General features: G+C 40.5%; 3 protein-coding genes and 2 pseudogenes across 13 annotated transcripts; 3 read left to right on the top strand and 2 right to left on the bottom strand.

Moving 5' to 3' along the window:
• Positions 1-11,891: 11,891 nt before the first annotated feature.
• Coch (cochlin) lies at positions 11,892-21,590 on the top strand. The gene is made up of 11 exons (XM_035445790.1): positions 11,892-11,925; positions 11,998-12,051; positions 13,827-13,983; positions 14,900-15,033; positions 15,438-15,500; positions 16,466-16,510; positions 16,590-16,737; positions 18,564-18,667; positions 19,371-19,597; positions 19,953-20,469; positions 21,396-21,590. Exons 1-11 carry the CDS (start codon positions 11,892-11,894, stop codon positions 21,569-21,571), a joined length of 1,659 nt encoding a protein of 552 aa, XP_035301681.1. The 3' UTR covers positions 21,572-21,590.
• A 3,876-nt stretch (positions 21,591-25,466) lies between these two features.
• Positions 25,467-106,551, bottom strand: Strn3 (striatin 3). Of its 6 annotated transcripts, XM_027416297.2 has the most exons (18): positions 106,031-106,551; positions 76,899-77,002; positions 76,469-76,542; positions 69,587-69,668; positions 65,572-65,745; positions 63,904-64,030; positions 61,791-61,932; positions 57,044-57,154; positions 50,676-50,816; positions 46,653-46,786; positions 44,938-45,113; positions 44,729-44,776; positions 44,327-44,448; positions 40,431-40,598; positions 35,898-36,038; positions 35,551-35,658; positions 27,202-27,288; positions 25,467-27,121 (listed from the first exon to the last, which is right to left on the bottom strand). In XM_027416297.2, exons 1-18 carry the CDS (start codon positions 106,313-106,315, stop codon positions 26,952-26,954), a joined length of 2,394 nt encoding a protein of 797 aa, XP_027272098.1. In that variant the 5' UTR covers positions 106,316-106,551; the 3' UTR covers positions 25,467-26,951. The 6 variants fall into 6 exon arrangements, with proteins under 6 accessions (XP_027272098.1, XP_027272100.1, XP_027272099.1 ...); XM_027416299.2 differs by lacking the exon at positions 50,676-50,816 and having other exon boundaries at positions 106,031-106,549; XM_027416298.2 differs by lacking the exon at positions 57,044-57,154 and having other exon boundaries at positions 106,031-106,549.
• On the top strand, positions 62,586-62,857 carry LOC118238924 (annotated as a pseudogene).
• LOC100764934 lies at positions 86,696-88,190 on the bottom strand (annotated as a pseudogene).
• Positions 105,575-143,800, top strand: Ap4s1 (adaptor related protein complex 4 subunit sigma 1). Of its 6 annotated transcripts, none has more exons than XR_004770347.1 (7): positions 105,575-105,895; positions 123,407-123,617; positions 126,870-126,956; positions 129,021-129,089; positions 133,999-134,071; positions 141,396-141,566; positions 143,428-143,563. XR_004770347.1 is itself a non-coding variant. In XM_027416305.2 (6 exons), the coding sequence occupies exons 2-5, from the start codon at positions 123,480-123,482 to the stop codon at positions 134,059-134,061; spliced, it is 357 nt and encodes a 118-aa protein (XP_027272106.1). In that variant the 5' UTR covers positions 105,575-105,895; positions 123,407-123,479; the 3' UTR covers positions 134,062-134,071; positions 142,608-143,093. The 6 variants fall into 6 exon arrangements, 4 of the variants coding, with proteins under 4 accessions (XP_027272106.1, XP_027272105.1, XP_027272104.1 ...); XR_004770348.1 differs by lacking the exon at positions 143,428-143,563 and adding an exon at positions 142,608-143,098; XM_027416305.2 differs by lacking the exons at positions 141,396-141,566; positions 143,428-143,563 and adding an exon at positions 142,608-143,093.
• The last annotated feature ends 379 nt before the right edge of the window (positions 143,801-144,179 follow it).

Genomic DNA, 144,179 nt, shown 5'->3' with positions numbered 1-144,179 from the left:
TCCCTTGTCATTAGACATCCCGGGAGGTCCTTTTTCCTTACACACTCCCTTGTCAGTAGACATCCCGGGAGGTCCTTTTTCCTTATATTTTATTGTTGGGCGCGCCCCATCTCTCACTACATTCGGTTTTTGATATGTAATTCTGGACTTCTTTAAGATTGCTATAACAGTGAGAAAGGTCAAAATAGCTCCTAGTAAAAGCACAGAAGCCTCTACATTAACCTCCCAAAATAGCAACATTCCCAAGCCAAAGTCCAGAAAAGACATACCTCTCCGAATTTACCACCCTGCAGTTCTGAATCCGCCCCGTTAGAGGGGTCTCCGCAGTGCCGGAGATGTTAACAAGTTTCCCGGGTTTCAGCACCAGATGTCCCGCGCGCGCTATATGTTCTCGCCGGCAAGAAATACACGCAGGACACTCGGATCCTTCTGCAGAAAAGCTTTAATGCATCTTGAGAGGGGAGAACATAAGCTTACCAGAGCGGAGACCCTGAACCAAGAAACCCATCCCTTAATAAAGGCTGGCAAGCAGCCGCCTGGGATGTGTTACCCTATGAATGGCTTCAGCTCCTCAGGCCAAATGAGCCAAGGGATAGGCAGAGATCAAAGGAATGGAAATTACCCAGCGCCTGTGAAGTAATTTACATTTTGATGTCTGCAGGCACCATCATTGTAATGGAGAATGCAGGAACGGCTCCCTACACTCCACCTGTCCTTTAACCCTTCAGAAAAACTGTCCTTCGACAATCTTTTCTTCTGCTTTGTCTAGTCTATTGGTAACACATTCCAGAGTGTTTTCCCCCTGAATTTATTGAGTTTCATTACATTTACAGTATTCCCATCGAAAATGTATTCTTTCCCTAAATTTTGATTTCTTTGCTGAATTTTTCATCGATGTTACTTTCTTACCCATGTTGCTGACTTTTTCATCTCTAGTCTTGAACTCTTCTCTACATCTGAACTGATCTCCTTATTCCATTATCACTCTTACAGCTAAACGTTTGATTACTTCATCCAGCATTTAATGAATGTCAGAATCTTTGCATGTGGCGGCTGAGGCATCCTGATACTTTGGAGGAGTCATGTTGGTTTCCATTTTTCTGTTTCTTATGTTTCTGTGTTATGGTTTCTGCACTGATTGGGAATGACATCTCTTCGGGCTTTATTTGGAACTCTTCTTAGAAAGCAGCCTTCCCTTGAAGTTCAATGCCAAAACCACTCAGAAGGAGAAAGTAAGTCCTCAAACTGTAAACCAAACTGTATAAATATACTTTAAGTTGTGCTGTGGTTTGAATAAGAATGTCACAAACCTAGCTGTGTGGTGGTGATACACGCCTTTAATCCCAGAACTTGGGAGACAGAGGCAGGAGGATCTCTGTAAGATGGAGGGCAGCCTGAACTTCAGTCTTCATAGTAAGTTACACAGAGAAATACTGTCTCAAAAAAATGCCACAAATCAAACTATATAAATACACTTTAAGTTGTATGGTGGTTTGAATAAGAATGGCTCCCAAGCAGGGCATTGGTGGCGCACGCCTTTAATCCCAGCACTCGGGAGGCAGAGGCAGGAGGATCTCTGTGAGTTCGAGGCCAGCCTGGTCTACAAAAAACTAGTTCCAGGTCAACCTCCAAAGCCACAGAGAAATCCTGTCTCAAAAAACCAAAAAAAAAAAAAAAAATGACTCCCATATGCAGCACCCTCCCATAGCATTGAATCTTAGACATCAAGGAGTGGCACTACTTGAAAAGGATTAGGAGGTGTGGCCTTATGGGAGGAAATACGTTACTGAAGTGGGCTTTAAGGTTTTAAAAGCCAATACCATCCTCCCCCCTCTCTTCCCTGTCTATTCAGCAGGCTGTTCCTCTAAGCTACTTTTTCAGCACCACTCCTGTCTGCTGCCATACACACCCCCATCATGATGAAAATGGACCGAGCCTCTGAAACTATAAGCAAGCCCACAACTAAATGCTTTCTTTTATAAAAGTTGCCTTGGTCATGGTGTCTCTTCACAGTAATAGAACACTGACTAAAACGAGTTGGTTAATACCAATTGTTTTATTATCACAAATTATCACAAAAATGAAAATGGCAAAAATAATGTAGAGTAATCTATGAAATTAAAATCACTGAAGTTAATCCAAGTACAATGGAGGCCACAGTAATCCCAGCACTTGGGAGACAGGAGGATCTGAAGTCCAAGGTCATTTTTAACTTAATTGAGTTTGAAGTAGGCCTGGGCTAATGAGTCCATGTCTCAAAAAATATGCTGAGAAGCTAAGAAAGAATCAATCATGTCCAACACAGAAACCCAGCTATCCCCCCAAAATTAACAAGGAAGGAAGAAATATGAATAATATAGGCAACCAAAACATCACCTAACAAAATCTCAGGAAATAGCAAATCCCTTTCTACCATTGCCTTAAATGTAAATGAATTTACCTCACCATAAAAAGAGACAGACTGGTGGTACTAACCAACTATCTGCTGTCCCCAAGATAGCAAAGATGTCCCAAAACAGAGTATCAAAGAGTGAAAATCAACCTCCCAAACATAAATAAATAAGCCATAAATAAGTGGGTGTGGCTATTCCTATAGCACACAAACCAAACTAATCAGAAGAGATAAGCAAGGCAGATACACAAGTGTAAATATCTGCAAATAGTCATATTAAGCAGATATGACTATTATAAGTATTACTACATCAAATCTTGAGGCTTTCAATTTTATAAAAACAAACACTAAAAGGCATAGAACACCATGCAAGTCCAGACACAACTATAATAAGAGACTTCAATACCCACTGTCATGCACAGGTAAATCTGGATATTAAAATTTGGCAAAGAATTCCCAGAGTTAAATTACACTGAAGACTAACTAATTGGACTTAACAAATACCTTCAGAGCATTCCACCCCACAGATGGAGAGGGAATAACATTCTTCTCAGCATTGCATGGGACCATCTCTAAATTGTTCCCATTATAGGTCATGAAACAAATAACCAAAGAATTTTTTGAGAAAATCCCTGGTACCTGCCAAATTAGTAGTAGATAAGAAATAGGAATTAAGAGAAATATTAGAAACTACAAATATTTGCAACTAAACAATATACTTTAAGCTTTTATTTTATATGATATCTGTGTGTCCATGATGTACACGATGCATGCATACATGCCGCAGCATACATGGGAAGCTCAGAGAACAATTTTGTGGAGTTGACTCTCTCTTTCCAATTTACATGGGTTCCAAGGAACAAACTCAGGTCATCAGGCTTTTTTAGCAAGAGCTTTTGTCCGTTGAGCTATCTCACCAACTCTGAACAGTACATTTTTTAATAAATCAGAATATTGAGGAAATCAAGGAGAAAAATTTGGTTTCTAGAAACTAATAAAAATAATAGCACAACCAACCAGACCCTCTAGAATCCAGTTAAGGTGGTCCTAAGAGAAAATAGTTATAAGCGATCACATCCCCCCCCCAAAAATTCAGAGTAATAGCAAAAAATACAAACAACATGATTTTATACCTAAAAATCCCTGACTTTGCCAGAAAACTCTTAGACATAATAAGTACTTTCGATTAAGCTGTAGGACATAATAATCAATACACAAAAATAAGTAGCTTTCATATATACTGATATGTATCAGCAATGAATTTGCTTAGAGATACTTAGAAAAATATTCTATTCACAATAGCTTTTTAAAAAATATCTCAGAATAAAACTAATGAAATAAGTGAAACACTTCACAGAAAAAAATTAAGGCCATTTTAGCTGGGCGTTGGTGGCACAAGCTTTTATTCCCAGCACTCAGGAGGCAGAGGCAGGCGGATCTTTGTGCGTTCGAGGCCAGCCTGGTCTCCAGAGCGAGTGCCAGGATAGGCTCCAAAGCTACACAGAGAAACCCTGTCTCGCGAAAAAAAAAAAAAAAAAAAAAAAAAAAAAAACTTAAGACCATTTTCTTAAAAAGAAATTAAAGAAAATACTAGACTATGGAAAGAGCTATGTTCCTAGATTGGCAGAATTCATACAGCAAAAAATATACTACCTAAAGTAATCCACAGATTCAGTGCAAGCTCTGTAAAAATTCCAATGACACCTTTCATAGAACCAAAAAAATAAAAAATCCAAAAACCCATAAAGAAACAAGAGATTGTAAATAGCAAATGTATCAACCCTAAGCAGAACAAACAATGCTAGAAGTACCACAGTATCCAACCTCAAGTTCAACTGTAATACTTGTATATAAATGTAAGTGCAAGCTTAACTATAGTGACAAAGTGTGACTGTCAACTTAAAAGGATCTGAAATCACCTAGCAGAGACACTTTCCAGGGGCATCTGTGAAGGAGCATCTTGATTAGGTAAACTGAAATGGGAAAACACACTCTCAGAGTAGATGGCATCATTCCTTTTCCTTGGATCCTAGGCTGTATAAAAAGTGGGAGCTAGGAGCTGGACAGACGTTCAGAGCACTTGCTGCTGTTCCAGAAGACTGGAGTTCAGTTTTTACAACGGCCTGTAACTTCCGTTCCAAAAGAGCCAAACCTCCTCCTCTACCTCCCCCTCCTCCTCTTCCTCCTCCTATTCCTTATTCATCTCCTTCTTCTTCCTCTTCTTCTTTATCTTCTTCTTTCTTCTTCCTTCTTCCTCCTCTTATTTATTTTGATTTTACATGCATTGGTGTTTTACCTGCAAGTATGTATGTGCAGCCTCAAACAAAATTAAAAATGGAACTACCACATGAGCCAGCTCCACCTCTCCTAAGCCCGTGGTCAAAGGACTGCAAACCCTACCACAGAGGTCCCCACATCCACGTCTCCTGCTACATTATTCCCAGCGTAGAGCCGGCTCAGCTGCCCAGCCACAGAGGAACAGATTATGGAAATGCTAGACACCGTGGAATGTTATTCGGCTGTAAAGAAAAGTAAAATTACAAAATTTGTGGGAGAAATGGGTGAACCTAGAAAGTATTTTAAGCAAGGTGACCCAGACCAAAAAAAAAAAAAAAACCCCAAAAAACATGTTCTCTATCATTTGCAGATCTGGCTTTCAATGCTTATATGTATATATGTAGGTGGTGTGAGTGTAGCTATAGGCTATGAAACTACAAAGACCAGATGAGAGAGGGAAAAACAAGGCGACACATGTGACGTGGAAGTGGAAGGAGGCTACTGGGCGGAAGAGGAATCAAAGAGAACAACTTTCATTTGAAAATACTGTGATGGAAAAAAATTTAAAAAGAAAGATAGGAAGGAAAGGAGGGAGGGAGGGAGGGAAAGAAGGAAGGAAGGAAGGAAGGAAGGAAGGAAGGAAGGAAGGAAACACTGTGATGAGACTGGAGAGGTGGCTCTGCAGTTAAGAGCATTAGTTCCACAACCATAAAGTCCAGAGTTCAGATCCCAGCACCCACATAACAACCCGGTATTCTCAAAAACACTTGTAACCACAGGTCTGAGATACAAGTCCCAGCTTCAAGAAGAGATCCTGCCATCCTCGAAGGAGCCAGCAGAGACTGATGGAGGACATCCAACAACTCTCTTCCTGGCGCGCACACACGCGCACACACACACAAATAAATATTTTAAGAGTGAAAATGCCATAGTGAAACGTGAACATTGTATGCTAATACCTAAAAAAAAAAAAAAGTACACAAACCATGTATTGGCACAGTTTCCTTCTGATCTCTCTAATATTGGAGCCTGCCAGGTGGAAGAGTGGTCAGTTGAAGTTAGAGACCCCCTTCTATTTCATCCTGTTCAAAGCAGTGATGAGCCTGGTGTGTTCAAAGTCAGGACTGCAATCTCTTCAGGGGGTTCCCTTATTCCTACAGCAGAAGCCACTTCACCCTGTGGGCTAGGCAGGCTCTCATTCACTCTGTCCATCTTGGGCAGTGAAGACTAAGCCAAGAGGTGGCACCCAAGTATATTGTTGTGGGGAAATTAGGCCAAACACTTTGCTCTATTTGTAGAGGACCTGTATCAGTCTTCTGATCTAAATGCTCAGAAGGGAGGAGGCTGTAGAGAATGGCCACTGGCCCCAAGATTCCCAGTTCTGAGTCCCGAATGTAGGAAAGTGTGTAGCAAAAAAAAAAAAAAAAGAAAAGAAAAGAAAGAAAAAGAAAAAAAAGAATCCACAGTGTGAGCTGCCTGCTGATCTTTGGGTTAAGGCTTTCAGTCTGAGGTTAATCCATTCCTTGCCAAAGAGGACAGGGCCACTATTGCCAGCCCCTCACCAGCCACTCTTACCTGAGCACCTCAGCTTGTCTGTCGAGCCCACCCCAATCTATGACTATCTATGCAGCTGTCTCCCATTCAGGAGCTACAAGCAGTCGAGAAACAAAAATGTAACCCACAAAAAATGATGACAATGATGGATCATATGTTATAGCTCGTTAAATTTGACAGAACACAAAAATGTCTTCAACAATTATTCTGGAATAGTGTCAGTGCAGAATAACAAAATAAAACTGGATTAAATTTTAAAAATTAAAACTAAAATGAAATCAATCCCTTTGTTAAACCCTTAAAATTTTTTATACTCTGCCAGGCATGGTGTCACAATGCCTGTAATCCCAGCACTAGGGAGACAGAGGCAGCAGATCTCTGTGAGTTTGAGGCCAGCCTGGCCTACAGAGAGAGTTCCAGTGGAGCCAAGGCTATGTAGAAAGCCCCTATCTCAAAACTAACTAACTAAATAATATAATTTTCCATATTACAGGCATAGTTTCTGGACACGTCTGCCAGGGCAAGGATGAGCCATCCCAAGTAAGAACCATAAGGTCATTTCTAGAATGGAGCATTAAAGGGTCTGAGGTCAGCACTAACCCTCACCTATCTTACAGGCCAACTGTCTTAACTTCATTTCTGTTGCAATAAAAACACCCTGACCAAAAGCATCTTGGGCTTGCCGTTCCAGGCTGCAGTCCATCGTGATGGAGAAGTCAAGCAGGAACTTGAGACCTCTAGTCACATGGAATCCAAACGCAGAGAGAGAGGACTGAAATGCTGCTCAATGGTTAGGAGTGTGTAGTGCTCTTGCCCAGGACCCCACTTCAGTTCCCAGCTCTCACATCAGATGGCTCACAACTGTCTGTAGCTCGGGCCCCAAGAGATCAAATGTGTCTATGGGCATGTGACCTCACATGAACATACACCCCCAGACCCATGATTAAAAATAAAATAAAACCTTCAAGTGTGTTTTTAAAAAGAGCAAAGGGATAATAAATACATGCATATGTATAACGAGATATCTTTATTCAAGCAATACCGGCCAAGCACAAGCCAGAGCTGCCCAGAGGCAGCAAGCTAGGGAGGCCAGAGAGAAGGGGTCTCCACGTGTCTGCAGCCCCTTAAGAATTGCTCCCACGTCATCCTCCACCGCCCCTCACCACGCCCTTATGGGCATGGCCAGGCACAGCAGTAGGGGCTCCTAGGAGGCTGGGCTACAGTGTCTCCCTACACATATGTGTGTTCACCTGCTTCCTCTACTCTCTCAAAGTCCAAACTCTGGAAATTAAGGCAACCAAGATGGTCGACCACAGCCATGCTCACAGGCCAACCTGAGCTAGATTATCTCTAATTGAGGTTCTTTCCTGGGGTGTTTTAAGTAGGATCAGGATGACTGTTGAAATAGCCAACACTGGAATGTAAAAAATAAATTATAAAAAAGCAAAAAAAAAAAAAAAAGTAGCCAATACATCACGTGAGGCTTTTGTTTTTTTTTTATAAACCCGCTTAGAAACTATTGTTTGGCCTGGCTGTTTAGAACATGAAGGTGGGTCTCGTGGCACAGCTAGTGTGTCTTAACTGGTCATTTTCCAACTCCTAGGAAACAGCATAGCCCCTGATACCCACATTTGGGAGGGCAGCCATGTATGCACAGTCACGAAGCATGACTAGTGGGAAGAAGCTGTCTTCAATAGCTGATCTTTATAAAGCCTTTCCCTTTATAAGAGAGGAAACTGAGGCTTGGTGGATACAGGACCATCTCTGGTTCAATTTTCTATTTTTAGTGTTGTAGTGCTGGGGTTGAACATGGGGCTTCTTGTGTGTACCAGGCACGGACTCTACCCTAGACCATGAATCACCTTCTAAGTTTTACTCCTAAGAGGCTCTGGACATTTATTTGCTGCTAGTCATCATTAGTGCCCAAAGTGTGCTGTGTGCACTTGCTTAGTAGAAGATATTAACAAAAGAAAATAATAAGAAAGGCCAGACACAGAAAATTGATACACCACTGTTGATTCCAAAATGGGTGGGAGCCCCAGGTTATTTCCGTCTATCTAATCAGCCATAGTGATGGATGGGACCCTTTAGGACAGCCTGATACCACCTAAAAGAGAGCATATTCACTTCTGGATCATCAAAATAGAAGTCAGGATAAAGTAGGCTTTGTACTTAGTAACCATTTACAGAGTTCCGGTGGCATACAAGTTGGTACAGGACTGATATAGTCCTGGGAAATTAAAAAAAAAAAAAAAAAAAAAGCAAGACCTTGGGGTCCATCTTCACACCCTCAATAAATAACAATCAAATAATAAATAAATATAAAAACTAAATACCAACAGCCAAAATGTCAACAATCCAGGAAACATTGCTTTCAAAGGGTGAGAAAGCAGCAGTAGGGAAACTCAAGGCTGAGCTGAAGCAAATACAACCAGGCAACTACACTGTTCTGAAATGCAGTCATGACCAACAGCAGCAGCATCTAAAAGTTTGAAACCACACAATCGGTGTCAAGAGGCAGCTTATCCCCTCAGCAACATGGCCCCCTCTACACAAAGTCAGAAATGGAACCAGACACAGAGGGCCCACCCTCAGCAAAAGCTGTTTTGGGGGAGGCTGGTGTGGCGTCCAGAGCCTCATTCCTGCACACATGTGCTCTAACAACACACTGCACCTTCAAAACTGACAAGTACTTTTTAAAGTCCAGTTTCCAACCTTTCTTCTGGACATTGTTTTCATAAGGACTTTATTCATTTTATTTATTATCGTGTGTGGGTATGAGAGCGTGCACAAGTTAAGGCGCCCATCTTTGGAGGTCAGAGGTCTATGCAGTCAGTTCTCTCCTTCCACCTTTTTATGGGTCACCTAGGATCAAACGCTGGTAGCCAGGCTTGCATAGCCATCACCCTTCCATTCGGAGCCACCTCACCAGCCCTGGGCAGTGTTTCTAAACAACTACCCATATTTCATCAGGGAAATAGAGCTGGCACATAGAAATAGAATCTCAATGGAAAACTGGAAAGTCAATGTAGAATTAGAATTACTAATTTCTTTGCTAACTTTGAACTAAGTGTTTTGTGCCTTAGGCCTTGCGTTAGAATCATCTGGAGAGGTTTTGAAATGCCTAAGGCTCTGGCCCCATCCCAGACCAACAGGATCGGAACCTCTACGGGGAAAGAGAGACCCAGGCTCCCAGCACAGATGAGTGTTCCCCAGGTGGCCCCAACTGCAACCCAGTTAGGAACCAGCTGCTCTCTGGTTTTTTAATATTAAATGTTCTTCATTAGAGCAAGATAAACTAACAATCCTGGGAGTACAATGCTCTGAAATGTCACCCGACTGAATACAAAAATGTAATTATAACAATTTGTCTTGTTCAGTCAAATGCATCAGATCTGGCTCACCCTGGTCTTGGCTATTTCTGAAGGCAGGCCTCTTAAATTCACATATTTTCCCTCCACGCACTTATGGCAAACATGAAAAACAAACTAACCGAGGAAAAGAAATATCACCCTGACTCCTCCACCCTCCTTGGTTGCTCTTTCCAAAATAATAAAAATAAATAAAGACTAACTTCTAACTTCTCTTAAATGTTTCAAAACAAAATAATTAAAATGCCTGGGTAAACAACCATGAAACTTAATGAGCTATTTCCTCTATTTTTTTTAAGTCACAGACTCAGGGTCTATCATGGAAATAGCTGCACAATTTTGATTCTGCCAAATCACTGTGGAATGGCACCAGGGACTGTGCCCTGTGAGGTTCTGCCCACACCCCTTTGGCCACGTGAGTCGCAGCCGCCTGAGTTTCTGCCTGGCAACTAATTATACAAGACCATGACAGTTTCCCAGCCTGACTGGAGGAGGCTATCCCACCCTGGCGAAGGACACACAAAGAACAATCGCCCAAAAGACAGTTTTAATTGCCTGCATCTTTCTCCCAAGGAAAATATCAAGGGTAGTTAAGTAGACTTCTAAGAAAAGCACATCTCTCACAGAAGGGATCGAATCCTTCAAGAAGCCTAGCAAAAGAAATAGTCAGAACTTCCCAACCTACCAATCAAGCAATTTTGTCTCTTTCTTTTCAGAAGACACACGTGTAGTGAGAGTAATTAAACCATTAGTCCCTGGCTGCCTGATGAAAATGCTAAGGCATTCTGCCCAGGCAAGGGCTGTCCCACTGATGGGAGAGTGCTCAGCACACTCCAGCAAAGGTAAGCTCAACACCATGCCCTTGGTGTAGGACTCCACCTATGTAAATATCCATAAAAGAGAAGATTATTAGTGATAGCTGAGGGTGGCCGTGAAGAAAGGACCTGCCTACCAATCACCAGGAAGCATCATTTTGGAGGTGATGTAACTACCTAAAATTGGACTACGATGAAGATCATACACTTACTAGAAGTCACCAAATCCTGTTCTTTAAATGGATGGATTCTATGACGAAAATTACAACTAAATAAAACTAGTTTTAAAACAGGTATTTTAGCTAGGTGCATCTGAGGCAGGAGAATTGTGAATTCAAGATCATCGTGACTGCAATAAAACCATGTCTCAAAAAAAAAAAAAAAAAGTGCTAGAGTAAGAGCTGTCCATATAGATCTGGAGTTCCTCAGCTACCTTGCAGGTCATGGTCTGTCACTAACACTCTCCATGAGTTCCGTTCTTTCTCCATGTCCACCAGGAAAAGTTGAAAAGTGAGAGAGAGAGAGAGAGAGAGAGAGAGAGAGAGAGAGAGAGAGAACGAAACAAATGTAAAGTTCTGTGTAATCACCAGGTCAAAGAATGGAAATCTTTCCTGATCTAGAAAAAAGAGGAAGAAAATAGAAACTGTAAACTGTAAATATTGTCTGTAGGTTAGGGGTTCTCTAACAACAAACGAAAACAGTTTTATAGTTTTAGGGCTGAGCCCTTAAAGAATAACGGGTCGTGGGACAAGTTTCCCATCACAACATTCATCAGATGCCGGTTGGTTTTACTTCAAAAGTAGGCACTGTTCCCACGGGGAGCGAAGTTGGGAAGTTTTGTTCTCAGGACCGGGTGTTGGGCTGAGTGCGGAGGGACTCCCTCTGGACAGTCACCCACCACCAACCTCGTCCAGTACTCTGCTCGACCTGCGTGTCCCTAGGAGCGTCCCCAGGCATGCTCCGATGCCCCCACCCCCCAAGATCCCGGGACACCACCAGCGACCTTCACACTTCCCCGGGGGACCCCCACACCGCAGGGAGAGGCGCCAGCGCACCAGCCTCCCCACGGGGGGCCGTCGGGGACGAGGGCGGAGCTGGCGGGCCACCGCCCTACGGGGGTGGGGGAGACCCGGACCGCTCCCAGCCCCCGCCCGTGCCCCCCACCCCCCGCGCAGTGCTCATGCGCGCCGCGGGCCTTTATAGCGGCCGCGGAGCCGCGCTTACCGCACTCGGGTGCAGCCGGGCGGATCCCACGCAGGTGCGGGACTCGGGGTGGTGCGCGGAGTCTGTCCCTGTCTATCTGTGTGTCCTGGCGTCCCCCACGCAGATACGAGGTGGCCCAGCGTGCCCGGAACTGCTCGATCTGCAGCGGCCAGGACTCTCCCGCCTTCGCCTGCTCCCGAGGAGCCCGGGGGCATCCTGGGGTCTCCGGCGAGCCTCGCTAACGCCTCGCTCTCCCGCAGGTCCGCGCAGACCGCCGCCATGCCCGCGTCCTGGATCCCCGCTCTCTGCCTCGGTGGGTACGCGCCCTCGCCGCCGCGCCAGCGCGGGCGGAGGCTGCAGCCACCTAGCTGTCCTTTCTCCGCAGGTGCGTGCCTGCTGCTGCTACTGCTGCCCCGGCTCGCGCGCGCCGAAGGAGCCGGTGAGTTGGGTGCGGGCGGAGGGGGCGGGGGGAGGGAGGACAGGGTCGGTCCGCAGGTCCGGATGCCGGGCAGGAGAGGCGGAGAGGTGCCCGCAGCCGTCTCCAGGGTAACCTCCTGCTTACCTGTTTCCCCATGCCAGAGTCCGCCCCGGTCTCCTTCCCGGGGGCACGCCACCTAGCTCCAGAGTCCCCGGGGTCTGACCTGGTCTCCTTCCCGGGGGCACGCCACCTAGCTCCGGGACCACTAGGGTTACTGGGCTGGGGAAAACCCTTTGGTCCCAGCCCACAGATGGGGCGGCTCTCGTCCCTCTCCCATCTAGTCCGATCACCTTGCTGTGCGTTTGCACCGTCGGCGGTTCTTATCGCGCACTGGAACCCTCAAAAGAGTTTGCACCACGTGTAGAAGTCCGAGAACCGGTGTGTGGTTCGGTGTCTTTTCTGCGATGTAAGGGATAGTTTCCTTTAAAAAAAAAAAAAAAAATCTGTCGTTGCTTGAAAGTAGAAATGGTAAGTACCGCACCTGGCTGCTGTGTTCACCTTTTACCCAAAGAAGTCAGTGTCAGCATCTCCAGACAGAGTAGGTCCAAGATTCCAGTGTTGCCACTGACCCCCTCCCTCAGGTCGCTGGAATTCTATTTGGAGTTAGGATTTTAACTAAGCTGAGGAATTGGTATTACACCTGGCGTCTTCCCCTTTCTTCCGTGGTCCAGGTAGCAGCACTCAAGGCAAGTGACTCAACTTGCAAAACTATCGCATCTTGTCCTGTGAGGGAGATGTTGCCTCCCCCGCCCCCCCGCCCTCCTCCCCCTTTGGGAAATCGTACTTAATAACCTTAATCTCGATTTAATCAACAGTAAATTGACATGTTAACATTTCGGGGGTTGTTGTTATTTGACAAATTAACACCTTTCATAGTAAATTTGCTTGAGGCAGTGTCATTGTAACTCAGGCTGGGCTGGAACTCACTCTAGCCTCAAAGTCAAGGCAATCTTCCTGCCTCCGCTTTCCGAGTGCTGGAATGACTGGGAGAGCCACTCAGGGACCAAAGCTCCTTTCTGGGGGTAATGGGGAGCAGACTGATTTTAAAACGTGCATGTTAGCAGCACTTTCTGAAGTATTTGCTGCCTCCTGTATCCCTTTGGACAGATCTGGAGGAGATACAATCAGATTCAAGTACTGGCCTAACATGTCTATCCTTTGGGAGCTGTGGAGTCCTCCTTAGGCTAATTAACTCTATAGCTTTCATTTCCTCATTTGTAACATGTGCTACTAAATAACATTCTGTGGATCCAGGCACCAGTTAACTGGTTTGCTTTCTATCAGGTAACGAGGCTAAACAGTCCCCTGGAAAGGGTAGCTAGCTTCAAGACTTTTGCTCTGTCTATGAAGACATCCCACCAAGGCTCAATCCAGATTTACTGTCATCATAAACAACTGTCAACAGTCTCATCACAATTGAGGATTTTGTACTTCTAGAATAAGGACTAGGTCAAAGATTAACATTGTATTCTCATTCTGATGTACTTTTTACATTTTCCAAATTGACTAAGAACTGGGAATATTGTCACATTAGACTTCTATAGTAACCTGGCCCTAGATTAATTTGAAAATCCCCTTTGATCTGCTAACATCTAAAACAGAGTCAACATTTAAGTCAGTATTTTGGCAGAAATATAGGAATTAGGGAAGTAAAAATAATCCCACATCCCACTTTTCTTGCAACACCCCTCAAAAGAGCCTTTGGAGCCCTTACTTAGCAATGCATTTCTCTTCAGTTCCCATCGCCATCACCTGCTTTACCAGGGGCCTGGATATCCGAAAAGAGAAAGCAGATGTTCTCTGCCCAGGAGGCTGCTCTCTTGAGGATTTCTCTGTGTTTGGGAACATAGTGTATGCTTCAGTATCCAGCATATGTGGGGCTGCTGTCCACAGGTAAGGTGGAACATGTGGGGAGGGCCGTGCCGGTGGGCAGGGCATGAGCATAGTTAGGTCCTTCCCCATCTAGCTTTTTGGACCCCTTTCCTATCTGCTTGCTTCTTTGCAGTGCCAATTTTGGCCATAGAATGTGGGTATATTTTTAAGCTTGTATCGTCAAGTGTACAAGGGAAGCTTTCTGACAATGAGCAGATTGCATTAATATTTTTAAAAATATTATGAGTGTGTGTGTGTGTGTGTGTGTGTGTGTGTGTGTGTGTGTGTGTGTGTTATAACTGTTTGGGTGCCCATGGAGAACAGGTGAGGGTGTTGGATCCCTTGGAGCTGGAGTTACACATGGTTGTGAGCCACCTTATGGTGCTAGGAACTGCACTTGGGGCTTCTGAAGAGCAGCAAGTGCTCTTAAACACTGAGCTATTTCTCCAGTCCTGCGTAAGTGCCTGGTGGCTACATCCCTATGACTCTAAACATCCTCAGTGTGTTGTACACAGCTTTGGTCTTTTTCACATGAGACTGAACTCAGGCTGTCAAATATCTTGCTGATTTGTCACTATAGTAAGTCAATGCCACTCATCCTACAGTAAAAGAGCAAGTGTGATTTTTTTTTTAAATACAATTCAAGGGTACATGCAGTTAATTCCTTTAAGAAAACTGGAACCTTTTTTTTTTATATTAATTCTGAATGCCTGAAATTAAGAAACAGGGCATTGGTGTGTCCTTAGCATCACTTTAGAAAGTGTGACAGCACAAAGTCATTTGTCCAGATATCTTTGTTACTGTGTGAGTGAGTCTTAAAAGGCCAGCAGAAGCACCCTTAGGCATCTTTTCCACTCACTATCGTCTTGGACCAGTCAGAGCAAAAGATAGCACAAGACAGTTGGATAGTGTCTCAGCTGTAAGTCTTGCATTGCAGGGGAGTGATTGACCCCTCAGGGGGACCTGTGCGTGTCTATAGCCTTCCTGGTCGAGAGAACTATTCCTCAATAGATGCCAATGGCATCCAGTCTCAGACACTCTCCAGATGGCCTGCTTCCTTCGCGGTGACCAGTAGGTACAATTCCATTACTCTCAGCTGTGTACAAACACTTCCACATGCCCCTCAAAACCGTTTCCGGCTTTCTTTAGCCCAGCCTTTTTGACCCTGATGGGAAACCTTGTAGTTAAGAAGTCAACAATGGGACAGAGTCACCCAAATTGGGGGGTGGGGGAGTGGGAGTAAAAATCTCACTTCGCTGAGTTGGAAACTGTGCCTAGATACTTAGCAAGTAACAAACTGTCAAACCAGTGAATTCAGTTTTGGGTGGTGTTTGCAGTTCTCTGAACCTAATGGTCAGTGTGATATTTATACCTGAGTCACCATTCCCCCCTTAGTCATCATGTAGAACGTAAGATTCATAATGCTCTGATGGCAGAGAAGGAAGAGGAAAACAATAAACTTCTCCTTTCAACAGAAGGCAAAAGCAGTGCCCAGGAAGCCACCGGACGGGCAGTGTCCACAGCCCACCCACCTGCAGGTATGGAACACGGGCTGATCCTTTGTTGCCTGGCACATAATTTGGAGTTAGGAAGTTGCTGGTAGAATCTTTCCTTCAGAACACTAATATTAAAGAGGACCAGGGCAGCTACCTCCTGTTTACTGGTGTGTTTTGGATTTCCATTTCATTTCATGTTCTTCTGGACTGGGAAAGCAATGTTCCAACAAAGAAACACAACAGAACTTTGCGGTTCACATTTCTTTCTTATTATAAACCTGGCTCATCTAATCTCAGGAAGCCCTTTCTATCCTCCATGACTTGGTGGACCCTGTGTAGAAACTGGTTAAGGAATTCTTTTCAGCTCTTTGCTTCAATAGTCCACTTAGTTTCTGTACTGTCATGTGACTAAAAGAAATCAGCACACACACACACACACACACACACACACACACACACATATCCAGGATCTCTTTTTTTCCAAATGGTGGCCGTTTTATTTTATTAGAGATTTATTTTACATGTATGTGTGTATTCTTGAATGTATTTATGTGTATGGTGTGTGTGCAGGCAAAAGCAGAACCAGAAGAGAGGGTGGTGGGCTATTCTGGAACCCACAGGCATTGTGACTTGAGCTGCCTGATGTGGGCATTGGGAAGCAAAACTGGCTCTTCTGCAAGAGCAGTTAGCACCATCACCCGCTGCTCCACGCCTCTGGCCCCTACCATTTTAAAGTCAAAGAAATTAAGAACATGTGGCTCTGTATTCCCACTATTGCTTCAGCTGTGGGTTTTAGATATCAAAGCCTTGGATATATACATACCAAATACATAGGCCTGCCACAGTTCTGTTGTGTTTCTTTGTTGGAGCATTGCTTTCCCAGTCCAGAAGAACATGAAATGAATTTCAAAGGTCTTTCTAAGAATGGCACTCCTTGCCACAGGCTCACTCTGGTGGAAGTTCCTGCTGTGTAAACGTCTTGTTGTCAAGAGCTTCCTTTGTTTCAGGTAAACGACTAAAGAAAACACCAGAGAAGAAGACTGGCAATAAAGGTAAACTAAGTGCTGGGGTAAATGCCATTTCCTCCAGCTGCTCTTGAGACTAACGAAGCCCTCCTTCGGCTCTCTGCAGACTGTAAGGCAGACATTGCCTTTCTGATCGATGGAAGCTTTAATATAGGGCAGCGACGATTTAATTTACAGAAGAATTTTGTTGGGAAAGTGGCACTAATGCTGGGAATTGGAACAGAAGGACCACACGTAGGCCTCGTGCAAGCCAGGTACCAACTTCAATAAAGTGGGAGATTATGGGTGTCTTGAATGGTGACGTCTTACCAGTTAAACATAACTGAAGTTTGGAAAAACTGGAATCCCAAACTATAAATTCAGGATTTAAGAAAGTCTATGAAAGACCAGGCATGGTGGTGCATGCCATTAATCACAGTACTCAGGAAACCAAGGCAAGCAATAACCTTACATCAGCTTTGTACCCATCACTGTGAATTCAATACTAGCCTGGTCTACATAGCAAATAGGCCAGCTAGGGCTGCATAGAATGAGACCTCGTCTCTGGGGGGGGGGGGGAATCTCTTGAAGCACTTGTATGTACATGCAATGGTCACAAATCTCCACACTGCAAATAACCAAAGACTGTCTGTGTAAGTCTGAGTGCTCCACTGGCATGAAAGGACTTATTAGGGAAGAGTGTACTATCAGAAAAGGGGTTTAATGGCCTGGAAGCCTTACACAAACTGCTGCTCTCAGCTCTTGAGTTTTCTTTTCTGGAGGAAACAGCAGTGAACTCTCTGTTCCCTTTTTTGTTTGTTTGTTTTTGTTTTTTGAGACAGGGTTTCTCTGTGTAGCTTTGGAGTGTACCCTGGCACTCGATCTGTAGACTAGGCTGGCCTCGAACTCACAGAGATCTACCTGCCTCTGCCTTCCAAGTGCTGGAATCAAAGGCATGCGCCGCCACCACCCAGCTCTGGTCCCATTCTTTACTCTGCCAATATACCTTTTTCTTTTTTTTTTAAAGCCCTTTCCAAGTTCCTTCATTGGAGATCCAAATCATGACTGTCACCACTCTAGTTGGTGGCATGAGCCTAGGAGAATGAAGCCTAAAAGTGAGGCGGACTAAAGCCTCATGCAATAGCCAACTTTATTCAGGGCATCAAACAATTTATATTCTGAGGGCACTGAGTAAGGTTAAGTAAGGTCATATGAGCAAGCCGTATACAGTCATAATGGCTAAGGTCACATGAGTTTAGGCTGTATACAGTCACAGGACAACTCCTGCTTGCAAACATCATTCCAAATAACAAGGGGTAAGATGATGGGTGGTCTAAAGTAAACCCACTCCTATTCCTACAGTTGGGAGGGCACAGGAACACATTCTAAGAACAACCCGTGTTGTGGAGGAACAGAGGTTACAAGACTCTTAAGGTCTTGTTTCTTTGGAGTTTTCTCATGAGCTCTCAGAAGTCTCCTCACACAGCATCATTCATGGACTGTGTTCTGACACATGCCAGATTCTACTTCATCCCTGTAAGAATGACATTGGGTTTTGGCACTGCAATAATGTTCAGAGATCCACCTGCCTCTGCTTCCTGAGTGCTGGGATTAAAGATATGCACCACCTTGTCTGTCTTAGGTCCTGATACATTTTCTAAGTGTTTTGATTATTATAGCTTTACTGTATATTTCATCATTCCCTGAGGCAGTTCTCCTATATGACTTTTTCTTCTTACATTAGTTTGTTTTGACTAATTTATCCCTATGCTTTTTTCAAAATGATAGCTGCACTAACATATATACTCAGTTTTTCTGCTTTAGGAAGCACTAAAATAAAGGGCTCATATTTAAATAGAACAGAATGACCTTTGCATCGTTAACAATGTAAAAATAAGATGGCTCAAGTAAGTCAGAATCTGGAGAGGTGAAAGTGGCTACAAACTGAAAAAATAACCAAACCATGAAATCGGATTGTGTGATTCAGAATGCCACCAGGAATGCTGACATGAACCCGCAGGTGTACGGGGATAAAGTCTGCTCTTTTTATCACACTGCTTATTTTGTTTTTCCTAAAACTGTTCTTTTATTATTTTTATAGTGAACATCCTAAAATAGAATTTTACTTGAAAAACTTTACTTCAGCCAAAGATGTCTTGTTTGCCATAAAAGAAGTAGGTTTCCGAGGGGGGAACTCCAACACAGGTAAGCAAGCACACTGACTCTGAGATCAGAACCAAAAGCAGTATTGTGCCATTTAGGAGCCCCACTTCCTGCTAGCACTTCTGTGTTGGTTAGATTTGCATCTCATCACCTAACAAGTGTCTACAGTAGAAAACATACCAGTAATTATTGTTTTTTCAAGACATGGTTTCTCTGCATAGCCTTGGCTGTCCTGGAACTCACTCTTAAACTCTGAGATCCACCTGCATCTGCCTCCAGGGTGCTGGGATTAAAGGTGTGCACCACAACTGCCAGTGCTGATAATTCTTAAAACAGAAAACAAAACAAAAAAAACCCTACAACATTCTGAACTTTAGGAAAGTACCTGTTTATAAGCAGAGATGAATAGATGTAACTATGAAGGAAGATGGGGCAGACTTTGGATGGCTCCTTGTTCCTTAGCTGACCTCACAGGCCAGTAGAGGAAAGGGCACAACAGGAGGGGGTATGTTTGTGTTTTAACATTAAATGAGGGGACTTCTGGGAGCTGGGAGTCGGGGAGAAGCAGTGTAGGCTGTAAGGACCAAAATTAGGCCAGGGGAATAATTAAACTTTCCCATTTCATAGATTTTTTTACGGAATTCCTTAAGTTATATTATTAAATTTAATGGCATTAAGTTGTTACCCAGAAATAGAAATGTCATTTGAGCCATAACAAATGCTGCTCATTTGCTCCTGTTTTTAGGAAAAGCCTTGAAGCACACTGCTCAGAAATTTTTTACAGCAGACACAGGTGTGAGAAAAGGAATACCAAAAGTGGTGGTGGTGTTTATTGATGGCTGGCCTTCTGATGACATTGAGGAGGCAGGCATTGTGGCCAGAGAGTTTGGTGTCAATGTATTTATAGTTTCTGTGGCCAAGCCCATCCCTGAAGAACTGGGGATGGTTCAGGATGTTGCATTTGTTGACAAGGTAAGGTATGAGGGCTAGTTCCTGTTAATGGGTGGGAGTGACTCAGTTTGGTACATCTTAGTACTGATAAAGTACTGATAAGCCCAAAGCTAGATTAACAAACATCTATTTGGTTGTTTGAGGTGGGCCTGAATGAGCAGACCTGTAATCCCAGCTATTCAATGAGGCTCAGGTAACAGGATTATAAGTCCAGGGCCAGCCTGTGCAATTAAGTAAGACCCCTATCTCAAAAGAAAAGCAACAATTGTGCTGAGGGTACATGCGTAAGGTTCTAGGTTCAATCTTCAGTGCCAGTTTGCAAAATATTAAACTTTGATTTTTTTTTGGGGGGGTATCTTTTGTCTTCCCCCATTAGGCTGTGTGTCGAAATAATGGCTTCTTCTCCTATCACATGCCCAACTGGTTTGGCACCACAAAATATGTAAAGCCTCTGGTACAGAAGCTCTGCACTCATGAGCAGATGATGTGCAGCAAGACCTGTTACAACTCAGTGAATATCGCCTTCCTAATTGATGGCTCCAGCAGTGTTGGAGATAGCAATTTCCGTCTCATGCTGGAATTTGTTTCTAACATAGCCAAGACATTTGAAATCTCAGACATTGGCGCCAAGATAGCTGCCGTTCAGTTCACCTACGATCAGCGCACAGAATTCAGTTTCACTGACTATAACACCAAAGAGAATGTCCTAGCTGTCCTAGGGAACATACGCTACATGAGTGGTGGGACAGCTACTGGTGATGCCATTTCCTTTACTGTTAGAAATGTATTTGGTCCCATAAGGGACAGCCCCAACAAAAACTTCCTGGTAATTGTCACAGATGGGCAGTCCTATGATGATGTCCGAGGCCCTGCTGCAGCTGCCCATGATGCGGGTAAGACGGCTGTCCTTTGTGTTAGGGATAAGGAAGGGGTCCTACGAATTTTTAGTCAATATAGGTGCAGGCATTTTTGTGGAGAGGATTTTTAGAGTCTCAGTGATTGAACTGAAATTCTTCCAAATATCATTGAAATCCGTTTTGAAGTTTTTTTTAACCACCAGATTTTTTGCTTTAGTGTTAAAGACTAGAAATTTAAGATTTATGAGTGTTTATCCTGTGTTATGTGCACCACAAGTATACCTGGTACCCATGAAGATCAGAAGAGGGTATCAGATACCCTGAAACTGGGAGATAGATGGTTGTGAACTATGTGGGTGCTAGAAACTGAGCACAAGTTCTATGCAAGAGTAACAAATGTTCTTAAGTGCTGAGACATCTCTCTAGCTCGCAGACTTAGAATTTTTGGTTACTGGATTTGTCAATATAACTCCAAAGACTGAAGTAGAGGCAACGGAATTATCACTAGCTCCATTCCTCAGACAATGCAAACTTCCCCATTTATGTATCTTTTTGCACCAGTCTCAATTTAACCTGCTTATTGGGACCCCAAAATGTCTGAATGTGACAGTAGCAGGAAATCTTTACTCAACTGCCAATCACATATGCTGGCTGTAGGATCTTCACAGATATATCAGCTGGAGGGTGTTGTTCTGTTCCTACTTGCTCAATGCATTTTTAATGAATTGACCCTTTTGGTATTTTCAAGTTATTAATATATATTAAGTGTAAAGTTTTGGTTCTGACCAATTATTTTTGCCATAGGTGCAAAATCGAAGACTAGTCTACCTAGAAAATTTGGCATAGATTCCACTTAAATTGTTAAAAGTTTTGTCTGCAGCTATGTATTAATGTGTGGAATATATAACTTTATATGTAAACTAGACCTATTCTTATCTCACTTAAAAATATTTCCATTGTAGGTATCACCATCTTCTCCGTTGGTGTGGCCTGGGCACCTCTGGACGACCTGAAAGACATGGCCTCTAAACCCAAGGAGTCACACGCTTTCTTTACCAGAGAGTTCACAGGATTAGAGCCAATTGTCTCTGATATCATTAGAGGCATTTGTAGAGATTTCTTAGAATCCCAGCAATAACTGTGATATTCTGATAACTGAGGGAACAAGTACAAGTACAAGAACAAGTACAATAATATGCAAATTTATTCTCAATACCTAAGTAACTTTATAGCTTACCAGGATCAGCTGAGCAATCATATGAAGCCCCTAAATTAGATTGGCTGAGACTTGATAACCAGGGTCCTTAGAAACTCAGGAAAGAGAAATGTCATGGATTAAAATCACAGAGTTCAAACATGCAAACTCAGAGTGGCTATGTAAGTTCCACAGCTCAATAAAGAACCTGACACCTAGACACAAGCACTGCCCTTCTTTAACCACTCTGGATGACTGTGCAAGGAAAGCATAGCAGCTTTGAAATATAGATCATATTGACCCATGGGGATGTTTTCTTAAAACCAGCCAACAACAGACAGCTGTTATTTCATGTACTAGATGGAACTACAAGTTATATGGAACCATGTATCAAGCTTCTTTTGTAGTATGTTGTCATAACTAATTGCTGAAAATACCATATTGAGTAAAGATAGGATTGCCTGGTATTTTTCTATTTATATCCTTAATTTTATGTGTAGAGACAGGCATGTACTTCAAGGACTGAGAAAACGTTTAAGCGGGTAAAGTTTTTAAATAAAGATGTTTCAAGTTATTGTAACAGGAAAAATACATGGCATAATAGCTTGGATATGTCAACAATAAAACTGGTAGTGACTTACTAAGTGCCTATTTATTAGCACCATTTTTCTTCTTACTATGACACAAATTCTAGTCTTGCTAATTTACATGGAATGAATAATCTGAATTAAGTCATTCAATATTTCATTCAATTATATGCTAAAGGCCTATTGCAGACAGCACCATTCACTACCAGGTTAGCCACTAGGGCATGTTTTTGAGTACCTGCTTCAAGAGAAATGTAACTAGTATCATTTTAAAAACTCAAACACATTTGTGAAGTTGCTATCAAGGAGAGTATCAAAACCCCTGGTGTGGACTAGAACCCACAGAGACTCTCCTCACAGGAATCTACCATCCCATCTTACTTTCTCTAACCAGGTTCTGTCCTCTCCTTTACCCACCTGTGGACCTGTTTACTACTAAATGACTTGGGAAAAGCACTGGTTGTAGGCTCATGACTTACTGGAGTATACCCAACTTCCCTAGATCATGCAGAGAAAATGGATTATATACGAGAAGAAACAAAATTTGAATAACCTCAACAACTACATCAAGACTTGGTAAAAAGAACATTCCTCCTCCCCTTCCTTTTTATAAAAGGTTGCAAATGATTTATTGTGAACAAGGAGAATCTTTTTTTAAAAATTTTTTCCCTTTTTAATTTTTTACATTCCAATCCTAGTTCCCTCTCCCTCCTTCCCTCCCACTCCCTCCACCTCAAGGAGAGGGTAAGGCCTCCCATAGGAAGTCTACTAAGTCTGTACCATCATCTAGTTGAGGCAGGACCAAGGTACCTCTCTACCCCCACACCCCTGTGTCTAGGCTGGGCATGGTATCTCTTCATACAGAATGGGCTCCACTAAGTCAATTTGTACATTAGAGTTAGGTCTTGGACCAACTGTCAGTGGGCTCATATATTATTGTCCCAGTCACACCACTGTTACCTATATTAAGAGAGTCTTGTTTGGTCTAATGCAGATTCCCCGTTTGTCAGACCTGGGTCAGTGATCTCTCACTAGCTCGGGTCAGCTGATTCTGTGGGTTTCCCCATCATGGTCTCGACTCCTTACTTTCAAAGAGAGGACAGAACCTGGTCAGAGAAAGTAAGGTAAGAAGAATCTTACCAAAAAAAAAAAAAAAAAAAAAAGGCTCAATTTAACCTGACTTCATAAGTTCTCTCCTGAGTAAAGGAAACCCCAGCTTCCATTCATTATCGAATTTACAAAAGTCTTTCAATTCTACAAAGGACAAAACTTTGAAGCAGCTGAGATAACCAGAGATGCTAATACTAAGACTGTCAAAAGAACAAAAGAAATTACAATCAAAGAAAGGATTAATAACTAAGGATACACAATAATGAATTGCTTCCGAGACAAGCTGGCCTTGTAAAACATCCTTCTACTTCCTCCTCTTCAATGCTGGCCTTATACACAGCTCTAAAAAATGAAGTTTTAAAAAGACCTATTATAATCCAGTTTCACAGGCACATCTGAATTCCAAACATGCTAGCTCACTTTGTAATATTTTGCCACACTTTTTTGAGACACAGCCTCACATATCCCAGGCCAACCTTGAACTGAGGATCTTCCTGGAATTAAATCATTGGAGCCACCACACCTATGCATGGCTCATCAGTTTATAACTTTTTTTTTGTTTTTGTTTTTCGAGACAGGGTTTCTCTGTGGCTTTGGAGGCTGTCCTGGAACTAGCTCTTGTAGACCAGGCTTGTCTCCACCTGCCTCTGCCTCCCGAGTGCTGGGATTAAAGGCGTGCACTACCAACGCCCGGCCAGTTTTAATGTGTTGAGATGTTGGTTTTCAGTTGGTAAAAGCTTGCAATGGGGAAAGTAATGAGTTGAGATGTTGGTTTTCAGTTGGTAAAACTTGCAATGGGGAAAGTAAATACAATCATGAAAGACGCAATGATTAAACATCAAGAGGGGGAAAAATACTAAAATTAAAATTTACATGTAATATCAAATTACTTTCCGCAAGTCACAAATGGAAACACACATAAAACAAAATAAGACATTCTTTTTTCAACCTTTTAGTCTCTTTTATGTTTACTATCATTAAGAAATATGAAAAATAAACATCTTATTTTAAAACGCCATCATAGTTTTAGCATACTGTAGGACACAAAAGTTTGTGCCCTGCAATAACAAACACATCACAACTAAATAGCTGTGCAGTGAACTTCAAAAGGCTACCATAAATAAAATTAGCTTTGGGGAAATTTGGAGGACGAATATCCCATTGTTCTGTTCATTTTCCAGCTCAGGAAAGAGAAACCACATGGTGTCCTTGGGTATATGTAGTACATGCATTGAGAGTGCACGCATGTGCTCATGCATGCAAGCATAGGCCAGAGCAGGCTTCTTTCTCCAGGCTCTCCATCTTAAAGACTTGAGCTGGGGTGTGTGAGTCCTCGCACTGTAACAGCTCCTCCACAGAGCTAGGCTGGCTTGCCAGGGAACTCTCAGGACCCTCTCTCTGTCTCTGCCCCCTCAACATTGGGGTTATTTGCATGCACAGTCTACATGGGTGCCAGAGATTCAAACTCAAGTCCTTACACATGCATGGCAACCACTCACTCACTGAACCATCACTCCAGACCCTAAAGGCAACAATTACTTTTTTAAATTCTGAAGTCTTAGTGTTTTATCAGTAGCAACTGAGTTACTTGAAATTTCCCAATATATAACTTAATTTTTAAAACCAGGAATCCAAGTAGAATTTTGCATAAATGTTCTATAGTGCCTAATTCAATTCCATTTGCAAATTCTTTTAAGAAAGGAAGTATTAATGTCTTGAAACTGTCTTGAATAGGTAACTTTTAACTTTATAAGGACAACTTTCTAATGAGCAAATAATGCAGTTTATTATTTGCTAACATTTTTGTGGAAACAGGTATAGCTAAACAAGACAACGAGTAAAACTCGTATTTTTAAGATAATAGGATGCCTAAGCGGATTATTTAAATTACATATCTGAAACTCAGGGGATGAGGATGACACTGTATGCTTTAACTTATTTTAATAGGATAAAAGCTACCCCAGGTGGTACAAACTACTTTGAAAAGTATTGTAGCCTTACTAGAATATCAGTAACTACTAGGAATATAAAAAGAAAAGCATAAAAATGAAGGACTAAGAAACCACCTCCATCTCCTACTTTAATTGGAGAGAGTATTGCACTTTATTATTCAACACGAAATGATGTGGGCAACAGCAACATACAGGTACACAATTTAATATTTATTATATGCATTTTATATACATTATTTTTCAACAGCTGTATGTTTGCTTTGTGGTACAATCTTAAAAATTTGCTGATTCATAGTCTGTAAAACAAAAACCTTACAAAACTCATCAAAACTCGCAAACTGATCAGAAAAGGTTTTTGGAAGACTAGAAAAAAAATACTTTATTGTCTTAATCATGCATTACACAAAGAAAATCTTTAGATACACAATAAAATTAAGCACATCTAAAGAAATAAAACAGGGGAAACTAGTCCAATCCCAGCAGACTTCTGTATCCTGATTCAACTTTTTAAAATATCTTATATGTAATGGCAATATTCAATTTTTTTAAAAACTAGATCATTTTGTTTTGGAATCATGGTAAATCAAGATAGTATCTTGGGGAAAAACACCTTGGTTTGTAACTTAACTATAAAATATTCCATTTTTAGTCTATTTTAGACTGTTCAAAGAATTCCAAAATAGATACACAGGTTCCCTTAGCACATTAATAAAAGGATATAAAGACCAACAAAAAGTGAAATAAATAATAGGCTATTAGCAAGATGGATAATCCTTGATAAATAAACTTGTAAATACAGTAAGATGTACAAAATATCACATAGTGATAGGATGTCAAGATTAGTTTTTAAAGAGTTCATTTGGAGTACTAAACTCCACAGCTTTAATATACTTAATAGTCCTTGATTCATGAAGAAATGTAGACGAAGGTGATTTATCATCTTTATGAAGGACTTAGCTGAGCTGTATTAGGCAAAAGGAGGAAAGAAAGTGGTTATAGGTGGCAGGTTAGTGAGATCTCTGTGTTTTAGGGCTGTATAATGCAGAAAAACATCAATATGATCTTGAGCACTGTTGTGACAGGCTAAATATATAAAAAGACTTATAAAAACTAGAATTTTATCCAAACATTTTGTGCAACTAATGCTAAAATATTTTAAGTTAAATTTTCTTTTCTTTCTTTTTTCTTTTTTTTAAAGCAAAATAAGTTTAAAAGGGAATCTGTGGCATTCAAACGATAAACGTGAGATCACTAAGAGATGAAAAAGCTACTCTTGGAGCTTGCTTCCCCACAAGAGCACCACATTCCTAACCCTAAGGCAGCACACAGAGTCCAACAATAAGTCCTCTTTTTTTTTTTTTTTTTTTTTTTGTAAGATCAGACTCCACATTGGCTTGAACACCTTAAAAAAAGAAATTACGCTCAGTTCATATCCAGTATACAGCATATATACTGGAGTCCTTTTACTGTCCCACAAAATACAGTTAATTACAGTTATACTAATAAGCCTGACATAAAGATGTGATCCCCAACAACTTACGACTGCCCCCAATAGCTTTACCCAGGCAGATCACATGTAGTGTCATATCAGTAACCTTCTTGATGGCAGTGATGCAGACAGACCCCCTTTCTGACCAAGAAAATCTTTTTTTCATGATGTGAGTCTCTGTTGGTTCACACAAATACTTTGGCAAGGGCATCAGCTCCTGCACTGGCGATATATGCCTTTGATGGATGGAAAGCAACATCATAAATTGACTCATCCAATTTCTTCCTATGAGCTGTTATTTCTTGTACACATGTCTTACTGTCCAAATTCCATAATCTAATGGAGCAGTCATGGCCTGTAAAAGACAAGTTAAGCTTGTTACTGAGCAACAATTATTTTATAAAGTTTGTAGGTTGTATAGAAGTTCAAACTTACTTCCAGACATCAAATAGATTCCATTGGGATCTACTGCTAAACTTGTAACAGCATCCAAATGAGCTACCATAGAATGGATCATTTTACCTATAAAACAAAACAGAAGATTAATGTTGAGAGGCAGAAACTAAAATACACCATCTGAAGGGACCAGCTCCCCATTTCGGCAGCCATGACAGTGACACGTGCTCGCTATGACCTTGTCCTAGTCACTAGAAGTAAGATGCCTGCCTCGTGGCAAGGAACCAATCAGAAGTTAGCTGGTGGCGCTATGCTTTCCGGCTCTGGGTGTGCTTTACAGACAAGTGCACAGAGCATAGCAACCACCCTGGGAGGGCCTATGGGCCATAACAACCAGTTGGCCAATCAACACAGGGCAAGCCCTCCAAGCCTGGAGGCACACCAATCGTGAGCCTGTGTGTACCCCTAGACACTCTCCTTACGCTGTCCTACAAGATCTCTCTGCAGCCCCTTCGAGCTGTCTTTGCTAGCCATCCGCCATGGCGGGTGGGTGAAAGACCCGAGCTAACATGGGGTTAGCTCATTAAACAACAATAAACTCTCATGCAGTTTGCAGCAAGTTTTCGAATCCGCCTGATGATTGGGGTAATTGAGGTCCTGGGCTGGGAACCCAGAGGCCTGAGTTTTCCAGGGGTCTAACACATCAATATAAAACAATCGCCATAACATTATTTTCAGTTTTGGAAAAAATATTAACAAAATAAGTTAGTATTTTAACCATTTGGGAGCACACAATTCACAGTGGGCAACTACCACCAATACCTAGATCACACTTTCATAACTATAAAAAGACAGTCTTGCTCCCAGTATGCAACCCTTGCCCAATCTCTAGCAACAATGGTCTATTCTTTCCAGAGACTAGCCTACTCTAGATGCATTATATTAAACGGATTCTTAATATGTGGCTTTCGTGTCTAGCTTCTTTCAGTTAACATATTATTATTTGAGATGCATCTACTATACTAATAGTATAAAGAAAAAATTTAGTATTGTTATTTTTAAGACTTTGCTCCTAAGTAAAACATTCCCATATAGGTTGGAGAAAACTGCTCAATGGACTCAGTTGTGGTAATAATATCATTTATTAAAGTTTGCCTGAGGATACAGAAAGCAATGTCAGCTATAAGCCACAGAAGCCAGGCACACACTTTTAATCCTAGGACTCAGGATCAAGAGATAGATGGATATCTGGGACTATCTTTGGGAGTCCAAGGCCACCGAGACCTACACAAGATTGAGCCAATCCTAAAGAGAAACAGCTCGCAAAAAGATGATCTCAGCACCTGGAATCATACACCTTTAATCCCAGCATTGAGGAAGTATAAGACAGGAGCAAGGTGTCAGTATCGGGCATTCATTCTTCAGTCACACTGAGAACAGAACACCCTATTCCTACTAGAGGTGAAGTGCTCTCTGATAGCTTGGCTGCTTTGCTTCCCTGATCTTGAACCCCAGTATCTCTCTGGGTCTTTTTTTTTTTTTTTTTCCTTTTCCCCGTGCACAACACTCAGTAGAAAAACAGGCCACAAATGCCAGGAAAGCTGAATCTTGGAAGATTCTGGAAGTCCTGTCCCTTCTACCAATTTTTTTTTTAAATTTTAATTTATGTGAATGACTGTGTGTCTGTGTGCATACTCAATGAAGCCAGAGAGATATCAGCTCCTAAAGCTAGTTTCAGGCAGTTAAAGCTGCCTGATATGAGTACTGAGACTTGAACTCAGGTCCTCTGCAAGAACAATATGTGTTCTTGGCAACTGAGCCATTTCTCCAACCCTTAAATTTTCTAGAAATAGTAAACAACTGCTGGGGAAGGAGCCTCATTTCAGAAATTTCCTCCATCTGTGGACCTGCCTAAAAGATGTAGGGCTTTTCCCTATTGTAGCTGATATTATTTATTTATTTATTTATTTATTTATTTATTTATTTATTTATTTGCTTTGAATCCATTGCTGGTTTCTGTAAGTAACCCTCACCCATCCTCCTGTTAGTAATCTCAAAAAGACCTTTTTGGTTCATCAAGTCAGACTTAGGTACAGTGAGAGACAAAATAATGACTTCTGTCCTGGTTCCTTTTCTGGGGTGAATGTTGACTTCCCAAAAAAGTCCAACATGCAATAAAGATTCACTTATTTTTATTTGTGTTTGTCTGCAAGTTTAATTTTTTAAAAGATCAATGTGTACGAATGTTTGACTGTACCAAGTAGGTACCCGATGCTTGCAAATGTCAGAAGAGGGCACTGGAAACCCTGGACTAGAGTCATGGATGTTTGTAAGTCACGTGCTTCTTGGAGTCAAACTCCGGTCCTTTGTAAGAGCAAGTGCTCTAAACCTCTGTGCCAATTTACCAAGTTGTAATTTAAAACAAGCTACAAATACAAAGTTGTGCGAGTATCCTGTCCTGGCAACATGGTTTGATGGAGGAAAAGCAACATTGTAACTTGATTCAATCTGGGTCATCTAGATGGCTCCCAAGGTAGGCACTTGCCACCAAGTGTAACCACCTGAGTTTGAGTCCAGGCAGAAAACCAACTTTTACAAGTTGTCCTCTGACCTCTACATGCATGTGCCCATATACACAAATATATGTTTAAAGAAAAAAAAAAAAATAGGCCGAGCATAATAATGCACGCCTTTAATCCCAGAACTCGGGAGGCAGAAGCAAGTAGATTTCTGTGAGTTTGAGAGTGGCCTGGTCTACATAGTGAGGTCCAGCCTGGGTTATGTAGAGAAACACAGTCTTTAGGGAGGGAAAAAAAAACAAAACAAAACAAAAACAAAAACAAGAAAGGAATAACAAATACTGATACTTTATAAAAATCAATTCCCATTTAACCGGCACCACTAGGATGCTGATTTACAGGAAGTCCTGTAAATTTATCATTATCATCATTTGCTGGCCCTGTATGACGTTTTTATACTAGGATATAAAAGAGACCTACTCTCCTTACTTACTCCTGGGCCACAAATGTTGACCAGAACACAAAACTAGAATATAATCAAATATGCAAACCATAAAAAGTTGAACCATTTTTCTGGCAATACTAAACAGTTACCACTTAAGGACAAAGGGAGATGCTTGTTGATTTCAAGCCACAGCTATTTATTTCTCATTATCACTAAAGTTTATTAACAGATTAATTTTAGGAGTTGCTGATACCTCAGTAATATAAAATTCATTTAGCACAGTACAGTACTTTTAATATAAAATTTTTACTAATTCTTCTAAAACAAATGCATTTCCCACTCCATTCAACTTCCCCCAATTTCATATCTCTTTTCTCTTATTTTTAAGACTATAATATAATTACATCATTTTCAACCCTTACCTCCAAAAACCTTCTGTGGTGATTTGAATGAGAATGGCCTCCATAAGCTCATATATTTGAAAGCTTGGTCATTAGGGAGTGGCACTACTTTAAAGGAATTAGGAGGGGGACCTTATTGGAGCAAGTGTGCCCCTCTTGGAGGAAGTGAGTCACTGGGTATGGGCTTTGAGATTTCAAATGTCCAAGCCAGTCCCAGGGTCTCTCTCCTCCTTCTTGCTGCCTACAGATTCATATGTAGAACTCTCAATTATTTCTTCAGCACCACATCTCTGTGTACTCCCATGCTCCAGACCATGATGAAAATGGACTAAACCTCTGAAACTCTAAGCAAGCCAATTAAATGCTTCCTTTTATAAAAGTTGCTGTGCCAAATTGAGAGCACGGGAAGAGGGGAGAAGGAGCTACGAGAATGAGAAGGGAAGAAGAGGAAGGATGCAGAGGTCATGAGGGAGCAGAAAGGTTGAGTCAGGGGAAGAATAAAAGAAAGGGTATGTGATAGGTAGGGATTTAGTTGGGGGGTGGTAGGGGAGGGAGAAGGGAACTGAGATTGTCATGTAAATCGATCTTGTTTCTAATTCAAATAAAAAATGGTTAAAATTAAAAAAAGTTGCTGTGGTCACGGTGTCTATTCACAGCTCCTAATATGTCCACCCTTGTTTTCTCTCAAAGTCACAGTCTCTTTTTTCATTAGCGTTTACATGCATATATGTACATGTATGCACATACATATTCCCAGAGATACCTACTCCGTGTGTACTGTTACTTTTACGTATGTTTTCATTGCTGACCATTTGGTATTGGATAGCCACTTGGTGTGCTCTTCCTTGGGGAGCATTTCTTAGTTACTCTTACAGTTCTTTGTGTGGGGTTGAGGCTTTGTGGTCTACCTCTCATCCATTCTGGCCTGTCTATTGCCATTGCCCTTGCTCAGCTCATGTTTTAGGCAGCCATGTTGGTGGGACTTTATGGATATAGTTTCTGATGTTACTAGGAGACACAGTAAACAGGAGACTCCCTGGTCCTCTAGCTTTTACAAGCTTTCTGTCCCTCTTCTACAATAATCCTTAATTCTTAGGTTCAGGAGAATAAAATGTGTAGTCTAGGCTGACATGGAACTAGTAATCCTCCCTGACTCTACAGCATAACCAACCAGAGTGAGTTATCATAACTCTGGCCCTTAAAATTTTTTTTTTTATTTTCATCCTATGTGTACATGTGTTTTACCTGCATGTATGAAAGTGCTCTGCATGTGAACCTGGTGCCAACTTAGGCAAGCAAGAAGTGATGGATCCCCCAGAACTGGAGTTAGAGACCACTATGTGGGTGCTGGGAACTGAACCTGTGGTCCTCTGCAACAGCAGTAAATTCTCTTAACCATTGAGAATTTACTCTAGCACAGACATCATCATCATCATCATCATCATCCCCACTAAGTCCAATCTGTGTTGCCCATATACTCCTGGGTACAGGGTCACCCACTGGAAGATGATCAACCTACATCCTTAAGAAGCCACATCTGTTGAGGAATATTTGTTTACACTGCAAAGATATATCTCTGCCTAAGATGCCTTTTGATTGGTTTAATAAAGAGTTAATTGGCCCAACAGCTAAGTAAGAGAGATAGACAGGACTTCTGGGAAGAGAGAAGAAACTTGGTCTAGCAAAGGACACCAGCCAGATATGAAAGAAGTTGGATACAAAGAATGAGAAGCAAAAGCCACGTGGCAGAATGTGGATTAATAAAAATATGAGTTACTTTAAGTTATAAAAGCTAGTTGAGACAAGGCTCAAGCTACAGGCCAACCATTCATAATTACTAGTTTCTGGGTCATTTTTTGGGAGCTAGCTGGCAGGACAGAGAAGGATTTGATATATACACATCCTTAAAGAAAAAGGGGGCCTAGAGTGGTGCTCAGTGGTGAAGAGCACTGACTGCTCTTCCAAAGGACCCAGGTTCAATTCCCAGCACCCACATGGCAGCTTACAACTATCTATAATTCGAGGATCCACTGCCTTCACACAGACTTACATGCAGGCAAAACACCAATGCATATAAAATAAATAATTTAAAGAAAATGGGACACTCTCTCTTCCAGAAGCCATGACCTGTCAATAGCTCTTCAATTAGGGGGGTGATAATTCTTGAGCCCCCTCCCTCTCCTGGACACACCCTGTAATGCTGACTTGATTTTGTGCAGGTTATTAACCACACCTGCTGATAACATATTATCTTTATTAGTCCAACAAGATTAATTTATGAGTTCTAGAATCTATTATTGCAAATAGAATCATAAAAGAACCCAGAGTATAAATAGTTACCTTCCAAGTAGCTATCATCAAGCTTCATTTAAAATGTCACTTTTATAGCTGAGTATGGTAACATGTGGCTTTAATCCCAGGACTCTGGAGGCAGAGGTAGGCAGATCTCTGAGTTCAAGGTCAGCCTGGTCTACAAAGTGGGTTCCATAACAGCCAGGGCTACACTACCTTCTAAAAAAAAAAAAAAAAAAAAAAAAAAAGAATGATTTCAACCCCCCCCCCCATCCCAATTTAACCAAATCTTTTTTTGGTTCCATCCTTCTAGTAACACCTTCTTCCGCTAAAGTAGGTGGACTCCTAGCTAAGGATGTAGTTCAGTTGTGTAACATTTGCCCTACAATGTGAAAAGCCCTGAATTCATTTTTCAGTATCTGCTCCTTCCCCAATAACAAAAATAAAAGATGACAAATTGCATCTTCTATATAACTAAGAAAATGTAACACTGTACACCTAGAGTTAGTAAAAATACAAATGACCTTGAGTGCTGGCCCAAGGACAAGAGCACCTTTGAACCCATTCATAGAATCAATTGTATTATATCATAGTATTGAATCCATTCATAGTATCAATTTTTATCATGTCTCAGATTCTTTTTTTTGAAATTCCACAAATTATAGTTTTATATATTCTAGCTAACCAGAAACACCAGTTATGGGAATAGACTAGCTGGCAATATTTAAATAAATAAATATTTAAATAAATAATTATTTTTTAAAACAGTATGTGAAAATAATTTAACAGTTTAATGTAGCAATGTAACTAGATGTGTATCTGCATGTGGTCCTGGCAGATCAAATTTTTAAGAATTTTTTTTTTTTTATTGTGTGGCGCCTACTATATAAACAAGGCTTTAGACTTGTTAACAGAAAGAATAAGATGGTACAATTTGTAAACTTCTTCTGGTTTATTTGATTATGAGGCTGGGGTCTCATGTATCTCAGACTAGCCTTGAATTGGCTGTGTACTCAAAAATGATTATAAACTAATAAAAATGTATTTATTTAGCTAATTGTGTGTCTATGTCTAATGTTTGTGCACCACGTGCATACAGAAGAACACAGCAGTCAAAAGAGGACAGCAGACTCCCTGGAACTGGAGTTACAGCTATGAGACTCGTGCAGATGGTGGAATCAAACTTTGGTTATCTGCAAGAACATCAGTACACCCAACCACTAAGCCAACTCTCCAGTCTTTGACCCTCCTACATCTACCTCCTGAGTGCTGGGATGTCAGGGGTGAACCCAGGACTTTGTCCTCAAAGTTGTCAGACATTTCCTCAAAGACAGTAGTTTTTGTTTGTTTGTTTATCTATGTGCATTTTGTGGTTTTTTAAAAATTTTTTTGAAGATTTTTTTTATTTGAATTAGAAACAAGATTGTTTTACATGTCAATCCCAGTTCCCTCTCCCTCCCCTCCTCTCCTCTCCTACCACCCCCTCCAACTAAAACCCTACCTATCACATATCCTTTCTGCTCCCCCTGGTTGGTGAGGCCTTCCATAGGGGGTCATCAGAATCTAACACATACTTTGGGATAGAGCCTAGGTCCACCCCTGTGTGTCTTGGCTCAGGGAGTATCCCCCTATGTGGAATGGGCTCCCAAAGTCCACACCTATGCTAGGGATAAGTACTGAACTACTATAGGAGGTCCCGTAGATTTCCGAGGTTTCCTCACTGAAACCCATGTTCCCAGGGTCTGGATCCGTCGCATGCTGGTATCCCAGCTATCAGTCTGGGGACAAAGAGCTCCCCGATATTCAGGTCAGCTGGGCTTCACAGACAGTATTTTTAAAAGACTTTTTTCAGAGAGAGAGAGATGTGTACACTTGAGTGTGAATGGCTGAAGAGGCCAGAGGTATTGGATTCTCTATGGCTGGAGTTACATGAGCAGACCTATATAGGTGCTGGGAAATGGACTTGGATTCTCTATAAGAGTAGTACCAGCTTTAGCCACTGAGCCATCTCTTTAGAGCCCTGAAAGACAGTATTTTATGTAATATTCTAGGCTGAAGAAAAAAAAAAAAAAAAAAAAAGGTCCTTAAAAATGAATATACTGAGTCATTGCAGTGGTTTAGCAGGTAACACATTTGCCACACAAACCTGATGGCCTGAATCTGGTCCATACAACCTATATAAATGAAGGCAAGCACCCACTCCACAGGTCCTATGACCTCCACATGTCTGCTGTGACGTCCATGCTTCCAATTACATACATCATATACACACAGTAAATTGTTGGAATATGCATCTATGCATCTATGATTCAACTACAATACATATGACAGCAAAAAGTATCTACCACACCATCATTTGAGTCACTGACAGTTTTAAGAACATACTTGAAATACCAAATAAGTGATATATCTTCCTATATTAAAACAACATGAAAAATATTCAAATGAAAGTTTTACATAATGAAACTGGAAGAAATGGAATTAGTTAGACAAAATAATATGTATAATCAAAAATAAAACTTGTATATTTAAGAATGCCATACTATGCATAGCAAAATGAGTTATAGTAACTTAGCAGCAGGAATACGGATCTGTAGGGAGGTGATTAAGTACCTGTGTGAGTTCCCAACACCTCAAAAAAAAAAAAAAAAAAAAGTTTAACATGATGATAAAGCGAAAGACAACATGCATTATATAACAGAGCAGTACTTCCAATCACCTGAAGCCTTACCTGTTTTATTGTCAAAAAACTTGATGTGTCTATCTTCATGAGCAGTTATTGTAACAGGAAGTGTGGGATGACTTACTACTTTGTTAATGTGATTGCTAGATTGTAAACCTGCAAAATAAAGGAACAGAGTACTTAAAATACAAACTACCTGGGTTGAGCCTATATTAACAACTCAGTGTTCTACACTATGTCAGGACCTGGGGTGGACCACAAAGAAATGATGTATAGCACTATGACATAAATTATTTTCTATTTTACCCTCAGCCAGTATGAAAATTAGCTAAATACCACTTCATTCATGTAATAATCTTTTAAAGGAAATTTCAAAGAAATCCACGAAAACTTACCAGAATCTACCTGTGAGGAAAGCATCACCAATGACTGTGATGTTTCTAAATCATAAATTACCGCACTACCAGTGTTAAAAGAGGTCACCATATGAGCTGGATCACAGCCTATAAAGTCAACTGATGTAGGTATTCCATGTTCTGTAAGGATATCAAAATAAATTCATATGGATTTATCTGTACACAGATGCAGACAAAATTTTGAAACTAAATCAATAATGAAAAAGAAAGCAATGTGTTAGGGTGGTAAAAAACACTTCTCAGTTATTTAAAAGTTTTTATTCAGAATATTCTATTTTACATTACAAAAAATATAACCAAAGAGGAGACACATAAAAATAATTAGTCTAACATGGCAAAATCCATATTTTGTTAAGCATTTTAAGATAGAGAAAAACACCTGGTTATTTAAATTATCTCTCAATTTTCTTAGGGAAAATAAAACAAAGCAAAAACAAAAACCAACGAAATAAAAAAACCAAACTCGGGCTGGAGAGATGGCTCAGTAGTTAAGAGCACTAACTCTTCTTCCAGAGGTTCTGAGTTCAATTCCTGGCAACCACATGGTGGATCACAACCACCTTGAATGAGATCTTGTGCCCTCTGCTGGCATGCAGGCAGACGACTGTATACGTGATAAATAAATAAAATCTTAAAAAAAAAAAAAAAAAGCCTGTAATCCTCCTATATTATTCTCTTGGAAGACTCTTTCCAAATAGTTCATACAAGTTCATACAAGTCAAAATCAGAATCTATAAAAATGAAGCATGCCTTTAATCCCAGCAGTATGGAGGCAGAGACAGGAGGATATCTGTGCATTTCAGGCCAACCAGGGCCATACAGTGAGACCTTCTCTCTCAAAAACAAAACAAAACAAAATACCTTGGACTGTGAAATGTACTGGTATAATAGTATCCCAAAGTGGAACATGCATCAATTCTCTTCCTTAACCACGTTAAATTCAAATACAACTAGGTAAAATCTGGAGTCTAGTAATTAAAAATCTGGATGAAGTAAGAAAAAAAGTATCTAGCCAAGTGGTGCTTGCGCACGCCTTTAATACCAGCACTAGTGAGGCAGAGACAGGTGAGTTCGAAGCCAGCCTACCAAAAGAGTTCAAGGACAGGCTACAAAGCTACAAAGAGAAACCCTGTCTCAGGAGAAAAAATAAAATAAAAAAGAGGGGGGCCCCACAAGTATCTAATTTCCACTTACTAAAGTCTGGGTATCTGAAATATCAGAGAATCCCAAAATACAAAAAAAGAAAAAGAAAAACAATATTAAACATATACTACTCATTTAAGATGTCTTAAAAATATATTTAAGTCCAAATCAAAGGTCTGATAAAAAAATCATAATTTGAAAAACTCAGACTATAAGACCAACAATATTATAAAGACATGCACAAACATCTTAAAACAGTAAAGCTGGCTAAATCCTTCTATAATAAAAAATTTGCAGGCTAACAAAATGGCTCAGCAGGTAAGGTGCTTGCAGTCAAACCTGACTGACGAGCTTGTTCCTCAAGACCCACACATACGACACAGCAGATTATCTCTGCTCTCCACATAAAACAAATGAAAGCAATCTCACTTGTGCTTCTCACGAAGAGCATTGTAATGACTGTGGCTACCCTATCCTACCCTGAACACACACCCACTATGTCTTCATGGCACACATGGATTTTAGGTAGGTATATTTAAGATTATCATCCCATCAGTCCTTAAGGGTAGCTTAGCTGTTCTTGTCTTCTATAGCTCCTGAAAGTAGTACCATTTGACTACATTACTGTTAGATGCAAAAATGTTTATTTTTAAAATAGAACACGATCTGAAAAAAGTCAAAAAGTACTGAGCTTTTCTGACGTCTGCAAAGTACTTCCAGTAAAACAGGATAAAGTAAAAAGACCATGAAAAGATTTATAAAATTCTTTAAACAATTCTCTTGGAAACAAGAAATAATTGCTTTATCCTTTGAAACAAATGTTCTTGGGAAAGCAAGATGCTCAGCAGGTAGAGGTCCCTTGTCACTAGGCCTAATAATCTGAGTTCCAATCCTTACGACACACATGGTGGAGAGAACAGATTCCTACCAGTAGTAGGAATTCCTACCAGTAGTAGTGTTTGCTACTCAGATTTCTGTTCCCAGAACCTGTCAAGTAGCTCACAACTGCCTGTATGTAACTCCAAGGGATCCTAAAATCCTGTCTAGCCTCTATGATCACCTGCAATCACTTGCACATACACAAGACACATAAGCTTAACAAAACAAATACCATACAGATGATAAACAGGCTGAGGAAGAAATCAGAGAAACATCACCATTTACAATAGCCACAAATAATACAAAATATCTTGGAGTAACTCTAACCAAACAAGGCCTGTATTACAAGAACTTTGAGTCTTTGAAGAAAGAAATTAAAGACATCAGAAAATGGAAAGATATCCTATGCTCTTGGATAGGTAGGATCAACATAGTAAAAATTGCAATCCTACCAAAGTAATCTACAGATTCAATGCAATCCCCATCAAAATCCCAGCACAATTCTTCACAGACCTGGAAAGAACAATACTCAACTTCATATGCAAAAACAAAAAACCCAGGATGGCAAAAATAATCCTGTACAATAAAGGATCATCTGGGGGCATCACCATCTCTGACTTCAACTTCTACTATAGAGCTATAGTAATGAAAACAGCTTGGTATTGGCATAAAATCTGACAGGTGAACCAATGGAATCCAATGGAAAAACCTGATATCAACCCACACACTTACGAACACATGATTTTTGACAAAGAAGCTAAAAATAGAAAAAAAAGAAAGCATATTCAACAAATGGTGCTGGTATAACTGACTGCTGACATGTAGAAGAATGCAAATACATCCATATCTATCGCCATGCACAAAACTCAAATCAAAATGAATCAAAGACCTCAATATAAATCCATCCACACTGAACCTCATAGAAGAGAAAGTGGGAAGTACATTTGAACACCCAGGAGACCCCTTCCTAATAGAACACCAGTAGCACAGACACTGGGAGCAACAATTAATAAATGGAACCTCCTGATACTGAGAAGCTTCTGTAAAGCAGAGAACAGTCAACAAGACAGAAAGACTCCTACAGAATTGGAAAAGATCTTCACCAAGACCACATCTGACAGAGGGCTGATCTCCAAAATATATAAAGAACTCAAGAAACTAGACATCAAACTACCAAATAATCCAATTTTAAAAAGTGGGGTACAGATCTAAACAGAGAATTCTCAATGGAACTATCTCAAGTGGCGGAAAGGCACTTAAGGAAATGCTCAACATCCTTAGTCTTCAGGGAAATGCAAATCAAAATGACTCCGAAATACCATCTTACACTGATCAAAATGGCTAAGATCAAAAACACTGATGACAGTTCATGCTGGAGAGGATGTGGAGAAAGGGGAACACTCTCCATTACTGGTTGGAGTGCAAATTTGTACAGCCACTTTGGACATCAGTATGGTGGTTTCTCTGGAAAATTAGGGATCAACCTACTTTCAAGACCCTACAGTACCACTTTTGGACATATACCAAAGGAGGCACATTCACACCACAGGGACATTTGCTCAACTATGTTCATAGCAACATTACTTGTAATCGCTAGAATTTGAAAACAGCCTAGATGCCCCTCAACCAAAAAATGGATAAAGAAAATGTGGTACATTTACACAGTGGAGTACTACTCAGGGGTAAGAAACAATGACATCCTAAAATTTGCAGGCAAATGGACAGAACTAGAAAAAAACATCCTGAATGAGGTAGCCCAGACCCAGACAAACATAGTATGTACTCACTCATAAGTGGATAGCAGACATAAAGCAAAAGATACCCAGCCTACAACCCACAACCCCAGAGAAGCTAGAAACAGATGGAAACAGATGCAGAAATCTACAACTAACCATTGGGCCAAGCTCCTGGAGTACAATCAAAGTGAGGGAGGAGCTATAATATGAACAAAGGAGTCAACACCATGATGGGTAAACCCACAGAATCAGCTGGCCAGAGCTAGAGATCACTGACTCTGGTCTGACAAATGGGGAACCTATGTAAGACCTAATCAGACTGGCTTAATATAGGTGACAATGGTGTGGCTGGGACAATATATGAGGCCACTGACAGTGGGTCCAAGATGTAACTCTAATGCACAAATTGGCTTAGTGAGGTTCATCAGAGATACCTTGCTCAGCCTAGACACAGGGGTGTGGGGTGCCTTGGCCCTGCCTCAAGCAGATGAAGGGACAGACTTAGCAGACTTCCTAGGGGAGGCCTTATCCACTCCGATGAGCAGATGGGAGGTGGGGGAAATGGGAGGGGGGAGGGAGGGGGAACTGGGATTAGAATGCAAATAGATAGATAGATAGATAGATAGATAGATAGATAGATAGATAGATAGATAGATAGACAGACAGACAGACAGACAGACAGACAGACAGACAGACAGACAGACAGAAGATTAAAAAAGCAACTGCTGCACTCGAGGAAGCAAATTTGACTTACCCTTATCTCCATTGTAAGTGCAAATACATGGCAATTTTTCTTGTGGATTCCATAACCTAATAGTGCCATCTGCTGAACAAGACAGTAACTGATTTTTTATGCCACTATAGGCAAGACCCCAGACTGCATCTGTATGAGCAACTAAAGTGCCAGCTAAAACATTTGACTCTGTGAAGAAACAAACAAAACATTAGTTGGAAGAAGTTTGGCAAATGATATATAATTTACAATACAACTAAATAAAAAATGCATGTAAAGACAGGCATGATAGTGCATGCCTTTTATCCCCAGCACCTGGGAAGCAAGTCTCTATGTGCTGTAAGCCAGTCTGGTCTACATAGAGTCCAAGGCCAATCAGGGCTATATAATAGGACCCTGTCTCAAAAACAGAAGCAAAACAAAACACAAAAACCACAAAACAAATCAATCACTGACAGTGAATATTTCTAAGTACTGAATCATGGGTGATTGTTTTAATTTTTATTACAATGTTTATACTATCCATACATTCACAATTTATATAAATTATGTACAAAACCCCCAGCCATATTGAGATATAATTTACATAATTATACTACTCACTTAAATGGCATGGCAATGGTATGGTCATCTAACCACAACTCCCACTGTGCTTTCAGGATACTTTGATTTTTAATTAATTAATTAGTTAATTATAATTAATTAATTTATATGCTTTGGTTTTTGAAAGGGGGTTTCTCTGTGTAGCCCTGGCTGGCCTTGAACTCAGGGATCCACTTGCCTCTGCCTCCCAAGTGCTGGGATGAAGAATATGCACCACCCAACAACTTCCAGGATACTTTAATTACTTATTTTCCTTCCAACTTTACTTTTCTAAAGTTCTAGGTGACCACAAACCCAGTAGGCTTGTGTAAATAAGCCCATTTTCTGAATATGTTGTATGGACAGAATCCTACAGATTGGAGTCTTTTGTGTCCAGTTTCTTATTTTTAAGGGCATCCACTCTGTAGCACCTATCAGTACTTCATTTCTTTTTACTGACAAATAACATTCCACGATTTGGTGTTATTACATCTTATATGATCATTTATCAACTAATGGGAGATCAGAAGGCTAAATAAGTATCATATTAGGTCATCTTCTATTTCCAGTAACTCTTCCTATTTATAACCATCTCCTTTCATCCTCATAGTTTCCAACTTTCCTTTATTGTGAATGAGTTACAATATACCAATTAAAATATACCAAGAAAACACAGCATTCAAGAGGAACCCCTCTTGCATCCTGTACCCAATTTCAAACAATGTCAAAACCCATCTTCTTGCTTCCAGAGCACTTGCCACAAGAAACCCAGTAACAGGGACTCCTAGAAACTTTCTCTAACCTCCATATGCATATGGATCATATACACATATGCATACATACAGATATGCATACATACATACATATAAATAAATTTAAGCCTGTTTGTTTCCAGATATTACTAAAAACTTGTCCTTCCTATTAAGGGTGAAATCTACCAGATGCATTCTAAAACTCAACCAAACTCACTTTCTTGTTTTCACACTTTCTACTAGGCAAATTCTTTGTCTTGGAATCATTAGCACAACAAATTAAAATTCAACTTTAAAAAAGAAGCATGTGCCATACAGACTCTTTCATTCTAAACCATAGAAATATTACCCTTATGACCACCTTTTGTAAAACTGCTGAAAAGTAAATTACCTTTCATCTCTTATGCACTTTTTAAATCACTCTGTTACCACACTAAAACAACTCATGCTAAAATCAGTAGTGCTCTTCTTTGGTAATACAAAACATTTATTCTTTCTGATTTCAATATGGCCTTTCATTCATAAAATCTGTCTTGAAATGTTAAATACCAAATCCTTCAGGGGTCAATACTCCAGCATCTAACCTCCAGCTCTCTAAGATCCCTGTGACCGACACGTAGCACTTGCAGTCTGCTTCCTTCTCAGAATGACTTTTTTCTTTGGGTACCCATCCATGAATCCATTGTCCTCACATCCTCCTTCATCTAGCCAATGTCAGGTCTAGTGAAGACTTAAGTCTCAGGGTATAATCTCTTGATCATATTCATTCCTTCATATGTCTCCAGATCTTAATATTCTTATTCATATTCATTCTCTCTCTCATACTCTATCCATATTCCAGTGAGTGCTACTGTTTATACAGTAGCAATGTCAAAACTCTCGATTGGTAATGAAATCACAAAGTGGTGATGTCTAAACACAGTAAAAACTACCAAATCAATACCTTAAAACAACCAATTTAGCTGAATGGTGGTAGCACACACTTTTATTCCCAGAAGTCTTGGGTGGCAGAAGCAGGCGGGTGTCTGTGAGTTCAAGGCCAGCCTGGTCTATAAAGCTAGTTCCAGGACAGCCAGGAAAGTTACAGAGAAACCTTGTCTTGAAAAAAACAAAAAAAATTTATCTGTATGAGTGTGTATTTCGTGTGGCTGGAAGCCAGGGCGGTTCTAAAAGGCTATTGGGTCCCCTAGAACATATGTTATCGATGCCTGTGATTCATTAAGAGGGTGCTGGACATTGAGCAAGAAAAGCAAGTATGTTTAACTCCTGAGCAAGCCACCTCTGAAACACTAAGCCTACTTACTACTTAACCATTCTGTCTTCATAATTCTAATCTCAGCAATGTCAACTCTCTTTCTTAGATAACTCCTGAATTTTACCTGTCACTGCAGCTGCCATCAATTCCTTTCAACCCTCTTTGGTCTTAACACTTTTTCTATTTTATCCTTTAGCTTTTTTAGCTTCAACATCATTATTAAAGACAGACAGACCATTCCTGATTCTCATCTAAGAGGTTCCACCGATTACTCTTATACAGAGTACTACATTTTATTGTCATTTAGCCCCTTGCTTTTTTCACATTCACCTTATTTCTTTGAACACAGTACTCACTATTATGCCTTACATTATGGAATGTGAACACCAAGTATATGTTAGCCAAAAACAACGAAGCGCTCAAACATTTGGTTTCTTTTCTTGTTTTTAAATAATCATTAACAATGCTCACTTAATGTATTTGAACATGTTAACTCAAATTTTTAATCAAGAATAAGTTTCTCAAAGTGCCATTTGTAAAAATCAAACTTTTGTTTTACTTTTCATTTTGAATTAAGGAATTTTTGGCCCTGCATGAAATTGTAATGAATTATACACTGACCATCCTATCTATATTGTTTGATATCTTTCACTTAACATAAGAATTATAATACTGTCTCTTGAGTTTAAAAATGTGTTACTTCAATAATTTTCCCCTCTTCCTTCTGTTAACTGAAATTAGCATTTAAGAAATATGCTTTAAACATAATAAAGTACTAATTCAAGCACTAAAATACTCGTGGCATATTTCTCTCTTTTAAAAAACTATTTATTTAGCCAGGCATTGGTGGCGCACACCTTTAATTCCAGCACTTGAGAGGCAGAGGCAGGCGGATCTCTGTGAGTTCGAGGCCAACCTGGTCTACAGAGTGAGTACTAGGACAGGCTCCAAAGCTACACAGAGAAACCCTGTCTTCCCCCCCCCCCAAAAAAACCCTATTTATTTATTTATTTATTTATTTGCATTGGTGCTTTGTCTGCATGTATGTCTGTGTGAAGGTGTTAGATACCCTGGGAACTGGAGTTACAGACAGTTGTGCCATTGTGGATACTGGGAACTGAACTGGGTCTTCTGGAAGAGCAGCCAATGCTCTTGACCCCTGAGCCATCTCTCAAGCCATAATATTTGTCTTTTTAAATAAAGAAACTTTCTAGCAAGTAGAATTAAATGAACAAATTATATGTTTGAACAACTTTGTAATAACATCTGAACTACAGAATTCTGTCAGGTCTATTCACTGAAAAGATCCATTGTGCCCCTTTACTTACCATATGTATCATAGGGATCCACGTTAGGACTAGGCATATTCCACCACTGAATGGTTGCATCAATACCACCACTAAAACACTGTTCTCCATTAGAACTAATAGCTAATGAAAGAACAGGGCCACTATTATAGAAAGAGAGGAAAAATTACTTATAAATTCTAAGAAGAAACTCAAACCCCACATCCCTCAATCTAATCATTTATGAGGTTTTAGGTAAAAATGTACAACTGAAAAGTACTATTTGATCATATTCAAATATAATTAATCAAACAAGGCATTATTAAACTAATATATCTCCTTTAACACCAAATATTGGGGAAATTAGGTTTGGAGATTATAGTTGCTCATTAAGTACTATTTCAAAAAATAAACCAAAAAAAAAAAAAAAAAAAACCAACTTACATGTGGGCCCTAAATGTATAGATAGGTTCTACATCTAAAGAGGCACTCCTAAAAGGGAAAAAAGGGATGGGGGAAGAGAACACAGTAAATCATTGTGAATCACTGGCTGACAATACAGACATACTAAAACACAGGAATAGTAAAGAATAATAATTATCCATATGAACAAAATTAAAAGAAGAAAAAACAATCAATATTGAAATACTTGCTTTTTGGCAGGAACTGTCTTTTGCAAATTCCAAAGTTTCAGGGTGTGGTCCTCAGAGGCAGTAACCAGCACAGGTTCTACAGGATGAAAAGCTAATGCTCTCACTCCATCAAAATGACTACGTAGTGTATACTTGGGGTTCCAAGTCTTTCGAAAGGCATCTTTATTGGCCGGCAACTAAAATGAAAAAGTGCACTATTTACAGGTAAAAGTAACGAACTGGCAGGCATGTGGACTTTCTGTTTTCTTTTTGGTGTGTTTAAAACATATAAAACTGTTCCACTAAAATATCCAGAAGCTGTTTTAATGACCTTAAAAACTCCATAGCAAGTCTATCTTTATGTAAGAATTCAGAATATAAGAATTCAGAAAAATAATTTTGTAAGACTTTCAAATATCCAGGTAGAAGAGTTCCTTTATCATCTGTTTTCACCTAATCATCAAAATAAATAAATAAATAAATAAAATAAAAAATAAATCCAAAACTCCTATCAAATGTCAGATGAGATAGATGAGAACAGAAAACTGTCACTGCTGTAATAGTTTACACAAAACCAAAACAGAATATAAACATTACCAAATACTCAAGGTTACAGTAAACACAATAGTTTCCATTTAGGAAACTGACCAGTATATGAACAATTCCAAGGCAGACAGTTAAGGGACTTTTAAAACAATGAACTAAAAACTCCTTAAGAATATTTTCCTACATCTTTCTTTTTTTTTTTTTTTAATTTCCTTGAAAGACAGAGTTTCATGTTGCCCTTGAGCTCATATGTAATTAACCTTAACTTCCAATCCTTCTGGCCCTGTCTCCCAGATACTAGGACTACAGGAATGAGCTACGCTGCCCAAGATTATGTGGTGCTAGGGATCAAGCCCAGGGCTTTGAGCAAGCACTTTTTCCTAATCCTTCATAATAATAAAGCTCAATCTTTTCACCTTTACTTCTGTATCAGTAAAGACAAGCTGTTAATCCAATTCTAAAGCAGTTAAAAGTTTACTCAATTTAGTTGTAAATATGCTTTAAAAATTATTAGTAACAATAGCCCAGCCCACCAAGGCAAATATCGTTACAAAAAACATCCTAAATTAAGTCTAAATTTCTTTTAATGTTAAAAAAGAAATTTTTTAAAAAAAGGAAGAAATTTGCTGAAAAACTAAAGTGAATGCAAAAAAATCTAAAATATAGTTAACTCTAATCGAGTGTTTATGCTTGGAAAATATCAACACCTGTCTAATACTAACACAGTTCTTCCTATCTCCTTCTTCTAGCCCTCAAGTGAAGCTAAACATTTAGGAAATGATACAAGCTAACTTTGTTGTGATTGACAAAATAAGAGCTCAAAAACAAAACATGGCTTTTAAGACTTTTCATGATGGCAAAAACCTGATTTCGATAGTATTTATTTTGTTAACACTAAAATATGGCTTTAACTTAGTAAGAGTTAATTACTCAAGATGTAGTTAACAACCAATATTTTAAGGTAATAACCCCAAACTCTTACCTAATCCACCAAAATTCCTAAGAAAGATTTATACACCACAAAGGAAAAAAACTTAAAGCAAAATTACATGTTATTTCAAATCAACACATCAACACACTTAAACATGTTTTCCATGCACCTTGACATTAATTCACTGTTATAAATGATTCCAAAGAATAAGGAGCCTTCTATTAAATCATTAAAAAATTAAAAATAAAACTGCACTTACATCATAACTATAGTCTGCATCATTTGTTACCGTCAAGTCTGCAAGGTCTCCAAGGCCCAGTACACTTAACAAAACATCATCAGAACCCATAATAAATGACTTGCCTCCTCCAGATGGAAACGTTATTGGTTCAGCTATAAAGAACAAAACCGCTTCTTAAATGCTGAAAAATCATACAGTACAATACAATATTGTGGGGAATTTAAGCACGAAACAGTTACAAAATTCAGCAATATTATGAATTCTACTTCCCACTTCCACACACAAAAAAAGTCCTACTACTGAATAGAAATAAACCAATGTCCTGAAACTACAACGTAGAAATCTTCCACAGACTGAATAAACACCATATAATTATCCCAGGATGGAAGCAGAACACAAAGATCTTGTCTATTTAGATCCCTTACCATCTCGGTCAATTTTAACAGGACAGTTTTTGATTAAATAATCAGGTTATCAGCCACTTATGGGAAACAGATGTCTATCAACCTCAGAATAGCTCATACAGCAGTTTTGTTTTGTTTTGTTTTTTTAAGTCAGTAAGTTACTACAAACACTCTGATATACAAGCCTATCAGTTAGTGCCAGAGATGGTCCAGGAAAAGATGGCTCTCCTAATAATGTCAGTGTCCTAAAGGGATTGCCTTCCAACCTTAAAACATTCCCTATGGCTTCATTTTAATGCCCTCTTTTTGTATATTATAATGTTGCTAAAGTAAGAAACAAGTAATATACATTAACGGCAGAACTTTAGATTTCAGATCAGAATGGGTACTTCAATATCAATAAAAACTGAAAGGGAAGTTTCACTTTCCTTAGTCGTCTCATCTGTGCCTTGTGTATTATTACAACTTTCTACAGTGATACTGCAATGCAAATTAAAGTGCAATCATTTGAATGACTATAACAAGAGAGTTAAAAGTGTAAGCAGCAATTCAATATAATTTTAAGCATGTGCTTTGCAATCAAAATAGTAACATTAAGATGGCAAGAAGGAAACACTACTTACAAAATAACTAAATATTTAAAATCATGAACCAATTAATAAAAATTATTAAAAAAACTCAAGACTATTATAAAAACACTTACAAAATGGTATATATTTAATACACTACAGGAAACAGGTATAATGAAATATACTAATACTAATTTACTAATACTAAAATTAATTCATACAATTCATATATACTATTACCAAAGTAAATTCATTTTTAATTTAGAATTTTTCTTCATTTTATTGTGTAATTTGACTCAAGTGGTCCCTTAAATAAGGTGTAATTCAGCAACCAATCTAATTTGAAAACACTTCATAAAATATATATACAATATGTGTGAGATGCTAAGTGTCTCACACATCAAACCATTATTATTGACTATGATTATTAAGCCATCATTCAATGGTTAGACTTGAATCTGAACAGTACTGATCTCTCCTATCAATCCAGTACATAAGTAATGATAATACAAGAAGCAGCTAAGAACTATAAGAATTACATGGAAGTAAGTAAATTTTACTTTATAATTTTCTACCATTCTAAAAAATTTAAGTTTATAATTTGTTTCTAAGACAATTTAAGACAAAATGCTACAGTTCCTTTTACTAGCAACTATACAAACTTAAAAGTTCAAAAAAATAGCTTTATTATCACCAACCAACTCACTTCTTTACAAATACTTTTTGTGGGATTATTTCTGATCAACCATTGACCAACTTCCAGGCATAAAAAGAGAAGTGGATCGACAACTTTTGCTAGCTTATCAAAAAAAAAAAAAAAAAAACACAAAAACAAAAAAAAACCTTACTTATAAAATTTATCACATAAGCTACATTCCTGTGCATTTTCGCTATAGATATATCTAGCAAGTTACACTGCTCTTTCCATGCTTATTTACATATGTATATATGCACAAAATCTTTTAAGCTATTATTTCTGCTTTCCCTATCTCCTGTAATTGCAGCATACAGTAATCACAGTAAATCTTTAATTTTTTTGCTCTCATCTCTGCTTAAAGAATTAATGCCTATTTTACAGATCATTTTAAGTTAATATGTATTATCTATAGCAGTACACAGCATAAAATATAATCAACAATTTTAAATAAAATTATTAAATGACTTAAAAAATTTTTTTAGACAGGGTCTTTTTAGTCCTGGCCATCCTGGAACCTGTTATGTAGATTAGGTTGGCCTCTAGCTCACCAAGATCCTCCTGCCTCCACCTCCCAAGTGCCAGAACCAAAGGCATGAATTTTATTTTAATGAGAGAAATTTTTATTAAGCATTATTGTCTTTTTTGAGAATCCTAGGGGCTATGAAAGTCCAGAAGGTCCTTTTTCAAAGTTCTATAATAAATTCTCCTTTTGATAGACGGCGTGACCAAGGAAACCTGTAATTCATATATCAAACTCTTCCTTTTTCTTGCAGAGTGTGTGCATGTGTGTATGTGTGTTCTGCACTGTTGTACCAAGGACGTGGCACATGATTAGACAAGTTCTCTGATGCTGAGATACATGTCAGCCCCTTTCCTCCAATTTTATCAAACCTCAAGAACATACAGACCAATGGTTGATTCCAATCATGCCAGTGGAAATATGAAATATAACCTTGTCTTTTGTAACAATAGTTTTTAAAAGTTGTTGGTACTAGAAAAAGGTATGTTTTTTATAAATTGAAATGTAACATGAAGATTTTCCAAAAGCACCAAAATGTCAAGTTGTCACTAAAATAGACTATAAACTAGATTATAGTTCTCCAATCTCTGAATGACAAATTTTAGTAAAAGCCACTATTTTAGAATGTAATGAAGTTCAATGTGCCCATTCACCCTCCCACACCACTATGAAAGAGATTAGCAACTTACTTTCTCTTAAAAAAAACACAGTCACACACTTGACAAACACACAGAGAGTTCTAAATCCCTTTTATGTAGAGTCAACCTATTGGCTTTTCCCTTAAGTTAGTTTGAAACATTTAAAAGGATTCATATCACTAATTTGACTTTACCTTAACCTGAAAAACCTACAGTCTAAAATGTAAGTAACAAAAATATTAGTAAACTGTACTACATTACTCAGAAAAATAAAAATAGCAGAGCTGATATCTATATTTTAGAAAAGAGTACAAGAAAATAGCTCAGTGGAAATGAGTACAGAAAGAAAAAAGTATCAAGATTATTTTAATTCCCATTCTTTATTAGTTTTACTAAGTGATTTCTTTAAGTATGTCCTTAAAATTTTCTATGAAGAAGACATAAATTGAGGAGAAATGATAAATAGTTCAACTTTGCTGTAGGAAAATATGTCTAGAAAAAATTAGAACAAAATGTATACAAGAATTTAAGGTGAGCAAACAAATCCCCTTACAGAGCAAGAAGTGTAAGCATAAACAAAAATAAATGCATATAAAATTATTAAAAGTTGAGATTATTAAGAAGTATATTTTCACCTAGGATTATAAATTAATCAACTATATCCATGTATCTTTAGACAAATTTCAAAATGCTTAAGTAGTATTTTCACTTCCTATATAGCTCTGGTTTAGATAGATTTTAGAAAATTCATTCTAGGCCATGAATTTTTGAATCAAAGTTAAAGAATGGTGTTCCTTATCCTAAAATGATTAAGTTACTCCTAGCACTCCTATTAAATGGTAGTTATTAACAGTTGCTCCATTTAAACCACACTAAGAATTTGTTTCCCCTCACTTGTATTATTTAAAGTTTATTTTTAGAACTGTTCTTTTCCTAATACTAGATTTGTAAGCTATAGTTAGACTTACGGAAGGCACTCTGAACTGACCTATGATGGAAACAGCTACATCTAACATGAAAACAAAAACAAAATAAAGAACTAGAAGACATGTTTCACCCCTGATCAATTATACCAAGAGCTTGCCCAACAGCTCTAATGATCATATGGGATGATCTTTAGCATTTTATACAATGGCATATTTGCAGTATTAAGAGGTGATCTGGAGTTAAGGAACTCAGCAATACAAACAAACACGATAGCTAAATGCTGTACCTTCCTCTGCTCTTGCACCTTCATGATCAGTCATTCTAGGAGAGGCTGACCTAGACTGATTAATGATTCCTGAAGGGATGTGAGGCAGCTCATCATCTCCCAGATCAGTTATCATGTCGCAGAGTTTTGTCCTGTTGACCCCTGTAAATTAACGTCAGCAGTAGAGGTTCATTTAATAGCTACCGCTTGACTTGCTGGCAGCCTTAGTAAACCAATTTACTAACAAGACAGGCTAATAAAAAGTATCATTTTATATACCATTTTCCAAAATACACTAAAAACTTTTAAATATGTTGAATAGTAACTATTTTGTGGCTCTTTCTGGACACTGGATAGAACATAAACAATGTATTTGGAACATGTATTGTGAAGGGGGCAGAGAAAAGGGAAACTTCTACTATTCAATTTGGAGTCTATAAACTCAGCCACAGAAAATGCTATTATAACAATCGAAATTATTGGTATTTAAAACTAATATTTACTAGTACATAAAACAAAACATGGGCCTTTCAACTTAATTCATTATCTTAAAAAGTCAAAGAAATACATATGAAATGACTTTTATGAGGGTGCAACAAACAATTAACTTTCCCTGCTGTTTTTAATGGGTATCTTCCCAGCATATCTGTACAAATTTGTCACTCACAATTTATCCCAGTTCCAAGTTCTGAAGTGTAGTGGTTATCATGCTCACCTCACACAATTTATCCCAATTTGTTAAATTTGTTTCTTACAATTGTTTGCATCAAATTTTCACTTTTCCAAATTTATCCACAAGTTGTTTGAATTTCTTGCAATGACAGAAAAAGTCAACACTATCATAGACCATAAATTGAAAAGTTTAATTATAACTACTGCATAGATAATTTCGACAGAAAATACAGAACTCAAAAGCTTCAGCAGTTATGGCACACTCTTAAAACTATGAATTTCAGAAATAGCAGAATTAGTCATTTTGAGCTACGTACTATGCAAGACTTAGCTTTAACTAAGCCAGGTGACGTGCCAGTTAGTGGTACTACACGCTTTTAATCCCAGCACCCTGGAGGCAGAAGCAGGAGATCTCTGTGAGTTCCAAACTAGCCTGGTCTACAAAGGGAGTTCCAGGACAGCCAGGATTGTTACACAGAGAAACCCTGTCTCTCAAAACAAAACAAAACCAAGTCAGAAAATAATTTAGAAAAAAAGCATTTAAAAAAATCAGCATATGATAAAGCAATCAAAACAGATCCAAGATCAAATATCATGACCTCATATTGACTACTACCAATACCAATGAACTAACTAAATTAGGCTGCTTTGTTATTAAAATCCATGGCAGGAATCTGAATATCAGTTAGTCTACAGGAAATGCCATTTATCTATTTATCCCTAACAGAATGAGAGACAACAGAATGCTAAGATGTAATAGAAATAAGTGAAATTTTGCACATTGTTTTATAATAATTCCTAACTAAAAATGGTTACAAAACTCAATTTTTGCATGTGTGTAATATATGATAGCGTCTGAATTTTCCAAGATAATTATAATGGAGAAACTCAGGGTTACCTGAGCATTTTTTTTTCATGCTAGTGAAGCAATCATAAATTTTCTAAACAAACAAACAAAAAAAGCTGGTTAAATATCCACCAACCAGTTCAATTCAATGTGAGAGAAAAATATCATCTTCCTTACCACTTTTTTGTAACTTTCTGACTTGTAAGATTACTGCCGTTATTGATATCATTTCTACATTTAAAATAATCCTATAATTTATACAATAAAAGAAGAAAATCAGCTTTTTTTTTAACAAAAGAATCTTCCTTTAAATTGTTCTTCAGATGAATCTTTTTCTCAACTTTGTTAATCAAGACTCTCATTCTTATGGTTTATTGTAATTTTTAAATCTTCAAGCCATACTTGCTTTCTATCAAATTTAATACCAGCAGCTTAAATTAAGGTTCCCAAATTAACACATTTATTCTATTGGCTCCTTGCTCAACAGTGCCAAGTAGTACTTACTGCTTCTTATATCAAGACTGATGAAATTATCTGCTTAACCTTGTACATGCTTCATAATTTGAGTTTTTCTATCCCATCCTTACCTTGGTCCTTAATACAAATTCCCTTAACTTTCCATAAAGTGCAGCAAAATTATTCTGCCATGCATGCTGCTACATTTGATCATCTCCAACACACACACACACACACACACACACACACACACACACACACACACACACACACAGAGAGAGAGAGAGAGAGAGAGAGAGAGAGAGAGAGAGAGAGAGAGAGAGAGAGAATCTGACCCCTCAAATTCATACATGCATTTAATGAATGCACACTCATGTACAGTGTACTTGGCCTATACAAATTCTATGTATTTCTCTTAACTAAATCTATTTCCTCTGAAAATATTTTATTCATTTTCCCCTATCTTATTACATGTCCATGTGCCTTAAAACTTGGTTTTATATATATTATAAATAATTTTGTTACGATAGTAACAAACAAAAAATTTTAAAGCTTTATTATTTTAGAAAATGTGTAAAAATAATTTCCTCAACAAGTAGACAGAAGGGATACAGAAGGAAGCAGGCCAGTTATATCCATTCACACACAACATATAAACTTTATCTTTGTTCACACACTTTCCAAGTCTAAAACTAACATTTTTCACTTTCTCAAATGTGTCCCTTCCTAATCAATATTTTCTCTATTAAAACTAACTGTCAAGAGGTAAACAGTTTTATTTTCTTTCATTATAATTAAAATAAACCTTTCACATTGTTATAAATAACCTCAGTATTAAATCACACAAAAGAGACAGACACAAAAAAGCAAAAGTATCTCAGGAAGAGAAAATTCTTTGGGAGGGGAGTATAAAAATTGTGCCGAGAACCTAAACTACAACATTCAGGGATTGACTGATGTAGGTAGTGACCGTCTCATGACATTGGTGAGGCTCAACTTCATAATGCAATAGGGGAACAAACAGTCAGGAAATGAGTCCTTGAAGGCTACCTACCTTTAATTAAAAACAAAACAATAACAACAACAAAAACTGGGTTTCGCACAATATGTCACTATTGTTTTAAATAAACCTGAAACTACAATATCAAAGAAAAATAACCAAAATTGCAAAGTGAAACCATGGCTTTAAAAGCGCACTGAAAGGATCTTTTTGACATGAGACAAAATGACTAAAATAAGAAAAGATGGGAGCAAGGATTAAGTGGTCTATTTAAAACTGTGACCTTAGTAGATGTCGAGTGAGAGAAGGAGCCAAAGTAAAGGTAGCTACACAATGGAGAAGATGAAAAGAAGGGACTTAGGGTTGTGGGGAAAGGGGAACTAATCTGAGATAAAAATCTGCCAACTGGTTTGTTTATATTTTAAGTTAGGAGCTCAAGTAGCCCAGGCAGGCCTTGTATTTCTGATCATCCTGCCTCTACCTGCCAAGCGCATTAGTCTCACCATGCCTATCTCAGATCTGTTTTAAAAGTATAAAATTGCTGGGCAGTGAGTGGTAGCCCACTCCTTTAGTCCCAGAAATCAGGGGGCAGAAGCAGGTGGCTCTTTGTTAGTTCAAGGCCTGCCTGGTCTACCGATTTAGTTCCTAAGGTTCAATGCTCAGCATGGTCAAACACCTAAGTTCACCTCCCATGGAGAGTTCATGTGGGATGAGTGTGGGGGTGCATATCTATGATCTTAGCACCAGGCTAAGAATAGAGGCAGAAGGAACAGAGTTCAATGGCAGTGTGGGCTGGACTGAGGTCCTGCCTCAAAACAAAACAACTCCCTTAAGGGAAGCCTATGGGTACATCCTCCTTTATTTCTGAGCACCTCTTTTTCTCTTAACCCTCATGCTTAAATTAAGGCTATGTAAAAATATCTTTGTAAAATCAAAACTTTGTATCTAAATACATATAATGTCTAAGTAACAGCAAATAACAAAAAGCCAAAAAATTAAGACACATAATAGATATTGTTAGAAAATACAAAAGGCTGACACATAAAATTATTTCAAGGTTTTAGGAAAATATTGTTACATGCAAATATTAAATGCAGTTAATTTCTGACAAGCAGTAGTAGTTAAATTTCACTTTGTTTTTATATTCATAAACTTTAAACAAAAACAAAAGAACAAAGTCTCACTACATAGCTAGTTAGGTTGGTCTACATCTCCTATACAGCCAAGACTGGCCTTGAACTTAAAAGGCTGTTGTCTCAGGCTTCTAAGTGTTAGGATTACAGGCAGGCAGGCACGCACGTACGTACGTACGTACATACATACATACATACATACATACATACATACATACATACATACTCACTCACTCAAGAAGCAGAGGCAAAAAGATCTCTGTGAGTTTGAGGCCAGCCTGGTCTACATAGTGAGTTTCAGGACAGCAGAGATACATAGTGAGACTCTTACATGAGGGGAAGGAAGGTTAGAAAATAAGTGCCAGAAAATAAAAAGAAAGAAAGAAAAAAGATCTTGAAAGGTCACATATATTTCTAATTCTCAAAAAGATCTATGTCTATTCATAGTCTATAAACAAAAACTAAAAGGAATACTTCTATATTACATTAGACGCAACATTAAAACTTTTAGTAGATTAGGTCAGTACATGGCATACGTAAAATAACCTGAAGCTATTTTAAAATAAGCTATTTTATTTATTTATTGGTTTTTTTGAGACAGGGTAGCTCTGGCTGTCCTGGAAGTAGCTCTCTGTAGACCAGGCTGGCCTAGAACTCATAGAGATCCAGCTGCATCTGCCTCCAAGGGCTGGAATTAAAGGTGAGTAAACTGAAGTTGTCCATGCAATACATTCATACTCAACATGTACACGTTATAGTTCAATGTTAAAACTGAACACAGCCACACTTAATGTTTTTAAATATGAGTAGTTCATAATACAGCTTCAAACTTCCTAACAACAGTTTGTCCTTTTATTCACATGCAGTAACACAAACTAGCACAAAGGTATAAAAGAAAATTGTCAGGTGGGGATTTACTTAGTGGTAAAGCACTTGCCTAGCAGGCATAAGACAGGAGGTGAGGAGAAAGAAGAAGGTGGGAGGGGACTAATAGGTGAAATTCTCAAAGCCACAGTTAACTCCACAATAAAGCAAATAACTCAAAAACTCCATTAATGAAGGAAAGACAATTTCTGATATACCTGCCATTTTATAAGCTAGTGTATCTGCCATCAGAAAAAGAACAGGAAGAATGCCTCTATGTCTCACTGTTTGTCATGCACTATTTTTTCCCCTGGCACTCTTGTGATGTTACTCTTTTTAGTTTTTATTTTATTTTATTTTTGAGACAGGTTCTCACTATGCAACTTTGGCTGGCCTGGCGCTCCCCAGGTAGATCAGGCTACCCTTGAATTCACAGAGATCTCCCTGCCACTACTTTGCCTTGTGAGCGCTGGGATTAAAACTATGTGTCACTATGCCTGGCAAGACTCATTATTTGTGTGTGGATGCTTCTCCTGCATGCATGTTTGCGCATCATGTGGATGCAGTACCCACTGAGGCCAGAAAGGGGCACCAGACTCTCTGGGATTCGAACTATAGCAAGTTGTTAACCACCACCTTCGAGAGAAAACCCAATCCAGGTCCTCTGCAAGAGTAGCAAGTGCTCCTGATATACTTACAAAAAGATGATGATGATGAATAATAATAATAATAATCCAGACTAGAAAGTCAATAGCCAATTCAAAATGACAATTTCTATCTGGCCTCTCGTTTTAGTATCAACAGGTATGAGGATTCTCCCTGGGTACTCTGATGTGTAACTCACAAAATATAGTTACTTCTCTGGGAGGTTCTAGAGTTGCATTTAAACTTCTACAGTGAGGAACACACATGCAGCCACCCAAAGACAGCCAATGGTGGACCAAATAACCCTTATTATCACCACTTCTTGCACCACTGCCCTTTGCCGATTAGTATAGTCAAGAAAATATTATGCAGAAAAAAAAAATTGTGGCCACTAGTTGTCATTGGATTGTGACCAAAATCTAAGGGAAGGGTTTTCCTGCCACTGTACTTAAGGATTCCCAAACAAATAAATGCTGGTTATGGGTTACGAATACCTTTAAATATCTGTTGTGGAAAACAGAAAATTTTGATTATTCTGAATTCAAAAGCCTTTTAATTTGAAAAATCTGTTAAATTTTTGAAAATCTTTTCACCTTTATCTTATATATATTTAAAGTAATTTTCTACTTGGCCAATAACACATCCTAAATTTCAATGACACAACAGACAAAGTTTAAAGTTAGTTGCTCCCTTTATGACACAAAAAATTACATCAAAAAACTTTTTTCTTAATATCAGCATACAAAAATGATAAGTTGTAATCTGCACTTACTCTTCACCCCTTTCTTCCCCTTTCGTTCCTTCTTGTACTGTTCCTTCAGTTTACTTATTAGTACCTGGTCTACATCCCAAACCTCAGCAGTTGGGGAGAGGTCATCTTTATCTACATGCAGCATATTATTAAAAGAAAAAACATCAGCAGTTGGCAATGCAAGCTGTTGGCAATAAACTGTTAAAGCTTTACATCATCGTAATAAAGATATTGGTAATAGCATATACTCAAAACACTTTAAAGGTGCAGTCTCAGTTTGTAACACAACTCACTTAACTCAATGTCCTTAAGTTCCTAAGCATTTAATATCATCCACAGGTAAATAATACTTCATTTTTATATATCACAAATTTGAGGAATATTCCTTCATCATGAACTAACTTAGAAATCTAATATTAAAAACAGATCACTGCATCTTTATAAAAATGTTAATAAAGTATTCAGCCAGCATCATATAAGCAAACAAATGAACTGCATGCGATTTCATAATAGAGTGCAAGCTATAAATGTCAGTGCCATTTCATTGATGAAATTAGTCATGCATCCTGTCACACTAGCTCTGCATGCAGAGGATAACTGCACTATGATAGAAAGGCATTCTAGTCCAATGTCATACATATAGTTCCCAAACACAATGTCTCAAGTAATTCACACAAAGCATTCAAAGACCACCACCTGTCTCCATCCCCTCCCAAAAGTTCAACATTTCATTACCTTTTTCCACTGGACTACAACTAAAGATTAGCAAAATAATAGAATAAAAATAAATAAGAAAATTCAAATTCCACTGAAGTCTTGATTTGAGCTGATTTTTTTTTTTTTTTCAGGGTAAAACAGTGACAAGCACAAAGAAGTTAAAACACACACTGCTTTATAGTTGGTACCATCTTTTATGTAGTTTCAGCAATGTGTAAGTAAATACTTATGCCTGGGGAAAAAAAATCTATTCAGAGTAAACTAGAAAAGCCTTTTTAAAAAAAGTATAAAAATAATTTTCTTAGAATTACTTCACTACTTGAAGGTTTTCATTTATTTAGTTTTAAGGCAACCTTATTATTATTAAATTTAACTGTTACAGACTGTTTTAGAGTCCTCTTAATAAATAAAAATGATTTCCAAACACTTAGTTTTTAAATGTTACACTGAATAAAAAGATTTTAGTTTTAAATTTTGTTAACTAAGCACTGCTGTTTTTCTAAGTCTCAAAAGCTCCGCAGGCCTCATTCAGTCATGGAAAGGCCTTTCCGCCCCCTAAACTGATCTGTAAAGCAAGCATAACAAGGTCTCATGTGTAAACAGCAGAGAGAAGAAATTCAAAGAGTTCCTGTACCTCAATTCTTTTTATAATTGTTATGCCTTTGCTCTTTCATAAATACTTGGTATGTGAAAAGATATAAATTTGCTAAATTCTGGTACTTGAAACTAACTTACTAAGATCAATATTTCCATGAATTGTTAATTCTTCAATTATAGCACAGTATTATATTTAAGTGAAAACTAATTTTTAATATGCTTGAGTCATAATGTTTCCTGAAAACTATGCTCTATCAGGAATCCTGTCCATTTAATGAGTAATGTGAATAGAATGTGACCCGAGTCATTTGAAATTATCTCTTTTTGTGAGGACAGGGTCTTAGAACACAGTACCAGCTAGCCCAGACTCATGATCCTTCTGTCTCAGACTTGCTGTGGTTATGGGCTTGTACCTCAAGATCAGCTCATAAAGTCATCTTAATGAAACTAATGATTCCTGTTGTCAATTACTTAACACATCTTAAAAGAGGTATGTTTTACAAACACAGATTTAAAAAAAAAAAAAAAAGAAGAAGAAGAAGAAAATCTTAAGACTTAAGTGGTATAAAACCTTACAAGGGAAAAAAACTAATTATAATGACCAATTTTCTAAATGTTCTGTGTAGCAAGAACGAAGCTGTGGATGGCTGTAAGTACAGTAGCAAAGAGTGGAGTGAAAAAAGCAAAGAAAAACAAAGAAACAAGTATTACTTGCAAGATAACCTCAAATCTAGAAAGCAAAAGTAAACTAAGGCGGTGCAAAGAACAGGTTGGTGGATGCATATGTGCACAAAAACATCCTGGAACTTGCCTGGTAAGTAACAGATGATTTGGTATTGCTTATAAGAAATAGGTAAGAGCAAAAGGGAAGAGGCAGGATAATCTTCTACATATTAATCCTGTTTTAAAAAATCTAGGGGTGGGGAATACCAAGAAATGAAGTTGAATCAATTATAGGAACCTTTCTTATTTCCTAAAAGAAAACACAAACATGCAGAAAAAAATTGATTCCAAACAACTTGAAACCACGAAACCATGAAATTCCACATGGTAATTCTCATTACCAAAGCAGAATTATACAAACCTATTAACCATGGCATAAATTTTTAACTAATTTCACCTTGTGAAAATAATAACACTTTATCCATTGTCTGTAAATGCCAATACTCAGAAATTATATTTTGTGATACTAGTTAAGTCCAGAGATCATAGTTTCAAAGAGTTTAAGAAAATAAGTGAACATTCTAAAATGCCACCTATTTCCATGAGAAAATGGCAAACGACATACCAATGAGTACATATGTGAAGGAAATAAAAATTATATTACCTAATTAAATAACAGTGTTTGAACAAGACTTAAGCTTCTTTTTAAAAAGCAGTGGTTTCATACAATAAGATTCTGGAGTATGTTTAAGACTCTTTAATTTCAATCTAAAAACTAACCATTTAGAAACCATTAAAAACTTGAGTAAATGAATTAAAAATAAAGGCAGTGAACATAATAGCTGTTAAATACATAAATTTTAGAAACACTGCATAGAACCTTTTTGCTTTTATACAGAAACTTCTTGGTTCACCAAGAATTTAACATGCTCAAAATATCAGTATCCTTTGATACTAAGAGGCTTTCTTTACTTGGTAATTTCCATTTAAAAAGAAAATAAAGGTCAAGTAGTAATAAGTTGTCACTCAAAGATCAAGTCCTCTTTAAAACTCTACAGCCAGAAGTCTCTGAACAAAGGACTAAGGTCATTTGCACATAACATTATTAAACAAAAAAATCCCATTTGATACAAATTAAATTTCTGAGACGTTTGTCATTTGGACTAAAAGTTGGTTGTGTGTCAAGATTTTGCAAAACAGATGCTCAACAAACTCTTAAGTAGATTATATGTATAAGTACATATAATGTTAACCATGATTATCTCTATAATATTGTAGGTGACTTCTAATTTTATATCTGACTTTTATTTATGGTCCCTAAAATACACTTATACTATAAAATATGTGTATAATTTCTACTTTTTTTCTTTTTTTGGTTTTTCGAGACAGGGTTTCTCTGTGTAGCTTTGGAGCCTATCCTGGCACTCGCTCAGGAGACCAGGTTGGCCTCGAACTGCCAGAGATCTGCCTGCCTCCGCCTCCCGAGTGCTGGGGATTAAAGGCGTGCGCCACCAATGCCCGGCAATTTCTACTTTTGTATCACTAAAAAATATAACCAGCAGAAAAAAATAACCAGCACTTTTAAAGTTATAGGGAAAATATAGTCCAAGATTTAATAGGTTACACATAAACTTAAATGTCTTTTCTTTTACTGTTCTCCTATAAACAAGTAATCTCCTAAAATACAGCCATTTCAAGAAAATACAAATATGTATAGGCCAGACAGTAAGTAACTGTGGAGTTTATGTTATCAACTAACATACCCCCACTTCTATTTGCACTTTCAAGTAAATCTAAAATTGATACTTTAAGCTATAAATGAGAACCTCCCTGGAGATGGGAGTTACAGGTGACTATCACCAACACAAGTGCTAGGAACCAGAAAGGTAAGTGCTCATAACCACTGAGCCAGTCCCCTAGACCCAAGATTTAAAATAAAAAAAACAAAAACATGTATTTTTCTTTTTTCTTTTTTTGATTTGTTGAGGCAGGTTTTCTCTGTGTACCCCTAACTATCCTGAAACTCTCAGGCAGGCCTTGAACTCAGTAACTACCTCCCTCTGACTTCTGGGTACTGGGATTAAAGACATGAGCCACCACTGCCCAGTCCAAGTATGTTTTTCTATCACCAGAGTGATTAAAAATAACTAGGGATAAATCTTCTTAGATCTATTAAGAAGGTCTATAAACACACTGAGTTCTACCACTTATAAGATAACATTAAACAAAGATTAAATGAAAATATTAATAAGGAAAACACATTTTAAACTATTAAAATATTTTTTACATGTGTATGAATAGGGTTTTTAACTCCTGGTACAAGTTAATTATATGCAATAAGTGTAATACCCTCACTAAATCTTGCTCATTATGGGGGCTACAAGTAAAAATTAATAATTTATTCCTACCTAGCACTAAGACAGATAATACCATATGGGCATATGAGGAGCTAAGTTCTCATAAAGACTTGATTACCAAAACTAAATGACTTGTTTTTAAAAAAAATAAAATAAAATAAAAAAGATCTGTCAAAGAGTAAAAACAAATTTGTAAATCAACAAAACACTTCAAGTCAAGATCAACTTCTGAAGTCAAAAGCCATATACTGAAAACCTCAATCACGATATCTAATAAACTAGGACCAAATACCTCAAATTTCCAACACCACTTCTCCTTGCTCTCAATTTACCTGCTACCATACACTCTGACACACAGATCCCACACACAATGTTTAATAAACCACCTGGAAAGTCTAGATTTCCTCCCACCCCACATTTCTTTATCCCCTTACCCCATTCTGTACCATCCCCTGAACTCCGTGCTTCACCGGCTCCTTCGCCATCTTCTGCAGTCACTAAAAAGTCGAATTCTTTTAGTGCTTCCTCAGTATCAGGATCATCAGTTAAGTCAGCAGCTAAACCTTCATTACCTATCTGTTAATACAAAATAAGCCAATACTTAGCATTTTAATTCTACATTTCAAAGAGGACCTTTAACATTTCACAACAATATCTGCTATGAAATTATTCAGATTCAATTTTCCCTCACAATTCACAAATCTTTATCTATGCCCTAGATAAACAGTTCAACATTGCTGTATGAAAACCAGCTGCAAGATGTGACCCAAGCGATGGGATGCTAAAATACTAGTTTCTTAGTTCACAGATGATCCCTGTTAAAGAATCACTTCATAAGGAACTCACCTGCATCCTGGTAAGTTAGTTATCTTAACTAGCTGAACATACTAAGAACTGTTACTAGCTCTATCATTCACTGCAGTATAGTATAAGAAGCAAAAATGTACACTGGCTGTGCAACAGATAATAAAAGCAACCTATGTCCCAGAACAAACAGAATCTCAGGTTTGTGAGATGGCACAGCAGTATAAACAGCTGCCCACTGACCTGAGTTTTATCTTCACAAACGACAGAAAATTGGAAGGAGAACACTGACTCCACAAAATTGCCCAACTTCCTTGTGCTGTGGCAAAGATGCACTCTATAACACATTGTAAGTTTAAGAAGTAAAGCCACGGTGGTAGTGTGATCTGTCCATAAAGTTCGGTCTTGATTGTCCCTTGTGAGCCATGGAGAGTGACTTTTACCTCCATTACTACGTGGGTCACAAAGGCAAGTTCAGTCATGAGTTCCTGGGGTTTGAATTCTGACCAAGTAAGCCTGCAGGAGCTTGAAATCGTCATTGGTGAACACATTTCTTTCACAACATCAAAAATTGGTTCCCTTATTGATGTCAACCAGTCTAAGGATCCAGAAGGCTTACCAGTGTTTTATTATATTGTCCAGGACCTGAAATGTTTAGTCTTTAGTCTTATTACACTTCAAGATTAAACCAATCTAGATTGGATATTATGGACATGAGGGGGGTGAGAGTTTTTAGTTACCGTAATTAGGAATTTTTTTCTGTATATTGGGGCAATTTTCATAAACAATAAATGATGGTCTTTAATAAATTGATAACATCAAAAAAAAAGAAGTAAAGCCTCTATGCACCCAATAAAATACATCACACATATGAAAAGCTGGAGAAAGGTTGAAAGCTTGAGAAATATTTGCATTGTGTTTCTATAATTACTACAAAATCTCAAAGTGCCACAATTAAATTTACTACTTTTTTTGTTTTTTAGTCTTTTTTGGGTAAACAGGGTATCAAGAAGAAAAATGACTTCAAACACTATCTTGCTGAGGACAGCCTTGAAATCTCTATCCTTCAGCACTCGCCTCTCAAGTGCTGCACCACCAGATCTAGTTTATGTGGTACTGAGGCTAAACTGTGGAATTTGTGCATAACTAGTCAAATACTTCAACGTGCAACCTCAGGCCCCACCTTTTTTTTTTTTTCTAAACACACACACACACACACACACACACACACACACACACACACACACACACACACACACACACACAACTTTGATGCTTATAAATGAGGCAAATTCTACTTTTGGACCTGTAGAGTTAACTCCCCACTCACTACTAAAATACTTAAGTCCATTTCTTACTGTATTAGCAAAAGTAAACTTTTATTAATCCATACCAAATAATCAGAATGTTGGCACATCTGTACAATCCATGTATCAGACCCTAATCCAAGTTGGGAATATCTATCTACACTGCTCCCATGTGATACTGTAAGATAAAGTTCAGTGTGACTCTAAATTGGTAGGATTGAACAGGGTGCCATTTAAAAAAAAAAAAAGTTTCAAACCACTAGACAAATACTTTAAAAACAGATCTTTGGTCAGCCATTTAGTGATTAACACATGAAATCTTAATTCCTACATCTGTACATAACTCAGTGGTAGCTGGCAATATAAACCTTTCAAGGGACACCTAAAAAATGACTGTTCAAATTACTGAATATAGATAATAATGTAAATCTCCTACTTTGTGCTTATTGATCCGAAGCTTGTCTTTTCCTTCTGGGATGCCCTCAATCATGTCATTTTCTTCTTCATCGCTGTCATCAGCATTTTCTAAGAAATTGAATGTCTCAAGAACATCACCAGAGGGCCTAAAGAAAAAGAAAAAGATGAGTCCAACTATTTCAATAATCAACTCTAATATTTCTTCCGGCATCCTATTTTAATACTTCTCCTGAATTGAACCCAGGATTTTATACATGCTAGACAAGTATTCAATGGCTGAGCAACATCCTGACCCTTCTAATTCCTAGTTTAAAACTACTTGACGATAACTGCTGCAATTCAAACGCAACCTATTTTTTGTTGCTGTGAGACAAGATCTTACAAATTTCAGATTAGTCTCAACTCATTACGTAGCTGAAAATAACTGAATTCCTGATCCTCCAACCACAGTAGGCTTAGGCCACCACTCCTGTTTCAAGACAACCTAGTTATAATATATTGACTAAAACTGTTATGGTAGAATATTTTTTAAAGATCATTTGTGCTCTACAACTACAATAAGCATCGTTTGGTATTTAATGAGTTCATTCAAATCATTCTCTCTAAAACATCTTAGGTAAATGCTACAAGAAAATAAAATCTGGGGCCTGGAAATGGTTCAACGGGTAAAAGTACAATTAAGAAATCTTTCAGGGGACCTGAGTTTGGGTCCTAAAACCCACACTGGGTGGCTCACAGCAGTCTGAAACTCTAGCTCTAGATGTAATGCCTTCTTTGGGTCTCTCTACACACCCACATGTACATAATCTCCCACCACACACAAACATAACTAAAACTAAGTGTTTTTAAAAAAGTCTTTAAAAAAAAAACAATCTAGTAAGTTTAGACAACCAAATATGTTATCATTTCTCAAAACTACCAGAACAAGCAATGTAGCAATTTTTTATAATCTCTTATACTTTAGCCTGAATGTTTGAAGACTAAACAATGAAACACAAATGCTAAATTTATTAATGCTGCCCATATCTAAAATTATGAAACATATATTCCATAAGATACACCAATCTGTGGGGAGTAGAGGAAGCCCTGAGTGATGTGTGGCCAGGCTGGCCAGGCTTGGTGTGGTGGTATATGCTTTTGGTGCTTGGGTGGCAGAGGCAAGAAGATCTAAGTTATAGGCCAGCCAGATCTACCTAGAGAATAATAAGGACATGAGCAATAGCCCCATAGGGTGGCAAACCCTTTCCAGGATGAGGCTCAGAGGGATGCAAGTCTTCCTCTGATTCAACTGTGAATGTTGACAGTGTGTGTAGAAATGTACACAGTAGCTTTCTACTCCCTTCCCCAGAAACTTATGGCCTGAAGAATGCTCCCATAGTCAGGGTTCCAGGACCCAAGAGACAGACATTTTATAGATTTCTTATGTAGAAAAAAAAAGTATCTTTAATCTGTTAAAATATTTCAAGTATTTCAAAACTAATCATGTAACAGACAATAGCAATAATCTTTACTGAAATTACTTTGAGTTCCTATGTATACAAAAAGGTGTCTTCAGTCATTTCATGTCTAACAATAAGAACAACTGCAGAAAAATCTAGCTAAAATTGACATTCACAATGAAAAGTCTCTGCCATACAACCACCTTTAATGTATGTAAAGTTAAACAATGTTAACCTACAAATCATACCTTTTGATTTCTTGTCCTTTTTGTTTAGGAGATTCACCACCATTCAGGATCTGTTCTAAATTCTTTGCTTCTATGGATCCATTTGGTTCTGAATTAGACAGTCCAAGTAATGACCTTACCCGTTGAGATCGTACATCTAGTATTGTATCTGTGTATCCTACTTCCTGAAGATACCTATCAAAAGAAAATTAAACATTAAAATTCAACATACTGGGGGTTAGAAATGGCTCAGGATTAAGAACACTGAATACGGGAGCTGGAGAGATGGCTCAGAGGTTAAGAGCACTGACTGCTCATCCAGAGGTCCTGAGTTCAATTTCCAGCAACCTCGTGGTGGCTCACAACCATCCGTTATGAGATCTGGTGCCCTCTTCTGGTGTGCAGATATACATGGAAGCAGAATGTTGTATACATAATAAATAAATAAATAAATAAACAAAAATCTTTAAAAAAAAAAAAAAAAAGAGCACTGAATGCTCTTCCAGAAGACCTGGGTTCAATTCCCAGCACCCACCTGGCAGCTTACTATTTGTAACTCCAAGATCTGACACCCTCACACAGACATATATGCAGGCAAAATACCAATGCACATAAAATAAATATAATTTTAAAAACAACACACTGTTAACACCTGCCACCATAAAATCATATTATTATTTTTTTAAGAAAACTCCATAATCACACAAAATACTTTTTCTTTGTCTCAATAGCTCCACTATAGACTAGTTCCAGTTCTAAGAGAATGATGTCAACTGTAAGTCAAAATTGAAATACAGGGGCTGGAGATAATGCTCACACAGTGGCTCACAACCACCCATAACGCCAGTTTCAGGGTATCAACATCCTGTTCTGACTTACGTGGGCACCCGGAACACATGTGGTACATATGCATATATCCAGACAACACTAGTACACACACACACACAAAAAAATAGTCTTTAAAAAAATTGAAGTAAGGTGGGGTGTTGTGGCACACACCTTTAATCAAAGAACTCAGGATGCAGAGACAGATGGATCTTGAGTTGAGGCCAGTCTGGTATACAGAGAAATTCCAAGATAGCCAGAGCTAGAAACCCTGTCTTGACAAAGCAAGAAAAGGGGAGGGGAGGGGAGGGGAGGGGAGAAGAGAAGATAGTGTGGGTACCTCTGATTAAGAGCCCTTTATCTCAATATCTAAAAAAGACTCAGAGCTTTAAAAAAGCTTTTGAAATACACACACACACACACACACACACACACACACACACACACACACGTATAAAGGCATACCTCCATCCAGACACATACATATCTTTTAAATAGGTATGTGAATTTACACACACACACACACACACACACACACACACACACACACACACACACACACACACGTACGTTTTTGGTTTTTCTTTTTTAATATCCAAGGTATATGAGAGAATAAGTAGACCTGAGCCTCAGAACAGCACCATGCTAAGTTCTAGGCCAGTGATTTGTCAAGGACTAATCCCCTTTTGGATCTCAGATTCCAAAGCATTCCTCTGGTTCTGTGGTTTTCAAAGAACACTTATCTAAGCCAAGTAATTAAGTTAGAATCCAATATGACATTGCAATCTACATGTGATGGAAACAATTCCTTTCCCTACCCTACCCTAGTCTCTAAACTTTGGTCTAAAGTAACTACCAAGGTCTTACACAACCTGGATAAAAAATGGAGGAAGGGGAAGCTGTCACATGGGGAAAACAAGTAGTTTTTCTTCAGAAGAAAACAATAAAACTAATTAACAGAAGTAGACAACCAACCAGACAGAGATTAAGACTGTGTCCTGGGATTTTCTCTGCAAGTTCCTCAAAGCTACCTGACTTGACCCGTATTATTAAGACTTTAGTTCAAACTCTGCTAATTATTCTAGTGCCCTTTCCCCTCAAAACTCTGTAGTTCAGGTTTTAGTGATGTAGAAGAATCTGGAAATGGGTAACAAATAAGATGCTTAAACCTATTATAGAAAGCAAAGTAAAAATTTGAAAGAATTCTAATCTCATGTTCTAAGTGGAAGCAGAGGATCACTACTGAAAGTATGAGTGATTATGCTGAGATATGGTATGAGTTTGGAACCCCCACTGAGGGCAGTAGGAATAGTGAATGGGGTATAGATCGAGGTTCTCTGTATGACGTAAGCTAGTGGTTAATATCATCCACTTGATTCTATTGCTTTTTTCCATGAGTTAATTAGAATTGGAGATCAGAAGGCAAGACTGAACTAAGGCTTTGGTTTTATTCATACTCTGGTGAAATTGACCAGTGGGCAGCAAGTGATCAAATGATACTAAAAAAAGAGGATGCATCATGTTTAAGGTACAGCTAAGGACACAAAGCAGCCACAAGTAGAGAAGATAAAGAGGCAAAAGGCAGATGAAGAAAAACAGGTAAATTTAAGTTAAAAAGCCTAACCAGAAACGAGCCTTAGCTAGTCCAAACATTCAAAACTCATAAGTCTCTGTATCATGATTTGGGAGCTGGTTGGTGGTCCAAAGGAAAAGGCCTGGTACAATCAAATGGCAAATAACACAAAAACTGGAGTAAAGAAAAGAATACATTTGGGTAGTGGTGGTACATGTCTTTAGTCCCAGGAATCAGGAGGCAGAAGCAGGCGGACCTCTGAGTTCGAGGCAAGCGTGATGTACAGAATGAGTTCCAGGACCTCCAGTTCTGCTTAGACAGAAGTACAGTAGTTATGAGTCATAACAATATAAAGGATCCACCTATACTCCAGGGCTATCAGCAGGATACAAACAGCAAAATTTCCAACTATAAAAATAAAAAACCACTAGATAAAAAGACAATAAATAGAATTTGCCACAGTTATCTTTAATACATCAATAGACAAGCATCAAAAGGTTTCCTCAAACCTTTCACTATAATCTAGAGACATCTCAGTGGTTAAAAGCACCTGCTGCTCTTGCAGAGGTCCTGGGTTGAGTTTCCAGCATCACAAGATGAGATCCAGTTCCCTTTTCTGGCCTCTAATGGCACCAGGCACACAGACAGTGAATTATCTATTTACACACACAAACACAAGCACACACACACACACACACACACACACACACACACACACACACACAGAGAGAGAGAGAGGAGAGAGAGAGAGAGAGAGAGAGAGAGAGAGAGAGAGAAATGCAAAAATACTCATGCATAAAGTAAAATAAATATTTAAAAAGAATTTTAACTAAAAAGAAAATTTGGCAAGCCATCTCTGAGGAGTTTTCAAATGGTCAGTTGACACTTCTCTATGCTCTCATACACTGACTCTGCATTGAGTGTAGAGTGCCTTAAATGAATAATGCCACACCCATTATTTTAAAATGTACAGTATAGGTATTTTTCCTACATGTACCAAAGTCTGCAGGCACACAGCTACTAAATGAAGATCACCAGTGGAAGCCAGATAAGGGCACTGAATCCCCTGGAACTGGAGTTATAGACAGTTGTGAGCAACCATACAGTGCTGAGAATTAAACATGGGATCCTCTGCAAGAGCAGCCAGTACTTTTAAATGCTGAGCCATCTCTGCAGCCCAACTCAGTTCAGGCTTTCATCCAGTTTTTCAGATTTTCAACCACATGAGAGAAAAGGGGGGAGGGAGGTTATCCTGAAGCCAGAGGGAAATAAGCTTTAATAATGTCTGAGTAGGTAAATTTACCTACAGTCAAGCCAAGGTGAAAGGAGAAAGCCAACTGCTGAGAGTTGTCCTCTGACCTCCATACGCAGCTGTGCTGCACACCTATCCCTCTCCCCAACATATACATAATGGATTTTTGGTTGATATTTTTGTTGTTTTTTGGTTTTGGGCTTCTTTGAAACAGCTTCTCTGCCTACCCATGCCTTCCCAGTGCTAGATTAAAGATGTGTGCCACCAGCCTTACAAATTGATTTTATAAAAGCAGCAATATGAAAAACATACAGTAAAATGAAGCACGTTTTTACTTATAAATTGACTTGCTAAAGCACTTTCTTTAAGTTGAAGTCATTACTCACTGTCTCAACAGCTGTCTGCCTTGCTTCCACGTTAGCTGGCTATTCTGAGGTGCTGTAGGAGCCTCCGAGTCTTTGGTTTCCTCTGGAAATTAAGGAGGGAAAGTTTTACATACTTCATTGCAACTTATTATTATAGTGCTCAGTTTTTCAGAAATAAATTTACACATGAAAATATTTTACGCAAGACAAGAAAAAAGTTAAAAGATTTACTACAGGTCATTTCTTCAATGGTTGTTCAATAACACAGTACTCTATCGGCTTTAAAAAATCAAAAGACCTCAGCCTGGCGTTGGTGGCGCAGGCCTTTAATCCCAGCACTCAGGAGGCAGAGGCAGGCGGATCTCTGTGAGTTCCAGAGCGAGTGCCAGGATAGGCTCCAAAGCTACACAGAGAAACCCTGTCTCGAAAAACCAAAAAAAAAAAAAAAAAAAAAAAAAAAAAGACCTCAAATGTGCTTTAGCAGGATTAAAAAAATTAAGAGGCCTGGGCTTCAAACTAAAATAGAACTCTGCTGTGTCAAATGCCTTTAAAATTAAAAAGGTATATTATAGGGCTGGAGAGATGGCTCAGCAGTTAAGAGCACTGACTTCTTCCAGAGGTCCTGAGTTCAATTCCCAACAACCACCTTGAATGAGATCTGGTGCCCTCTGCTGGCATGCAGGCACAAGACTGTATACATAATAAATAAGAGATAAATACTAAAAAAAAAGGGGGTATATTATATATAGTATTAAAAAATCAACAATTAGATAATGGGGATATATATGTATGTGTTGTGTATATGTATGCATATGTCTGCATGTATAGATAAACATACTTCATTTTGAATTTGTATCAGTAGACATTAATGAACCCATCACAGATTTTTTAGAAGAAAATTAAACCAACAGTCAAAAGGGACTAGGAACCAGGCTACTGAACAGTATCTAACACAGATCACTGTGAGGCGCACACAGTAGTTTTCTTAGGCCCAAGGGCAGTAGTGTGCAGTTATCCAGGCAGGCAGTCACCTATTCTTGGAACATGCCAGGCATATGTCTACCTCTTGGGTCTCAGCTTCTAGGATGCCCAGCAGATTCTCAACTTCTCCAAGCTGAATCCTAAGCAGATCCAGAAGGCGAATAAATACTGTTTAAGGTGAGTGACAAATCCATAGGTAGCTCATTCTACTTGTGTCAGGTTTTCTCTTTAGAGAGAAACTGAGTCCCAGAGATAAGACTTCTTTCTGGCAGATATCCAAAAGTGAAGACTTGTCTCTCTCCTCACTCTCTGAGCCCTTGTCATTTACAGCTTAGTAATAAATATCTTGTATACACACAAAAACAGAAAATGAGCTTATGACCACTGAGCCCTTGTCATTTACAGCTTAGTAATAAATATCTTGTATACACACAAAAACAGCAAATGAGCTTATGACTACTTTGGGTACTTTTAGTTTGCTTACTGACATAGAGTCTTATGTTTGATATAAATATGCCAGGCTGGCATCAAACTGATCCTCCTATTTAGGCCCCCTAAACTCTGGGATTAAAAGGCACATGTCACAATGCTCAGCTCAGAATTGTTTACATTTACAAAAGAGAATAAAAGGAAACCACAGGCTTAAGTATAGTGCTATGCTTAACATGTACAAAACACTAAATCCAATCCCTAGCACTGAATTAAGCATGTTTAGTAAACAGTATAATTTCAATTACGTTTTAAAAATGAAAGAACCAGCTTCCTTTTGGCAGCCATAACAGCCGAACACGTGCTTGCCATAAACCTGCCTTGGTCACGTAGAGGTCAGATGCCTGTCTCGTGACAAGGAACCCATCAGAAGTTAGTCACTAGAAAGTCAGATGCCTGTCTCGTGACAAGGAGCCAATCGGAAGTTAGCTGATGGCGCTATGCTTTACGACCCTGGGTGTGCTTTACAGACAAGCGCACAGCAATGACTCACAGAGCATAGCAACCACCCTGGGAGGGCCTATGAGCCATAACAACCAGTTGACCAATCAACACAGGGCAAGCCCTCCAAGCCTGGAGGCACACCAATCGTAAGCCTGTGCGTAAGCCTGTGCGTAAGCCTGTGCGTAAGCCTGTGCGTACCCCTAGACACTCCCCTTACGCTGCCCTATAAGATCTTTTGGGAGCCCGTTGGAGCCGTCTTTTCTAGCCGTCTGCCATGGTGGGTGGGTGAAAGACCGGAGCTAACATAGGGTTAGCTTGTTAAATTACAAGCTCTCGAATCCGCCTGGTGATTGGGGTGACCGAGAACGTGGCCTGGGACCCCGAATACTTGAGTTTTCGGGGGTCTAACAAAAAAAACTATCCACAGAGTAAAACTACTATCACCACACATATTCTCATTATCCAAATAAATGTAAGTGCTTGGAACATCTCCCTCCCTCACCTCAAATTGAGATTATTAGGACAAATTCTCAATTATTACTCTCTCAGACTCCTCAGAGTTACTTAGTACTTATTGATAATAATTATAGTATCTTTCATAGCCACTACTTCTCTAAACATAACTCATCTTTATGGTCTTACTCTTCCTTCAACCACAAGTAATTCTCTAATTTCTAAAAGTAATTAATTACCTAATTCTGATAGTCTGTCGACTTTCTTTTATTTATAACATTAAACAAAACATTTCTAAATATATGACTGCTCAGCTCAAAATCCAATCACCAAAAGTTAACAACTATTAGTATTTCAGTTTCTCATTCCAGTTTTTTTGGTTTTTTGTTTTGTTTTGTTTTTTCTTTCACTGTGTAGCCCTGACTGTCCTGGAACTAGGTTTTGTAGACCAGGCTAACCTGGAACTCACAGATATCCACCTGCCTCTGCCTCCCGAGTGCTGGAATTAAAGCGAGGGCTCCACTACCTGGCTTCATTCCTTATTTTCTTTCTTCCTTTATTTTTTAAAAGGATTTATTTATTATGCATATAGCATTCTGCCTGCATGTACTCTGCAGGCCAGAAGAGGGCACCAGGTCTCATTAGAGATGGTTGTGAGCCACCATGTGGTTGCTGGGAATTGAACTCAGGACCTCTGGAAGAGCAGTCAGTGCTCTTAACCTCTGAGCCATCTCTCCAGCCCCCATTCCATATTTTCTACTTGAAAAAAAAAAAAGAAAAAAAAATATATATAATAGGAGCCAATGTGTACACTTTATTATACTCCAAAAAAAGATATTACCAACACTTTAAAATAATTATATCAAGTTGAGTATATATTATGGCCTTGAAACACAGTATAGAATGCAGAAGCCTAGGTTTGATCCCTACCATCACCACTACAAAAAAAAAAAAAAATTACAGAGTATTTTACACAACGTATATACCTATTTAACCAGCCCTTTCATGTCAGAATGAGTTTTCATTATTGTACTATGACAGTTGTAACCTTTGAAGTACATCAAAAGCACACAACTTAATGGATTTTTGAGCACTCAGTACCTAGCTCAACAAACACCAGCATCCCTACAAACTGTTCCTCTAACCACTTACTAGCTACTTTAAGACAGTATTAACACTATCTCAACCTTTAAAACTTAATTTGTAAATGCCAGAAATGATTTCTACCAATTTTCAATTTTATAAACTTGACACCTACGTTGCTAAGTTTAGCTGTAGTTAAGTTAGTTTTATTGCTAAACAGCATTTGCCTGCTATGTATCATATCCATTTTAATGCTGATGGACATTCTAGTTGATTCCAGATTTTCACTATAATTACACTAAGGACATTCTTAAATGTAGTGGTTACATCTACATTTTAAATGGAGGAATTATCAAGTTAGTAGGCTGGTGTGCTATGTTCTCTTTGAGACAAAAGCACCTCTAGGGCCTTAGCTTTACTTGCCACCCCACCATCAACATATACAGATTTTGCTTATTCCACAGCTTCATCACTCCTTTTTTGTCATTCTTGTAAAGGCCAAACTAAACTCATGGCAGTTTTGCCTGCACTTCTTGAATTATAAAGCAGAGCATCATTTCTTATCTTCTAACCATTAAGATGCCTTTTTCTCCTTTTTGTTTGGTTTTTGGTTTTTTTGAGATAGGATCTCTCTGTAGCCCTTACTGTCCTGGAACTCCAATTATGTAGACCAGGCTGACCTTGAACTCAAAGATCTTCTGGTCTCTGCCTCCTGATTGCTAGGATTAAAAGCATGTGCTACCACTCACGGCTCTTTTACTAACTTTTTCTATTGAGTTGTCATTTTCTAAACAAAGAAGAAATAAATCATTTACATATTTGAATATAACATGAAACAATTAGGTATAAACATTTGCATATCTTCAACTATCAAATCAGTATTTTATATTATTTCTTTTTTTACACTGATTTGAAGGGAGTTTAAAAGACCAATGCTGTATCATTTAATATTTATCTAAAAATATACTTTGATACTCTTATCCTTAGTATGGTATGTATTTGCTTACTTCATTTTTATTTTTTATTCAACATTCTGAAGTTTTCTATATCAGTAAAATCATTTTACTTAGGTTTTATTGTGCTTTGTATACATACAATTATTTTACTTATGTATATTATAGACAAAAAGGTACTTGCATTGCACAATTTTACTTAAGGGCAGGAGTAATTTATATACTAATGATCTTCTTAATACAAACAGTTACAATGAAATAAATTAAGAATTGCATAGGCTCTACTCTAGAACAACCGAAAACAAGCAACAGCTAAGCTCTTTTACTGAAAAAGCTATACTATGAAAAGAAATCTTTGAATCCATTTTTTTCCTGTATACTGTGGGTCTTATGTACTACTGCTGTGTTATGGTAATTATGGGTAGTAAATATATCCACCTTTCATTTTTCTAACTTTACAGGAAAAGGTTTTGTTGAGATAGGGACATAGTAGCTAAGAATGACCTTGAGCTCCTAATCCTCTGGCCTTACCCTATGCTGAGGGAATCATAAGCAGACACTACCATTCCCAGTTCTTATTCGCTCCTCTCTCTCTCCTCTCCCCTCTCTCTCTCTCTGTCTCTCTCTCCTCTCTCTCGGTTTTTCAAGCCCTTACTCACTTCTCTATGAAGGAGAATATGATAGTGTTTTCTAGAATCAGAGTGAGCCTTTAGAACCACACAAGAGTATGAGTGCCATCTTGATCTCAATTGATGGCAAGTGGAAGATAAAATAAAAGGTTGCTAAAAGTCAAAGCAGGGATGACCCAAAAATGATCAATTCAGGTGGTATTTATGGTCTGCTTCTGTCAAGTCTGTAGTACTTATTATTGAACCAAAATACCAACTGGTATTTTTTAAAATTTATTGCTAATACCTACAAACATCTGTGTAAGTTTTATTTTCCTACTATACACATTAACAAAAAACATCTGTGTAAAATATTCTAGCACTCTAACAGTAGATACAGACTGATTAGGTGTTCCAGGTCACCACTGAGATCTATGGAGTTGAAAGAAAGCCTGGGATACACAAACTAAGCCTTAAGGAGAAAAAATTGAGGTAACCAAGTTCCACATAAAAAATGAAAAATTGCTAATATAATTCCCAGTCTGTTTATATCAAAATATTCCTCCCTCTTTTAGATTCTGGACAGTTAGATGAACTCCTAAAACTAAACTTAGCTCTTTCCTATATTCAGTCCGCTTCATGCTACATATTTATCAACTACTACTCTCATATTTACTACTTAATAAAGTAGAAAACTAATTGGAGATAATTTTCCTACTCTAAGTTTTATCTGGCTGACTATAAATTCCAAATCTAGTCAAATTTCTAGTGTCTTAGAACTACAAAGAGCTATTTAGAACTTTGCCAGATGAAAGAACTTTTTTACTCATTAAAAATTAAGCTTGAGATGATGCTTGCTGTCAAATCTAACAACCTGAGCCAGATTCACCCAAAACCCCCATGAGAGAAGATCAGAATTAATTCCTCAATTGGTCCTCTGACCTCCCCCCAACACAAAATAAACATATAAATGTAAAAAAAAAAAAAATGGGAAGGGGGGGCGTTCATTATGTGGTCCTAGCTGTCCTGAAGCTCACTATGCAGACGAGGCTGCATTGAACTCAGAGATGCACCTGCCTCTGCCTCCAAAACACTAGGATTCATGGCATGAACCACCACGCCTAGCCAAATATGAACAGATAAATAAATATACATACATACATACATACATACATATGTAATGTGTATATACATTAACCAAGCTCACACGAGGAGCAAAAATTGTTTACAGATAGAAAAAGTTACTTCAGCATGTTTTGATTTTAATAACTAGCAAAAATGTGCCCACAATTTTATATAGGTTTCACTTTAGATAAATAACCTCAGGATTGAGAAGCAGATGCAACAAAATTCTATTTGTTTAGTATTTTTCACCCTGGGCTGGAGAGATGGTTCACAGGTTTAAGATTCCACACTCCTCTTACAGAGGATCCAAATTCAGTTCCCAGAACTCACACTGTGTAACTCACAACTGTGTTTAACATCACCTCCAGGGAATTTGATGCCCTCTTCTGTACTCTGTGGACACCAGCACTTGTGTGCACATACATGTATACTCATGTACACACATGTAAATAATTTGATGTAATAATTCTTTCATCAAATTTCACAATTTATATTACTCATTCACCTAATGCTACAAAATTAAAATTAGAGCTCGGCAGTGGTAGAACACACCTTTAATCCTGGCTCTAGGGAGGCAGAGGAAGTCGAATCTCAGAGTTCAGAGTCCAGCCTGGTCTACAGATCAAGTTCCAGGACTGTCTCCAAAGCTACAGAGTAACCTTGTCTTGAAAAACCAAAGAGCATGTCTGTTACATAGAAAATAAGTTAAAAAAAAAAAGAAAGAAAGAAAGAAAGAAAGAAAGAAAGAAAGAATGAATAACATTTACCTGATTCAAAGGTCGGCATTTTCAAATCACCTTGGTTCAGTTCTGTGCCATATTTTAATTTGTGATACTTTGCCCTGAAAATTAAACCATTGGTAAAGAATAATTATTTTTTTTTATAACTGAGTACTAATGTGTTACTCTAATAACAAAGTAATGTGTCCTTTTTAAAGTTTTCTTATTAAAAACACTGAATATGCACTACTAAAGAAAAATTATCCAAGTAACGAATATACATATATGAAAAGATAAAACTCCTGATCCTTAGAGACAGAAAAAAAGTCCGATATATAGCAAAATATTACTTCTACTTTTCATTTTTTTCTTTTCCCATACAAATTAAGTAAACTGTAGAAAAGCTTTCAATAAATCGTGCAGTGATGAAATGAAGGTAACACAGTTCTAGTCACACTAAGAAATGAAACATACATACCTTTCTTGTTTTAGTGCATACTCTAACATTTTTATTCTTCTCACTAAATCCTTCTTCAAATTCTCTTGACCTTTCCTTTCGCCTTGTAAAAATGCAATCCGTGCCTAAAAACATTAAGATACACCGATTTCATTTTTCCTTAACCTACCAGTCAACCAAAATAGGAAACTAAATGCAACTGCAACATTTTTATGGATGACTTCAAGAATTAAATTCATAGAAATGACCAACTAGACATTGCATTCGATAACATAAACCTCTCTGAAAATAAACCATAAATGAGCCATTTCCTTATAATTCTTTAGAGCCTCTAATATTAGTAATGTTTAATCTTTATACAACCTTGGAAGAAATTTCTCGGGTAAAAATTAGCATAGTTACAAAAATATCTGCTTGGCATGGTGGCACGTGCCTTTAATCCCAGGACTCCAGAGGCAAAGGCAGAAAATCTCTGTGAGTTCAAGGCTTGCCTGGTGTACAGCGCTAGACACAGAGAAACCCTGCCTTGCAGGGAGGGAGGGAGGAAAACAACACCCTGGAGACGGTAAGAATAGGCAATGGCCATAGGAATGGGGAATGTGACAACCACAGCCTGGTAACCTCATTTCTTTCTGTTACCACTTCCTACTATAAAAGTTTTTACACACACACACACACACACACACACACACACACACACACACACACACACAATTTCTCAAAGGTGTAGTGGTACATTCCTTTAATCCCAGCACTCGGGAGGTGGAGGCAGGCAGATCTCTGTGATTTCGAGACCAGCCGGGTCTACATAGTGAGTTCCAATACACCCAGAGCTATATATATAGTACGTAAGACCCTTTGTCAAAAGAACAAACTAAACACACACACACACACACACACACACACACACACACACACACACACACACACACACGAAAAAAACCTTTATAAAAATAAAATTTACCAAGGATTTTAGTTATCAGAACAGGCCTGTCACTGGGAAGTAAAAATATACTAAATGTAATGATTAGTTTTTTTTGTCACCTAGACAATGCTAGAGGTATTTGTGAAGTGGAACCTCAACTGAGTAAGTGCCTCTATCAGACTATCTATAGGCAAGCCTGGACAGCATTTTCTTCATGATTAATGTGGGAGGACCTAGCTCACTGTGAGTGGTGTCACACCTGGGAAGTTGGTCCTGGGGTATCCAAGAAAGCAAACTTAGGAAGACAGGACAGGGCAAGCAAGCCTCCTTCCCTGACTTAACTCAGTGATGAATTGTGACCCTGAGTTTTGTCAGATAAACCCTTTCCTCAAGTTATTTTTAAAATGGTGTTTCATCAACAAAAACCATAACACAGAGAAATTGGTTCTAGCATGGGGTACTGCTGTGACAGACTTGACCATGTTTGCAGAAGGTTGTAGAAAGTCTTTGGACTAGAAAACTGAGTATTCAGAGCTTAATAAGCTACTGTGGGAACTTAGATACTAATGATGAAAGCAGTGCAGAGGATGGAGGCAAGGCCTGGCTTCTCAAGTTTCAGAGGCAAGTTTTGAGTCCTTAAAGGCTCTATAGGACCATTTAATATTTTGAATTAGGAATCTGGGTTTAGGCCAGGCACAAATCTAATCCCAGCTTGGGAGGTTGGTGAATCTCTCCGAGTTCCAGGCCAGCCTGCTCTACATATTGAGTTCTGAACAGCCAGAGTTATGTAGAGAAACCATCTCAAAAAGAAATAAAAAAATCTTGCCAGGTAGTGGTGGCACACTCCTTTAATCCCAGCACTCAGGAAGCAGAGGCAGACAGATATCTGAGTTTGAGGACAGCCTGGTCTACAGAGCAAGTTCCAGGAAAGTCAGGGCTACATGGAGAAACCTTGTCTTGAAAAACCAAAAGGGAAAAAAAAAAGCAGAATCTGGGTTCTGGTCTGCTGGGGCTGAAAAATCAGCTATAATTAAAAAGTGAGCAGCATCACTGAGTCTACCTACATCTTCTGAAATGTTTCCTCAGATCAAGCACACAGAAGTTATAGTGCAGAGAGGGTCAATGTTGTATATACCTCACACTGGCAGCTGAGCCTGGTATTGTGCAAGAGTCTCTCAGGTGATAATAATGGTTTTAAAGGTATGGAGGATCATGAAGTACAACTGAGGCTTGGCACTATGAGAGGCCAGGAAAAGCTATTGGTAATGGTGCAGCCTCAGATGCAGAAGCCCCAGGATTGACAGGGTCATGGGGGAAGCTGAGGCACCATGTAGGTCAAAGTCCCTGAAAATAGGTCAGGAGAGGATATAGTTGAAGGAGCAGCAGACATCCCCACAGTTTGGAGACACCAACACCATGGGATCATCAAAGATGGTGGTGGGGTGAAGCTGGCCCAAGGCTCAAATACAAGCTGTGTGTGCTCTACAGGACAAAGCCCAAGAAGTAGAGCTACCTAACCCCTTTGCAGCCCAGAAGATCATGAGTTCCCAGTGTCGGTCTCAGGTTTATTCACTGTTGGACTTTTGGTTTTGCTTTAATTTGACTGTAACTATGCCCTGGTTCTTCCCTCTTAGAGTAAGAAAGTATATAATTTTTTATTTTTACAGGAACATAGAGTTGAGAGACTTTGTGTTTTAAAGACATAAAGATATAAAAGTCTATAGAAATTAAAACACATACCCAAATAAAAGAAAAACAAAACCTAAAAGATGGGAGATGGGCTGAAGATGGCTCAACGGTTAAGAGCAGTGACTGCTCTTCTAGAGGACCCAGGTTCAATTCCCAGCACACACATGGCAACTCACAAATGTCTGTAATGCTAGCCAATTCCAGGGGACCCAACACCCATGGCAAAATATCAATTCACATAAAATAAAATAAAATAAAATAAAATGATAGAAGACATTAATCAATACAGGGACAGAAAAATGTTCCAATGAAACTACATAAAAAGCCCCAAAACTAACAAAGACCATATACTTTACAAAGGATGGTAGCACAAAACATTAGGGGTGGAAATGGCCACTTTAAAGTGCTTAAAGTGCTTAACAGGCAAAAGAGGCAGCTCAGAAGTTAAGAGCATTTGCTGCTCTTGCAGATGACCTGGGTTCAATTCTCAGCACCCACATGCAGTTTACTCTAGCTCCAGAGGATCTGGCCTCCATGAGTACTAATGTAAACATACATGTTACATACATATAAACAGACACATACATGCACATAAAAATAATGTAATCTTTTAAAAGAATGATATGAAACAGGTCAAGAAAATGACTCAGCTGATAAAGGCATTAGCTGCCTAGTTAGTATGATCCTGAGGAGTTTGATCCCTGGTACTCATATGGCAGGAGAGTTGACTCCATAGGCACACACACTAAATAAAATGTAGTAAAAAGCCTAAGCAAAAGCTGGCTGGCACTGGCCACCTGCCTGTAATTCCAGCATAGAAGAAAGCAGAGACAGCAGGTCCCCTGAACAAGCTAGCACGTTCATACAACAAGGACATGTGTTCAACCATGTTCATAGCAGCATTGTTTGTAATAGCCAGAACCTGGAAGCAACCTAGATACCCCTGAACCAAAGAATGAATAGAGAAAATGTGGTACATTTATACAATGGAGTACTACTCAGAAGAAAAAAAACAATGAATCTTGAAATTCACAGGCAAATGGATGGAACTAGAAGAAACCATCCTGAGTGAGGTAACCCAGTCACAAAAAGATAAACATGGTATATACCCACTCATATATGAATTTTAGACATAGAGCAAAGGATTACCAGCCTACAATCCTCTTCACTAAAGAAACTAGGAAACAAGAAGGAGAAAAATGCATGGACTCTGGAGAATGGGAAGGGCCAGGATCTCCTGAGCTAATTGGGAGCATGAGAGTAGGGGAGAGGGAGCTGCCAGAATGAGAGGAGGAGAAGACAGGAGAGGAGAGGGAAGGGGAGGGGGAAATGGAGGAGCTGAAAGGTTGATTTGGGGGAAGAATAGAGGAGAGCAGGATGAGAGATACCATATCAGAAAGAGCCATTATAGATATGAGGAGCGATCTGGCACTAGGGAGATTTCCAGAGATCTACAAAGATGACATGAACTGACAATCTAGGCAATGGTGGAGAGGATACCCTAAATGCCCTTCCCCTATAATGAGACTGATGACTACTTTATATGCCATCATAGAGCCCTCATCCAGTGGCTGATGGAAGCAGAGGCAGACACCCACAGATATACACTGAGATGAAATCTGGAATTTAGTTGAAGAGAGGGAGGAATGAAGATCGAAGGGGTCTGTACCAGGTTGGAGAAACCCACAGAAACAGTTGGCCTGAACAAGGGAGAGCACATCGACCCCAGATGCTATCTGGGAGGCCAGTACAAGACTGATCCAGCCCCCTGAACATAGATGTCAATAAGGAGGCCTCTGCACTCCAGGGAGCCTCTGGAAGTGGATTAGCATTTTTCCCTGGTGTAAGAAGGGACTTTGAGAGCCCATCCCACGTTAAGGTATACACTCTGGCCCTGGACACATGGAGAAAGGCCCAGGCCCAGCACAGGAAGATTTGGTGGACTTTGCAGAGCCCCCATTGAGGGCCCAACTCTGCCTGGGGAGTGGTGGGTGGATGGGGTGGGGGAGGAGTGATGGGAGTGAGGGGAGGGAGAGGGAGAAGGGACTTACATGTGAAACAAGCTTGTTCCCTAACTTGAACTAAAAAAAAAGAATAAATAAACACTAAAGTTTAAAAGGAAAAAAAAAAAAAAAGACAACTACACACCGGCAAACTATAGCTGAGGGATGAAATGAATGTTTTCAGTTATCCCACAGCCAACAGCTACAATCCAGGCAAAGAAAGGCTACAGCATCATTGGCACCAAACTTACCCATTCCTATTGACAAATGACAGTGTCTCAAATATGCAGGGTTCTACAAATCACACAGAAAATAAAACTTCTGACAAGGCCCACAAGCACCCGTCTGATGCCATCTTCTATAAATACCACCATCTCTGGCTCTTCTAAGTATTGTCAGCAGTTTTGTGTCCAAAGTAAATCCCTTGGCATTTGCCACAACTAAATCAGTAGCTACTGCAGCTCAGGCTTCTAATGCTAAAGCCAAGGCACCAGAAACACTGTCACCAATAATTGCCAGCACAATCCTAGCAACATAGGCCACTAATCCAGCAATAAAAGCTGTATCCTCGATGCCTGTTTCAACTGCACCCATTGCACATCCATACTAGCCTCAGAGGCACCTGCAGTAGAATCCATGCACCAAGGAACTCTCTTTCAGTCCACTACCTGCTCAAATGCTGGGACTAGCTCGCTATGCTCCTGGTCTGTGCGTCCACCACCGCATTTGATTTTAACACAGAGGATTTAGAAACTGGTGCAATCATAGGAGATAACACCACCCATTTGGCCACAGATTACCTCACCACTCAAACTTCCCCTGCAAATGTGTAGCTTGAACATATTTTATTAGAGCTATAGAGATTTGTTACTGTAAATGGCAAACACTTTGAGGTCGGAGATTCTGTTTATTACTGACCAAGATGGCTATTCTTTATCAAGTTGGCCAGGTTAAGCATCACCTTCTTTGTTAAATATGACTCTGAATATGGTGGTGAGTCTTTGTCAATGATTTCATCATCGGTACTCTGATCACTGGTGGATTTAGATAATACAACAGCACTGTTGGGAAGCAGTGAAAAAGGTAGGAGAGGTGGGGCCAAGTTAGAGAAAGGAAATCACTTGGGGTAAGTCCTTGTGTGCTATTTTTGCCATGGCTTCCTCCTATATTCCTGTCTTTCTGCTTCATGGCCACACCATGTGAACTCCTCTGTTCCACCATGGGCATCCTTCCATCACAGACTGATGATATCTGAATCTGTGAGCTAAACCACTTTGGTTGTTTTATATACTTAGTCTCAAATACAAGAAAAGTTACTAACCCAGAAAACTGGTACCAAAGACCCAGTCACACTGTCACTAAACTCAACTTACTAAAGTTCTGGGCCTATGGAACAGTCCACAATAAAGATTTGGAAATATGAAGAAGTAGGTTATAAAGCCCCTAGAATGCTGGAAGCAAAGGTTCGTGGTGACTTGGAGCATTTAGAAAAGCAGAAAGGCAATTGAAATATAGACAGTGAAGGCCAGACCCAAGAGCTTCAGATGAGAATGGGGACCACACTGGAGACTGAACTGAACTCTGGAACCCAGTTTGGGGGGAGGGGGGAGATTGGATGGAGATCAAAGGGGTCATTACCAGGCTGGTGAAACCCACAGAAACAGCTGGCCTGAACAAGGGGGAGCACATCAACCCCAGACTGCTCTCTGCCAGCACAGGACTGATCCAGACCCCTGAACATGGATGTCAATAAGGAGGCCTCCACACTCTATGGGGCCCCTGGTGGTGGATCAGTATTTTTCCCTGGTTTAAGAAGGGACTTTGAGAGCCCATCCCACGTGAAGGGATGCACTCTCGGCCTGGACACATGGGGGAGGGTCTAGGCCCAGCCCAGGATGATGTGGTGGATTTTGGGGAGCCCCCATCGAGGGACCTACCCTGCCTGGGGAGTAGATGGGTTGGAGTGGGGGGGGCAACTGGGGGTGGAGGGGAGGGAGAGGGAGAAGAGATTGACATGTGAAGCAAGCTTGTTCCTAATTTCAACTAATAATAAAAAAAAAAGAATCTCGGGGCTGGAGAGATGGCTCAGAGGTTAAGAGCACTGGCTGCTCTTCCAGAGGACCTGGGTTCAATTCCCAACATCTGCATGGCAGATCACAATTGTCTGTAACTCCAGTTCCAGGGGACCTGGCACCCTCACAGAGACACACATGCAAGCAAAACACCAATGCACATAAAATAAAGATAAATTATTAAAAAAAAAAACAAAACTCAAGTACACTCACATCTAAGAGCCAACATTAACTTAACTTCATTTCTGAATTAGAATTTTTAACATTTAATTGTCGTGTACATGAGGATGGAGACTATGAACAACATTGTGTACATGTGAAGGTCAGAAGACAACTTGTGGGGCTTGGTTCTCTCCTTCCACCATGTGGATTTAGGGATACAACTTATGTCCTCTGCCTCGGCAGCAAGCACATTTACCTGCTAAGTCATCTTGCCGATCCTGAATTAGAATTTTTAACATTAACAAGCTCCAAGTCAATCTGGCAAAACTATCTAAATTAGTAAGCAGAATTTTTTCTTTAAAAAAAATAAAATTGCCAGTTCAATTTGAGACCAAAAAATACTGGAATCAACCCTTGTTTCACAATTACTTAAATCAGATGAATGCCACCAAAAGTAAGTTCAAATAAGATATGAATTTTCTATCTTTTGTTCATAATATTATTTTTTAAAAGATTATTATTTAAGGCCAGACAGTGGTGGCACACACCTTTAATCCCAGCACTCCAGAAGCAGAAGCAGGAGGATCTCTGTGAGTTCAAGGCCAGCCTGGTCTATGAAGAGAGTTCCAGGACAGCTAGGGATGTTACACAGAGAAACCATGTCTGGGGGTGTTGGGGGGGGGAGCTTATTATTTTCGTGTGCACACATATGTATGCACAGGCCAGAAGAAGACACTGGATCCCCTGCAGCTCCAGATACAGGTGATTTTAAGTTGCTCAGTATGAGTACTGAGAACTGAACTTGGGAACTCTGAAGAACATTAATTGCTTCTAACCATTTAACCATCCATCTAGTTCCCTTTTTTGTTATTGTTGTTTGGTTGGTTTTCTTGTTTTGTTTTGTTTTGTTTTGTTTAAGACAGAATCTCAAGAGCCCAAGCTAGCCTCAAATTCAATGTGTAGCACAGGATGACCTTGAACTTCTTATTCTGCCTCTACCTCTCACATGCTATGATTATAGATGTGTACCAACATGTCTAATGTCTAGTCTTTATGTGGTACAGAGGATGAACTCCCTTGGGGTTCCAATTCATGCATGCTAAGCAAGCCAGCACTCTATCAAATGAGTTATATCCTCAAAAGGAAAAAAAAAAAAACATTTTTCTTATTGAACAATGTTATAAATTACAGTTTTCCATTTTCCCAATTGTAAACACAGGAATAACCTTACAATTCATTTTTTATATTTTAAGTTTATGGATTTATTCTTATGTATATGGATGTTTTCACCAAAGAGATCAGAAGAGGGTGTTGAGAATCCCCTAGGAATTGACTTGAGTTCTCTCGAAGAGCAGCCAGTACTCTTAATCATGGGGCTGTCTGTCTCACCAGTCCCACATGTACAATTTTTTACACAATCTTAGCCTAGTTTTTGTTTTTCATATTCTACTTTAAAATAAGACAAAGCTGTTTTACATAACTAAAGGGGAATTCATTTGGTCCAAATAAGTATGGTTGTAATTTCAGAGGCTTTACTACTCTACTGCATACTAATTCAGAACACTAATGATCAAAATCAAAAATATTTAAAATATTTGAGAATCTGAACATGAGTAAGATTAAAAAACTGTAAATTTTATGAGTCAGTTATTTCTCCTTAGATTTTGTGCTACAGTGTATAAAATTCAACCGACATTTTTTCATGTAAGCAATTTTAAAATGTTCAAGGGGGTTAGAAGACAGGAGCATAGTCTCTATACTTAACTTTAAGAAAGTCAACAAAGAAGTAGGCCATGGTGTACCCCGTCATCAACTAGGTAAAATTAGACATGAAGATTGCCAGAAGTTTGAGGTCTAAACTACATAATACCAAGATAGCCAGAGCTACAAACCTGCAAGCGTCTCTCACTTGACACATTACAACTACAGGTACTTCAGGATCCCCTAGGCTTTAAGTCTCTTAAAAATTCCATGACCTCTTCCCACCAGAATGGCCTAAGGAAAGTTTTAAGTTTACTACTCCTCATAAAAAATTATAAGAACTTAAGACTCTCGCCAATTCAGCCAGGCGTTAATGGTACACGCCTTTAATCCCAGCACTCGGGAGGCAGAGGCAGGCGGATCTGAGTTCGAGGCCAGCCTGGTCTCCAGAGCAAGTGCCAGGATAGGCTCCAAAGCTACACAGAGAAACCCTGTCTCAGGAAGAAAAAAAAAAAAAAAGACTCGACAATTCATAAAGTCATTATCTTAATGACTTTTCTATTGCTGTAGTAAGACATCATGACCAAGACAAAGAGTTTAATTTGGGCTTATTGTTTCAGAGGGTTAGAGTTCATAATGGAACAAAGGAAGAGCTGAGAGCTTACATTTTGATCTGAAAAGTAGGAAGAGCAGTGGCAGTCTTTTAAAACATCAGACCTCACCACAGTGACATTATCTCCTCCACCCAGGCCACATCTCCTAATACTTCCCAATTTCACCAACTCAGGAACAAGTCTTCAAATATATGAGTTTATGGGAGGTCATTCTATTTAAATCACCACAATCACTTAATTCTTTTAGTGAGGTTCAGCTTTTAAATATCTCAGGAAGAAATTGTCAAATCACTAACCACTAATTAAAACCACTTAGAAATATAAACTTTTACAGAGTGCACTGTTCTCATAATTTTGACAGCTGAACTTGTAGAGTAACAGAAACTTAATAATTTGAACAGCCATTTAGAAAAGTCCTCCAAGACATCCTTTTATCCAACTACTTTTTTAAATATTCCATTTATTTATTTCCTATATATGTGAGAGAATACACAACCAGTACAGGACAGCTGTAGGAGCTTGTTTACTCCTACCATGCAGATCCTCGAGATCAAACTCAGGTCATCAGGTTTTAATCCATCTCACCAGCCCTTTCTAACTATCTCATACTCCTTAAAAGTTAGTTTTTATTTTATGAATCTGTTTTTGTTTCTTTTTTTTTTGGGGGGGGGGGTAAGCAAACCCAGGAACTTCAACTACTTCAGCAGCCCTTATCTTTTCACTCTGATTTTTTTCTAAAGGTGACATCTCTTTATTGTCTCAGTCCAGACCTGGCCCAGCAGCTCCCCCATCAGGAGCCTCTGGTCCAGAGGAGATCCTGGTGGTGGTCTCTGGACGGTCTGTGTGAAGGGGGTATCAGCAGAGGCGACAGGTGCTTCAGGGCTGTGTGACACAGCACTGGGCCCCTTGCTGACAGGTACCCTTCCTTAAACAGTTTGCAAGGAAATGTCTTGAGGCAGCTGCCCATGGGGCTGGGTCCTCAGCTGGCCCCTTCCACTTATTCTGTAGCAGCCTGTGCCTCTCCTCCACACCTTTACTTGCTGCCTTGCCCCCTGACTGGGCACAAAGCCGAGTACCCCAGTTGGCTTCTGGACTGGCCTGGAAGTGCTTGAGTCCTTGCTGGCTGGAACTAGGGTTGGAGTCTTCCTGGATGTTGAAGTTGGCCTTCAGCCTGGGCTTCCTGGCGAGAATTCAGATTGCTGGGCTCTGTTCTGACAGTCGCTTCCCAGCATGATGTCCCAGAGACTACATTTTTATGGCATGGGAGAGAGAGACTCAGAAGCTAGCGTGAAGGAAAGTTGACAGAAGGTGGTATGTGTTGCTGTGGATAGTGCTACTCAGCTGGTCCAGTGTGTAGTAGAAAGGGACATCAGGAAGTTAAACACTCGATAACAACATCAGTAACAACACTCAGAACACCTCAGATCTGCTTGGTGGTGTGAATGCAGCCAGGATTAGTGGTCACTGTCTAGGTCATGGATGGGCTCTAACTACATGGGGCCTATAAGCCGGTATCACTTCCACAGTGTTCACACTCAGGTCACTGGAGGACCACAGGCCACAGAGAACTTTGACCTTGCCACCTGGGTCTCCCAACACTTTGCCAAGGCACCGCAGTAGAAGGCTCTGCAACCCATACACTGGAACACCAGGGCCTGCTTGCTGAGGACTTAAACGTGGCCTGGCCTGTGAAAATGAGCACACACACACAAAAAAATCAGACACAGAAGTCAGTGTTGATGCTGGGCAGTGACACCATGAAACACTGGTAGCAGCTGGCGTGCAAATGCATGCTATGCAGCACAATTCTCAGGGCCATTTCATTGCAGGCCCAGCTCTTGTGGGCCATGCCCATACTTGCTGTAGTTTGTCTCTCTGCTGTTCCCTGCCAATACTGCCATGTCCATGCAGGTGACACACAGAAGTCCTCCATCATCCACAGCCTGCACTGCTACATCCAAGATGGGGGTGGGGCTGCCAGAGAGGTCCAGATAAATGATATCAAAACACTCAGATGCCTGTACACCAGCATCCAAGCATCTGCCAGGTTGGGCTATACAAGTTCCACACCACTGAGCTCTACAGCCAGGCAGAAAAAAAATCAATGGGAACCAGACTGGAGGCCAGGAACCTCTAGGGCAAATCAGATGGAGGACAGACCAGAAGCTGCCAGGCCTTCCAGCATTCGTAGACCTTCCTCATAGATCCCACCAACTGCAGTTGTCAGAGGCTGCTCTCTTGGGTCAGGGTTTCCATTCTCTTTCTTTTCAGCCTTTTCCTCCTCTTGCTCAGACAAGTTCTCAGCCACTGTTTGTAAGTCCTTTTCTCCTGGCACCTTGATCTGGATTTCCTTGGCCTAAAGAATTCAAAACTCAGTGATCACAGCACATCTTTCTGTTCACAGGACCCAACAAGTCACGCTTCCCACATTAGGGTCTGGAAATGGTCATGTTGGCAGAGAAGATGGGCTGTTCACTCTGCTTTTTAAAGTTTCTTATTAATGCCCAATGTGACCTTGAATTTGAGATATTCCTGCTTCAACCTCCAGAGACTGAAAATTATAGATACATGCCAGGCAGTGATGGCACACACCTGTAATCTCAGCACTCAGAAGGCAGAGTATCTTTGTATCTCTGAATTTGAGGTCAGCCTGGTCTACAAAGTAAGTTACAGGACACCCAGGGTTACACAGAGAAACCCTGACTTGAAAAACAAAACAAAACAAAACAAAAAAGCCATCTCTCCATTCCCTTCTTAAAAATACAACTACCATGTGATCCAACAATCCTACCTCCCTGGCTTAATCCAGAACTGAAAACACAAGTCTCAGGGATCTGCACAAGTTCACAGCAGCACTGTTCACAAAAGCTAAGAAGTAGAAGCAATACAAATGTCCATCAACAGATTAAAAGACAAACACACACACACACACACACACACACACACACACACACACACACACACACAGAGAGAGAGAGAGAGAGAGAGGGGGAGGGAGTTGGTAGCACAGGTCTGTGATCCTGGAACTTGAAAAGGATCAAAAGTTCAACGTCATCCTCAGCTACATAGTCAATTCAAGGCCAGCCTGGACTACAAGAGAATCTGTCTCACATAAGCGCGCGCGCGCACACACACACACACACACACACACACACACACACACACACACACACACACAGACAAGGAGGGAGGGACAGTAAAGGAAATTGTGGCATATGACACAACACATGGCTGAACCTTGGGGGGGTCACAAGAAAAATATTATGCCATTCCACTTATATGATATATCTAGAGTCAGATTTATGCAGACATAGCACATTAAAAAATAGTTTAGAAACAGAAAGTAGAATGAGAGATGGCAGGAGCTGGGGAGAAAGAGGAAATATTCTAGGGACTGGTTGTATAACAAGATGAAATACTTATCACCACTGAACTGTATATATAGAATGATGGTAAATTTTAACAGGTTGTGGGGGCACATCTATGTAATCCCATTCCTAGAGATGCAAGGGAAATCATGGGTTCAAAACCACACTGAGCTTCATTAATAGACCCTGTGTCAGAAAGCAAAATCAAACAGTAACAATGATTCTTCTAAGGTTGGAATGTTTGTACTACTAACTCACAACAAAACATGTAATTTTCCTGCCTTTCATTATAAAATAATTATTCCACATTAGAAATAATTTCTTCAACTTTATTTAAAACTTATCTTAAAACGACCTTTATTATTACCCTTAATTTTAGTCCTCAACAATCAAAGTACTATTACTTGACATGAACATTAAATACAAATGCAAATTGATGTAAGCAACAGTAATGACACAGATGATCTGCAGTTGAGATAATCCACTACAACTATACAAGCGACTTCTTACTTATATTGATTCAGCCAGCAAATGGTGAAGGGTTTCCATTACCTGATAACTCATCTCATTAGAAGTTTCCAAAGTTAAGAGTGAAATCATCTTCTTAGAAAGTTAAAAAAAAATCAGACCCATCTATTCAAAATGCTATCCCTCCAGAAACTATTTGTTGGTACTAAAGTATCTGCACATGGTTTACCATTGTTCCTAGGAGCAAGATGATTCCAAAAGACATTTTAAAAATTACTCAGTTTTAGAACTCTTAACACTTTTTTCTTAGGAATTACAGAAAATCAAGTGAAGAAATAAAATACTGATCCAAGTACACTATCCTAGACATGTAGACAGATGAATATATATATATATATATATATATATATATATATATATATATATATATATATATATATATATCCAAATCCCTACTTATCACTAACTAGCTTTATAAATGCCCATTAGCCTTTCTTAGCTTCTTCACTTGTTAAACGTAAAGACTGATTAGATGTCTTTTCATTATATGTTAATAACAGGACTAGAAAGATGGCTTAGTGAGTACTATCAAGCCTTTCACCTGAGTTTGTTACCTGGAACCCATATAGTGGAAGTAGAAAACCAACTCCCACAGATTGTCTTTTGTCTGTCTCTCTCTCACACACACACACACACACACCACTCACCATAGTATGTGCATGACCACATACATACACAAATACATATAAAAATTTAATGACATGTTCACTAAACTCAATTTCTACAATTATGATTTTAGGAATCTACTGTGACACTTCCAATGCTGAAATGGTTAAATCATTTATACACATTAAAAACAAAACAGCCTTTTCAAAAATGCCTTAGCAATACCACTTACCCATCTTGAGGGTATACAATTTAGATAGCAAGGAAGACAGCTCAGCAAGTAGAAATATCTGTGACACAGCAGATCTGATCCCCAAATCCCAACAGCAAGGGAGTTGTCCTTTGACAGACATAGACACACACAATCCCTGTACTTACATGTACAATAAGTAAATTTAAAAATGTATAGCATTCAATGCCTGTGTGAGCATCAATGTTTTTTCTTTGGTTTTTTGAGGTAGGGTTGCTCTCTGTAGCCCTGGCTATCCTGGAACTCACTCTGTGGACCACCAGGCTGGTCTTGAACTCTTGAGAACCACTTGCCTCCTGAGTGCTAGAATTAAAGTAGAGGGCACCACCATGCCCCACCATCAATTATTTTTTTAAAAAAGAAAAACATACGCCGGGCATCGCTGGTGCATGCCTTTAATCCCAGCACTCAGCAGTCAGAGGCAGGCAGATCTCTGAGTTCGGTACCAGTCTGGTCTATAGAGTGAGTTCAAGGCAGGCTCCAAAACTACAAAGAAATCCTGTCTTGAAAACCAAAAAAGAAAAACGAAAGAAAGGAAAGGAAAGACAACTTGAAAGAATTATATTCTAGAGCTTTCTCTTGAGAACTACTAATCCATTACAGAAGAAAATCATACATGCCTGTAACTCCAGGCTAAAGCAGAAAGATCAAAAGTTCAAGTGTTCAACATCCTTAGCCATCAGGGAAATGCAAATCAAAACAACTTTGAGATAACTATCTTACTCCTGTCAGAATGGCCAAAATCAAAAACACCAATGACAGTTTATGCTGGAGAGGATGTGGAGAAAGGGGAACACTTCTCCACTGCTGGTGGGAGTGCAAACTTGTACAGCCACTTTGGAAATCAGTATGGCGACTCCTCAAGAAAATGGGAATCAGTCTACCACAAGATCCAGCAATTCCACTCTTAGACATATACCCAAAAGAAGCACATTCAAACAACAATGACATCTGTCTGTTCAACAATGTTCATAGCAGCACTGTTTGTAATAGCCAGAAACTGGAAGCAGCCTAGATGCCCCTCAATCGAAGAATGGATAGAGAAAATGTGGTACATTTACACAATGGAGTATTACTCAGTGGAAAGAAACAATGGAATCTTGAAATTTGCAGGAAAATGGATGGAACTAGAAGAAACCATTCTGAGCGAGGTAACCCAATCACAAAAAGACACACATGGTCTCACTCATATGTGGATTTTATACATAGAGTAAAGGATTGCCAGCCTACAATCCACACTGCCAGAGATGCTAGTAAACAAGGAGGACCCTAAGAGAGACATACATGGTCCCCTGGAGAAGGAGAAAGTGTCAAGATCCCCTGAGCAAATTGAGAGCACGGTGAGAGAAGGGAGGGAGCTATGAGAATGAGAGGGGAAGAAGAGGAAGGATGCAGAGGTCATGAAGAAGCAGAAAGGTTGAGTCAGGGGAAGAATAGAAGAAAGGATATGTGATAGGTAGGGTTTTAGTTGGGGGGGTTGTTAGGGGAGGACAGGAGAGAGAAGGGAACTGAGATTGTCATGTAAAACAATCTTGTTTCTAATTCAATTTAAAAAAAGATTAAAAAAATACACACAAGTTAAACTTGGTCATGCTAACTGGTGTCCTTTTTCTTGGGGGGGGGGGGGTCAACAACAACAAAAAGTTCAAGACAAACCTAAGATGGTTACAGGAAAAACTGTCTCAAAAAAAAAAAAATTAAAAAGTTTGTTTTTTTAAAAAGGCCAGGCCTGGTGATAGAGCCCATAACTACCCACTGAAGAGGCTGCTGCAGGAAAATCAGAGTTCAGGCTTGCCTGGGCTACAAAGTGAACCCAAGGTCACCCTGGGCAATTTAGTGACACCTTGTCTTAAAATAAGAAGGAAACCGAAATAAGTCTTAATGGTAGAGCACCTCCCAGCATGCATCAGGTCCTAGATTCAATCCCCGGCACCAAAGAGGAGGTCAAAGGAGAGAAGGAGAAAGGGATAGAGGAGGGGAGCTAATCACTCATTTTTTTGTTTGTTTGTTTGTTTTTTCTTAAATGAAAGTGAATCTAGAAGTCACAGTGATATACCTATCTCCCTTCTGGAATGAAGGATTTATTGTCCAGCTGCTGGGAGTGGTACCGGAAAGCAAACAGATCTCAGATGTCAGTTCTCTTCCTTCAGGAACTGCCCAGGGCTCAACTGAACTGTCCCAAGTCACCTTCACCTAATGATTAATCCAAACAGGGACTTAAAGGCCTAACTAACCCTTTACCTCAAATTAGGACATCCCTAAATCTATGTCAACTTCAACGTTCCTAAAGGAGGCCAACTGAACTTTTGATTTATACTGTATTGCAGCTCCAATCCCTACCCACCACATGCCAAATGGTAATCTCAGTTAGCTAAAATGCCAGAAGATGCCCAACTTGCAACCATTGGTGAAAATGTTTAAGAAAACAGACCTTAAAACAAAGCAAAGTATCAACAACCTGGCATCTCAGCTGCCAATCCCCATCAATGGTGGTGAGCAGAACAGAGACCCTTGCAAAAGCAGAAATACAACCAGTAAAACTTCCCCATGGGGTAACTCAGGTAGCTTCCCAGTGGAAGACAAGACAAAAGCTGATGAATCCTTTCTGTAAATGGCTACATGATCTTTCATGTAGGAAAGGGATAATTAACATTAGGCTTTCTATCATTTATTTCAGTCTTCTTGTTTTTGTTTTAGATCTCTTAAATAAAAAAGAGGAGGAAGAGCTGGAGAGATAGCTCAGCAGTTAAGAGTATTTACTTCCAAGTTCAGTTCTACCTCTGGTGGCTCCATGACTACAGCTCCCCAAGAGGAAATCGCAGCCCCCCCCCAGACACACAAAATAAATTTCTTTTTAAAAATTAGTCACTGAAAATCCTGACAGTTTCTAGAATGAGTTTGGCTTGCAAGTGATATTTTGTCAACCTCTTCTCTAGCAAATGAAATACATAAAAAAGCATTTTTGAAGTATGAGGAAACAGTAATTGCAGAGAACCATGAAAAGTTAGTTTTTTGTAAAGGACAATTAATCCACTGGGGGAAAAATGTAATAAGAAGTGAAAGTAAAAGGCCAGAAAATTCTTCAGTTGCTTCAGATATTTCTCTCCTATAGCAAGAAGACACCAGGATCAGAACAGTCATAAGAGTAGCAGAAGTCCAATCAAAATTACATTCTCAACTTGGGCAGATCTGTTATGCCAAGATTAGGACTCACATGGGAAAGAGGAAGTAACTGGGATAATTAACATGAAACTCTTCTATCCATAGTATATGTCTTCTCTTTCCTGCATGTTGTTTTGACATCTTAAAACCTTTCTGGTTAAGGAAACTGCCCCTCTCAGAACTGGATAATTCTTACAGACTTCAAAAAGTCAGTAGGGAGCCTGCCTTTATACACAACTAAACAGTCCTCATTTTGACCTGTAATGCCCAGGGAGGCAACAAAGCCTTAATCACCCTACAGCCAGAAATCAGTTAACCCATTCTATAATTTAGGACCTCCCCAAATTATTCAAACCAGTCCTAACCTACACCTGCCTTGACCTTCTATGAAAACCACAACAAACCTTTGTCCTCCCTTTCTGTCCTTTGCCTCTTAACTACCCTGAAGAACCCTGAAAAGCACTGCTGTATCTCTGTAATTAGGACCTGAAAATAAACTGGCTTTTTTGAGCCTCTCCTCTATCTTGTGTGGCCTTATGAACCACCATTTCATCAAAAAAAAAAAAAAAAAAAAAAAAAAAAAAAAAAAAAAAACTATGTTCTTTTTAGTCCTCTAAGCTCAGAGAAGAAACTCTTAAATCACTGGTATTACTACAGATCCTAGTTTCACAATAACACAGAATGAATGTCAGTAGAAATTGTTGAGTTAAAAAACTGAAATTCAGTACAAGCAGTAAGAACACTAATACAAGAATAAAACTGAACTACTCCTGTACTATAGGAATTAACCAAAGCACTGAAGCAATCCATGAGTGTTTAAGTAACACGTGGGGCTCGATGTTGATAAATAAAACAACTTAATGACACTCTACAAAAGCTATGAAAACCAATAACCCACAATCACAGTGAAAACCAGAAGCTAGTAGATGGGGCAAAAGAGGCCTGTATCCCCTTCAAAGTACCTTTGCCAGAACCAGGGGGGCACACTCAGGAAGCTACCCAGTTCAACTTTGAAGTCTCATTCCCAAAGTCCTGTCACTATTTGACATGCCTGGTGCACCCTGAAAACTCTACCAGAATCATTATGTGGATGCTGAATTTGTCCAAAGCAAATAAGTTCTGTTTGCTTGCTTGCTTGCTTGTTTGTTTGGGATGGGGGGGGGGGTTGGGGGGTGTTTGAAGAATCAGACAATTTTTTGGTTTTTGTTTTTGTTTTTTGTTTTGTTTTGTTTTTTTGAGACAGGGTTTCTCTGTGTAGCTTTGGAGCCTATCCTGGCACTGGAACTCACCAAGATCCACCTGCCTCTGCCTCCCGAGTGCTGGGATTAAAGGTGTGCGCCACCAACGCCCAGCTAGAATCAGACAATTGTTGGACATCTTACCTACTTGAAATCATAGATATTTGGGACAAACCACTAAAAAGCTTAAAGCAATGAGATAGGTATAGAGATTCTGAAATACTGGAACATATAGTACTTGGGCAAGAAAGACCTGAGAAAAACCCGAACGCTCACTGAAGCTAAATCTCAATATCCACACAAACAGAAAGCAAGTGGGCTCCAGGGCAGCCTATGATATATGACACAGTCTTCAGAAAAGAAGAAACAGGAAAAGTGACAGAAATGAAACATTCAAACTGACTCAAGAGCAGATATAAGCAGACAAAAGAACCAAACAATTTGAAATGAAGAAAAATTAACCCACAGAAATCTGTGGAACACAACTAAATAAGCCAATAAATGAGAATACAGAAGAGATACAGCAAAGTAATGATTTTTTAAAAGTCAGAAACTCTTCTCAATGTGATGAAAAACAATTGTTCAGTGAATTACAAGTAAACTCAGATTAACAACATGTCCCACCATAAACAAACTGTCAAAAATTTGTGAAAAAGAGAAATTATGAAAACATCCAAAGAAAAGTGACCCATCACAGCTGAATTCCCACTAGAAACAATGAAGAAAGTATGATGAATTCAAAGAGCTGGAGGAAAAAAAAAAACAAAACAAAACAAAACTGTTTGCTTGCCCAGAGCAGATTCAAGCCCTAGTTTTATAGGAAAATAAAGAAGACTGTTAAGGGCTGGGGAGACAGCTAAGTAAATAAAGGTAAGCACTTTTCACCTCTCAGAACCCACATCAATATAGAATAAGAAAACAGATTCCATAAATTTAGCCTCTAACCTATACACACATTTTGTGTACACACACACTCACACACACACACACACTTGGGCCAAGCAGTGGTGGTTACACGCCTTTAATCCCAGCACTTGGAAGGCAGAGGCAGGAAGATCTCTGTGAGTTTGAGGCCAGCCTGGTCTACAAAGATTTCTAGGACAGCCAGGGATGTTACTCAGAGAAACCCTATCTCAGAAAAAAAAGAAAGAAAAGAAAGCTAAGTTTAAGACTCTCAACACTGGTTGGTATATATGAAAGAGAAGCTGAGTGTACTGGTACATATCTGCAATCTGAATACTTGTAGGGGAAAAGGGATGATGGTGAATCTAAGTTAAACCAAGTTACTAAGTTAAATTCAAGGTCAGTCTGAGCAATTTAGTGAGCCCCCTATTTCAAAAATTAGTGAAAACAGTTGAGCTGCTTTTTTCATGATTTAAGAAGCAAGTTCGTTAAACAAAAATTAGAAATCTATGTTGGTTGGACACACTCTGAACATATGTAAAATTACTGGAGAAATTACAAAGAAAGAAGGAAATAAAGATGGAACATTTTATACTCAATTTTAATTAAACCAGTACTACTTGAAGCTAGAGTGTTGTAAATTAAAGTATTAATGTAATCTCCAGGACAACCATCAAGGAAATTATTTGTACATGCCAAAATGGTGACTCACACCTTTAATCCTAGCACTCAGGAAACCTGAAGCAAGAGGACTGCCATGAGCTCAAGGGTATCCTAGGCTACAGATTAAATTCAAATGCATCTTGGGCTACATAAGGACTTCCAGGCTAATCTGGGCTACACAGAAGAGAAGATAGGCCAGGTGGTGATGGTGCTCGCCTTTAATCCCAACATTCAGGAGGCAGAGGCAAGTGGATCTCTGGAGGGCAGCTTGGTCTACAGAGAAGAGTTCCAGAAAATAAGGAAAGAAAAAAATAATAATACAAATTAATGGTGGTATAAAGAATTATCTATTTCATTGTGTTTGCTGGGCCATTTTTAGTGAGTAAGGAAAAGGGAGTTTGCCAACAACATCATCCAAAACAGTTGCTTTTTTAATTTTCTTTTTTTTTTTGAGACAGCGTTTCATGTATTATGTAGCTAAATCTCCTACCACAATATATCTGGTGTTAAAATTATAGGTCTGTTTGGCATCACACCCAGTTTATGAAGTAGTGGAGACTGAGTCCAGGACTTTGCAAATGATAGAAAGTACTTCACTAACTCAGCTATATCCCATCCTCAAAATTACAAAGTATTTTAATTTGTATTTTCCTGAATGTACCTTTTCTTGCAAAGGGTACATTCAATAGTATGTACATTCAATAGTACCTATTGAATCTAAAACCTCCCAAATACTAGGCTAGGGCTCTACTACTGAGCTACAGCCCCAGCTTTTTCCATGTACTTTTTTTGTTTGTTTGTTTGTTTGTTTTCAAGACAAGGTTTCTCTGTGTAGCCCTGACTGTCCTGTACCTTCCTCTGTAGGCCAGTCTGTCCTCAAACTCAGAGATCCACCTGCCTCTGCCCTGAGATTTAAAGCACATAACATGGAATATTTTCAATTGAGCTAAGCACTACCTGCTACTCATTACGCATCCGAAAGAGTTACTCATTTTGAAGGAAGGAGGGGAAGATCTTGTGTTAAACCTAACAGACTCATTCAATTATAACTGAGATTTCTCTGACACTCCATTTCTCAGAAAGAAAAGGAGACATACATTATTTTAAATAAGGAAGATTGGTGTCATCCTACACTACTACTATCACTACAACTGCTAAGTTATCTCCATCCTGTGGGACTTCCCCCTAGTAAACAACACCAAAATTACTGTTTAATGAAATGAGAGGCTCTCAGCAACCCTACTCATTTAACAATTATTTAGCAAACGCCTATAATGTGCTAGCTTCTTCCTTTCACAGTGGATATACAAGTGAAATAAAACACCTGATCCTTTCAAAGAACTTATAACCAAACTACTAGAGGAAAAGGACAACAAACATAAAACTACAAATTCTATCAAGTTCCAGAAAGGAATAACAAGAGGAGTTAAACGAGCTGAGCCGTGGTGGTTCACACCTTTAAGGCCAAGATCAAGTTCCAGGACAGACAGGGCAGCACAGAAAAACCTGCCTGGAAAAACGAAGAGGGTGGGGGTGGGGGGTAATACTAAATTTGTGCAGGGCAAGTCACTGAAATTCCAGAGAAGGAATATGTTGGTTAAATCTTAAAATGCCATTAGGAGAAAGGAAGTTAAAAGAGACTGAAGACATGGGCAAAAAAAACCAACAAACATTAAAAAGACTTTAACTGCATACACATTTGTAAAGCACAATTATCAAATGAAGATTTTTCAAAATATCAATTTCAGACTGATGGTAATTGGCACATAATTGAGCTTTCCACCAAACCTATTAACCTGAGTTGGACATCTAGCCAAAAGTTCTTCTATGGCCTAGACACATGAACCATGGAACACTCACAGAACACACACACACACTAAAACACAAAAATATAGATTCTATCTGAAACTACCAAATCATAACAGCCAGGAATGGAACCTGAGACTGTATCTCATAAGTGACATCTAATGATGAGATTAAATCTGGAAGCCACAAAAAAAAAAATCTCATTCTTACAATTAAGCATTTTACAAACATCCTTAAATCACGTAATCGTTGTCTATGATAGCAACGGTTACCAAAAGAGATTAATATTGTATGATACATGAATGAACCTTGAACACCTTGTCCTAAATAAATATAGCCATATATTATATCATTCCATGTATAAGAAATGCCCAAAATACAGATCTCTGTGAGTTTGAAGCCAGCCTGGTCTACAAGAGCTAGTTCCAGGTAAGCCTCCAAAGCCACAGAGAAACCCTGTCTCAAAAAAACCAAAAAGAAAAGAAAAAAGAAATGTCCACAATAAACCAGGGTGTTCACCTTTAACCCAGCACTCCAGAGGCAGAGACATGCATATCTCTGAGTTTGACGCCAGGCTGAGCTACACAGAGAGTTCCAGGACAGCCGGGTCTATGCATAGAGACCCTGTTTCAAAGAAAAGAAATGTCCAAATCAAAACAGGCAGATCACACAGAAAGCTCATCAGTAGTTACCAAAGGGAGGATGAAATCGGAACTAACTGCTGGGATCCATTTAGAATGATGAAAACTTTCAGGCTGAAAATATCTGACAGACTTTTCTGTGAAGCAGGAATTTTGAAGGACTGTCCTACTTTGTCTTAGCAAAGTTAGGCAGTTGTCCTCTTTTGTGTCCTGCTTATCCAGTTTGGAAAGCATACTGTCAGCATTCAAGAAAAGGGCAGTTTCCTGCCCATATGGTTCATTTTATCACATGGAAAACAAACTCCATATGGAGGTTCTTCGATGCCCTTCATTCTTTTTTGAAGTAAATTGGTGCTGCCAGGAGCAGACAAGTCTCACTGCCATGAAAAAGTCCTATGTTATTAAGGGGGCTGGAGAGATGGCTCAGAGGTTAAGAGCACTGACTGCTCTTCCAGAGGTCCTGACTTCAATTCCTCACAACCACCTTGAATGAGATCTGGTGCCTTCTTCTGCCTGTTCTGGCCTGCAGGGCACATGCAGGCAGAAGACTGTATACTTAATAAATAAAATCTTTAAAAAAAATTTTTTAAAGTCCTATGTTATTAAGACATTTTAAATGCCATATTCTGTAGGTCTTTAAAGTGTTTGGAGACCAGCTATTTAAAATATATCTCTAGGGCTGGAGATTTGGCTCAGAGGTTAAGAGCACTGGCTGTTCTTCCAGAGGTCCTGAGTTCAATTCCCAGCAACCACATGGTGGCTCACAACCATCCACTATGAGATCTGGTGCCCTCTTCTGGTGTGCAGATATACATGGAAGCAGAATGTTGTATACATAATAAATAAATAAAAATCTTTAAAACAATAAATAAAATATACCTCTATTTAACCTTGAAAACATATCTAATATGACAAGTTTAATTGTTTTGGATGACTTTTAACCTGCATTTTTTTAGATTATGCTAAATGGATTAAAATAGCTTTAAAGGACTAAAAGTTTACATTACATTGTTAAATGAGCTGCATAGGTATATGCAGAATATACCTTAAACAAGAATAGAAACATAGGCTGGGCGGTGGTGGCACACCCCTTTAATCCCAGCACTCAGGAGGCAGAGACAGGAGGATCTCTGAGAGTTGGAGGCCAGCCTGCTCTACAAAGCCACAGACCCTGTCTCAAGAGAAAAAAAAGAAACATATATACAGTATAACAAAAATAACCTTAAATTTCTATCAATTTATAAAAATCCATATCTATACCAACATAAACTATGAGACTAGTAGTTGTTTTGTTTTTTAGTTTGAAGGTATATGCAATATCCTTTTATGATATCATTTCTGTATCTTTTTTTTTTTTTTCAGAATGAGGTCCCTGAATCTAATTTCCTTTGCTCAACTTTTTTCCTGACCATGACCAACAACAACTTGTAACCACCCCCTAAACAATGACAAACATCCATAACCCACCAAATGACCTAAAAACACCCACCCCACTTCTGAGGAATATGGATGTTTTATGTTCTCTAGATTGCTTCCTGTTGTCTGGGCGCAACAACATCTTTGGGGGACTCTGAGAAAACTGGGATAATGGTCAAGTCCTGGGAGAGCTAACTGTATTATTTTTTGTTTAGTCTCTGTATGATGGGAAAGTTCAGGGCTTATCCAAAGTCCTTGCTACAGTAGTGCATGAGGCTAGACCATCTCAGTTAGCAGCTTTGCAAATTGCTCTGAGTGAAGAATTTCAAGGAAACTTTGACAGAGGCATTCTGAGAGACTGAGTCACCTAAGCTTTATTGGTGTCTGGTCCTATTTTTCTAAAAGTACATAAAATTTTAAAGGCAACATATATATCTGCATTGAACCCAAGTATGGAATGTGCAGTGTGCACAAGTCAGTTAAAGATGACTTTTTGTTTTGTGTTTGAGTGGGTAAAAGGCATCTATTAACTTTTTAAGTTTGTTTCTATCCAATCTTAGAGCTGTTCCAATAGCAGAGAGATCAGTATATCCGTCGCCTGTCCTAAGAGTTGTTTTCCAGCATAACCACAGGTACCTCCTGTTTTCCTGACCTCACCCCACTGGGATCAGTATCCTGTTGTGAACCCTTTGACCTGGGGTTTTTATAAGTTTGTATATAAAGCTGCTCCACAATAAAGGTGAGAGACATTCTCTCAGAAAAGGACCAGGAGTCTTGTTCATCCAAATCTCCAGGCTTTTGCCCAATACTCGGACTTAGTGGCCAAGAGTAGCCACGGTTTGCAGGGAGAATTGGGATACAAAAATCAGCTGAATAGATGAACAGTTAAATTTGAGATAGAAATGTTAAAGAGGAAATTTACAAATAAAGTCTGGAAAATCTGAAGTTAAAAGCATGTCCTCGGGTTTAAATCCCAACTCAGCTTTCTGCTGCCTCCAGTTACATATTTGAGCATATTACTTAAACCTCACTATGAAGTTTTCTGAATTAAATGGGTAAATACAGTAGTTTAAAAATTGGATGACAGCCCCAGAGATGGCTCAGAGGACAAAGGCATCTATCTGCTCCCATGCCTGCAGACCTAAGTTCAATCCATGGACTTGCATGGTCCTCTGACCTCCAAACACATGTTATACCTATGCCCATGCCCGAATACACACAGGCACACACAAAATAATAAAAATGTAATAAAAAAATTGTTGGTAAAATAATACAGTGAAGTCGGGCAGTGATGGCACACGCCTCCTGCACTTGGGAGGCAGAGGCAGGCAGATCTCTGTGAGTTTGAGACCAGCCTGGTCTCCAAGAGCTAATTCCAGGACAGCCTCCAAAGCCACAGAGAAACCCTGTCTGAGCAGGGGAATTGGAGTGGGGGGATGACAAACAGTTGTCGGATTACAACTAGAGACAAATAAAAGGAAATACTACAAAAAGTGGTCTGGGCTTGGTGGTGCCCTACACTATTCCTTTTAGTGGAAAAGGCAAAGCAAGAAGAATGCCATTAGTTGAGGCTGCTCTGAGCTAGAGTTGAGCACAATACCAACCAGAGATACATAGCAAGACCATGTCTCAAAATTGAACAGAGGTGATGAAGTAGGTAAAAGAGAAATAAGGAATGATAGAATGTAAGCCAAAGAAAAGTCTCAAATAGAGTGTCTCACTATATAGCCTTGGATGGACTGGAACTCAAGCGATGTCCACCTGTCTTTGCCTTCCCAGTTCTAGGATCAAAGAGGTGCCCCAACATCACTAGCCCTAAAGGAAAAGATTCAGGGAAGAAATAGTTAATAACAGAAACTGTGGCTTAAGCCTAATACAATGTATAAAACCACAGGATTTGGAAATTTGAAGGTCAATCATGAACCAAACAAACAAAAAACCAAAAAACTCAACCTGTGTTCTACAATGTTCATAAGAGGCAAGACTACAGACTGAGGATAACGGCTAGGTGGGAGAAAATAAAGAAAATCTGTAGGGCTAGTAAGATGGCTAAGCTGGTAAAGGAGCTTGCTGACAAGCCTGGCAACCAAACAGTGGAAAGTGAAAACTGATTCCCACAAGTAGTCTACATTAAATAGCATGCACAAGGCTCAGGGTTCTCCAGCACAGCCAAAAATGTGTGTTCACATGTTAGTCCCAGCTACCCAGGAGGATTAGACAGGGAATCACTTAAACCCAGGAGTTAAAGTCCAGTCTGAGCAACACTACAAGATACTGTTTCAAAAAATAATGTATAGATGATTAGTGCACTACATAGAACTACATACTACTAGAACCATGAAAAAAATGATAAAAGTCTTGTTTTAAATTTATAGCTTAAATACAGCACATACATTTTTAGACATACATTCAATGCAAAACTAAGTAAACACTTCACAAGCAGTCTTAATTAAAGACTAATAGCATTCAAGGCCAGTGAGCCACCTACCAAGTTCCAGACAGCTTTTCCTACACTGCCTCATTCCACCCCCCAAATGACTGAAAGCACTTAAAGTATATTCAATATTACAGAAACAAATCTGAAATGCTATTAACTAATTAACCCAATATAACAATTTAAAGATATATATAACATTCTTTAAAACAGTAAACAGGCTGGAGAAAAAGCACTTCTTCAAGGGTACCTGGGAGTCCCAGAACAACAGGGAGGATAACACCTGCAACTCCAACTCCAGGAGAATTCATTATCTCTGGCCTTTGGGGGTGACTGCACCTGTGTGCACACTTATTATCTCACACACCTACACACACTTAAACGTAATATTTTAAAAAGAAAAAAAAAACAAGTAAACAAAGACTATCAGAGCTATCATATAACAGCTTATCTGAAAGAAGCCAAGCGACAGAATCCTTAAAGTCCTTTTCAGTTGCTGTAAAGCACAGGAACAGTAAAACAGAAAAGGGACTGACAACATAGATCTCAATAACGTAAAACTTGTTAATTTGGACACAAGATGCTTTCCTAGCTATTTACATTAACCATGACTGAGTGACAAATTCAACTGCTAATTTGAAAATCAACGGAAATGAACAGTACAAGGATCAAACACCACATAGGGAACTGATGGTTTATCAAGTAAGCACAAGCCTCAATGCATTTTTTTAATGAATACTTTAACCTCAGTCTAACCACAGGGAACATTAAGCAGGCATCACACCGTACTAGAAAGTTGTATGTCCACAAAACTCTAAATCCAAGAATATTAAAGTAGACTCTACAAATTAAAAAAAAAAAAAAAACACTCAATTTTGACAAGCTTTCTAAAAGTTGTAAAACACAACTTTCTAAACACTAAAGTATTCTTAAGCACAATTTTAAGACTACCGAATCAACTAAAGGTGTCAAATAAAATATGTAAAAAAAAAATTTAAGTTTAACTTAACCCACTTTGTGAAGTAAAATAAAAGTTTACTGGCTTGCTGGGTGAGGTGTAAACCTTTAATCCCGGCTTTTAAGTGGCAAAGCAGATAGATCTCTAAGAGGGAAACCTGCCTGTTCAACACAGTGAGTTCCAGGCCGCCCAAGAATACAGAGACTCAAAAACAACCACACCAAGAAGTGGTGGTTCATGCCTTTGATCACAGCACTGGGGAGGCAGAGGCAGGTGGATCTCTGTGAGTTCAAGGCCAGCCTGGTCTCTAGAGCGAGTGCCAGGATAGCCTTCAAAGCTATGCAGAGAAACCCTGTCTTGAAAAACCAAAAAAATAAATAAATAAACACAAACACACACAGCTGGGGGTGGTAGCACACACCTTTAATCCCATCACTTGGAACACAGTCAGGCATGGTCTACAGAGTTGAGTTCCAAGACAGCCAGGGACACAGAGGGGAACCCTACCTCAAAACTAAAAAACCTACAACAAAAACTCACTGGTTTAATCACTTGTCTTGCAATCCTTCTGTCAGCGAAACAATATTAATTTTTAATGTTTCTTTTACTTTTCTGTTTGAGACAGATTCTATGTAGCTCTGGTTGTCCTGGAACTCTCTTTAAACCAGGGTGGCCTGAACTCACAGAGATCACCTGTCTTTCCCTCCTGAGTGCTGGGACTAGAGACATATGCCATCAGATATTTTTAATTTTTGAGTGAAATTCTTTATAATTAATGTAACAAAAAGTTTACTGGTTCAAAACCAAACTGAAGACTCATGTTTGAGAACACCTTTGCTACATTAATCAATCTTCCCTTTTCAACATTACTTCTTCCTAAATTCACCAAAGGTGTATTGTATGTGTGTGTATAATACCGGACAATATTGCTTACATCCGAAATTCCTAAGTCTAAAAAACAGGTGCAACGTTTAGATGCATGTTTTTTTTCTCCTAAGTTTAAATTATACCCTGGGAAGGAACTTAAAACTAAATACATCTAACCTACAACTCAACCCTTTCAAAGAGATGCAGCAATTTTAAAAATTCAAGGCATAAGCCCGAGAAACTACTATCTTCCAAAAAGTTAGGATAACTCAAGCCTCTCCGAGGTTCACATTAAGCAGACACCCAACTTCGTCTTAGCTTGTACTAAACAAAAAGTACGTTTTCCTTCAAATTAAGACCAAGTCTTTCCGCAGACATTCCAGAAATACAGTACAGGTAGTCTAGCTCTGCTTTGCATGAGTAAAAACCAGGCAGTCGGTGAGAAGGAAAGTCTAGAGAAACCAACTCAAAAGAGAAAAATCCAGTTAAGGGTGATGATGAATCACTAGGCGCTGAAGGAAAGGCGAGTGACTAGAGCGGCATCCCGGGTATTTAAAAGTTGGGGGTGGGAATGCAAACTTCGCCGGCGGGCCGCAAGCCATTGTGCGAGGTAGTAGCCCGAAGCGGCGTGGCTGTCAAGGGGCAACTGCGTACCGCGGCGCGGGGGTGGGGACAGGACGCCGCATCGGAAGGGGGTGCCGGGGCCAGGAGGCCAGACACTCAGCCCGGGCCCTCTCCGCGTCGCCTCGACCTCAAGAGGACGACAAACAAGCGCCAACTCAGTGCCCAGCGGGCCCACGCCAGACTCTCGCTCACAGGCGCTGGGCCCAAGCCCGGAGGCCCAGTAGGCGCCACCGGAGGAGCCCCGCAGACGCCATGCTAAAAGCCAAAATGGCTGCCCCGAGGATGCCCGCAGCGCGCTGCCTGTGAGGAGGGAGCCGGCCGCTGCGGGAGCGGGGGAGGGGGCGCCGGCCGGGGACGCGGTCACCGCTCGCCAGCGCGAGCCTCTCAGGTAGGTCCCCTCGGCCCTCAGGGCGCGGGCCCCAGCCCGGCCGGGCCCCACCCCCGGGCCGCGCCCCTGCCCCTGCCCCTGCCCTGCCCCTGCCCCTGCCCCTGCCCCTGCCCGCACTCGACCCCGGCCAGGTACCTGCAGCTCGGCCCGCTCCACCTCCCAGTGCGCCCGCTCCATCTCGAACCGAGCCCACTCGTGCTGGATGTAGTGCAGGATCCCCGGGATAGTGTACTGCTGCGGCCGGGACAGCTCGGGGCCTGCCGGGGGAGCCGCCGCCTCAGCGGCCGCCGCCGGACCCCCGCCGCCCGGCGCTCCGTTGGCTCCCGGCGGAAGGCTCAGGTTCCCCCCGGGTCCCTGCTGCGGCCGGGGAGGGGCCGCCATCCCCTGGCCGCCGCCGCCGCCGCCGGCCAGCTCGTCCATTGTGTGTGCGGCCCCGGCCGGGGCGCGGAGCGAGACACCGACAGCTGCGGGGAGGACCGGGACGGTGGCCCCGCGCCGACGGCAGGGCGGGGGCCGGCCGGGAGAGGGCCGGGGAGGGGGGTCGCCGCCGTGTGCTCGCCGCGGATCAGAGCAGGGAGCTGCCGGCCGCCGCCATTACAGTCCCTCCTCCATCTGCCCGTCTCACTCACTCACTTTGGGGAAAGGGGGGCCGCGGCGGGAGGAGGGAGGGAGGGAGAGAGGGAGGGGAGGGACGGGTGAGGAGGAGAGACGTAGGGCCGCCGCCGCCGCAGCCGCCGCCGCCGCCGCCGCCGCCGCACGGCACGCTGGGTAGCGAGCGCCTCGGCGGCCGCACGCCGGATAACCAAATAGAGTCCGGCCTCACCCTACGCAGGCGCGGCAAGGACGCGCCGCTCTTTGGGCGGGGAAAAGCCCGGGCCCCGCCCCCGCCAGGGCGCCCGCCCCCTGCTTTCCTACTTCGCCCCAGTGGACTCCCGGTGTGTAGCCGTGCCTTTGAGGGGCGCGCGGGCCTCGCTCGGGCTTGCGGGTTGTTAACTTCAACGCAGACGCCCTCAGGAGCAGCTGGGTTCGAGTCCGGCTTCGTACCTCCCTGGAATGCCTGACGTTTCTCTAGAATTCCCAGCGTGTTTTGCTCAGACCCAAAGGGTCGAGCCTCTCTCTTCCTCTGCCTGTCACTCACTTCACCTCTGGTTTCCTAGCACCAGTCAGTCTCCAGGATTTAGGGGGACGTTCACCTTTTGCAAATGCCCCAGTTTCTTCCGACTCTCTCACTGGTTCCTGGGCTCCGCCGCGACCTGCTTCTTTGGTCCCACTTCAGTGCTGCCGGCTGCCTGTTGTAACTTGTCTTCAGTCTTTATGAGATGGGTTGTGTTTTGGGGCGTTTAAGAGATTGTTTCATTCTTTTACTATAGAAGAGGTAGTGATTACTGAGAATGGTGGGTGGACGGGAAAAGATAACTTTCAAAGACCCCCATAGATGGACTCTGATGTTTAGAAGTGAATGGACTCAGATACTGTCATTAGTGGCAGAAATACTGATTGAAACAGAGAATAAGAGTATTGTGAATACAACTTAAAATGAAGTAAATCAACAACAACGGTATCTTCATCGTTAAGTGGTGTGTGTGTGAAATAATACACACACAAAAGGTCGATTTTAAGTAGTAGGGGGTGCGTTTTTCTGTGCTTGGCTTCAGAGGAATTATCCTTATGAATTCACAAGTTTTTAAAGCTAATACAACTGATAACCTGGCTCCCAGACATGGCAGCCCATGAGGCCAGTCTGGTCTACTGATGGGTTTCCAGAACAGCCAGCAAAAGAAAAAGAAAAAGAAAAGAGCTAATAACCATTTGTTTGCACAGTAAGACAAAAGTAATATTTAACAGCATGATGAAGAGAGAGGCCGTATGTACAGCTATATAGGAAATTGCATATTAAAGTGGTTGCGTTTTAAAGTTTTATTTTCATTATGAAAGCCTATAAAATATTTTGCTATGGAGCCAACTCAGGATGGAATTCCAGAGATAAAGTAATACACTTTGTCATGTCTGCTGCATAGTTATAATTAATGAAGAACTGGTTGGATCTGTCACACTTACTCTTACTGCCGTATTTATGTATGAAATGAGGCCTTAGCTAACAATACAGTTTCTTTACATGACTAGAGTACTGTTTCTTCACTTAATAACCATCAGCATACAGCTGGTCATTCAGTCCTAAAAACTCAGAAATACCTTATACGTGTCCTCAGGACCCTTTCATGTGCACATTGCGAAGCTCTTTCGAAGGCCTGGGGTCCACTTGTGTGATGATTGTATGAAAAGACCAAGATACGCATTTCTGTTTCTCGATGTACCTGACAGTAAGGCGGAAAACTCCGTTGCTCTCTTGCTGTCTTACTGGATGACACTCTCCAAACCTAAAGCCCAGCTATCCTCTGGTACCCTTCATTAACCAGACATCCGGTTCTTTCTTAGAACCTTCTCCCTGTCTCCTCCCATGTCTGCTCTTCCACACCACTCCTGGCTGCCTGACCAGTTGTCTTCTAAGGCAGATTTGATTGTCACCCTCTGCTTAACTGTTTTAGTCATCTTCAAATTTAGAACAGAGCCCAAATAGGCTTCATGATGGCACTCATCTGTATTCCCAGCATTTGGAAGGCGGCGGTAGAAGGGTCAGAAATTGAAGATCATCACAGTGAGTTCACCAGCCTGGGATACATGGACCCCACTTCAAGTTGTGTATCCCCCAACTCTTTGCCCTTACAGGGTTTCCAATCCTGATTTAAGTAAATTACTCAATACCAACCAATCTGACATAATATCTTTGTTTAAGAATCTCCCCAAAAGATCTTTTAAAACTTTGTGTTTCCAATTTTTCAAATTCCAGTTGGTTATATATTAACTATCATTTTCTAAGTGTTAATAACAGTTCATGGCTTTGGAGGGATGTAGGCTGCTCAAGGACAGAGCCCATGTCCTCATTGTTTTCACCTCTACCCATACACACTGTTGGGACAGGAATTGGTCCTCAATCAATGTTTGATGAATAACTTAAATTTAGACCTAACTATTATGAATATTTTCATATTCACTTCACTTTAGTTTTTAATTTTTTTTTGTTTGTTTGGGGTTTTTTTGAAAATGGTCTCATATAGCCCAGGCTGACCTTGAACTTGAGATGTGTTGCTGAGGATGATTGAACTCCTGGTTCTCCTTTGTTTCAAGTGGTGGGTTTAATATTGCACACCACAACCAGTGTTCTTTTTTTTTTTTTTTTTTTTTTAATTTGAGGGGAGTAGAGAGGTGATGTGTATACAGCCTTGGTGCATGTATGGAGGACAGCGGACCTCTGGTGTTTGTCCTGCTTTCTACCTTGTTGGAGATATATTGACTTAATTTTAATTATATGCTTTATGGGGAAAGGTGTGTGCATAGGAGGACAGGTGCTATTGGATCCCCCTTGAGCTAGAATTGGGGTGTGGTTGTGAGCTTGGATGCTGATAACCAAACACTAGTCCTCTGCAGGAGCAAGTATGCTTAGCACTGAGCCGTCTCTCCTTTGCTACTTTGTTCAACAGGCTAGCTGGCCATGGCGCTTCCAGATACTCCCCTGTCTCGTCTTCCTTCTTGCAGTAGGAACACTGGGATTACAGACATTTACTACTACTTCCAGTTTTATGTGGGCACTGGGAAGCCAAACTCAAGACCTCATGCCTATCCCACAAGTGCTTTGCCCACTGAACAATCTCCTCAACTACTCCTCTCCCTCTGTTTGTTTGTTGGCAGTGTCTTGCTGTATAGCCCTAGTCTTGAACTCAAAATCCTACGGACTTGGTTTTTCAAATAGTGAGATTACAGTCTTGCTTCACAGCCAGGCTGGGTAAATGACTCAAATTGCATAAGTATTAAAAATACAATGGCAAAACTTTCTTCTCTGTTGGGATGTTTTAAATTGTTAACACTGGGCTTCCTGCCGGGTGTTGGTGGCGCACGCCTTAAATCCCAGCACTCGGGAAGCAGAGACAGGCAGATGGCTGAGTTTCAGGCCAGCCTGCTCTACAGAGCGAGTTCTAGGCCAGGCAGTGCTACATGGTAAAACACTGTCTGAAAAACAAACAAAAAAATTAAAAAATAAATAAACCCACCTATGCACATACACATAAAGTAAAACCAAAATAAATATTTTACTAAAGATTCTGCCTATCAAGCCAATGAGATGGTCCTGCCACCAGGACTCAGGAACGAGTTCAATTCCCAGCACCCACATGGTGGAAAGAAAGAAGGGATTCTTCCAAGTTGTCCTCTGGCCCTTCACCCTGTGAGGGGTCCATGCCACAGTCACTGCAGTGAGCTCTTCTCTTCAGAGTGAAATTATTCAAGGCTAAGAAACCAACCAACCAAGCCGGGCTTTGGTGGCACACGCCTTTAATCCCAGCACTCGGGAGGCAGAGGCAGGCAGATATCTGTGAATTCAAAGCCAGCCTGGTCTCCAGAGCGAGTGCCAGGATAGACTCCAAAGCTACACAGAGAAACCCTGTTGGGGGGGGGGGGTTGGGCTTCCTGCCCACTGCTCCTGAAAACACTGAAAAAAGTTTCTAGAACTTTAGATAATGAGTTCTCCCAAGTTACAGTATCCCAATTCAACTTACCTAACTGGAATTCCCTCTCTGATCTATGGCTGAGTCATTTCCTCTCTTCAGTCTCACTTTGAAACTTCCTATTTGTTCTGTCCTTTGACCAATTCTCTTCATCCCTGCTCCCTGCCCAGAGTCTCCTAGTTTCAGAATGATTTGGGGTTAGGTTGAAGGTAACATAATGCTTCACTCTGTAACCTAGGCTGATCCTGAACCTTGTAATTCTGTTTCTGCCACCCAAGTGCTGAGATTGTCACAGTACACTAGCTTGCTCAGTTCATGATAATCAAGAAAGCCTATTCAAGCCATATACAGCAGCTCTTGTACTTTCTTCACTGAGGAGTCTAAACCCCTAGCTACATGATGAGTTCCAGGCTAGCCTAAAGTACACAGTGAGGCCTTGCTAAAAAAAAAAAAACAAAAAACAAAAAAACAAAACAAAAAAAACCTATATGTTTAATCAGCTTAGTTTTGAGGGTACTATAGCAGGCTTTCTTGAACTTATTAGTTATGAATGTTTGGTGGTATCTTATGCTTGTCCCACTAGCTCTTATAACTTAAATTAACCTGTTTCTCTTCATCTATGTTTTGCCTAGGAGCTTTTACCTTTCTTTCATTCTGTATGTCCTACTCTGTGTCTGCCTGGCTGCTGCCTGGCTGACTGACCCCAGACATCTCCCTGTCTTTCTCCCTCATTCTAGCTTCCTACATCTCAAGCCTAGATTTCTCCTACGTATCTCTCTGTCAGCCCCAGGTATGTCTCTAAAGCCTAGCTATTATTAGACAAGTTGAAACAGTAACACATCTTTACATAATCAAACACATGCAACATAAACAAATGTAACACATCTTTACATAGTTAAAGTAATATTCTACAACAGGATACTTTTTATTCTCTTTCCTGCAACTAATATTTGAAACCATATATTCCGGTTTTGCCCAGCTGGGCTTGTCTTAGTTAATTTACATGTATTATGCACGCCAGATTATATCAGAGAATTCCAGGCTTTTAAACTAGTTGGGAATAGAAAATACTCAAATATCAGTAATTCCATATGAGATGTATAAAGAGTTTTTACTTTTTGAAAACTAAGTAGTGTCTTGTGATTATCTAAGCACTTTTATGTCTTGATGACCACGGACCTGTCATCTTTCCACTGAAGAATTCAAACAGGTTCATAAATATTATTTTAGTCATTGTTTTCCTCATCATAAAGGATATGACAAGCATTATTTTCATGGCTGGGAGAACAAGCCACAACACGGTCTTGGTGACTTTAACAAGCCCCATTGTATAATAGGAAGTGGCCCCCACCCTTTTTGAATCAATGAGTGTGTGTGCATTTGGAAACAGAAATAAAGTCTCCCTTCACTATTTGCCTGCTGTCCGTGACTGGGCTCAGTATTAGTCTCTGGTTCCTGAATCCTTAGCATGTTTGAAATTATAGTTAAGTAGTTTCAGGTGATTCAGTTACTCTGGGAAATAGGGTGTTTACATTTCCAAAGAGGACAAACACATATCATTGCCTACCAAAGCTTTGATACGAACTGACGAAAGCCAGGCAGTGGTGGCTCACACCTTTAAACCCAGCACTCAGGAGGCAGGCGGATCTCTGAGTTTGAGGCTAACCTGGTCTATAAAGCAAGTTCTAGGACAGCCAAGACTTCACAGAGAAAACTGTGTCTGGGGGAAAAACAAACAAACAAACAAACCTGATACGTTCAAACCAAAGCAGCAGACCACCCATAATACAGACAACAGAAGAGGAGGCAGGCAACTCTAGCCTTCACTGAGGCTTAGCCTGCCAAATGAGATCAGACATTGACTTATAGAAGTTTCTTGAGTGTGTGAAAATTACAAATATATGTGTATATGTATATTCAAGGTACTTGAGTCGGGCAAATAAAATATTGTGTTTAAAAGGAAAAGGACCTTTACAGATTATAGAAAATGGATACCAAAGCTTTAAGAAACCCAGGATAGATACTGTATAAGATCCTAGTCCAAATTCACTCTTCACTCTTCAATTGTCTCCTGGGTAATATGAATCAGAAAAAAGGCTGTGGTAATACTGTGTAATAGCTAACTTATAGAGTTGTCAAAATTAGAGAGACAGAGAGAGCCTGGAGCCTGTACATTGGCTAAGAATATGCAACCAGGTCTCTAAACATGAGAGCAGAATGATTGGAAAATATAACCAAATGGGAAACTGGCCAGACTTTCCGAGGCAATAATTTGTCAAGTTTAAGAATGTGGCTTCTGAGGGCTGAAGAGATAGCTCAGAGGTTAAGAACACTGGCGGCTCTTCCAGAGGTCCTGAGTTCAATTCCCAGCAATCACATGGTGGCTCATAACCATCTGTAATGAGATCTGATGCCCTCTTCTGACCTACAGGGATATATGTAGATAGAACTGTATACATAATAAATAAATGTTGCTTGTGCCAAGCAGTAGTGGTGCACATCTTTGATCCCAGCACTTGGAAGGCAGAGGCAGGAGGAGCTTTGCGAGTTCGAGAACAGCCTAGTCTACAAGAGCTAGTTCCAGCACAGCCTCCAAAACCACAGAGAAACCCTGTCTCAAAAAACCAAAAATAAATAAATAAATAAATAAATAAATAAATAAATAAATAATGTGGTTTGCATTCTATATGGAGAGATACCTTGCCCAGCCTAGACACAAGGGAGTAGGGGATGGAGAGGTGCCTTGGTCCTGCCTCAACGAAATAATGGGACAGACTTAGTAGGCTTCCTAGGGGAGGCCTTACCCTCTCCAAAGAGCAGATGGACGGGGGAGGAGTGGGAGGAGAGGAGGGAGGGGCAACTGGGATTGGAATGTAAAAAATAAATTAATAAAAAAAAATTAAAAAAAGAATGTGGCTTGACTCTCAGTGGAGCATCAGTGTATGTTCAAAACAATGGTGCCTGGCAAAGAAGACCTATGCTGAGCATTCTGTGTGGGCCTCTACTCTCCTTTGAAGACTGACTGCCCCTGCTTGCTCTTACCTTGTTCTTTCTTTTTCCTTTTCTCTTTTCTGGATCAAATCCAGGACCTGACATATACAATGCGCACCACTAAGCCATACCTTCCGTCCCTTAAAAATATTTTAAATTGCCCAAATTTATAACACCATAGTTTAATAAACTTTATGTTTTTCTAATAATAGCCCAACCTAAAGTACATGACAATTATCCCACAGAAAAAGATGAAACTTTTTTTTTCTTTTCCAATACTAGAAATTGAACCCAGAGCTTTGTACACGCTAGGTTAGCACTGTCACTCCTCCCCAGCCCTTTTTTTTACAATTATTTTTTGTGTATTGGGGGGAGGTCAGAGGATAACTGACAGGAATCTTCTCCTATCATATGGGAAATCCAGGTCAAACACAGGTCATCAGGCTGTACAATCTCCCCACTGGGACATCTGCTGGCCCTACTTTTTATTTTGACACAGTGTTTGGCTAAGCTACCCAGGCTGGCTTTCAGACTCTGTGGCCAGGACAGGGCTTGAATTTGTGATTCTCTTGCTTCAGCCTCCCCAGTTGCTGGAACTGGAAAATTGTTTAGAGACATTTAAAAACGATGATTATTGAACTCTGTTTCTTTTAGTTAAGGGTAGCAATAAGAATATTTTGTTCTTGTAATACTGAAAATTGAATCCATGTTTCTGAGCAAGGTAGACCAACAGTCTGCCACTGAACTAGGCCTTCAGCCCATGATTGGATATTTTAGCTTGTGTCTAGCATGGAGTCTGGTTGTGGATGGTTTGGGAAATGGGAGTTTGTATTGGGATTGAACCGACCTGATATAAAGCACATGCTCTATATTTTGACTGTTCCTTGCTGTCAACTTGACTATATCTGGAAGGAACTGTAATCCAAAAATGGAGGACCCACTTGTGCTCCACACCTTGAGGTAAGAAGACAATATACCTTTATTAGGATCTTGAGTCTGGATGACACAAGCCTTTAATCCAGACTTTGACCCTGGAGGGCACACCTTTAATCTGGGCCACACCTTCTGTTGGAATTCTATATAAGGACAATGGAAGATGGAAGGGTGTTTGTCGCCTGCTTGCCCTCACTTCTGTCAGCCCATCTGTTCCTTCTTCAAGATCCCAGCAGACCAGCTGAGACACCCAGCTTCCAAATTCTTGGACTTTCCATTCATAACTAGCCACTGTTGGACTTCAACCTGTAAGTCATTCAAATAAATTCCCATACACACATAGACACACACACACACACACACACACACACACACACACACACACATATATGGAGAGAGAGAGAGAGAGAGAGAGAGAGAGAGAGAGAGATTCATTCCGTAATCTCTCTGACTTTAGAGAACCCTGACTAATACATTCTATCACTGACTACACTCTTCCCTATCCTTTTTATTTTGAAATTTTTCACTTATACAAAACCAGAGGAAAAAATGTCAAATGAACTCTTGTTAATAATTATCAAGATTTTGGCCGGGCATTAGTGGCACACGCCTTTAATCCCAGCACTCGGGAGGCAGAGGCAGGTGGATCTCTGTGAGTTCGAGGCCAGCCTGGTCTACAGAGTGAGTTCCACGGCAGCCAGGGCTACACAGAGAAATCCTGTCTCAAAGAAAGAAAAAAGAAAAGAAAAGAATCTCTCCATTTGCCAGCCTTGCACACTTAACATGTCCTGCCTGTATCCGTACCCTACTAACCTCCCCCTTCCCACCCCACACTTCCATACTTTTCATCTGGCTTGTCTTGCTAGTGGATGTTTTCTTGCCCTGTTTGGTTTTTATGAGAGGATCTACTCCACTCCCCATTAGTTCACCTCTCCTTGTCTTATCTTGTGGGGGCTGAAGAGATGGTTTAGTATTACAAATGCTTGCTGCTTTTTCTTATGAACCAGTGGTTAGATCCCAGCACCAATTATGAGCAGCACATAACTCACTGTAACTCCCATCTTCAAGGAATCTGATGCCCTCTTTTGGCCCAGCTTGCCTATAATTCATTATGTCACCCAGGCTGATTTGGGATTGACAAAAAACCATCCTGCTTCTGCCTGCCCAGTGCTAGGATTACAGGCATGACCTGCCATTCCTGTGTTGACTGTTGGATTTAAATGGTAAAAGACATCCAGGTTTTGGTCACTTGATTGACAAGGAAGACTTCTCCCTCATTTCACTGTTAATTATGCTTAGATAAATTCAGAAGACTGGAATGTCTGAGTCCAAAGGCAGAGAATCACTGTCATGTTTTTGTTGTTTTTGCATTCTATCAGGTCATCCTGTAGAAAAGTATAACAATTTGAAAGACTAATGAAGTTTTGAAAGTACAGACACATACCTGTTTCTATCTGATCAGTCTTTTCTAATGTAATCCACATAAAGGGAGGACCTTAAAGTCAGCACAGCTGAATGCCATGTGCAGCAGTAGGCACAGGACTGAGGCAGGAGGATCTTAAGTTCAGGGCCATCATCAGCTAAATAGTGGGGCCTTAAAATAAGTCAGCATGCTAACTATGTTATAAGAGTTACACCATTTGTTTCATTTCATCTTTGCCTTTAATCCCAGCACTGGGAGGCAGAGGCAGGTGGATCTATGTGAGTTCAAGGTCAGGCTGGTGTACAGAGCAAGTGCCAGGATAGGTTCCAAAGTTACACAGAGAAACCCTGTCTCGAAAAACCAAAAAAAGAAAGAAAAAAAAAAAATCCCTGAGTGGTTTTGAGCTTAGTTCTTCTGTCTCCACGTCCCCAGAGCTAGGACCATAGGCTTGTGCCTCCATGACTGTTTTATGTGATGCTGCGGTTCAAACTGGGGCTTCAATCATGTTATACAAGCTCTTTACCAAATGGGCTATATCCCAAACCCAGAATTTCCCTTTTTCAAATATTGCATATTTATTTATTCACTTACTTATTTTGTATGCTGTACATGTGTTATGCTAGGGGCAGGAGGCTTGTGCATGAGGAAGATTAGAGGATGAACTGTGGGATTTGTTCTATCCTTCCACTATGTGTGGCCCAGGAATCAAACTCTGGTCATCAGGCTTGGCTGCAGGCCCCTTTACCCATGGAACCATCTAGATAGATAGCCTGGAATTTGCATTTTAAGTCATGATGTTAGACTCGTCAAATAACTTTTAGGCAACATAGAAAGAAATACTTTGGTCAAGAGTTTTGTTTGTATGTTAAAAGAAGAATTGTTTGAGGCACAGGGAAAGCCAGCCAGGATGTCACTTGCGTTGCTAGAAACTACCACCTCTTCTTTATCATCAATGACTCCAGATTGTTGCAGGGCACTAGAAAAGAGAACACTGGGATGAGGATGTAAACTGAAGGTAGAGAATTTGCCTGCTATACACAAGGCCCTGGGTTTGATCCCTAGTACTACAAATAAAAGTAGTAGGCCAAGCAGTAGTGACACACACCTTTAACCCCTGCACTCAGGAGGCAGAGGCAGGTGGATTTCTCTACATTCAAAGCCAGCCTGGTCTACAGAGTGAGTCCCAGCACAACAGAGAAACCCTGTCTCAAAAAAACAAACAAAAACATTGTAAAATATTAATAAGAATAATTGGATATTCCCCAGTCCTTCCTAAAGCCATTGGATGTTCCGAAGGTTGACTTCTCCCTTCCACATGCACTGTGGCATGCACACCTTTGTCCACACACTAACATAAATAAATACTAAGGGAGAAAGAGGTTTAGGAAGAGACCCATTGTCATCTTCTGGCCTTCAGCTCTGCACACACAACCCACACAAATTCTTCTTCAATTTCTCTTCCTCTTGAGGTCTTCCCTGTTAGGACATGCTAGCATCCTTTGTGTGGGGTTTTCCCTAGTGGAGTTTCCATCCTCTGACCTTCCTTGTTTTACACAAGCTTTTGTGTGTGGAACCGCCTGCCTTCATTGCCTTATCAGAACATCCTCCGAAGTCTTGTGCATTGTTGAACACAGAGTTGATAAACACAGGAAGCTCATCCCTGTTCCCTGACCACACCCATCATTTGTCTAAGCATGTATTCTTTATCATCTTACCTCAGTCTCATAAGTATTTGACCTCCTTCCTCCTTGATGACTAACCAGGGATAGGTGCCTACTGCATGCAGGGACACTTCTCAAACATGTTCTTGTCTCTTGAGTCTCCACTGGAGTCTCCCGTTTCTCCTGGCACCATGCATTTTAAAGCAGTAACAGCTGAGCACCCCTATGAGGTCTTATGAGCATGTAGGTGCCGTCAAGTGTTCTTTTGAAAACCTGTATCCTGATGAGTATTGATTCAAATGTCCCTGTCTTCCATCCTTACTCTTAAAGCCGGTAAGAGAAAAATGCTGGTCTTGTAAGGTGGAAAGCAATTTGATCCCTGGATATAGCATCTCAGTGGGATCATTTTCCATCTCATTTTACCACTTAAAGCAACCAGGACATTTAAAGGCAAGATTTTAACCATGGGTATCCTGTTGAAATAGTTTTTTGGGTTTTTGTTTTTTTGTTTGTTTGTTTGTTTGTTTTGGACTGGTCATCGAAATACAAGTATATGTTTATAATTTATTTAAATTTTTTAGGGTTTTTTTTGTGTGTGTGCACATGCATACACATACATATGCCATATCTCCCCACCCCCAAACAGGGTTTCTCTGTGTAGCCATGGCTGTCCTCTAACTCGTGCTGTAACCCAGGCTGGCCTCTGAACTCCAAGGTCTGCCTCCAGAGTGCTGGGATTAAAGGTGTTCACCACCACTCCTGGCCAAATAAAGAAAAATACTTTCGCTGAGAAATAACAAGACTTAGACAAATATTGAAAATTTTAAGGCTTGATGGAGGAAGGAATATGACTAGCATGGTGAGTGAAGGGCCAGTAGCAAACAAGAGCCAAGCACACCAATGTACATGTATGAAAACGTCAGTAGACTTCTGAGCTAATGCCTTTTCCTTGCTTCCTGGCCAATTCCCATTCAAGGAAGTACTTTCCCTGTCTTTTTGTTTTTGTTTTTGTTTTTGTTTGTTTTTGGTTTTTTTTTGAGACAGGGTTTCTCTGTGGCTTTGGAGACTGTCCTGGAATTAGCTCTTGTAGACCAGGCTGGTCTCAAACTCACAGAGATCCGCCTGCCTCTGCCTCTGCCTCTGCCTCCGGAGTGCTGGGATTAAAGGCGTGCACCACCAATGCCCGGCTTACTCTCCCTGTCTTAACCAACTATTTCTACTTATTTAAAAGCAAATCACAATCAATCCTATTTGTTTATAAGCTACTTGTTTGGTGTGGTTTCATTTAGTCTAGACTGGCCTTGAACTCCTGATTCTCCTACCTTAGTCAGCCTCTGAAGAGCTGGGATTACAGGCATGTGTCATAATTATGCATTAAAAATAAAAGTAAAGATGCATTATTACATGAATAAAAAAATAACATAGCTTTGCTGAAAAGATGGTAATTTCTTGATATTGCTACCATTTTGACCAAGGGTTTCATGTGTCCCAGGCTAGCCTCGAACTCACTTCACTGAGAATGATTTTTTGAGCTCCTGATCCTCCTGCCCTCACCTCCCAAGTGTTGGGATTACAGGCATGCCCTGCCACACCCTGGCTACTGGCAATTATTTGTAGTGAGAATAAAAGTAACATATGACTAACCACCACAGAATGTGTAGCCGTTCCATACACAGTAGTGAGTTTATTTCCCTGAAAAAGGGAGTGAATGACCACAGGCTTCCCACATGGCCCAGCTGTCCTGTCCCTGACTGAGCTTAGATGGCATGCTGTCTGTTCAGTGAACGAATACTGCAACCCCAGGCTTTGCTACACTGAACCTAGCACAACACTTGAGATTACTATGAGATAAGCACCTGTCTGCTAGGGCTTAGGAAGTAAGCGTTGCACTTCCAGAAAATGTGCTGTCACTTAGTGCCTGGGCTGAGGCTGTAGGTTAGGAGCAGAGTGCTTGCTTAGCATGTGCAGGGCCCCAGGTTCAGTCCCTGGCACTTGTGGGGAACGGGAACTAAAATTGAAGCAAATACCATCCCATAATGTTATTTATAGCGCCAACAAGGAAATGGTAATAATAGCCAATCATAGAGTAAACAGTTGTAGGATACCAGACCCTTTGCCTTTTGTGAGTCACTTCATCTCACTTTCATAAGCCAGAAGCAGCTGTCCAGCTGGGGTTCAAAGGTCAAGCAAACTGGAGGGACACTGCAGGCGTGTGGGAAAGCCGTAACTAGCCAGCTTTGCCATCTAAAAATTCAAGATTTTAGGTAGCCCATTCTCTTAATCTCAAGTGGATAAAATCCCCCAGCAAAACACAAAATTCTTACTAGCCATGCAGTGGTGACGCGTGCCTATAATCCCAGCACTTGTGAGTTCTAGGCCAGCCTTGTCTACAAAGGGAGTTCCAGGATAGCCAGGAATGTTACACGGAGAACACTGTATTGAAAAACAAAACAAAAAAGCAGGGTGTTGGTGGCACACGCCTTTAATCCCAGCACTCGGGAGGCAGAGGCAGGTGGATCTCTGTGAGTTCGAGGCCAGCCTGGTCTACAAGAGCTAGTTCCAGGACAGCCTCCAAAACCACAGAGAAACCCTGTCTTGAAAAAACAAAAAAGAAAAAACAAAACAAAACAAAAAAGTTCTTACTAGTGGCTACCTTGACTTAGCTACTTTGCCCAACCTACAGCAAAGTAGTCTGTACATGATGGTGTACCTCTCAGCACACTCTCTGTGACAGTGTTCCTCAGCACTCTCTCTGTGACAGTGTTCCTCAGCACTCTCTCTGTGTGACAGTGTTCCTCAGAGCTCTCTCTGTGACAGTGTTCCTCGGCACTCTCTCTGTGTGACAGTGTTCCTCGGCACTCTCTCTCTCTGTGACAGTGTTCCTCAGAACTCTCTCTGTGTGACAGTGTTCCTCAACACTCTTTCTCTGTGTGACAGTGTTCCTCAGCACTCTCTCTGTGACAGTGTTCCTCAGCACTCTCTCTGTGTGACAGTGTTCCTCAGCACTCTCTCTGTGTGACAGTGTTCCTCAGCACACTCTCTGTGACAGTGTTCCTCAGCACTCTCTCTGTGACAGTGTTCCTCAGCACTCTCTCTGTGTGACAGTGTTCCTCAGAGCTCTCTCTGTGACAGTGTTCCTCAGCACTCTCTCTGTGTGAAAGTGTTCCTCGGCACTCTCTCTGTGACAGTGTTCCTCAGCACTCTCTCTCTGTGACAGTGTTCCTCGGCACTCTCTCTGTGACATGTTCCTCAGCACTCTCTCTCTGTGACAGTGTTCCTCGGCACTCTCTCTGTGACATGTTCCTCAGCACTCTCTCTCTGTGACAGTGTTCCTCAGCACTCTCTCTCTGTGACAGTGTTCCTCGGCACTCTCTCTCTGTGGAAGTGTTCCTCAGCACTCTCTCTCTGTGGAAGTGTTCCTCAGCACTCTCTCTGTGACAGTGTTCCTCAGAGCTCTCTCTGTGACAGTGTTCCTCAGCACTCTCTCTGTGACAGTGTTCCTCAGAGCTCTCTCTGTGACAGTGTTCCTCAGCACTCTCTCTGTGTGACAGTGTTCCTCAGCACTCTCTCTCTCTGTGACAGTGTTCCTCAGCACTCTCTCTGTGTGACAGTGTTCCTCAGCACTCTCTCTATGACAGTGTTCCTCAGCACTCTCTCTGTGTGACAGTGTTCCTCAGCACTCTCTCTGTGTGACAGTGTTCCTCAGCACTCTCTCTGTGTGACAGTGTTCCTCAGCGCTCTCTCTGTGACAGTGTTCCTCAGCACTCTCTCTGTGTGACAGTGTTCCTCAGAGCTCTCTCTGTGACAGTGTTCCTCAGCACTCTCTCTGTGTGAAAGTGTTCCTCGGCACTCTCTCTGTGACAGTGTTCCTCAGCACTCTCTCTCTGTGACAGTGTTCCTCGGCACTCTCTCTGTGACATGTTCCTCAGCACTCTCTCTCTGTGACAGTGTTCCTCGGCACTCTCTCTGTGACATGTTCCTCAGCACTCTCTCTCTGTGACAGTGTTCCTCGGCACTCTCTCTGTGACATGTTCCTCAGCACTCTCTCTCTGTGACAGTGTTCCTCGGCACTCTCTCTCTGTGGAAGTGTTCCTCAGCACTCTCTCTGTGACAGTGTTCCTCAGAGCTCTCTCTGTGACAGTGTTCCTCAGCACTCTCTCTGTGACAGTGTTCCTCAGAGCTCTCTCTGTGACAGTGTTCCTCAGCACTCTCTCTGTGTGACAGTGTTCCTCAGCACTCTCTCTCTCTGTGACAGTGTTCCTCAGCACTCTCTCTGTGACAGTGTTCCTCAGCACTCTCTGTGTGACAGTGTTCCTCAGCACTCTCTCTGTGTGACAGTGTTCCTCAGCACTCTCTCTCTGTGACAGTGTTCCTCAGAACTCTGTCTGTGACAGTGTTCCTCAGAACTCTCTCTGTGACAGTGTTCCTCAGCACTCTCTCTCTGTGACAGTGTTCCCCAGGACTCTCTCTCTGTGACAGTGTTCCCCAGAACTCTCTCTCTGTGACAGTGTTGCTCAGAACTCTCTCTGTGACAGTGTTCCTCAGCTTCTGCCTCTGACCCACAATAATGCAATGACTTTGGCCTCTGACCCATTTGACCCATTGTAATGCAGACTTTGGTCATCTTCACAATCCTGTGCTTTAAAATAAAGACAGCAGAAGCAGGCCACTGCCCGAAGACTTGGGAGAGGCAATTACTTCCAGGCTTCAGAGCACAGAATTTGTTGTTGGGCCTATTGGAGGAGTTTGGCATTATCACTTATTCTCCCACTAAAGAAGAAATGCTTTGCTTTAGATTGTCCTCCAGCCAATAATAAAGCATAAGTTCTGTTTTGTTTTTTGAGAGAGTTTCTCACTCTTTAGCCCAGATTGCCTAGGCCTCCTGAGTGTAGGGCACAGTGTGCAAACTACACCCAGCTCCTTAAAGTAACTGTTAAAGCACTTTTTATTCCATGTGAGGGGTTTGATATCCTACAGCCATTCTTTTTTTCAAAGATTGATTTCTTTTATGTATATGAGTGCCCTATCGACTTTATGCCAAAAGAGGGCATCAGATTCACCATAGATGGTTGTGAGACACCATGTGATTGTTGGGAATTGAACTCAGGACCTCTGGAAGAGAGCCAGTACTCTTAACCTCTGAGCCATCTCTCCAGCCCTAGCCATTCTTTTTAAAAAATTATTATATTAGTTATGTGTATGTGTGTATTTGTTTGGGAGTATGTACACATGAGTATAGATACCTGTAGAGGCCACAAGAGGGTACCAGATCCCCTGGAGCTGGAGTTGCAGATGGTTGTGAACTGTCTAATGTGGCTGTAGAGGACTAACCTCTGAAGAGCAGCCATTTTTTTCCAAGCTGCTAAGCCATTTTTCCAGTCCCTCCAGCCATTCTTGGGCCCTGACCTGCAACCACAGTGAACTGTCCAGAGCCTTCATCACTTGTTTTCCCCACCACAGAGTCTCTTCTAAGTCATCCTCCAAGATACTGCTCCTGTGTCCCTTCTCTGGGATGCCCTTCCTAGTTTTCCTGTGATGGATCCTCTTTGGACCCTTGGAATTGCACCTGTCTCAGTCGCTTTGTACTGCTGCCATTTGCTTCTCGGTCTAGCACCTTTGCTTGCTGATATAAAAACCAGAAAATCAAAACTGATTGCATCTTCGTTTCCTTACGACTCTGGTGCTTGGCACATCCTTGGTGCCCACTGAACTTGATGGATGAGTTGACTGAGTAAGACTAGAAGGACTGTGTATGCTCAAAGTCATGCTGTGGTAACTGATGCAAGTTATGTATGGTTCTTACTTATTTAAACCTCATTCAGTTCTTAGGAATGAGTACTGCTTGTGTCAAATATTTGTTTACTTCTGGCTCATCTATAAAACAGACTTCGGGTGAGTCTTGAGAAATGTAATCTTGCCTTTCTGTTGTTTATTTATTCTCCAGGTTGTAGCTGCAGGCATTCCTTGCCATAACTTTTAAACTATATTTGGAAAGAAACTGGCCAAAGTAGGCAAAAATGATAAAGTTTTTCCTTATGGTAAACAAACAAGGGCAGACCCGACTGTCGAAGTACTATGAGCACGTGGAGATTAATAAACGCACAGTTCTGGAAACGGAAGTCATCAAGAGTTGTCTGTCCCGATCCAGCGAACAGGTAAGTGTCTGTGGCTCTTTGTCCTCTCCCTAAGCAGCTCTGCCTTCATGGGTTTGCCATGTCTCAAGGGCTCCCATCTTCTCTGAGCTGTATTCCTTCAAGGGCTATCAGGGACAAAAAGGAATAAAGAGAACAGAAGTGTGGCTCTTACCATCCCTGTAAGAATAACAAAAGGCAAACCAGGGAAGGCCTGGGTTTTTATTTAGGATAGCTGTCTTAGTATATCATAGAAGTAGCTGCTAAATTTACTCCTGCTTGTAGACATAATCTTTTTTTGTTCTTATGAATTCAGCCCTTGGAACTCTCCACAGTGTCTGAGGCTGGCTGGTGGCTTTCTGTAAGCCAAAACAGAAAGGTCAGATGATTGGCATGACAGCGAAAGCTCAAGACCCATATGGTGCCAGAGGATAATAATATGATTTCCAAGTAGATAATAATTCTCTTCTGTTTACCATCCTCTGTAAATATACAACCAAAGTAATACCAGAGCTAGTGATTTAAAAACAAACTCAGTTTGAACTTATTTTTTTTATTATGTAGATAAGGGAAATGGAAGTTAACAGTTCATACGAAATAACAAATCTATTCCTCCTGCCAGAACCTGGTGGCTAGCTACATTCATTAGCATAATAAAGGATGGTTTTGTGGTGCTGGGATTTCAACACAGAGACTCATGTGCTCAGTGGACACATGCTCTACCACTCTGTTACATTGCAGCCCATTTTAAAGAGAACTAATACATAGAACTAATTCTAGGACAGCAAAGGGTACACAATGAAAAAAACTAAGTCCATTATTGCAAAGAACTTAGAGAATTTATTTGCTGGGCAGTAGTAACACAGGCCTTTAATCCCAGCTCTTGGGCGGCAGAGACAGGCATATCTATGTGAGTTCAAGGCCAGCCTGGTCTATAGATAGAGTTCCAGGACAGGCTTCAAAACTACAGAGAAACCTTGTCTTGAAAAGCCAAAAAGAAAGAACTTAGAGAATTTAATGTAAGTCCTAATTGTCAAATCCATTAGAAAGCCTTGGACAACTCTTACAAAGTCAGAATCACCCATTTCTTCTCCATTCTCCATCTCACCACCTTTGAGAGGCTGCCATAAAATATTGAGTTGCATCAACACTCTGAAGTTGCATGTTATAAGTGTGTTTACTTGACTTCAAAATCAGTTTTCTAGTTGCAATCTCTCCTGGTTCCTCTTTGAATTACTACTTTGGCCTTCCTGTGGGCACACGCTGCTGGATGGCATCAGATGAAAATAAGAACTATTAAGGAACTGTGTTTGTCACCACATGTGGGAAATACATGAGAGACATGCCTGTTGGAATCTTCCCACAGTCTACAAGCCTGACATAATTTAAATGGCATTTCTACCAGAAATTTGACTTTTGGAATAAAGATATTGGTAGATTTTGGGGGGTACTCTAAAATTATTTTTATTTTAAAAAGAAACCACTGGACTTTTGACATCATGATACCATACCAGAGTATCATAATATGGCTTTAGTTTAATTCTGTTCAAAGATGCACTTGGTTTTTGTTTTGTTATGCCAGAAACCATTGAGAGACTGCAAACTGTCAGCCATTTGTGGTGGCCTATACCCCAGCACTCAGGAGGATTGTGAGATGAAGGCCAGCTTGAGATACAGAACAAGTACTAGGCTAGCATGGGCTGTAAGATCCTGCGTCAAAACAAAACAAAATAACCAGAGTCTGGAGAGATGGCTCATGGTTAAGAGCAACTACTGCTCATGCAGAAGACCAGGGTTTGATTTCCACCACCCATATGATGGTTCATAACCATCCATAACTACAGGGATCCAATGCTCTCTTCTGACTTTTTAGGGCTCTTACAAACATGTGGTTCACATACATACATACATACATACATACATACATACATACATACATACATACTAGAAGTAAACAACTATTTAAAAAATATGGAAAATCTTCAGTTCTTTCAAATAGGTGTGTTTCCTTGAAAGGTCCAACTGGCAAAAATCTCACTGGCTCTCCAATGAGCTTGAAGCCAGAGATTGGTTCTGTACTGCCTATCTCTATCCTAGCTATTTTATTTTATTGTTTTTGAGACAGGGTCTTGCTTTATAGCCCAGGCTAACTTTGAACTTTCAGAATGTTTGCCTCAGCTTCCCCAGTGCTGGCATCACTAGCCTGTGCCACCTGACTTAATTTTATTTTGTATTATGTATTTATATTTGCTTTTCTTCACTTAAGGTAGATCCACATTCTGGAGCCTGGGTTGTCCATAAATTTGAGACACCCCTGCTTCACCCTGGACTAAAGGCATGAGCCACCATGTTTGGCTCTATCCTAATTTTATATTAAATCCTGAGATTCCTCCATGTTATATAGACTGCCAAGAACCGTCCCCATGGAGGGATTTCCGTAGACAAAATGTGCAGCTTCATTTCCAGGTCCATTGGGTGCCCAAGAATAATGTTCCTGCAGCAAAAAGCCACTAGGTTCATGCTCAATCACATTTGGACAAGCACACCTTGACACTGAAAACTTAACACTGCGCCTTCGCCTTCAGTCTACCCTTTCTACAGAGGCTAAAGGAGGCAGATGAATGAGAAAACATTTGTTTTATCTACAAGTCAGTAGTAGTAAGCTAGTTATTAATTCATAAGAAGCAGTATTTATAGTGGAAAATCTTGTCTAGCATCTGCTGTGCGAAGGCCACCATTACATAATTTATAAAATAATCTACATTGGTTCTTTTCATGACTAGGAAAAAGAAGTTACATATAGGTAGATGATGGATGGATGACAGAAAAAATACTGCTTGAGCTGACTTCTCCATGACTGTTCAATAGAACAGAGCTGAGCAGATGTAACTGCTTCCCAGGAACTCATGGAGAGGTGGAAAGACAACCATCCTTGCTTTTGTGTGTCTTCTCAGTGAAGCACTTTCAAATGCTAATTATTCATTAGCTTTACCTGCTGAGCACCTCAGGGGGCCAAGAAATGGAAATGAAAAAAGGAACTGGGGAATCCATCACTGACTCCTCACTGTGTCTTTTCCCAAGACTTCTCTTCCTAGAGATGATCCTGAGTAACCAACCCACTAAGTGTTGTCAGAACAGCAAAGGCTGTTTAACATTTTAATGTCTAAATTTCTAGGCGTGTGTTGGCAGATACTCAAACGTAACCTAGGAATTATACGTGCTTTGCAAAGAAACCTCTGCCAACCAGACATTAATGTCTACTTGTGTTTCATCTAGTGCTCGTTCATTGAATATAAGGATTTTAAACTCATCTATCGGCAATATGCAGCTCTCTTCATTGTAGTCGGAGTTAATGACACTGAGGTAAGATCGACTGTGCATGATTTGAGACTTTTATTCTTCTTAAGTTCAAGTTTCTTTTCTATTTGCTCCCCAAGAACTAGTAAGCCTCTTTCAGGGTATCTGGGCCTCAGCTGAGGCTGGAAAACTGGATGGAAGAGAAATACTTTTGGATGGAAGATATGCTTTTTTGGACTAGATGAACAACTTACAATTAGAGAGGATAAAACTTTCCTTTTCATATGTGGGTCTTTTTGTTGTTTTGGGGAGGATTGTTTTGTTTGTTTGAGTTTTGTTTTGTTTTGTTTTGTTTGGTTTGGTTTTTTTGTTTGTTTGTTTTGATTTTTCGAGACAGGGTCTGTCTGTGTAGCTTTGGAGCCTATCCTGGCACTCGCTCTGGAGACCAGGCTGGCCTTGAACTCACAGAGATCTGCCTGCCTCTGCCTCCCGAGTGCTGGGATTAAAGGCGTGCGCCACCAATGCCCGGCCGAGTTTTTTATCTTGTTACTATTTATTCGTTTATTTAAAGTTAGTCTCATTGTGAGCCTTGGATAACCTGAAACTTTATAGAGATCTGGCTAGCTCTGCCTCCCAAGTGATGGAATTAATGGCTGGTATCACCACACCCAGCTGTTTTATTACATTTTATTTATTTGTGCCACAGTATACATGTGGACGCCAGAGGACACCCTGCAGGAATTGATTCTCTCCTTTCAGCATGTGCTTCCTGGGGAGCAAAGTCAGGTCATTCATCAGACTTGGCGACAAGTACCTTTCCCTACTGAGCCACCTTGCTTGTCCTTTTATTGTGTGTGTTTTTGCTTCATTTTGATTTGCTTTATTTTGCTTTATTGTGGCAGACTCTGGCTATGCTTCCCAGGCCAGTGTCATACCTGTAGGCTCAAGCAGTCTTCCCACTTTGGCCTGCAGAGCTGCTGGGACTACACAGGGACCACCATGCCTAACCAGAATTCCTTCTTTATCATAAGCAATACTGATGCCCTCCTCTTGCCCTGTTACACATGAGGCAGCTTGCACAAGCACAGAGGCCTGTCAATCATAACATTAAACTTGGGGACTAGGACTTGGGGCTCAGTATAAGCACTTGTCATCTAAGTGTAAAACCAGGATTGTAGATCTCCAGAACCCACATACCACCTGGGCAGGCACAGTGGCCACCTGTAATGTTAGCACTCAAGAGACAGTGACAGTGTCCTGGAGGCAAGCTGATCCTACCTCAATAAAGTAGAAAGTAATTGAGGAAGACATCAGAAGTCAATTTTGGGCCTCCACATACGTACACAGACGTGCCCATACACATAACAAATGTGTATACACATGTGCTTACTGCACATGTGTGGAAAAGAATACATGGCTGACATATTAGAAAAAACAGCAAAATATAAGCATGGTTGTGCTGTGCTTGTATTTCAGGTGAAGCTCACCTTGTTAGGGAGTTCTTCCAGCACCTATAGCCATGGCGTCCATGGAAAAGGGTTGCATATCTAAAAGTAGCCTGTTTTTATCCATGAATCACTTGAAGTGATTTCTTCATCTTCACAGCTATAAAGTGACAACCTTGTAGAACCTGGGAGATCGTTTCAGCCAGTTGGGTAAGGCCATGAGTGGAGCTCATACCTCTGATCTGTGCTCTGAAGTTTCAGTGTGGCCAGATTCATCCTGACTACAAAAGTCTTAGTGGTTCCTATATTTTCTTCACTGATAAGCACCATTACTTTTGTTTCTTTTCCTTTCCTTTCTTTCCTGTTTTAAGACAGTGTCTCATTTAGACCAGACTGCTGGGATTACAGGCATGCAACCACACCCAGATCATCTGGTGCTGGGGGCTAAGCCCAGGATTTCATTCATTCAAGGCAGCATCCTAGACAAGGACATTACAGAGCTCCCATCCTCAGCCACAGTGATATCTTTACATGAGCATTTTCAGGCCCTTTATATATCAGTGACTAGGATGCTGCTTCACTCACACATCTGCACTGAACCGTAGGCTCTAAGACCTAGAACCCACTGGGCTTATTTTTTTAACCGAGGGCATGATGAAATTAATTACACCCTTTTTTATTTCAGAATGAGATGGCTGTTTATGAATTCATACACAATTTTGTGGAAGTTTTAGATGAGTACTTCAGCAGAGTGGTAAGTCTAATGGCTAAAAAATGGTTTTAACCCAGTTTTCCAGAAACTGAGCCTTTTAGATGTATGTCAGTATTGTGTGTTCATATAATTAATAAGTAAAAGCCTAAATAAATGGTGCTAGATTACCATCCCTTCTTGCTCATCATTAGGTATTGCAAACCCATTTTGCTTTAGCTCTTCATGAAGAAGACTATTTTAGTTTGCTTCTGTTGCTGTGGTAAACACATAACAACTTGGGGAGCTTACAGTGCTCAGGTCACAGTGCATGGCTGAGGGAAGCCAGGACAGGAACTCAGGGCAGAAGCCTAGAGGCAAGAACTGAGTATGAGGCCATGGAGGAATGCTGCTAACTGGCTTGCTCCCCTTGGCTTGCCCAGCCTGCTTTCTTATAGTTCCCAGAACCACAAGGGTGGTGTGCACATGTCACTCACACACACACACACACACACACACACACACACACAAGCACACGCTCCCGAGCATGCGCAGGCGTGCACAATGGGCACTCCCACATCAATCATCAATCAAGAAAATGTACCAAAGGCTTGCTGAAAATGGAAGCATTTTCTCAGTTAAAGTTCCTCTTTCCAGGTAATTCTAGCTTGTGTCAAGTTAACAAAAACCTAAGCAACACAAAGCAAATCTTAGAAAACCAAGTCCCTCTGTGCCTTTTGCTGTCCATCAGGACATTTTCCCTCTTTTTATATTCTCTCTGCTTTCCTTTCTAAGAGAACAGAACCCTGTTTACTTTAAATGTCATTTCTAGTCAGACGGTGGTGGCGCACAACTTTAATCCTAGGAGTTGGGGGCAAAGGCGGGCACATCTTTGTGAGTTTGTGCCACCAACACCCGGCTGTCTGTGAGTTTCAAGACTGGTCTACAAAGTGAGTTCCAGGACAGTCAGGGCTACACAGAAAAACCCCATCGCATGAAACAAAAGCAAACAAAAAGGTCATTTCCAAGCTGGCATAACAGTACACACCTGTACAACCAGCACTTACGGTCAAGAGGGTCAAGAGTTCAAGGTTATCCTTGGTTATATAGCAAGTTCAAGACCAGCCTATCTATCTACAGAAGACTTTTTCTCAAAAGAAAAAGGGGCAAGGCAGGAGGAACACTGGAGAGAGAGCACTTGTTCTAGCAAAAGACATGGTTGCTTCCCAACACCCACATGGAGACTACGCAGTCATCCATAACTTCGGTTCCAGGGGATCTGATGCCCTTTTCTGGCCTCCATGGGCACTAGACACACATGTATTACACAGACATACATGCAGACAAAAAAAATCTATAACACATAAATAGAAGAAGAAGGAGAATCATTTCCATCAAACTTTTGCTTTATTGGTCGGAAGTCAACTTCGCTTTAGGCATATGCTTTCCAACATTCTTTCTTCTTTTTCTTTCTTTCTTTCGTTTTTGGGGTTTTTTTTGTTTTTTTTTTTTTTTTTTGGTTTTTTGGTTTTTTGAGACAGGGTTTCTCTGTGGCTTTGGAGGCTGTCCTGGAACTAGCTCTTGTAGACCAGGCTGGCCTCGAACTCTCAGAGATCCACCTGCCTCTGCCTCCCAAGTGCTAGGATTAAAGGCATGCGCCACCACTGCCTGGCCCTCCACCATCCTTTTTTAGAAATGGTATGGCTATTTTAAAATATAATTTATATACCATACAATTTTTTATTGAAAGTATATAATCATGTTTTAGTACTTACAGTCTTACAATATCATCACTGACATTTTCAGGAAACTGCATCACATGACAGATAAGCATATTTATTCAGCAACATTTTCCCCATAAGCTCCTTCAACCTACTCCAGGCCCTAGGTAACCACTAATTTCTGTCTCTAGACTGGCCTGTTGTTTATGCTTCCACAGCTTGTCTCTTAGCGTGATGTTTTCAAGGTCCATCAATGGGGCCACGTTGTCAGTACTCCTTTCTTCTTTATTACTAAATGATACTCTGTCATATGGATATGCCACAGTTTTCAGTCTACTTGTCCCTGATAGGCATTTAGCTTATTTTCAGTTTGGGACTATTATGAATAGTGATATATTTTTTGTCACATTTCTGGACAGATCAGATTCTTTTTTTAAATTTTTTAAAGAACATTTTCTTTTTTTCTTTTTTTGTTTAAATTAGAAACAAACTTCTTTTACATGTCAATCTCAGTTCCCTCTCCCTCCCCTCCTCCCCGGCCCCCCCCATCCCCCCCATTCCAACCCCTTTCTGCTCCCCAGGGACTGGTGAGGCATTCCACTGGGGATCTTTTTTTTTTAATTCTAAAAGAAAAAAATCTTGTTATGGCGGCATATGCCTTTAATCCTAATACTCAGGAGGCAGAGACAGAGGCAGATGACCTCTATGAGTTTGAGGCCCAGCCTGATCTGCAGCTGAGTTTCAAGCCAGCCAGAGTCACATACTGAGACTATGTCTATGTTGATTGCGTAGATTAAGTGTCATAGGTAAGCAGTGTCCATAACCCTGCCAACTGCTGTGGGCAGCTCTGAGCATGTGCAGTGTGCTTGGTGTGACTAAGAAATTGAAACATTATTTGAATATAAGGAGTCTCAATGTAAATCCCACATTTAACTGGTGGTGGTCATTTTACCCGCACAGGCTTGGTGCCTGCCCCTCAAGGAGACCACTCTTGGGTTAGAGTAGACTGCTTGCAAGGCAGGGCCTGTGATGACCCAGGAAGCTACTTTAAGGGGACATTCACCCAGGAAGCATATAATTTCCAAAATGTCTTAAAGCAGGAAGAATAAAAGGAGGTCCAGACGCTGTTGCTGCAAGATTTTTAAGTTATGGTTATATCCAGTTACTGAAAATAAACAGCACATGCCAAATTATAGCTGTAATTTTAGGAAGAGAGTCAGTGACTGCATGAACCACAGAATTCAAGATTCAAATTTAACTTAAGCCAGGTGACGATGCAGGGCTTGTGCTGGACCAGGGATGACCCTGTTTAGGATCAAACCAGAGCAGAAAGATAGTGAAAGGGACGACCATGGGGAAGAAGAGGACCCGACCCTCACCAGGGGTGCCCTGTCAGCTAAGATTCATTTTTAGATTTGTAAGTTTTAAGCCGTCTTCCTGAGCTATTTTTATCCTAGAGAGTTTCAACATCTTAAATTTGGAAATGCATTTCATGCTGGTGCACCGAGAAAAGCATCGCAGCTTCATATTGCCAAAAACAAAAGCCAAACTAGTTAGTTTCTGGAGGTTTCCAGGGAAAGAGGCAGCGGGGTTTCCTGTCCCGCCCTTGACACACTGAAACCCTATTACATATGATCTCATTTCCACTTCCTGTTCCCTTTGCATAACTATTTTATTGACAACAATAAGTACAAATAGCAGGGAAAAAGAGGATGGATCTGTGGTATTCTCTGTTTGTGAAGACTCAGATTGCCAGAGTGAAACCTCATGTGGACTCTTAACAAGAAAAGTAACAAAGAGTCACACTCTGTGAACAAAGAGCCCTCTCTGTGACTGGATATTGAGAAGCAGGCAGGCTATGCATGTGAGATATTTCTATACCCTCACCACAATTTTACTGTGAACCTGAAAGTGCTGTCCAAATAGGATGTTTTCAAGATGGGTGGAAGATCGTCAGTTGGCCATCAGTTAGGGACATCTGACCTTTAGACTTAACATACCCACCTGTAACTTTGGAATGGGACATCTATGTACATCAGTCCATACGATAACCCTGACAGTTCTGGGAGATGGGTTCTAGGCCCTACCACACCCTTGTGGGTACCAGATCCCTACAAGTTTAAGTCCTTATATACAGTGGTTAGTCTACATACACACTCTCATGGACTCTAACTCATCTCAGTTATTGATAGCACCTAGAACGCAGTAAATCCTATATGAGTACTTGCACCTAAGAAATCATGGCAGAGTAAAAAGTGTGTATGTTCAGTACAAGCAGTTTGTTCCAGGTATCTCACAGAGTCCTTGGTTAAATGAATGGATATGGAATCCATGCATACAAAGGACTAACTTCATGCCACTTTTTAACATTTATTATTATTGTTGTTTTGTTTTTCGAGACAAGGTTTCTCTGTGTAACAGCTCTGGCTGTCCTGGAACTAACTCACTTTGTAGACCAGGCTGGCCTCACACTCTCTGAGATCCACCTGCCACTACCTCCCCTGTACTGGGATCAAAGGCATGCACCACCACCACCTAACAATCTTATTTAGTTTTTTGTGGTGTTGAGATCAATCTTAGGGCATTAAAGATGCCAGGTGTGCACTGTACCTCTGAGATGCACCCTCAAGCGTGTATAGCATTAATTAGACAGCTACAGCACCATTTGTTGATGGCTATAATCTACTACTTAACTAATCCCCCTTCAAAGGTTCTTGGATTGTTATCAGCAGTTTGCTACTGATAACTCTGACTATCCTGTTACACTGTTCCTGCTCCTTAAGGTAAACTTCTAGAAGTCAATCGGTGGACTAAGAGAAGGCATATGGCCGAGGCTTCTGATGAGTATCACATTACCCACTGGCTACAAAAGTTGAGTTAGCTTATATTTCCCATACTTACTTTTTGTTTGTTTTTGTTTGGGTTGGTGATTTGAGACAGGATCTTACTCTGTTAGCCCAGGCAGACCCGAGTTTGTGGCAATCCTCCTGCCTGAACTCCCCAGGATTTTAGTCATGAGCCACCAAACCCAGCTCTCCCTCTACTTTCTGACCTCAAAAATTCCTCTAACCTGCAGCTTTCTTTTCCTTCCCCCTTTTATCCCACTTTCCAGTTCAAGGCTCCCACCCCAGCAGGTATAGATAGGAGTCACACTTGCAGCTTCCAGGCTTGGAGGAAGAGCAGTCCCTGTCTGCTCAGGTGACAGTACTGTCTGGGGTCATCTTCTGACTGTGCATTTTTGTATTCTTTTTCAGAGTGAACTAGATGTATCCTTTTTCAGAACATTTTCCCCTGGTATGTGGCAAAGCACACTCTAGGTCTAATCAGGTAAGAGCCATCACTCAGGAGGGTGATTTGGCAGAATACAGGACGCTAATCACCTGTTAAAGACATTGCCTGGCTGATGTTCATTTCCTTTTATAGCAGAAAAAGTTCTTTTCTTTCCCTCTTTAAATCAGAACTGTCTCTGGGACTGCAGATGCAGGCCCAGTGGCCGAACACCTGCCTAGCATGTGTTTGGCTGTGTACTCAGTCCCAGCACCTTACAACAATACAGCATGCTCAGGACCACAGATGTGGGCCGGCACTCGCCAGGCTTTTTAAAAGCATAATATGTGGATGTCTAAGATTATTTTTCTTCAAAGGCCTGCTGGCTTTGGGGCTGGAGAAATGGCTCCCTTGTTAAGATACTTATTGTTCTTGTGAGAACCTGAGTTTGGTTCTGAGCTTCCACACCAGGCAGCTCCCAAATGCCTGTCACGGCAGTTCCAGGGGTTCCAGTGACCTTCCTGGACTCCTCAGGTTCCCCGACACATGTAGTGCACATAAACATGCTGGACACATGGCGCACACCTTTAATCCCAGCACTGGGGAGGCAGAGACAGGCAGAACACCGTGAGTTTCAGGCCAGCCTGGTCTCCAGAGCGAGTTCTAGGCCAGGCAGTGCTACATGGTAAAACACTGTCTGAAAAACAAACAAACAAAAAAATTAAAAAATAAATAAACCCACCCATGCACATACACATAAAGTAAAACCAAAATAAGTATTTTATTAAAGATTCTGCCTATCAAGCCGAGCGTTGGTGGCGCACGCCTTTAATCCCAGCACTCGGGAGGCAGAGGCAGGAGGATCTCTGTGAGTTCGAGGCCAGCCTCGTCTCCAGAGTGAGTGCCAGGATAGGCTCCAAAGCTACACAAAGAAACCCTGTCTCGAAAAACAAAACAAAAACAAAAAGATTCCGCCTATCACTTGAAAGTGATAAAAGATATCTTTTGAAAACATAAAGCTTAGCTCTAAAATAATTACAGCTCTTTATTTATGGATAATATTTGCAGGCAATAGATGAGTCACAACATGTTTATATGTGTATGTGCAGTATATACACAGTATGTACCACTGTGCAGAATCAGGGTATTTTTTTGCATCTGCCCACTCTTCTGGAGCAATAGCCATTTCCTGTTCGTAAGAACTGATAGTCACAAAATTAGAGGAAAGATGATTGCCCTCTAGTGGCAAGTGACCTAAATCCTTTTGACCTAAGAGATCTAAGACTAGACAGTGTGTGTTACTTTTTTTTTAGTAGCCATTTTATGTGTGCAAGTGTTCTGTGTCATGTATGTCTGTTCCTGGTGCTCTTGGGGGCCAGAAGGGGGGAGTCAGGTCCCCTGAACTAGAGTGGGAGATGATTGTGATCCACCAGATGGGTGTTGGGAATTGAACCCAGATCTACAGGAAGAGCAGCAGTGCTCTTAACCACAGAGCCATCTCTCTAGCCCCGTGATTCTGTTGTAATTAGGCCATTTAAAGCAGCTCAAAATAAATCTGCTTCTAATTGGACAGGAGAGTAAAAAAGCTTTTTAAACAAATATTTTAAAAGTCATGAGAACAGCAAGAGCAAGCAGACAATGCTGGAGATAAAAACTCAAGATCCATTCTGGCCCTGCCACTAACTGCTGGTTGTATTGAGCAGACACATTTATTTCAGACGGATAATTCGACTAGAGGAGCTTAAGCATCCTCTCAGCCTGGACAGCAATCTTGCCATGGTTCCAGGAATCCTGACACCTAAGGAAGGCCTCCTTCCATGTCTTGCTGTCAAAGAGTGACTGGAAGCAGCAGGGTGTGTGCTCAGGTTACGGGTTGTGATGGAGTAGCTTATGCTAACCAGCGTTTAGTGAGAAGAGGGCTGTGCTTGCCTTTGTAGACTCCGGATTTCTAGTTGCAACTTATTTCCCACACCAAGACCCACAATTGGTGTTTTGTCTCCTCCTTCACCTTTTTGCTGTTGTTTGGCGAGCACCACTAGCACGAGGCAGGCCCACTTGCTTTCCTTTCACCGTTCCTTCCTCACTGTGTTGTATATTTCAGTCCCTGGAAACTCTCTTAACTATTCCTTGAACCATCCCCAAACAGCCAATTTAAAACTCAAGACTCACTTGCCTCATACAGGGTTCTCTTCAGCCGTCTGCCCCATAGGACTTCTATGGAGAATTGTGTAGCAGGGAATTGGCAGTCCACGGAGGCTCTACTGTAGTCCCTGCCTTCCATGGGGAGGACAGCACATGCTGCAGCCAAAGAAGCTGCAAGAGCAGCAACTGCTTCCAGGAATGTTCTCTAGAGCCACAAGGTTGAAACAGCACTCTCCACACTTGCTACCTGGTTCTCCCCACACTCAGAGCCCACAGTCTTTGGAGTGCTGAGTGTAAGAAAGTCTTCCTGGGCTGGGTAGGGGTGGTGTACGTCTTTAATCCCAGCACTCGGGAAGCAGAGGCAGGCAGATCTCTCTGTGAGCTTGGTGCCAGCCTGGTCTACAGAGTGAGTTCCAGGAGAGCCAGGTCTGTTGCACAGCGAAACCCTGTCTTGAAAAACCGAAAAAATTAAAAAAAAAAAAAAAACAAAGCAAAACAACAACAAAAAAAAAAAAAAAAAAAAAAAAAAAACCTTTCTGGTATGTCCACAAAAAGCTGTCATGAGTTAGGATCTGTGTGTGCCAACAGAAGAGGGGTCAGAGCCTTGGATAGTTCTCAAGAAGGCCCTTGCAAAGCCAAATCAGATCACTGCATTTCTGTCCAGTGCACACTACAGATGGGATTGAAACAGAAATGACCCAAGCAGGAGAAAGCAGTTCAGGAATTCTGGCTTGTTGAAACCCTTCATTCCAATCTGTGGAACCCCTTGGTACAGGGGTGCCTGCCTGGGGTGCAAACTTCCCATTGAAACTGAGCACCTCAGGGATCGAAGTCACCCCATAGGCATCTTACCCTCCCTAACTAGGCTGCTGCTGCAGAAGGCCTATTTCCATAGAGATTTTACTACGTCACATAGCTTTACCCAAGACTTCAAGTTTCAGGAAGACTTTTTTTAGACACCAATTGCTGAGTTTCCTAAAACATGACCAGCCCTGAACACTTCAGAATTCAAAAGAGCTGTCTCCAGCCCTATCTGCTAAGCTGTCGGGTAATGGCACTGGTGACCAGCACCATGTGAACAAGTGCCAACTCCTCAATCCGGGATGCACCTGCTATGCACATAAAGGTACAGAAAACCTCAACCATCATCGTGGTGCCTAGTCCTTAAAAGATAGGGCTGCAGGTATAGATTAGTGGCAGAGCACTCACCTGGCAACACAGGGGCTTGAGCTTGATTCCCAGCACTCAATAACTGGCTTTGCTGTAGCAAGAATGGGATGCAGGAGCACTTTCTCCACCCTGGGTGATTAAGGGCTCCCTTCAGGGCCCTTTACTTTTGAGGACCCCATTCTGACTTTCAGCAGCATCCCCTCTGGAGGGGATGATGCTCCCCATGGAGCTCACAGCCTCCGCATCTGCTGTGTGTGCATCGTGCTGAACATACAGAAGGCAGAAGACCACTTTGTAGACTTGGTTCTCCTTCTACCTTCCCTGGGCTCCAGAGATGGAACTCGGATGTCAGATCATGGCAAGCACCTGTGTGCACTTAGCCATCCGATAGCCCAGCTTCTCACTTGTTTGTTTTTGAGGCAGGCTGTCCTCAAACTTAATATATAGCTGGCCCTGAACTCCTATCCCGCTACTGCCTTGGCCTCCAGCATGCTTGATTAGCAGCCTGTGTCACCACACAGGGCCACATTTGCTCCTTAATAGCCTTCTGGTAGACAGACATCCCAGAGTCTGCTGCTGGACTCTTGGGGGCTCTTTACTCATCCTTTCCCAGGCCTGGAAGCAGGGACAGGCAACAGATATTAGGAGGGTAGTGCTGCTCATATACATACACAGGAAGAAAGCCTGCCTGGTGTCCTTACACTTGTGTTCTCTTATGCTCCCTCCCACACAAATATTCGATAGTCCAGAACCCAAAGGTTTGATTTAGAATCTTCTTTTGGGATCAAAGCATGAGGACACACTTACTCTGGTCTTGGAAAGATGAAGTCCAGGGCCAGCTTGAGCTACATATGGATGGATGGATGGATGGATGGATGGATGGATGGATGGACAGATAGACAAACAGTTTTGTGGTTTTTTTTTTTTTTTTTTTTTTTTGAGACAGGATTTATCCATATAGCCCTGGTTGTCCTGGAACTCGCTCTGTAGACCAGACTGGCCTCAAACTCAAGAGATCTGCCTGCCTCTGCCTCACTATAATGATGAACATTTCAGTTTTTATTGTCAGAAGGTTGTACAGGCCGGGCGTTGGTGGCACACACCTTTAATCCCAGCACTCGGGAGGCAGAAGCAGGCAGATCTCTGTGAGTTCGAGGCCAGCCTGGTCTCCAGAGCGAGTGTCAGGATAGGTGCCAAAGCTACACAGAGAAGCCCTGTTTCGAAAAACCAAAATAAATAAATAAATAAAATAAAATAAAAGAGGGACAGGGTTTTCCGTGTCACAGCATCCATTCTGGAAAAAAAAATAAAAAAATAAAATAAATGCTTTGAAAAAAAAAAAAAGAAGGTTGTCCCACTGATGAAATAGGCCATGATCTCTGAGACTATCTATCTTTCTATCTCTCCTATTTTCGAAACAAGGTTTCCCTGGGTAGCCCTGGCTGTCCTGGGACTCACTATGTAAACCAGCAGGCCTCAAACTCAGAAATCTACCTGCCTCTGCCTCCTGAGTGCTGGGATTAAAGACATGCACCACCACTGCGCAACTGATAGTTCTTTAGAACATGATTTTATGTTAGAAGCCTTTAAAAGCCCCAAAGCCACTGACTCTGGCACTTCAGAGCTGCTGCAAGTTTGCAAAGGCACCTGTTTCATGCTCTCCTTATTACCACTGAGCTGGGGTCGAAAGGACTGACATCAGTGTTGTATGCAGTCTCTGAGACTGCCGCCATCTAGCAGAGCACACCCTAGACGATGACAGCTTGCAGGCCACCCTGAACAGTGACTGGCACCACTGGGATTAGTGGACTTGCTATACTTGAGACCCAAAACCCAGCTCTACTTTCTTCACAAACATCCTAAAAGCCTGTGTCCATTATAGGTCCAGAAGCCAGCAGAGAACTGCTCCCCACAGGCGCTAATCTCAGCCTGATGGAATGGGAAACTGCAAAGCCATTTGCTCAAACAAGGACTGTGGAGATAGCAGCCAGGAAAGTAGGCATTGCTCAGGGTTGCCATTGCAGGGAAGACTTGGCTTCCTGATGGCCCAAAGACTTCTGTGTGTGCTCCCACAAGCTCAGCTAGCCAATACTGAGACACCCTTCTGAACTCCTTGGGCACTAGTCATGAAGGCAGCACACAGACATACATGCCTGGTCTGCATTCCCTAGAAAGAGATGTGAATGGCACAGATCCAGGAGTCTGCTTCCAGGCTCTTCCAACTCCCATAGCCTTCACACTTTTGTATCCCCTTGTTTTTATAGTTGGTTGGTTCGTTAGTTCGTTAGTTCGTTAGTTAGTTCGTTCGTTCGTTCGTTAGTTAGTTAAACTTGGGGGGACAGGCTCTTCAGTCTAGACTGTAGGCTGGCCAGGAAATTGCTATGTACCCCAGGCTGGCCTCAAACTTGTGGCAGTCCTCAACCTCCCAAGTACTGGAATTACAGTGAGAGTCCCCACATTTAGCTTTTATCTTGAAGTGTGTTCTCTGCCTTGCCTTACTCACTTTGTCCCTTGTGTCTTGGTTATTTCACTCAAAACTCCTAACAGCAAGTTATGAGAAGCAACAGGAGTTCGAGCTCATTTGTCCTCATGTGTTTCACTGGGATAGCCTCAGCCTAGCATTCCTAAGACCCTGGCAAAGCAAGCGGGAAAGAAGTACAGACAGACCCAGATGGTCTTACTTTAAGACATTGTTTTCAGATCTATTTTATGTGTATGGGTGTTTTGTCTGTATGTATGTCTGTGTGCTGCCTTCATGACTAGTGCCCAAGGAGTTCAGAAGGGGGTGTCAGGTCTCCTGGAACTGGAATTACAGAGGGTTGTGAGCTGCCATGTGGGTGTTCATAACCGCTGAGCCATCACTTCAGCTCCCTAGAGTTAGCCATTTTAGTGTCTAGGCTGGGCTCTGCCTTGTAGTTGTTCTGAAAGTCTCATTTGACTCTGGTTTGCTCTGTGCTCTCACTTATTAAAGGACAGTTAACCCACCACAAGACCAGGTAGGACTGGGTATGGTGGCTCACACCTGTATTCCAGCACTGGGAAGGTGGAAGTAGGAGGGAGTTCAGGGCCACCTTCAACTACCATAACAAGATCAAGGCCAATCAGACTACCTAAGATCCTGTCTCAAGGAAAATAAGATAAAACATCAAGTGAGAAAAATGTTTTAGGAGGTGGAAATTCTTGTGAAGGACACATCTGACGTTCCATTCCAGTCTGCCTTCCATAGGAATCCCACAAGGTTCTTCGGTTTCCGGGTTGAGAAAATGGAATTTGGTAAATGTACTCCTTGGGAAGTTATTTGTGGTTTTCGGGGTTGGTCATGTTCAACCCAGCTTGAAGGAAGTTCTCTTCCTAGTCACTTAAATTAATAGACCCATCGTCAAGTTTCTTCTTGCTCCCTCCTGTTCCAAATGTCAGAGCTAAAGTATTTGCCTGGGTTTATTGCCTTGAGACTTGGCATTTATGGTACTTTTTGGTCCCTGGCATATGACCCACATGCCACTAATCTTGGCTCTACCAGTGTGTACAGAGTTGCTCATACACCAAATCAGATGTGAACAGCTGGATTCTTATTTTAAAGGAGTCATGTGGCTTTAGGGGGGCATCAGCTTTCAGGCCTTTGCTTTGCACTGGGATCTGGTCTGCTTTGTTCATGTAGAACTGGTTGATCATTGGGGATTGAGCTAGACAAACAGACAGGCAGTCATATGGCCACAGTACAGAATGACCTCACCGACGAACTAGTGTTTCCAGGAGGTTGGGAAAGTTGGGCTTGCCAAACCTTGTCCTTGCAATATGGGGGTGTCAGTGGTTGATATGATTCAGCAATAAATAATGATTTGAATTTCAAAACAGTCAGGCAGCAGCTTAAGGGAACACCTGAACAATAGTCATTATTTACTGAAGATGGGACAGTTTGACCAGTGAAACAATTAAACAGATAAAATTAGGTTTCCTCCTATCTCAAAGAAGGTCGCTAAGGCCTCCACTGCCGTCAGTACCTCCTGAGGGCTCAGGGGTCTTTTTCATTCAGCCACCTGTACTGCCTGATCCCTTTTTATTTTTGAGACAGGCTGTGATGGTATCCCAGGCAGACAGACCTCTAACTCACCATGTAGCCAAAAATGACGTTGAACTTTTGACCCTCCTGTCCTCACCGCCCAAGAGCTGAGATCACAGGTGTGCATTCCTACGCCTTGTTTACGGGTGCTGGGGATCAAACATTGGACCTCATGCCTGCTAGGTAAGCTAACTGAGCTGTGCCCCCAGCCCCTCTACTCTATTGGCCTGGCTGCATTCCCACTTAGTCTCAGCTTTTAACTCTGGCTGCTGGTTCTGATGAACAGGGTTGAGCCAAGCATTCATTCCAGTCCTACTTTGGCCTGGGACATAGCAATCATCTATATAATTGGAAGACATTATTAATAGGTATATCAGAGCAAAGCTTTTTTTTTTTTTTCTGGGTCACTTAAGGACAGTTCCCATCGGCTCCTGAAAAAGTTTCTTCTGCTGGCTGGCTATTTGCACAGCACTTAATGAGATGTTAGCAGAGTCTAATGGAAACTGGAAAGTCATTCACAGGTTGTCCCATTCTCTCGACAGACTTCACTGAGCAAACACAATAGAGACTTTGGACATCAGGAATTGAAAAAAATCAGGTTATGATTTGTTTTGTAAAGATTCATAGTTACAAACTCACTGGTGCGTTTAATCAATCACCCCTTGTCGAATGAAGTTTGTCTTTTTGGAACAGCTTTTTCTTTCTTTTCAAACAGCTCTTTAACAGCAGAACCTCAAGTTTCTTTTTTGTTTTGTTTTATTTTTTGTTTTTTTGTTTTTCGAGACAGGGTTTCTCTGTGGCTTTGGAGGCTGTCCTGGAACTAGCTCTTGTAGACCAGGCTGGTCTTGAACTCACAGAGATCCACCTGCCTCTGCCTCCTGAGTGCTGGGATTAAAGGTGTGCGCCACCAACGCCCGTCAAACCTCAGGTTTCAAATGTAAAATTAAGAAACATTCACACAGACATCTTGCTCCACAGTTAGCACTCAGATGAGTGGGTCCTCAGGGAGTATAGCTCTTTCTGGTTTCTCATTGCCCAGTGGCCTCTTCTTCCCTACAGAGACCAGATTTCCAGTAAGTGTTCCACCAAGTTAAGCCTTCATTATCCAGAAGTGTTGGGACGCTCCATTTGTGAAACTCACAACTTGGGTCCTTGGGGAGTTTCTAGCATGCCTCCCTTCCTGTAGTCCTTTTTCCTCTGGACTGTTTTTCTTCTGCCTGGCAGAGAACACAGCTGATGATGCAGACGGAGAAGGGCGCTCATGGTAGAGAGTCCTGGTGCTGAGGGATGGTGTTGACTTAGAGCCATGGGCTCCTCAAGAGAAGCCTGGAGAAAAGAGCAGCAGTCAGCACAGCACAGCTCTGGCTTTTACCAGTCCTGTGACCACGGACAAAGGCTTTGGCCTGTGTGCTTCTTTATAAATGAGGATTGTGGAGAAGACCGAGATAATATATTAATGCATTATCACAGAGCCTTGAGCACAGTGAGCATTCAACAGGCTTTGCATTATTACTGAGGTGAAGTGGTTTTCTTAATGAAATATTACTTACTGTGTAATAGATTCTCTCACTTTGGTTAACAAAATGTGCTGTTCTGGATTGGGATGTTGCTTAGTGCTAGAGTGGTGCCTACTATGCAAGGCCCTGAGTTCCATCCTGAGCACAAATACATGCATACACACACACACACACACACACACGCACGCACGCACGCACGCACGCACGCACGCACGCACGCACGCACGCACGCACGCACGCACGCACGCACATACACACACGCACACACGCACACACGCACGCACACTCATACACACACAAACAAAGCAGATAATTTAAGGAGCTGTTGCATTTTAGTGTCTACTTACTGAACTTGCTTAGCCAAGGTGAATCTAGGTATGTACATGTATATGAAGGTAATCTCTACTAAAGATTTAAAAACTAACAAAACTCAAGTTTAGGCTTATTTATCAGGAAAATACCAGGCTAAGCCATGTTACTATTAATGTTTGTTAAATTCTCAATCTAATTTCCTTAATATAACCTAGATAATGTTTAATTTGGATAAAGTCCACATCATTTTGGATGAGATGCTTTTAAATGGCTGCATCGTGGAAACTAACAGAGCAAGAATCCTTGCCCCTTTGCTGATTCTTGACAAGATGTCAGAAAGCTGATGACGACTTCCAAACAAGGTCTGAATGGTGCCCAGGAAGACATCAAGAACCACACAGCCTTCCCACAGCTGTCGGTGCTTGTTTCCCCCAATTCCTAAAGAGAAAACGAACAATTCTTATGTACAAAAAAATTTTTGTCTTAACTGTAAGCATGCTTTTCCTTCCGCAGGAACAGCAGGATTGTAGTGGAAAGGACGAGTGGCAGTTGTCCATCAGCCAATAAATTTCAAGTTGACTACTTAAAGGCTCAAGCATTCTCTCACCACTATGCTACATAGATAACCCTAGACATCTCTCCCCCGTGTGTGTGTGTGTGTGTGTGTGTGTGTGTGTGTGTGTGTGTTGAGACAGGGTCTCAGTGTAACCAGGAGTGGCCCCAAAATTCTTATGTAGCTGGGGATGATCTTAACTCCAAATCTCTTGCCTCCACCTCCCAAGATCTGGGGTTACATGTTACATATCTGGTTATGGCATGTTTTAGAAGTGCCTGGCTTCATACTTAAGCTAAGAAAATTGAAATAAAACCAAAGACAATCTCATCAGGCTGGTGTAAAATAAGCACTTTCCTTCCTCTTATTCAAAAAAATTTGCTTTTAAAATTAGCACACCAAGCCGGGCATTGG

Source organism: Cricetulus griseus, chromosome 5 (assembly GCF_003668045.3).
Source record: "Cricetulus griseus strain 17A/GY chromosome 5, alternate assembly CriGri-PICRH-1.0, whole genome shotgun sequence".
NCBI classification, from domain to species: Eukaryota; Metazoa; Chordata; class Mammalia; order Rodentia; family Cricetidae; genus Cricetulus; species Cricetulus griseus.
This window is presented reverse-complemented; position numbering and strand designations above follow the sequence as displayed.

Coding starts and splice junctions, on each gene's coding strand:
- Coch (XM_035445790.1), top strand. CDS start 11,892: ATGCCCGCGTCCTGGATCCCCGCTCTCTGCCTCG. Junction 11,926..11,997: donor GATCCCCGCTCTCTGCCTCG/GTGGGTACGCGC, acceptor CTTTCTCCGCAG/GTGCGTGCCTGCTGCTGCTA. Junction 16,738..18,563: donor GTAGGCCTCGTGCAAGCCAG/GTACCAACTTCA, acceptor TTATTTTTATAG/TGAACATCCTAAAATAGAAT.
- Ap4s1 (XM_027416302.1), top strand. CDS start 123,480: ATGATAAAGTTTTTCCTTATGGTAAACAAACAAGGGCAGACCCGACTG. Junction 123,618..126,869: donor TGTCCCGATCCAGCGAACAG/GTAAGTGTCTGT, acceptor TGTTTCATCTAG/TGCTCGTTCATTGAATATAA. Junction 126,957..129,020: donor TCGGAGTTAATGACACTGAG/GTAAGATCGACT, acceptor TTTTTATTTCAG/AATGAGATGGCTGTTTATGA.
- Strn3 (XM_027416297.2), bottom strand. CDS start 106,315: ATGGACGAGCTGGCCGGCGGCGGCGGCGGCGGCCAGGGGATGGCGGCC. Junction 77,003..106,030: donor TGGAGCGGGCCGAGCTGCAG/GTACCTGGCCGG, acceptor TAATGTTTTTAG/GCACGGATTGCATTTTTACA. Junction 65,746..69,586: donor GGCAGACAGCTGTTGAGACA/GTGAGTAATGAC, acceptor TTCTTTTGATAG/GTATCTTCAGGAAGTAGGAT.